Raw genomic sequence first — 132,940 nt, 5'->3', positions numbered from 1 at the left:
CTCCAAGTATTTAATTCAATTGACATCTGCTGATAAGGGAAGCCGCCGCTGTAGGCTGAATTCACTCTGTTGTTTACAGAAAAAGTTCTGTATAATTCTCTCATTATGACATAGCTCATTATGTTGTTGATAAAACCGATTCAGAAATTAATACATTGAGGATACAAAGGATTTCCTTGGTTTGAAAAGTATTCTAAATAACTTGTACCATTCAAATATTGCTCCAGTTGGTATCAAAAGCCCGAATGAGCACAAAAAAACACTACCTATGGACATATGCAGTTTTTACCATACTCCTGTACCCCTATCCAGCGAACATTTTTCCAGTGCTCCAGTTTTCAGTGGTGGCGTTCCTGAGTTCATTGTAACTGTAATAATTGTTTTTTTTTTTAAATTAAATTTTATTTTGTTTTATTTATTTTTTTTATTTATTTATTATTATTATTATTATTTTTATTTTTATTTTTTTTTTTTTTTTTGCTGACAGATATAGAACGCAGTTTGGGGGGAGAACCCTTCACTTACGACCAGTTTTCAGTTCTGAATTACCTCATTGGTTACCGCTGTCTTACTGGATTATTATTTAACTAACTGTAGCATTTTAGCCTCATTCTTTTTTCTTTTTTTTTTCTTATATAACTCTTGTTAGTATTTGTTGGTCTCTCGTATTGGCGAGCTGTTTCGCACACAACGATAACTGTTGTTGGCTAGATGTTATTCGGTATTGAACCAATCTGGATACATAAAGATATAGTCATAAGTGAAAAACCGATTAAAACTTCACTTTCAGGGATACTAAAAGCATAGCTATCAACGACGTTCAAAGTCACATAATTCTTTCCTCTGTCCTATTCTCGCACTCATTTTCAACCAAACAGCAACCTCCCTATCTGACCAACTGCTTTATACGGCACATGTGATGAACATGGGACGATGTTACTAAAAGAGCACTTCATTTCAAGAAAAGACAGGAGTACCTAGTTCATTTATGTATACCTCAGCATACTTATCCTCCTGAATAACTCAATTACTACTGATTATTTACACTAATTGTATTATATTGTGTTCCCTAAAAATTTATCGACACATCATCCAATTTTCTTCGCTGCGACTTAACGCATTTCATCTAACGTCCATTTATCCTTACCGGGAACAATATATTTTAGTTGGTGTGTAAATTTTAGTAGCATTATTTTACTTTGTCATTAGTAGCCTCATACCTCCCGATTGGGCATTAATAAACAACATCAATTAGTCCCACTGACAATATTTCGAGAAATCGCAAATCCCGAATGGTGTGGATATTAGCAAGCCTGCCAACATGCATCCTCTTGTGGTGCAGGTTTTCATCATATATATCTCATTTCTTAAAGTGAGGTTTAGTTATTCATTTTTCAACTCTTTTTCCATCGCAACATAATCTAACATCAACCTGTTTTCTTACATTTTCCAGAGTTTTTGTGTAAACAGTATTCATTAACTTATAATTAACTTACAAATTATTCATTAACTTATAGAAATCTTTCTCGAATGTGTTATTAGTTCTAGTTCTTTTATCTGTATTAAAATCTATATATGATTTTAGCTCGTTAGATTGCGTAAATTCTAATACTCTGTGTATTTTTTTAGTTTTAATCCAATTCTAAACGTTTCTTCAAATATTTCTATAATGCAATATTTACTTTTCTTTATTGTATAACACATTCATTAATTTTGTATATTTTTTATTTATACTTACGGGTTCAGGAGCTAAATCATTATATAAATTATGTTGTTTGTTTGTTTGTTATTTGGTTTTTAGGAGCATTAGCAACTAAGGCCATATTGCTCCGGGGATATGCGGTGGTCATTCCCTGACCTTTCCGCATCCTCCGTATTTGGCGGTCACGGGCTCGAACCCCGGTCTAATCAAGAAGCGTGTACTACGCACTGCTGCTCTTACCCACCTGGCTACTGAGGCGCCGATAAATTATGTAATGCTTTAGGATATTGCAAATCTACTTCTAAAATATATCCAATTTAATTTTAATAAGATATTTAGTTACATCTATATTCGTATCTACCCATTTGAACCCTCCATAAGGTAAATTCACCATTGTCCATCCGTATAAGTTATTTGCATCTAAATACATTAAAAATGTTGATAATCGATTTTTATTGAAATCTTTTTGAAATTTATTATTTCCTTTTACATATCTAGTGCACCATTGATTTATTGCACCTCTAATTCCTTTTTCTACCAATACGTACATATCAACATCAGTTATTAAGTGTAATTGAATATTTGTCATCTTTAACATTGCTTTCCAAGATAACCTATGAGCTGTATAAAACCAAGCAGGATCTAATTTATAGGCATCTAGACAAACATCTGAAATTTTAAAATATATCAGCTAATAACAACAGATCAGTTTTTAAATACAAATCAGAATATTCATCCATGTTTTTATGTTAAATTATTTCCAAACGTTTTGTGCGTGAATGTAATCTTCTTCAGATATATCAATTTCGTTTAATATGCCATAAAAAATTTTCAGATGATTTAGTTAATTCACATTTTTTTAAGAAGTTCATATAATCATAAGGATATACATCTTTTCTTATCACTAAATCCAACTTATCTTTTGAAAAGTACTTTATGTTTTTGAATTGATATTTTTAAAGTTTACTAGCAAGCTTATCTACTAGTTCCCATAAATCTGAATGAATCTATAAATCTCAAATAATGTTTTGGTAATCGTTGCTTAGAATTTCCTTCATCATCTATAAAATGTTCATCTTCTTCGAGTTCAATTGCCTTATCAAAACTGGTATATTTTTCACCATTTTTTGCAATAACTTTAATATCATTATTAAATCCTAATTCCTTAATATATAAGTGTGAATCATAACCACTTTATGTATAATAACTGGAATAAAATCTGGAATTTTATGCTTCAAATTACAACTATGAGCTGCACCTATAAATTTTCCTGTTAAAAGTGATCATGATCTCTAACTTTCTGTTTTTATGTTCATTTTCAAATTCACTAGGAATTTCATATCCACAAACATGGCAAATTCTTGTGTTATCATAATTTATTTACTCTTCTTCTCAAAGTGGTAACATATCTACTTTTATAATAAGATTCGAAATATTGTTTTTACATCTTCAACTAACCATTCTACAAATATTTTAGGTGCATCTACCCATCTACGTACTCTAGGTTCTGTATATTCATATTTACTATCATTAATATATTTTATATAATAAAATGTATATAAAAACAGAAGCTCATAGGTTTATGTTTTTGATAATTAATTGCATAAGAATTTTTAGGATTTGGTCTAGTAGTATGTATTTTTTCAGTATTACAGTGCTAAATTCAAGTGCAGTGCTGAATTCAAGTTATAAGGAGTTGTATGAATTTTCAAAATCTGAATAAATAACAAATGGAATTTTTAATGAGTGGTTATAATTTCTGAAATAAACGGAATCAGTTTCAGCCATCTTAATTTTACAGGTTTGTGGTCTTCACAGTATATTACATGTTTAAATTTTTCTTCTGAATAAAAATTTGTTAAACACATATCACATACATATTTTTTTCATGATTATTCACCTGTAAATATACTAATCTTGACATATTTTTATCCAAAAAATAATGTTCTTTAATAGTATTATCACTTTCAACACATTTCTTCATCTAGAAGAGATTCATATGCTTATGCAATTTATTTTAAGTTATCAATAAAGGAAAAATTGAACTTTTTTCGTAGTGATAAACATTAATAGAAATATTATTTTGCTTTTAAAATTTAGACATATCACTAATGAAACACGAAAAGGAATATTTTTAAAATTTAATTCATATTCGTATTTTTTATATTTTGAAATTATTTGATGATCTTTTTCTACTGGTTGTAACGCAGCTAAGACACTCCATTTGAAACATTGATTACGTATATTCATTTTTCACAATAACAATAGTTTTTCGACTTTTCAATTTTTGAGGTAAATCGATGTATGAATTTCCTCATAAAGAATTATATATATTGATATTTATATATAAATATTCAACACTGCATATAACACAACCTCAATCGTGAAATATTATTTGTGTCGTTTTCTTTTGCATTTCGTTCAAAAGTAAATTATAATAATCATCTAAATTAGCTGCTGGGATACTTCTATGATAATTCTATGACTTTGAAATGAATGCACATGATGTTCATCCAGTTTAAAAATTGGAACTGTTTAGTTTATATTAACTTTTAACTCATTTGTTGTGAATTTTCGCTTATTTTTTAAATTATTATATCCTTTTTATTTTCTAAGAATTTCAAAGGATCTAATTTACTCTTTGAATTTCTAATAAGTTTTTTATCTACCTTCATAAGCTGATTGTATTTCTTGAATTTCATTAAAATTATTAACTGAAGTTTAATGATTAAAATTGCGTTCATCATGTTTATCAGAATTATAATAAGGTGCATAAACTTTACAATTTTTGAATCATGTAAACCCATTTTCTTATTTTTAATTTTGGAAATATTTCAACAGAAAATAATTCATTAGCATCAAACATACCAAATAATTTAGCAATTTTTTTCTTTTCTCTCTCATCACCTTTTTCTCATTTTCATTTTTAAATTTCATACAATATAAATTTGATTAAATCTCTATTTTTTATTTTTGTATAGGCACGAAAATGATTTTCCTTGCAATAATTTTGCAATTCATTAAAGTTTTATTTTCAAGAATATATTGAACTTTATTATTTCTTTGTAACTTTCTTTTATGCAATATGAACTTATTTATATTTTCTTTATTTAAAATTGTATAACCTATAAATTTATGTTTTTTTAAATATCTTTTAATTCGTTAACAGACATTCATCACTTAATACAGAGTTCATTTTCTCACTCATTTATTAGGTAAATGTTTTTTCATTAAAAATGAATTCATTACATGTGATTTTTTAAACTTTTCATGGGTAAAATGATTAATAATTTAGTAATTTTGTTTTATTGTTTTTTTACAATTAATTCAAATTTTCTCAACATTTTTCTGGAAGATTCGCACTATGTAGTTGTGATTTTTTCTGATTATATATGCTTAATTTATAAACTTTCATTCTTCTATGACAATCTATTAAATAATTGTTAATAAAATAATTTTTTGCACAATCTCTACATGTCGTTCGATAAGTTTCCCTCTTTGGATATTTTGGAAATTCTGAAATTGTTTTTTCACTTAGACATTTTTTCATGCCATTTCCCTTTAATTTCCATCTGTATTTCTGTTTCTCCAAATAATTTTTTTGTACTTTTCTTTTGCATTCACATAAAGTAATTTCTTTTTTGGAGTGATTTTTTTAGATTTATAATATTGGTTTTGCTACTTTTGATTACATTCTTTACAATAAGGATGAGATGAGTTAAATTCACTTTCATTTTTATATTGGTTATCTTGCTCACATTTCACACAGAATTTTTTTACCATTTATGAAAAAACATTTTTTCAATTTTTTTAAAAATTTTACATCTTATTTGACTGAAAAATTTCAGAGAAAATTTTCAGTTAAATAACATGTAAAATTTATAAAATTGTGATAAATATGTATTTTTATAAATGGAAATTCTTGAAAAGAGACTAAATGCAATTGGTCAATTTCAAATAACTCCAACTAAAAAATTAAGAGATTTAAGTAAAAATACTCTTTATCAAGTAAAAAAATTTACAGAATTAAAACAAAATATGGAGAAAAAATAATTGTATATTTTGAAATAATGAAAATACTTTTAACATATTTTTACCAAATAGATTCACTAATGAAATCACTAAAGATAAGAATTCATCATTTAATAATAAAAAATTAAATTAATTTATGAAGGTATGAAGGATATTGGAAATAATAAACAATGTAACTCATCAAATTTGACTTTGAAAAATAGTCAATAAAATTTTACGTTAATTATTAAAATAAGTTCAATAAATAGTTTTAATAATAGTTAAAATATATTTTATAGTCATTTGCACTTAAACCTATGTTATTTTTCTTAAAAATGTAAATAATTTTTTTTTCGTTTAATTTTATAAATATGTTATTTTCTCAAAATTACAATTTTTTTTTATTGTTTTAGCTTATTTTAGGAAAGTGAACGATTTTAAGGCAATAGGTGGTGTTTTACTAAAAAATTTGTTTCAAAGCAGATTGCATTAGAAATGTAAATAATGTTATTTTTTTGATTTATGTAGTTTTTTAGAGAAAATTAACGATTTTTAAAGGATAATGGGGTGTTGTTAGAATGTTCGTTTTTTTGTTTTCTTTTTTGTATTTGTAAAAGTGGAAAACTGTGCTTGAACTGAAATTTTCTATGCTACTTACATGTGGAGGCAAAAATAGCACTTCAACGCCCCCATATTTTTAACTGCAAGCAGAATAGATAACAGACAGAGATTTTAGATTTCTGGTTTATATATCTGGGGACATAAAGAGGAAGTGGAAAAAGTTTTATGAGTTTATAGCGATAATAAATACTTCTTTTTCAAAAGTTTTCGCTAGTGTAACGCAACTTTACAGTTTGTTGGACAGATCAAAGCACTTTGCCACAAATGTGATATGGGCAACATCATGTTAGAAATGTTCCTTTCTTGCAGCTCAGAATAATAAAGTTCTCAACATTAAATGTAGAAAGCTTTTCTGGCATAATTAAAACAGTGTGCCAATGTAAATATGAGAATCGTACAATGAGGTTTCCTGTCTTGTTTAGGCAGACTGGCACACTAAAGGGACGATAATGGCATCTTCAGTACGCAGCTATTGCAAATTTCTTAGAACAGTGCAGAGGTTAAGCCTCGTTAAAATTTTTCATAAATTGCACCCCCCCCAAGTTCCAGAACAATAAACAGATTTGACCTAAAATTTAGCTGTGAATATATACTCCTGCCTAAAAGTTTGAAGTCACAGCATATGACAACAGCTTTCCTTAATTTTTTTGAAATTAGCCATGACAATGTAAAGTTTAATATAAAAAACAACACACTGCAAAGTATTTTAAGATTTTTTATTAAGCACTGAAAAGCTTATATCAAAAAATACTGAAATGATTAATATTAACAACTATACTGATTTTTCGTCAAAATAGCCTCCAGGAGATATTATCACTGCCTTACACAGACATTGAAATTAATTTTATAATAGTGTCTTGACTAACGTTATACCAAGCGACCGCAAGGTTTCCCATATATTTTCAAGAAGGGCAAGCATGGACTAGATGATCCTATAAAAGCTCTATTGTGTTAAAATCAGGCATTGGGGTGCACCATAATTTGCAATACTCCCTCCTTTTCTTTAGTTCCTAGAAAGTCTTTGCACAGCTTACAGCTGTGCTTCGGGTCATTGTCTTGTGATATAAGATTTCTTCCACAAAGTCGAAGTCCAGAGGATATTGCATTATGTTCAATAATGTTTTATAGCCTTCTTTTCTTAACATTCCTTCAATTCTGGTGATGACATTCACTCCAAAAAACAGAACCACCACCACCCTGCTTGACTATAGGCACTAAACAATGTAACAGCATTTTTTATTTAGTCTCACATAAACTCTATGGTCGAATCCAAAAAAAATATCAAATTTGGATTCATCTGTCATTGAAGAATGGAAAACTTCAACAAGTTTTCCATTCTTCAATTGTTCATTATTGATGGCTCTTAGCCCAAGCCAACAATTTCGACATAGTCATGTACTGGAAAGTCTAGAAATCAGAGGCAGTTTTACCGGGAAGCTAACGAAGCTTAAGCTTCAGAGCCCTCACTTTTACGGGCCCTGCCCAAGGCCCTGGGAGTGGCCCTAGCAATGTGTTCACATGGTTTTGTAAAATTTGCAAAAGTAAGATATTTTAATCACAATCGGTTAAGACCGCTGTCGCTTTCCATCTCCGACTTCCCATTCATCACATTTCCCCTTTTGTTAGTTGGTATTGGAGTGGCGCAGGCATTTTTTGGGATCTGGCTAAGGGGGAGTTGAGTTGGGATACGTTTAGTTTGGGTTTAGTGTGATATATTTATTTATGTGGTTTGCAGTCACTTTTGTGTCGTCTGCGCAGGTAGCACAGTTGTGCTACCTGCGCAGACGCTTTTCTGCCTTCATACACCGGGTGGAAAAGGCCCGGGTTCGAATCCTGTCGACGACTTTTTTTTTTTTTAAGTTGTTGGCCATCGACTTCTGTGGCCATAATGCACCTCCCAAAGTTTTTGCATTTTACTCTGATCCAAGACCGAGGCGGGATTCAAACCCGCGACCTTTGGGTTTCCAGGCAGGCACTTTATCCACCTGGCCAGCCCAGTACACATGATTAGTTGAGAGTGTATAGTGAAGTTAAATACGGAGCTTAATTTCTCATTTGTTTCCTACACCGGAAAGGATAGCAATAACTTCACTATTTTTTTTTTTTTTTTTTTTTTTTTAAAATAGTGAAGTTATTGCTATCCTTTCCGGTGTAGGAAACAAATGAGAAATTAAGCTCCGTATTTGGACGTATATGAAGGGTACCATCTTTTGTCATCTTTAAATTTATTTATTAAAGAACTGAGAGAAAATTCAAATAAAAAATAATGAAATATGAAAGACAAGTGTCATATTTGTGTTTTTTTTGTTGTAATGCAAGCTCAAATTAATAGTGATCTAAATGACAGAATGCTATGTAAAAAAAACTAACTCAGCAATAAAACAGTCAAAATTTAGTCACAGAAAATTGTCTTCCAAATTTTTCAGATTCCAGATTCTTTGTATTTTTGTGTAGTAAAAAAAGAAAAGATTTATTACTGTCTCTGGTTAGCAGTTAAGTTATGCAATGTTTGTTTCATAGGATGCCTGGCCTAAAATAATAAATAAATAAAGCAAAAGAATTAATCAAAAATTAAAACTGAAGTCAAAAGGAGTTCAATTCATTAAATCAAAACTTAAAACAAGAGTTGAGATTAGTCAACGTGACCAGATGTAGATTTATGGAATTAAGGTGAAACTAGAATATTTTAAAATATAATGGCCAGACACAGGCTAAAATGCAACCTAAAATGAGATTAAGATGACAGTCATGTTTGCCAGTTGTAATAAATAAAGAATTTTATGTACGTACTACTGTGCATTAAATTGTGGGTTATAGCAGGTTTCAGTATAATGAGACCAGTGCGCCTGTCTCACTGTACTGAAACCTTTTATTATTACAAACTGAACCCAGTAGTATGTATATAAAATTCTGTTTAATGTTTATTGCAACTGCACACATGGCTGTCATCTTAATCTCCTTCTAGGCTGCTTTTTAGCCAATGCGTGGCCATTATATTATTAAAGCCATTCAAAATATTTAAAAATATTACTTATTAGATTATTATATATGCGAAAACTTAAGTAAATTACCATATTACACTGGAGAAATGAATTTAACGTATAAGAAGGCTGATTTGAAATGAGGAAAGAGAAAATGGTTTGTTCAACGTTACCATAACCATTGTTATATAAATTCTTTTAGAATATCTTTACTTATGTTTATATTTCGTCATTCTGCCGTCTTTTATAGCGACTTTTTTTGTATTGAAATAATAATTAATTGTGAATATCTCATACTAATAATCAGTGAATCGACACATCGTCCAACGCAATTACAAAACTAGAAAATTCTCTAGGAACTCTTTGCAGTGGTCCAGCCTGTTTTACAATGGTTCACAGAGTAATAAGATACAGAGCGGACACTCTCATAGGAGATAATGTTAATTCCTTTTACGTGTTAGAAAGTGGAGCCATCATTGTATGAACGTGGAAACAGGCAGGAAATTGCGAAGAGTTCCTGGAGAATTCTATGCAGTTTTGTAATTGCGATGGACACTATAGCGATTTGCTGATTATTAGTATGAGATGTTCATAATTAATTATTATTCCAATACAAAAAAAGACCGTTTGAAAGACCACAGAATAGCGAAATAGACAGAAATAGCGAAGCAAACATAAGTAAATATTTCGAGAATAAACAAACAACGGTTATGATAGCCGTGTGGTAAAGTTGGAGACAGCTGTTTTCTCCTTCCTCAATTTAAATCCATCTTTTTTTCTCCTTCTTATATTTTAAATTCATTTCTCCAGTGTAATATGGTAATTTACTTATGTTTTCACACATAAATAATAATTTAATAAGTAAATTTTTAAAATATTTTGAATGGTTTTTTAATTCAATGGCTACACTGGCTAAAATGTAGCCTAGAAGGAGATTAAGATGACAGCCATGTGTGCCAGTTTCAATAAACAAAACAACATAATTTTATATACACACTACTGGGTTCAGTTATGTAATAATAAAAGGTTTCAGTATAGTGAGACAGGTGCACAGGTCTCACTATACTGAAACCTGCTATTTTATATACCCTCAATTTTATGTACAGTAGTATACAGGGTGTTTCAGTTAAACGTTTCAGAACTTCTAAGAGGGGTAGGGTACATCCTGACAACTCGAAATCATATAGCAATGTGGGATCGGAAATGCTTTCCTGAAGCGGTGTTGTACACAGAAGCACCATAAAAAGAAAAGAGACCGTAAGTGAGAAATCGTTTTAATAATACATGAAAAGAAGCAAAAGGTACATGGATTAAAGTAAGTGTTCGAAGTTTCTTCAACCTCGTATTGCTTTCGCACAGTGGTACCTTGGAAAATGTGCTACAAATCCCCTTTTTCCTGCTGAAGTGTTGTTTTCCGATGAGGCATCCTTCACAAGGGAAGGAATTTTCAACACGCATAACGACCATATCTGGGCGGTCGAGAACCCGCATGCAATACGACGTCGTGCAGCACAGATTCGATTTTCGGTCAATGTATGGGCCGGTATTATGGGAGATCACCTCATCGGACCTTACCTGTTACCGTGTCGTCTAACCGGACCTATCTACTTGATCTTTCTGCAGCAAGTATTGCCACAACTTTTGAGAGATGAACAGATTTCTGCATCGACGCAACAGACAATGTGGTTCCAACACGATGGAGCCCCTGCCCATTATAGCGGAGATGTTCGTAACTACCTGGATGTCACATTTGGTCAACAGTGGATCGGACGTGGTGGTCCCGTGCGTTGGCCTGCTCGGTCACCCGACCTATCATGTCTTGATTTTTATTTCTGGGGTCATATGAAATCGCTAGTTTATGACACCCCTGTTGACAATGCTGAGGAGCTGGTTGCAAGAATCGCAGTAGCTGCCGAAGAAATTCGAAATTCGCCTGGAGTATTCCAGAATGTTCGGATGTCCATGCGTCGGAGATGTGAGGCGTGCATTGTAGCCCGTGGAAGAAACTTCGAACACTTACTTTAATCCGTGTACCTTTTGCTTCTTTTCATGTATTATTAAAACGATTTCTCACTTACGGTCTCTTTTCTTTATGGTGCTTCTGTGTACAACACCGCTTCAGGAAAGCATTTCCGACCCCACATTGCTATATGATTTCGAGTTGTCAGGATGTACCCTACCCCTCTTAGAAGTTCTGAAACGTTTAACTGAAACACCCTGTATAAAAGTAGTATATGTATATAAAATTCTTTATTTATTAATGATTATTGCAACTGGCACACACGACTGTAATCTTAAACTCATTTTAGGTTGCATTTTAGCCAATGTCTGGCCATTATATTTTAAAATATTCTACTTTCACCTTAATTCCATAAATCCACATCTGGTCAAGTTGACTAATCTCAGGGAAACGTTCCTGGTACAAGCGCAGAGCAGCGCGCCCGTTACAGTCCGCAGCTCCATACACGAGGTGCATGTCTGCCAGTTCAACGTTTGAATACTCGTCCATCCTACTGCCTCGGGAACCGGTTCGCAAATGCTGACTTCCAGCGGGATCGCTGTTCACGCGACCTCCCGTTCAACGTCCTCTACCGCATGACGAAGGCATTTCGGACCCTGCAATGCTATGTGATTCCGAATCTTCTTTGTGCCCCCTACACCTCCTGCAAGTTTGTCGCACTGGTAGTGAATCACCCTGTATATGATAATGTCTATAAAACAGTATATAATCTTGTATATAAATTGTTTATATCATGAGAATGTACATAAAATTGTGTGTGTAAATAAATGGAAAAAATGGAAAATGTTGCCTCATGTTGACTGTTCATTCCCTGTGTTGCAACGGTGTTTAGAGTGTTCCCATAAAATACGGATTCTACTTTTGATGATCAATTCCCTGGACTGTGATAACCATTTCAGTGGATGCAGCATCGCTTCCTTTACCTGCAGGTAAAATTTTATCGTTTTATTTGATGTGGGAAGGCCATTTTACAAGTAAGTGAATATATCGTCGTATCTTCCCTATGGAAACCCACGTGGTCGCCGTAGCGATAGCGTCACAGAGGCAGTGAAACCTGTAAACTGTAAAACTGACTTGGAGCGGAGTCCTCCCAGAAAACCTTTAAACTAGTCACCTCACATAGAACTGGTCACCTCACATAGATCTTTATTTTAGATCCTAGCAAGTTATTTTACCATGGTTTTCGCCCCTCTCCTTTGTTCGCCACCATATTGTTACACTTAGCGAACCTACACGTTTTTCGAGTTGGCATTAAGAAGCTTCCTGCTAATTGGCTATAAATTCTAGCTGTTTTGAACAACTTCAAAAAAATAAATAAATAATAATAATAATAAATAAGATAGTAATAATAAACAACAATTAAATTAAATAAAATATGTCAAAATTTGAATCTCCAACGGGAAACAGTACCCCTGTAGTTGTGCTATTGCACCCTTCATAAAGAGAACAGCACACCTCGAGCAACGAGGAATTGCTTGAAAACACCTGCCCAAACTCAGCTCTGATTAAACGGCTCAACAACAAACCAGCTAAGTTAGGCACTGATGTTTCCCCGCTACGGGATCCCAATAATAGTAATATTATTGTTGATGACAAGGTCGCGAGTGTAGACACCAAGAGGAACAACTCCACCCCACTAGCTGAGCGAAAACGGCTAGAACCCAAAAAATTGGTCAAGAAATCCACTAAAACCTGTTTTCCTTCAGCTGCTCACTGGGAGAACCTAAAAGAAAAACTGAACTCCATGCAGTCCTGGCTGGATAAGGATTGCTCACACCTGGAGAAAATTATGATCCTCAGGTCCAAGATGGAATGCTGCCTTCGCTTTGAAGGAAGTAGAGTAATCAAGCCAGCTGCCCAAAAAGTTACAGGCTGCTGGAGTACCCTCGAGAAAATGTTACATGACTTAATACTACAGAATGAACAATTAAGAGCAATCAATGAACAACTGAGGGAAACAAATTATACTCTGACAAAGGCCTTCAGCAGTCCAGCTCAGACCAGCCATAGCACTCAGAACTCTTTCCTCCCAGATCTGACAGCACAATCAAACCTCCAGCACTTCTCCCTACACCTATCTCAGAATCAACTTATGCTGCTATGGTATAGCGGCCAAAATTTAATGCCCATCCTTCCAATCACACTGCTTTACCACTAGCCAGTATTGGCTACCACCTTATGGACAGTGAACCGAATATCACGGTTGATGATTATCACCAGACCAAGAACGGGGAACCAAGTGAAATGCCACAGCGCCCCCGGTCCTATTCAGATGCGCTGAGGATCCAACCAATGGCAGATAAGCTATTTGCTCCTCCCAATACCAGACAGAATAGAGAACAAAACCTAGTAACCCTTCGCGCGACCCAGCAGGAAGGTTCCTTCACTTCAAGCGAGGCTGTCAATGAGTTTATTATTACCTACTTGAAACCTCAAATGAAAACCATAAAAATTAAAAGCCTCAGGAAAATCCGTAATTCTGGGATCATCATTGAGACTGCTTCCAAAAAAGATGAAGAAAACACCCAAATCCCACAGATAAATGAACTTGATCTTAGCGCTGAGATACCCAAACGAAATGGCCCATGTATTGTAATCTTCGATGTCGAAAAATGAGAAGATGATCCTAAGAGAAGATGATCCAAATCCACTACCCAGCCTAGGACACTGTTCATTGCTTACAAGTCACCCTTGGCCGAAGAATATTTTAATTGCTGACTCTGGGCCCTTCCCAAATGAGGGCCCACTCACTTGTGAGTGGGACCACATTTGGGAAGGGCCCAGAGTCAGCAATTAAAAGGGCCCATACTCCTCTGGGAGTGGGACTGACATTTGACTTGTCAAATGCAGGGTCATGCCATTAGGTAACCTGACATTGTGCGTCACTTGATCTCACAATATTTTCTCTTTTTCCTGAGGTAGGGTGGGCTCCCCCCTTTTTTGGGGGAGCCCGCCCTACCTCGCCCTCTTTCTTCTGCTTACCTTCTTTTTTCTCTCCCCCTTCTATTTCAAAAAAGAATTTTTTCTTTTGCCCTCCCTGGGAAGCTCAGGCTATCCCCAGGGTTGGCCAGCCAGAGTTCTCTTCCCACTTACCTGGTCCGGCTCCCAGTGCCAGTGAGGATAACTAGCGGTTTGTGGTGCTCCACAGACTCTAGGCTAAGCGGCCAGATGAACAACATAACCTGCACTAAGCAAACATGAACATACACTAACATATGCTATCTGGCCTTGACAGTACTGTCTTACTTCACAAGAGATCCAAATGCGGAATCGTGCGAAAGCATCGGTGCCTATTGTAAAAAAAAACACTATGTCATACAATGTTGCATCATGTGGACGGCCAGGTACGTGTGCGTCTCTACCGTTCTCCCAACTCCACTAATCACTTGGAGCTCTTTGACTTCCTCTCTTTGCAACTTGACTGTCTCCAGTCCAACTTTCCTTACAGTGAGGTAATTTTCATGTTCACGACTCCAGCTAGCTACCGTTTTCTAGTCACTCCCACTGATCCAGCTGGTCGCGATGCTGAGGCTTTTCTAATTACTAATGACCTTCCACAAATTGTTCATTTACCTACAAGAATACCAGATAATCCTAACCATACAGCCAACACGCTTGATCTTTTTCTCACAAACAACCCTTCTAAGTACACGGTCGAAATGAAAGGGCCTTTAGGCACCTCAGATCACAATTTGGTGATTGTCTCTTCTCCAATGGAGCCTTTATCTCATGGCTATTCCCACCTCGAATTGTTTGGCATTACAAGAATGCAAAATGGGATGACCTGCAAGATTCCTTTTCCTTGGTCGGATTACTGTTTCAAAACTTCTGATGTCAACGTTTGCTCAGATCGTGTCAGTGAAATTATTCTTGCAGGAATGGAATCCTTTATCCCACACTCCACTTTAAAATCTCGTCCTTTATCTAAACCTTGGTTTTCCAATAAATGTGCTAAGGCTGTTCAAGAGAGAAATGTTCCATATCCTAATTGGCTTGTTTCCAATTCTTCAGTTTCGTTTTCTGCCTACATCAAAGCTCACAACAATTGTAAAGCAGTTATTAATCAATCCAAACTAGAGTTTAAACAGGCTAAGAGTAGAATACTTGCTTCTTCCCCTAATGGTAGCCCAACATTCTGGTCTCTTGCCAAAGCTATTGGCCGCAACTTTTGCCCATCTCTGCTCCCACCTCTGTCTAAACCAGATGGTTCTGTTGTCACTTCAGCCAGAGATAAAGCTGACCTGCTAGCATTCCATTTTTCTTCCAATCCATGTATTAATGATCTTGGTAAAACACCTCCGACCATTCCAAACACGCTCCATTCAATGCGTCCTGTGGTCTTCCTGAAATTACTCCAGTTCTTTGCCGCCTTTTTTCACTTTCTTATTCCAAAGGTGTTTTTCCTTCTACTTGGAAATTTGCTCATATCTAGGAAATTCCTAAAAAGGGTGACAAATCCTTCCCATCCAATTATCGTCCCATTGCAATTACTTCTATTCTTTCTAAAGTAGTGGAGAAATCAATTAACAGAAAACTCTTAAACTACCTAGAAACCTCCCGTCTGATCAACGATCGCCAGTATGGATTCCGTCAGTGTCGATCCACTGGTGATATTCTGGCTTATGTTAACCATTTATGGACTAATTCAATGGAAAAGTTCGGTGAAACAAAACCAGTTGCTCTTCACATCTCACAGGCTTTCGATCGTGTTTGGCATAAAGGTCTTCTAAACAAGCTCCTACCGTATGGTTTGCCAACTGTTTTTTGTAATTGGTTATCCAGTTTTCTGTCTGATGGTTCACTGAGTGTGATGGTAAATGGCTCTCTGACTTCTAACTTCTCCACTAATGCCGGTGTCCGCAAAGGTTCAGAGTTCTTTCCCCCACTCTTTTCCTCTTGTATAATGATCTTCTTCCACTGACTGGAAATCCTATCCATAGTTTTGCCGATGATAGCCCATTGCCTTCCACTTTGAGAAACCCTACCCTGCTCAATCAGTTTCCACTTCTCGAAAATGTGCTACCAATTCCTTAAATGCCGATTTCCAGGTAATTCTCCAGTGAGACAAAGACAACTTAGTTGATTTCAATCCTTCTAAAATTCAGTCTTGTCTTATATCTCCCAAAAAGATATAAGATATATATAAGAGATATATACCTCTTTTGGGGATTACCCTGACTTTTTATCTCTCTTGGCACAAGCACATTACAAATATTGCTTCCTCTGCATCTAAAAAACTTGGTTTTCTCTTTCGCTCTCAGCGTTACTTTTCTTTCAAACAGCTGTTCGCTCTGTACAAATCGAAAATTCGCCCTACCATGGAATATTGTTCTCACATCTAGGGGGATTCCCCCAAGACCTCTCTCAGGCATCTTGATTCCGTTCAGAAGAGGGCAGTTAGGTTAATTAATGATTCGTCTCTAACAGAGTCTCTCCACTCGCTGTCTCATAGACGTACTGTTTCTGCTGCATGCCTCTTCTACTGATATTTCCATGGCCACTGTTCTTCTGAATTGGCTTCTATAATTCCCACTCTCTTTCAAAATAGGAGCAGTGTGACATTGGAGGCAAATTGCTGCTGTGGATAAAGGGGTGGCTGAGGGGGAGAAGACAGAGAGTGGTAATCAATGGACACTGCTCGTCGTGGACTAATGTTATTAGTGGAGTCCCTCAGGGCTCAGTGTTGGGTCCATTATTGTTTTCTGTATTCATAAATGATATTGATGATGGTATATTAAGCTTAATGTCAAAGTTTGCAGACGATGCAAAGGTAGGCAGGGTTGTCAAGGACACTACTGACACTATGCTGCTGCAAATTCTATACAGTGGGACCAACTGATGATGTTACCAACAGCAAATGCAAAATGGGAAGCATTCAAAGAACTTATCTTGGAAGCTACTAGGCTTTACATACCAACCAAGAAATATTGTTTAAGGTTTAGGCCTAAATGGATGTCAGATGAACTGATGAGGCATATGGCAGAGAAGAAACATGCATGGGATACATACAAATTAACACATGACACAGAAGCCTATGATAGATACAAGTTGATCTGTAACCAAGTTACAAAGGAAGTTAGGCAGGCGAAGGCAGATTACGATAAATCTTTGGCAAGGGATGCAAAGAAAAATAGCAAAGAGTTCTTTACTTATGTAAACCCTAGAAGGAAGGGGATGAATCAGATTGGACCACTTGATATCGATGGGTCAACTGTTGATGATCCTGCTCAGGTAGCTACAAACTAAATGAATATTTTGCATCGACATTCACACGTGAGGAATTATTTAGCGAGGGGAAAGCCAGAGGTGTATTCAACTCTAGCAGTAAGCTACAGAATCTTGTAATAATTGAGAGTAAAGTGGAGGAGAAATTGTTGAAGATAAACACAAGAAAGGCACTCGGGGTGGATGGGAGCCATCCAGTTATATTAAAGGAAGCAGCAGAGGAAGTAAGCAAACCCTTAGCCATAATTATGAGAGCTTCCTTGGTCTCAGGGGAGGTACCCACAGACTGGAGTTGTGCAAATGTGACCCCATTTCACAAAGGAGGATCAAAGGCTAACACAAGTAATTATAGACCTGTGAGCTTACCTTCTGTTCCAGGAAAATTAATGGAGGCACTGGTTAAAGAAGCACTGCAGGATCATTTAGAGAAGACTTCAGTTATAGCTCGGACACAGCATGGTTTTGTTAAGGGAAGTCTTGCCTGACCAATTTGATTGGATACTATGATGCAGTCACAAAGGAACTGGATGCAGGGAATAACTTTGATATTATATACTTGGATCTTAGAAAAACTTTTGATACTGTTGCACATGGAAGACTGCTGCACAAATTGGAGCAGTGTGGCACTGGAGGCAAATTGCTGCTATGGATAAAGGGGTGGTTGAGAGGTAAAGCATGATGGTATATCAAGCTTAATGTCAAAGTTTGCAGACGATACAAAGGTAGGCAGGGTTGTCAAGGACACTACTGACACTATGCTGCTGCAACAGGATCTGGAAAGGTTGAGCAGATGGGCTGAGAAGTAGCAAATGAAGTTTAACATTGACAAATGTAAAGTACTACACATGGGAAACAGCAACCCCAGAGCAACGTATCAACTTTGTGGTACTACACTGACAGTGGTAGAGAACGAAAAGGACCTGGGGGTTGTTGTGCAGGCAGATATGAAATTCTCTGAGCAGTACAGACGGGCTGCAAGAGTAGCTCATGATGTATTGTCAATGATATATAGGAATTTTTCCAGCAGGGATAAGGAGGTGATTATTCCCTTGTATAAGGCAAGGTCAGGCCACACCTAGAGTACTGTATACAGGTCTGGAGGCCTCATTTCAAGAATGATGTAGAGCTGCTGGAACGAGTACAGAGAAGGGCAACAAGATTAGTGAATGGAACAAAGGGGTGCTCTTACGAAGAAAGGCTTAAGTTTAGCAAATTACAGTGTCTGGAGACTAGGCACCAGCGAGGTGATGTGATAGAGGTGTATAAAGCCTGGACTGGTTTGAGCATGCTCAATGCTGATGGGATTCTTCCTCTCGTTCAGAATAATCACCTGAGAGGGCATAAATTCAAATTGAGGAAAGACAGATGTAGGATAGACGTGCGGAAATTTGCCTTTAGCCAGCGGGTGGTTGGTTGGTGGAACAGACTTCCACCCCTTGTCGCGGAAGTTGATAGCCTAAATAAGTTTAAGGCTCAGCTTGACAGGTATTTTGAACGAACAGAGGGGTGAAGTGGAAGTGGTTTCTTTTTTTTTTATTTATTTTTTATTTTTATTTATTTTTATTTTTTTATTTATATTTTATTTTTTTGGCTGATGCTGCATAAGCTTGCTTTCTTGCATCAAATGCCGCTACTAATGTTAATGCTAATAGTTGGAACACGTGCCGCCACCAGCCAACATCAATTTACTGTCCAACTTCAAACTCACAGAACCAACTTTTCATCTTCCTCGTTTATTCATTCAACTGCCGTTTTTTGGAAAAACTTCCTTCATACGTATTTTCTGGAAATTACAGTCTACAGAAATTCAAGTCCAATGTCAACAAATATCTTCTTTCGTCTTCTCAACCTCCAACCCAAGCACGGTATTAATTACTATAGGTTCTAATACCTCTCGTGGTTGGGGTTTACATAAAAAAAAAAAAAAAATCAGGAAACAGTATAAAAAGAAATTTCCGCACCCACTTCAACCGCCACCCGTAAGCAACGCTTACCACGCCTACCCACTTGCGGCGGCCCTGCATGGTTGTTGAGGACCAATTCCACTCAAGCGTTTAGGGCATAAGCCTCAAGCTATGGGGGAGTCTAGACTATGTATAAATATCATGGCAACTCGTTGTGAAGGTATTCACAATATGAGATATAACTTAAAACGATGCCGTTTTACTAATAATCTGATTTATTCAGATATAGCTATGTATTTCTGATGCGTTTGCACTATATTTATACATAGTCTAGACTCCCCCATAGCTTGAGGCTTATGCCCTAAACGCTTGAGTCTAAATACATGATACACCATCAGGCATCTCTCATATTGTGGAGTTATACTTCATAACTGTTTTGCCATCATTGCATCACTCGGGTACCTACCCACCCACGAAGAAGGGCCAAATAGCCCTGAAACGGTGCCGTCTGGGTGGTGGTATCCATCTGAGAATAAGTAACATTAGTCTTCTCCTTAAGTGAAGCGTTACTTATTCGAAGTAGTGCAATATCATGGCAACTCGTTGTGAAGGTATTCAATATGAGATATAACTTAAAACGATGCCGTTTTACTAATAATCTGATTTATTCAGATATAGCTATGTATTTCTGATGCGTTTGGACCAATTCCATTGTTAATGCTCGTGAAATCATCCAGTAATGGACAACCATAAAAGTGGGAGTTAGGGGACGGTAGCCCCAACCGAAAATTTAAAAAAATAAGCATTTTTGTAGACATTTTGTGTATTTACAAAGAGCAATTTTTTTTGTTATTGCACATGAAATCATCCAGTCATGTACAAACCTATTTCAGCCGGCATATCTGTTGCTGTGCCACATGGCAATTGCGTGTCGCTCGACATTCGCTGGGCGAGGAGGGGGAATGCAGTTTGTGGGCGGAGTCACAACCCTTCAATCACTGCTTACCCTTTCCTCTCCTTGCCGCCATTTTGAAAGGAATACCAGTCTCTGAATTTTACCGAATTATTTTTTCTAAACGACCCAACATTTCTCCACTAATATTTCGCAGGAATAAATCACTCAGTAGAACAGACACCTGCACTCAACCAAGGCAGACCAAAAAGTAAAATCACAAGCAATTGAATATGCAAATGGAGAAATTTCTTAATTTTGTTTTCTTGCGGCTGCTGCCCCCAGACTCCCCCGCTTCTTAACTGAACATTAAAAAACGGTCCTGAGCTGGATATCATCATTCTTCTCTTTCTTGCTGATTCCCTTATACTTCTGACCCTCTCTCTTTCTCTCTCCCCGGGGACGGAGATTGGGGAACCTCTAGTGCCGTTTGACACTGAATACTCTCCCTCAGGGTAACTTAGGAATTTCTTTTGACTATTGCAGCATAAGCCTCAGTCTTCTTTGCACCATATGGCTAATAATAATAATGAGCGTTATCCCCTTTCGTTTTGCAGACCCATTCAAAACCATCCGAACGATCCTTGCGCTTGGCCGAGCTAATCTCAAACAAGAAACATTCATACTCACTTGCAATCAATTTATTTTTCTGATACCAATCTATCACGCACTTGCATCTTTCATTTTCGAATCTACACATTCTCACATTGGTTCGTTCTATTGAGGGTTGAACCAGACGTGTATTGCTAAAAAATAATAGTACCGGAACGCTCGTTCTTCAGAAGACCATATGATAACCACAGGGGCTCACATCTGGTGAGTATGGGATTGGCACACCCAGGGTCCTGAGTTGGATATCATCATTCTTCTTTTTTCTTTCCCTTCTACACTCTCTCTCGGGGTAATTCAGAAATTTTTTTTTTTTTTTATGTGCTGTTTTTTTTTAAGCCTCAGTCTTCCTTGCACCATATGGCTAATCATAATAATAATAATAACAACACCACATCGACTGTACAGTAACTGAACCAGACTCACGGTTCATGAAACAACCAGTTCTAGCGTTCAGCGCATGGCGAATCAAAATGCAGCGTTTGCACGCATCACAGTATATCTCATTCGTTGGATCTCTTTGTCTAACACATTGTACTTTAGTAAGAAACGTTCAAGTTTCATTGCGAAATTTATATTTTTGTTTTTAAATAAATTTTTAAAGAAATCTATTAATTTTAAAGATTACTATTAATATATATTTTTAGTAGCAATGGGCAAAATAGATATTTCTCCTTCCCCTTTGGTTATGCCATCGTTTCATAATATTAGGTGTATAAATGTAATGATTTTCTATTATGACATTTGAAAAAAAAGTACCGGAAAGTCGTTCCGGTCCGAATACACCACTGGGCTGAACTGAGAAAATAAATACCTAAGCCAAAGGAAGACTCACGGCGGCAGCAGCAGCAGCAGTTAGATTAACACTCGCATTCGACCTAGACCACAGAATGTATCTTATTATTCTGTGACCTAGGCGAACGCAAAAGTAAATCACAAGCAAACACGGATATTGGAGAAATTAGGTATTCCTAATCAGCTAATGAGATTGCTCAGAGTGGGGAAAGTGGCACGTCACTTTCATCAGTAGACATTTCTAAATTATTATTATTATTATTAGCTATATGGTGCAAGGAAGCCTGAGGCTGATGATGCACCAGCCAAATTTCCGCGTTACTCTGAGAGAGGGAATCTGAAATAGAAGGGAATCAGCAAGAAAGAGAAGAATGATGATATCCAGCCCCGGACCCTGGGTTTGCCAAGCTCATGCTCACCAGTGTGAGCCCCTGGGGTATTAATTTTTTTTTCTGGGGGCTCTTCCCGCAGACCTCCGATTCTGTGTGGGCTCTTGCCCCTACACTCCCGGTATTATTCAGCCTTTTCCAAAATCAAATAACTTTTCTTTTTTTGTTTTTAATTACGCATCCAAAAAATTAAATAATCGGCTAATCAAATATTAACACCACGTGACATTTCGAACAGCGAAGTGTTCATAACCCACCACGTTTATCCGGCTTCCCTGGAATGTACGGCGAGTTGAGAGGGGCAAAACAGTGGGCGGAGTCTCGCACCGTTAATCTCTGCCGTATCGTCGGTAAGTAGTCGGTCGTGCACAGAGTAGTAACATACCTTATATTTCCGTGGTCGGGGTGCTGTACCATACAGTTTACAGTAATCATTTACGGGTAACCCTAATATAAAAATTTTTACCCTACAGCACAGAGAAGTATATTACTTCTCTGATATACTTCTATGTGCTGTGCCCTTAACTGAATCTAGTTAAGGGTTCAGACCAAAAATTCATTTAATTTAATAAAAAAAATGAATATGCCTAAAATGTAATGTACTGCATACATTACTTAATGTTTATTAATGAAAATGATGCATAACTTACATAGACTACGGTTTCCCAAACCCTTTCAAGTGCGGACCAGTGTTTGTAGACTTCATTTTTTTGCGGCCCACCTATAGCTATAAATTAATGTATTTTCAATAATTATACTCGTAGCTTCATGAAATAATGACACCATGTGACATTTAACATACTAGTAATAATGCAATTAGGTATTCATTAACATCAACAAATATGAATAAAAGATAGGTAATTCATTTCTTTGTTTATTATCAAAAGTTTACATAAAATTAATATATTTTTGAGTCTATTTTTGGGCAATTAAATATTTATTTAATGAGTATTTTGAGTATAACTGGATATTTTATAACATTTTCATTTCTTCCGGAAATTTTCTTATTGTTTTATGTAGGTATATTTCAAATAAGTTGTTCACGGACCGGGATCACACTTCAGGAAATCCTGAACTAGACTCTCTTGTGTAAATTGGGTTGACTTTCTGTCACTGTGGTTGGGAGGGGGTTCCCAATTTCTTTATTACTTCTTCCTAGGCACTCCCTATAGATACGTTTCTTTATACAGTTATCCTGTCATATCTATAGCATGAACAAATTAAAATGCTATGGGAAGTTATTATTTGTAGTAGTAGTTATAGTAGTGGCAAATGATGCGAGAAGGCAAGCTGATACAACATCCACCAAAAAAAAGAAAACACTTTTTTTTAATTGCCACAACAAACTCCCACCAGATGGGAGTTTGTTCTGGCAATCAACCACCTGCTGGCCGAAGGAATGTTTCTGCACATCTATTCTGCAACCCTTCTTCCTCACTTTGAATTTATACCTCTTCATGTGTGTAATCAGCAAGAGAAATGATGCCATAAGCGTTGAACTGTAATTATATTTAAAGATTTAAACACTTCAATCACCTCCTGTTAGGTGCCTAGTCACCAGATTACGCACTTTGCAGAATTGAAGACTTTCCTGGTAAGTGCACTCTCTTGGTCTTACCAATTTCATTTTATACCTACAAAAAGACTAACTCTTCTCTGCACTTTAGCATTAGTAGAGGCATATGATGCAAGAAAGCAAGCTTATGCAGCATCAGCCAAAACAAAAAACCGTTTCCATTTCACCCCTCTGTTTGTTCCAAATACCTGTCCAACTCAGCCTTAAATTTATTTAGGCTATCAACTTCCACAACAAAGGATGGATGTCTATTCTACCAACCAAGTACCCGCTGGCTAAAGGCAAGCTTCCGCACATCTATCCTACATCTGTCTTTTCTCAATTTGAATTTATGCCCTCTCAGGCAATTATTCTGAGCAAGAGGAAGAATGCCATTAGCATTGAGCATGCTCAAACCATTAAAGGAAAAATTCCTGTATTTGCCCAGCAGTCTTCCATGTGCATACACCTCAATCAGATCTGGAGACTAGTCTCCAGATCTGATTGAGGTGATTACAGTGTCTGGAGACTAGTCTCCAGACACTGTAATTTGCAAACTTAAGCCTTTCTTCGTAAGACCAACCCTTGGTTCCGTTCACTAATCTTGTTGCCCTTCTCTGCACTCGCTGCAGCAGTTCTACATCCTTCCTAAAATGAGGCTTCTAGACCTGTATACAGTACTCAATGTGTGGCCTGACCATTGCCTTATACAAGGGAATAATCACCTCCTTTTCCCTGCTAGAAAAATTCCTGTATATCATTGACAAGACACCATGAGCTACTCTTGCAGACAGTCTACACGGCTCAGAAAACTTCATATCTGCCTGCACAATTACCCCCAGGTCCTTTTCGTTCTCTACCACTGTCAGTGAAGTACCATACAGTTGATACGTTACTGTGGGGTTACTGCTTCCCATGTGTAGTACTTTACATTTGTAAATGTTAAACTTCATTTGTCACCTCTCAGCCCATCTGCTCAACTTTTCTAGATCCTGTTGCAGCAGCGTACTGTCATTAGTGTCCTTAACAACCCTGCCAACCTTCATATAGTCTGCAAACTTGGACATTAAGCTTGATATACCATCATGAATATCATTTATAAATACAGAAAACAACAATGGATCCAACACAGAACCCTGAAGGACTCCACTAATAACATTAGTCCACGATTGAGCAATGCCCATTAATTACCACTCTGTCTTCTCCCACTCAACCATCCCTTTATCCATAGCAGCTATTTACCTACAATGCCACACCGCTCCAATTTGCCCAGCAGTCTTCCATGTGCAACAGTATCAAAAGCCTTTTTAAGATCCAAATATATGATAACAAAGTTATTCCCTGCATCCAGTTCCTTTTTGACCATATCATTGTATCCAATCAAATTGGTCAGGCAAGACTTTCCCTTAACAAAAACATGCTGTGTCTGAGCTATAACTGAAGTCTTGTCTAGATGATCCTGCAGTGTTTCTTTAACCAGTGCCTCCATTAATTTCCCTGGAACATAAGTTAAACTAACAGGCCTATAATTACTTGTCGCCCTTTGATCCTCCTCTGTGAATTGGGGTCACATTTGCGCATCTCCAGTCCATGGGTACCTCTCCTGAGTCCAAAGAAGCTCTCATAATTATGGCTAAGGGTTTGCTTACTTCCTTTGCTGCCTCCTTTAATATAACTGGATAGATCCCATCCACACCGGGTGCCTTTTTTTTATGTTTATCTTCAATAATTTCTCCTCCACTTTCCTCTCAGTTATTACAAAATCATCTAGCTCACTGCCAGAGTTTAATTCACCTCTGGCATTCCCGTCCCTGAATAACTCCTCGTGTGTGTATGTAGATGCAAGATACTCATTTAGTTTGTAAGCAACCTCAGCAGGATCATCAACAGTTGAACAATCAATATCCATTGGGCCAATCTGATTCATCCCTTTCCTTCTAAAGTTTACATAGGTAAAGAACTCTTTGCTGTTTTTCTTTGCATCCTTTGCCAAAGATTTCTCATAATCTGCCTTTGCCTGCCTAATCTCTTTTGTGACTTGGTTATAGACCAGCTTATATCTATCATAGGCTTCCATGTCACCCATTAATTTATATGTATCCCATGCACTTTTCTTCTATGCCATATGTCTCATTAGTTCATCTGACATCCATTTAGGCCTAGTAGCATTCCAAATAAATTCTTTGAATGCTTCCCATTTTGAATTTGCTGTTTGTAACATCATCAGTTGGTGTCACAGTATAGAATTGAAATACTGTCTCAGACCATCGTAGTTGCCTTTACGAAAGCAAAAATCCTTCCCTTTACCCCTGATGGTAGTTACCTCTTAGAGTAAATCCCACTTCAGCACACTGTAATCACTGCCACCTAGTGGTTCCTTTATCTGGAGATTCTTAATGCATGAAGAATCACTACTGATAATCAAATCAAGAGTGTTACTCCCTCCTGTTGCCTCCCAAACATGCTGATGTAGAAAACAATCATCCAATAAATCCACAAAAGCCTTGCTAACGTGTGAGTGACCAACCCACAAATTCTAGTCAATATCTGGGAAATTAAAATCCTCAATTATAGGACTTTCTGATTTACTGGCCCACTCTATTTCCCTGTATAGTTTCTTATTATACTCTTCAGAGTCATTAGGTCTATAACACATTCCTACTCTCAATTTTGATCTCCAATGCTTAGGTCATACCAAACTGACTCGACACTGCACTGTCCAGCGATGTTGACTGGCTTCACTTCCTTGGATGTTTTGTGTTTCTCAACTAATAGCATAACCACTCCTCCCTTCCTATCCTGTCTATCCTTCCTGTACACATTGTACTCCTGAAATTCCATTTCTGCATTCCTTATATCTGTGTGACACCACGTCTCTGATATCCCAACAATATCTGCCTTTGATGTTTTGAGCAATACCTCAAATTCATTAAATTTTTTTACCGACCTCCTAGCATTGGTGTAAATGCAAGTATACATGCACCATTTTCTATTCCTAGCAACCGTAACACAACCCATGTGTTTACTTGTACCGCAGTGACTCCCAACAGTGTCTGAAATACCCTGCATCTTGTTTTCCAGGCTGCTGCTCATTCCAATAGAAGCAGTGGAAGAATCACTTTCACCTCTTCCAGTGGCTGCTGTTAATCGTTTAGTCCTTGTATCCCCCCCAAGCTAGCAGTTTTCCGACCTACCTAACACTGCCTCGATAGCATCAGCAAATGTTCTTGCACCCTTTCTATTTAAGTGTATCCCATCCCTGTAGAAGCAGTCTCTCCTGTTAACAGGTAGAGACCAGGCTGAAAAAAATTCTATCCCTTGAGCCTTGCACAATCTTTCCAGGGCCGAATTGATCGACAGTGCTCTCATCATATACTCCCTCCTATCGTGTCTGGGCAGAATTGCAGACACTTTCAAATTCAACACTAATTCACGGCTTTTTTTCAACAGTGACCTGTATGTTGGTTACTAATATATGTAATATATTGTAATATATTAGTAACCGACATCATTTAATCTAGCCTATCTGAGAGGATAACTAATTAAAGTAATTGATCAAATTAATAGACATTTGTTTGTTCGTTATTTGGAGCACAACTAAGGCCATATTGCTCCAGGAATATGCAGTGGTCATTCCCTGACCTTTCTGCATCCTCCGTATTTGGTGGTGACGGGCTCGAACCCTGGTCTAATCAAGAAGCGTGTGCTATGCACTGCTGCTCCTTCCCACCTGGCTACGGAGGCGCCTAATAGACATTCAAACATTTTTGTGGTCTTTAATATAATGGGATAAAAGTTCCTTTTATGCCATATATTGTTACTTGTTCTTTCATTCAGTTCATTTGATTAGTGAATCTCAGTCAGTACTCTTATTTTCACTCATGCACTTGAACATTCATCCAGTAATGCACACAGTACTTTCAAATAATTTACTCATAGCCATGCATCTACATATTTCCTAGCATTTAGACTTGCTCATTTACACAAGCATACCACAGTGACTCTCAGCTTACTGTTATGCCAGTTGACTTTCTTTAAATTGTATCTGATTATATCTTGAGTTGGCTGTAACTGATTGTATATTTGTCTTCCTAAAGTCAAAGTTATAGTTTTATGGTCAGAGGTGGTCCAAGCTTCTTGGACCATCCAATCTGTTACTTTGCTGGATTGTATATAGGTGTTGGCCAGGGTTTTATCTATGTCGTTTTCTTACACTGTACTACTGTAGGTGGGTAGGTTATGAGGTCTGTTTAAAACCTGAAAGGTTGTGGTAGCTATGAAATCTGTTTGAATCGTCCATTATGTGTACCTGCTCTGTCTTCTGTTCGGCTGTGCCACAGGCTTGACCGACAGTTGGCATACATTGAGACTATTATCTTACAATTTGAAAGGGCTGTCAATGCATTTTGGAGGTAGTGTATGCCGGAATTTATATCCTTTCCTTGTCTGCAGTAGAGAGATATAACATGAAAAGATCCTGTTTGACTAATTATGTGAGCACAAACTGCTAAGGAGGAATAAAGAGAATTTACCTTAGCTGTGGTATTGCTGTCCATGAGGTATCGTGAGAGGATTCTATATGTTCTGGGGTATCCCTGAACCCTACCCTGATGGGCATAGGGTGGAGTACCAGAATGTAGGTATTGTTTTCCTCAGCTTTAAGCTTAATTTGATCCACAACTGTACATGCTCTCTGAGCATTTAACTGGATGAACTTTAGAGCCCTGTTACAAGTCTGGTTTAAATTAAGGCCCATAATTGGTTCTTAATCCAAGCTGTTTAACCAATTTTTGATAGCTGGGACAATTGTTGTCCCTTGGACTATGGTGAAAGGCTACTTCTTCCTGATTTACAGGTATCACATTTTGGTTGTATGGATCTACTTGTGCATTTTTTATAGTCATGGCCAGTGACTGAACAGTGGCCAGAGATCGGATATTTTTGCTGGTACTGCCTGGCTGTATGACCAAATCTGTGGCTGTTATAACACTTTGTGAGAGGGAAGTATTCCCTAAATCTATGGCTAGTCCAGCCAGCATAGATCCTCTGTTGGTGTTTCAAGATGACCCATTTTCCTTGATTTAGTTACTCTTTTTAATACAAATTCTTGGGCCATTTCATCCAATGTGATATGACTTTGGAAATTTTTGTAGTAAAGGTCTAGCATTAGTTCCCTTTCCGGTGTTGTTTCCACAATATCAAAAATAATTATAGAGGGATTCCAACCCTTTGGTGTTTCTGAACACAGGCCCAATTTTGTAATCTCAGGATGATTTTGTATTTTTTGCAAGTCTTCTTTTGTAGTAGCTTCATTTATTATCCCTTTGTTTCTGATCTTCCTTAAACCATTAACTTTAACTTCTTTAGGTGTGGTTTAAGTTTATGAAGTACTGTCTTTTTACTTCTTCACTAGACTTTAGTGAGGATTCCTCTGTGGACATTAAGGATAGTGGAATTTTGAAGGAGGATTCCTCTAGCTTGTTAATAATCCTTCGTTTTGAAGGATTATTTCCAAAATATGCCTTGAATGTAGCAACTGTGTAACAAGACATTTTGGGTTTGATACCCGTAGAAAAAGAGACCATTTATTTAATGTACTTCAGCACCTGTGGAATTTTCTTGTAGTACGTGAACAGAGGCTTAAACTTGCTACTGCCAAGGATCAGAGTTAGACAATTCTCACTTGCCTAAAAATCTTGTATTATTTATTTCTTTTTATACCGCCTGGCAGTCTTTTCTAAAATAAGCCATTTTGCCAAAATTAAACACTTTTTTTTATCAAATAACCATCTTCCTGTCACTCTTTCAGTACTAGCCACCCACTTTTACACTATATAGATTTGCACAAACTTTAAATTGGCTGAACCAGCTGTTGCTGACAACCAGACTCCCTCTTTTTCACCTTTCTTTACCTTTAAGTAATGGATGTACATCATTGATTCTGATTCCTGATCCACATGTTTGGCAATTTCTACATCTAAGCTAATGAACTGGAATGCATTTAGTAGTGATGACAGTCATCTTCACAGGTGCAGAATTTTTCAATTGCTCTTTAATTAGCTAGTTATCCTTCCCAGTGGTGGTCACTGTGGATGCAGAAAAGTGCTAAGCAAAAGCACATGCAAGAGAAGTTACGGATTCACTGCTCTCATGCTTCTGTACCATATGTTTCTCTTCAAGACTATTTGTACATTGTGTTTTAGCAGTGCTAGCACTGTTATGATCATAAGGGTAAATCTGCAAGAATACCAGACAGGAAATTCATTATAACAGATGCCATACTGGTAAACAAGAGTAGAAACACTTTCTCACGAGGGGAAAAGATAATGATTGGTTGTAGGACCCTACCACTCACCAGCCACAATCCACAATCCACCTACATGTCAGTAAGTAGTAGTCAAAAAAAAATTTTTTTTTTTTTTTCTTTTGGCATGGTGTTTTTTTTTTTTTTTTTTTTGTTTTTAACTAATTTTTTATCTTATATAAGATGAGGAATGTGCAAGTTGGGGACTATCTATATCTACTCAGTGATCACTGAATTATGACCAACCCATCTGTAATGGACTATGCTGCATAGATTGCAGTATAAAAAGCCAAACAGCTTTGTACACTTGAGCAGTGATAATTTGCATTGGTCATGCAAGTCAAAGTGATCAAGTAGCAGTTATAGGATATAGTAAAGATATCAGAGTTTCAAAAGGGCATGATTGTTGAAGCTCGTGTGATTGTTGCTTCAATATCGGAGACAGTATGTCTTGTCAGTTGCTCATGGCCCACTGTGGTTAAGGTGTACAAAGAATGGTGTCGAATGGGTCAAACTACTTCCCTATGGCAGAACCGTAAAGGATTACGCAAGGTGGATGTTTGTGAAGGGTGCAGTGCATTGTACAGGCTCAATGGAAGGTCACTGTACAAGTGACATCACAGTGCAAAATGGAAAATGCAAGAACAGTATCCCAAATGTCAATGTGCTGCACACTCAGATGTGTGGGGTTCAACAGCAGATGACCCATGAGATGCCCTCTCCTCACTGCTGATCATAATCAACGGCAAATGCTACAGTGTCAACAATCCACTGGTTGTTGGAGGACTGGAAATGAGTGTGCTGGTTGGATGAGTCCAAATACCTGGTGAAACATGCCAATGGATGCCTTAATGTGTGGTGCAAGCAACATGGATCTACGGATCCATCATGCATGGTGCCCACTGTCCAGGCAGGTGGAGGTGTTTGCTTAATATGGGACATGTTTTTCTGGTAAGAAGTAGGATCCCTGATATGTATGGACCAATGTTTAACTGGTGAGGTCTATCGATGGCTCTTCAGAGACCATGTGCACCCTGCTATGTTGTATTTTTTCCTGGACAAAAATGGGATCTTTCAAGACGATGATGTGCTTTGTCACTGGGCCAGACTGCACGAGTGGCGAGGAACAGAGTAAAGATATCATCCATCTTGATTGTCCTCCAAATTTGTCTGACCTGAATCCAACTGAACACATATGGGATCTTTTGAAATGGGAAGTGAGTCGTATAGACATGCAATTTTCATCTATTCCAGTGCTGGAAAGCCTTGTAGACAGCATGACTACAGATCCCTACAGCCATCTTCAGACATCTAGTGGAATCAGTGCCTAGGCGAACAGTGGCTGTTATCCATGCAAACACTGGCCCACCACAGTATTTCTTAGATTGTCATAATTCAGTGATCACCAAGTATATATTTGTTTATTTTAAATTATTGTGATGGAAACTAAATTTCTGACCTCATGTCTTCATGCCATTATGATGAAGTATTTGATTTTTTTTTAATATTTAAAAATTTTTATTTTGCTGATATTGAGTTCATATATATATCTTAAAGGGTATGTGTGTGTTTATTTATATATATATATATTTTTTTTTTTACAGATATTGATGATGATTAGTGGGAAGATCGTTATATTTGGAGTGTTGTATTTTGCTCAAGGTGTTCCTTATGGCTTTCAAGATAAGTTTATTCCTGTGTTTCTGCGTTTTCATGGACTGTCTTATACAGAACTGTCTATGATGACACTGCTACTACTTCCATGGCTCTGCAAAGCTATCTTTGCACCTGTGGTTGATTGCATATGGACTAAAGAACATTGGCTTTTACTTAGTTTATCTGCTTTGTCAGTTGTGTCAATCTCTGCAGGTTTTTTAAATCCTAAAGATATGATTTGTCTTTCTATAGTACTGTTTCTATTGAATCTTTTTTCAGCAACTCAAGATGTAGCTGTTGATAGCTTAGCTATAAACATGCTGAATGCAAATGAAATAAGTCATGTAAATGCAAGTCAAGTAATAGGATACAAATTAGGATCTATTTTTGGAGGTGGAATATTATTTTGGATTGAAATGCACTTTGGATGGATTGGTTTATGCTTTTCTTTAACAATGTTATATATTTTAACATTAATAGCCTTCAAATGCTTATATCAGCAATCAAAAGATATTAGCTGTTCAAGTGAACCTTATTCGAAGGTTGCCTACTCAGAAAAAATCCAAATCTCAAAAGTTTCTAATAAGGATACCCCAGGTATTAGTTGGAAAAATATAATAACATGTATAACTTCCACTCCAGGCACAGGATCTCTTGCAGTTTTTTTAATTTTATATAAACTTGGTAAGTGATTACATGTGTATGCCTATTTAGTTTTTATGATAGTATTGTAACAATGTTATATATTCATTTGGTGAAAGTTAAGAAAGAAGCTATGACATATTCACTAGCAAACTTCTTTTCTGATGCTGGCATCTTCCCACTATGCTCACTGAACACAGAATGTCAGTTGTGTACCGAATATTTTCCTATAGGCATTTGGTTGGTAGCATTCCAATACCTGCAACAGCAAAAGGCAAATTGATGTGAGCGAAGAACACCATCTTTCAATCAGCTTTGAAAACCATAGCAAATTTTTTTTTTCTCCTGATAAGCCTTGAACATCATCATTTGTTTGTTGACAAATTTTCTAGTTATACCCTTGGTCAGCAGTGTAACATTAACAGCAGTGCAAATTGAAACTACTACAACTTAATGCCGAATCAGTTGCACCCTGTTGATTTGACTCCAACAATATTTCAGCAATTTGTTCTTTATGTACTCCATCCATACAGCTGAAATTCCTAATATCTGTTTATATTGAAATTGTTTACTTTTGAATTTTCTGCTGAAAATTCCAGAAATGTCCATTAATTATCGCACAGTTAGGAAAATTCATGATTAAGTTAAACCTGATTATATGCATGTGTTGATTGACATATGTCATGTACAGTTATTGATGGTAAGTTTGCTTTACTGCCATGCTCTTTTACTTATGGATTTTCCAATTTTAAAGTAAAATTTACATGCAAATAGTTTGGTACACTTGGCCATTTTGAAATGTAATGAGAGGGACTCATCTGATAGCACATCCAGGGTCCTGAGCTAACTCAATTTTTTTTTTTTTTGGCTGGTGCAACAAGAGCCTCAGGCTTCCTTGCAATAGGACTAATTATAATAATAATGTGATAATAACAGCAATACCAATTGAAAGAAATGCTTTCAGTTTCACAACATTGATGCATCATCTGGAATCAAACTGTTAAGATGCATGCTTCATGTTTCATACATTGAACTGTATATCAACAAGCTGGCATTTAATCACCATTCATTGAAGCGTATGGTTTTTAAATTTGCATTCACTTAGCGACAGGTCTAAAGAGAATTTTAATTTTAAAAACTGAATTAGAAAATATGTTTTTAATATAGAACGTTGATTTTTCGAAGATTGAAAATCTTCAAAAAGGTTGAAAATGTGAGTGGTATAAAAAAAAAAAATGAACTCTGAATGAATTTTGAATTATTTTTTGCTGTTTCAACTTTTCATGTGCACAGAAAAATTAAATTTCTCTGTACTTGCGAAACATTGGTATAACAAAAGTTAACTTATAACATGGTTTCTTTTAGAGTTATGATCAAAGATAAAGGTAGTATTAAAAAAAAATAGACAATTTTAAATTTTTTTTTGCTGATTTTTCAAATTTTTGTGCTCCTAACTCAGGGTTAATAACTTGTGAATGGCCCATGTTGGCAATAATAAAGTAATGTGACTACTTTTTACCAACAGCATAAGCGGATACCTAACATTTGTTTGTGGGGGGGGGGGTCATTGTTCAAAAATTTCTAAACAATATACACTTTTTTGTTCCTCAATTGTGGAGCTGTTTTACATGTGAAAGTTAGGCATGTTTCTTTCTTGCTATTGGAGTTGGCTTTGCCTCCATGTATGTTATGGCCATGTTTTACCACAAATGTTTGCAGCCCATTACACTTGGTGGGAACAGCAAACTGAAATGCCAAAGTGTTAACAATTAAGAATGACAAATTTTTTCCAACCACATAAGAGGAAATTTAACTTTTATATTGTAGGTAAAATTGACTCATCAGTTTGCTGTTACTGTTGAGAAAATATAGCAACTATATTTTATTTTTACTCTATCACATACTCTATCACATCTCAGTGAGATGTGATAGAGTATGTTTCTCTCCTTTTTGCCCTTGTATAAAAGTCAGGAAATGTGATTCACTTACACAACTATGAAGTACTGTTCCTGACTTTTATACAAGGGCATGGGGGGATAATACTCCTCCCATATCTTGCTGTTATCAGGAGAAAACTGAATTAGAAAATATGTTTTTAATATAGAACGTTGATTTTTCTTACGATGAGTAAGACATTGCTGGAGCAGTTCTAATTATGTTGATTGTCTTTTCCTGAGAGAGAGAGAGAGAGAGAGAGAGAGAGAGAGAGAGAGAGAGAGAGAGAGAGAGAGAGAGAGAGAGAGAGAGAGAGAGATCTATACCATGCCATGCCAATCCATCTACATTCATTTTACATTATAAAATATGCTGCATGGAGTTGCGTTTCTTGAACAATAAAGTGAATGGTGATATATTTGTGTCATGCCTATGCTTAAAAAATAGTGAGATGAATGCTATCTCATGGTGATTAACATGTTGAAAATAGACTGTCTTATTCATTCTGTTGATAACTGAGCTAGACTGTCTTATTCATTTTGTTCATAATTGAGCTGAGAGAGTATCCACAATACCAACCTTTCCCACACAGTTCATAAAACCAAATTCAAAAAGAAATAATTTCATCTAATGATAACTCCAGGGGCTCACATCTGGTGAGTATATGGGCTTGGCACACCCAAGGTCCTGAGCTGGATATCATCATTCTACTCTTTCTTGGTGATTCCCTTCTACTTCTGACTCTCTCTCAGGATAATTGAGTTGTGTTTTTTTTTTTTTTTTTTTTTTTTTTGGCTGATGCAGCATAAGTGTCAGGCTTCCTTGCACCATATGGCTAATAATAATAAATGTTTGCATTATTAATATTCTTCAGTATAATACCTTGCAACCACACAGTTGTTCCATCATGGCCACCATTGATCAATACATTTTTGAAAGTCTTGTTTTTGATTGCTTTTAGGCAATGGTTTATTGGATTTCTTCAATTGACTGAAATCATTTTTCTTTCATGTCTGTTTTAATTTTGGGAATTGCCAAAAATTGCATAGTGCTAAATCAGGAAAATAAGGTGAGTGCAGCACAAAAGGAAGGAATGGTTTTGTTTCTCAAAAATTATTTGTCAGTTGAGTTGTGCAAATTTTGTAATTTTCAGTAAATGAAAAAAGCTAGTGTTCACCCAAATCAGCTTTTCCTTAGATTGGCATGCAACAACAAGTTATTGTAAGATCATTCACTAAACCTTTGATCAAACCTAGTGTACTTCCCGTATATGGGGTGTTCTGAGAGTTGCACACCATAGGGAAAATATAATCATGTGACAAATAATGTTCTTGTGATATACAGTTGATATTCAAATATTTCACCTTGAATTCTAAACACTTCCTGATTCTAAAGACACTTGATGCTTGATTCCTCTATGTCTTCACTGATCATTGCTCATTCCAGTAAGATTTTCTTCTATAGTTTTGAAATTACTCTTGGACAGGATTGATATACAATAAATTTCAAATGTCCCCAGAGAAAGAAATTCAGCACTGATTTTCTTGGCCATTTGATCATCCTTCTCTTCCAATCCATTTTTCAGGGTATCTTTATGAAGTGTGGCAATGCACTGTCCTGTTAGAAAAGCAAAGCCATGCAGTTTAATATTGTTAAGGAAAAGCATGAGGAATTCCTGCAACATTGCTCATTCATCAGCCAGTTTCTCAAGTTATGTCTGTTGATGTGCCCATTAAGTTAAAACAAGAGCCCATCACTAAATGATGCTGAATGACATTCATCTTGCATCCTATGGACCATATCATCACTGAAAATTCATCCTTTTAATATTCATCATTAGGTGGATCTTATAAGGATGGAATTTGTTACTCATTATAATGAAATATACACTACTGCTACTGGTTTCATGATGTGACAGCTTCCTTACTTTCTTCATTATTTGACTTAAATCTTTACCAACTACAATAGCTGGTAAACCACTACAATAGCAGATGTTGACAGTTCCAGTTCTCTTGAAACAGTCAATTAATGTCTTGATGGTAGTGGTGTGATTGATATGCATTTCTTGGTGTGGCTGATTAACTTGGTCTACAACAGGTCTGTGAGATACCTCAATATTTCCAAACATAAATATTATGGCAGCTCTTTGACTCCATGTTAGCTTTCCTTCCATCATGTCAAAATGAAATCTGTAGCAAGGAAAAATCTCAAATTAATTTATTAACTTTCTTCTTTATTATTTTTCCTTGTAGTGTGCAACTTTTGGGATATCTTGTATATCCAAGAGACATGAAATACTGAAGCTACTGTTTCAAATTACTGAAATCAGTTATTTTTAAATTTATAGTAAAAAAATTTAATTATCCCAGATGTTACAATCTCCAAATAAAATACCATTTAACAAAATAATGGAATGTATTATTAATATTCATTACTTAATACTGTTCAAAGATAGATTCATATGTTTGATAGAATTTTTCTTAGTGTGATCTGTGCTTATTAATATTAAATGTGTTTAAGTCTACCCCCACATTTTTACAAGGATGGGATACCTTCTGTTTAGAAGGGATGAAAGGATATTTGCTGATACTATCAAGGTGGTGTTAGGTGGGTTGAAAAACTGCTTACTTTTGGTGAATACACAGACTAATAGATTAACTAGAGCCACCATAGGTGAAAGCAATTCATGCACTGTTTCTATTGGAACAGGCAGTACCCTGGAAAGCAAGGTATCAAGGATGTCAAGCACTGCTCTGGTTCATCATTAAATACATGGGCTGTGTTAGGGTAACCAAGAGTAAGAACAGGTGTATGTATACTTGCATGCACTAATCCTAGTAGCATTGTAAATGAATTTGAAGTACTGATTAAGTCATCAAGGGCAGACATTGTAGGGATATCGGTGACAAGGTGTCACTCAGGTATAAGGGATGCAGAGGTTAAAATGTGAAGTACAATGTGTACAGAAATGATACACAGGACAGGTGGGGGTGGTAGGGGAGAGGTTATACTTCTAGTTAAAAAGCATATTAAATCCAATACAGCCACTCCCTGACTTATCTAAGGGTTGCATTCCACGGAACTCTACGTAAGTTGGAATTTCCCTAAATGCTTATGCAGCACTCGCAAATTTGATTGAAGCAAAAAAGAAATGTTCGACGAACATGTAAATAGAATTATTTATTAAATTTTTTTATCTCATGCGCAGGAAAAATTACAAAAATAGAGAGGAGACAGATATAACGTCAGCAAGTTTTACCTTTCAAGCATCATTGGAAGAATTAACTCTCCAGCTGATAAGCACACTGCTGTGGAAGTGGAGATATAGAAGGGGTTTTTTCCAGCACATCACAAAATTTCTCTGCAACTGCAGAATTGCCACTGGTGACTTCACCTTAATGTTTTGGAAACCAGTGCTATGCTTGAACTTATTAAACCATCTGTTGCTTGCCACAAACTTGGCTTGGGATTTACTGTGCTTATCCTTAATATCTTCATAAATGCTTTTGCTTGGATGGCCATTGCACTCAGGGGCGCTCGCTTCTGAATCTGATTTTCCATATTATTAATAGCTTTTCCATCTTCGATATAGTACCTGAATGCTGTTTTGTGATCACTGTTTATCTTAATTGCGTTGATCCTTTAACATGTTCTTTTATATGTGCACTGTCTCTTAAAATAGCATTCACTGTTGAAGCAGTGAGACCTAATTCTGTGCAATAGAAGACAAACCTTGTCCTGCTTCATAATTCTTAATTAATCATCTTCATCTCTAAATCAATTTTGTTTCATTTCCTAGCACTGCCACCACTTGCACTTTCTGTTGGTCCCTTTCCCTTCACCATTGTAATAAGTAAATAGGAATGAAGAGAAGATTCTGAATATTTATTCATGTTTTTTATATGATTGAAGATTAAGGGGAACTCATTTCACCATAATACCGTAACGTAAAACCCACACAATTCCAGTTATCAGTATTATCGCAAATGCAATAAGATAGAGTTTACTACCAGTTTATATAGATTGTGCTAACAGAAAAGCCCAGTAAACTGGAAAGTGCAAATTGTTTTTTGGTAGTGGCCTCCAGTAATGTGGTTTAGAAAAATATCACAAAGGTGTTCAAAATTTATTCTTATAATGTAACATATGATAACAATGAAAGTGTAGTGCAATTTCCATTATAAAAATGACCTTTTAGAGAGATAAATAGCTTAGTTATATAGTGAAAATTTCAACTTCCAAGGGCTTGGAACGAATTACCAAAAAAAAAAAAAAAACAGTGTTATTGGGTTCACATTATGATATTTTCACAATACAGTAAACCCTTGCTAATCTAGATTAATTGAGGGGAGAGGTCATCCGGATTAAGTGATAGTCCGGATTAGTGAAGCAAAAGATAGCCCTAAAATACAAAAAATCTTAAAACACAAATAAAAAGAAAATTTAATGATAAGGCAGTGCTGATAAAAATAAATAAAAAAAAATCATCGTAGAGCCTCTATAAAAAAAAAAAAAAAAAACAATACGTTCATCCATCGATAGAAGACTCAGAAGTTGTACTTGTTTTTGAACGTAACAATGCAGGTTTGAAGAAACTGTCAAGTTTTGCCTGAATAGACCTCTGCTGCTGTTTTTTAATTAGGATCTCTCTTACTTCTTAGGTGTTCATAATATCCCTGCAATTTTTGATTTGCTAAAGGGTCCACATAATTGATTACTGCATCAATGCCATCTCTTGCAGAGATAAGAAGTTTCTTATTAATTGTAGATTCTTGTAGTTCATCTGATTTTTCTTCCATAGCAGAATCCTTAATAACATCTGCAGCAATTTCTTCCTCTGTCAGAAGCTGAAATCCAGGATCTTCTTCCAGTTCCAGCCAATCTTGGATATTTTCTTGCATTATTTTAGTCTCTCCAGCTGCCCTCAACGCAGTCTGAAAGTCCTCTGGCTCTAATCCCTTAAAGTTAATATCACCATCTCTATTTTGCAGAGGTTTTTTCCAGCCATTCACTAAAGTTTCCTTTTTAGTGTCCCTCCATGCATTGGCCCAGTTAAAGATAGCAGACTTGATATTGTATGATTTGATATTTTCCAAAGTTCTTCTTCCTCTTGTGTCATTATCTTCATCAATTCTGTCTTCCAACATCACCTCATCAAGGAACTTGTGCTTGTAGAACCTCCTGCAGGCCGTAATGATGCCGTGGTCCATGGGCTGCATTAAGATAGTTGTTTGGCTGCAAAGCCAGGCACTTTATTTTATGAACCTTACTGGACATATTTTCAATATCCGGATGAGTGGGGCATTGTCAACAATTAGAAGTGCTTTAATCTGATCATCTAAAAATTTCAACACTTCTTTCTGGTACCTCTTGACTTTGGATACGAAGTGATTATGGAACCAATTCTGTGTAACTTCTTGTGTGAATCAAGCATTTTGCGAGTTGTAGTAGACAACAGGCAATATATGCATACAGTCTTTTAATGTGCTTGGATTCTAGTCTTGTGATCACAAGACTTTAGCTGATGAGTTCCATCTGCATTGGCACAAATAAGCGCTGAAAACTTCTACCTGCTGCCTTTAGCCAGCGGGTAGTTGATTGCCAGAACAAACTTCCATCTGTCGCTGTGGAAGTTGAAAGCTTAAATAAATTCAAGGGGGAACTGGACATTCTTTTAGAGGGAATGGATGTGTTTTTTTTTTTTTGGCTGATGCTATATAAACTTGCTTTCTTGCATCACATGCCTCTATTACTAACTTTTATTTGCTCTTTTTTCCCCACTGGTGTTAACGGCTCTGTACGAGAGGCCTGTATATTTTCTGGTAGAACACACCAGTCTAGTTTCATCAGCATTATGTATTTGAGAATAACAAAGACCCGAATGTAATAATAAAAGTACTCAACTGCGAACAGAATTTTTCATATTTCAATGCAGATTATGCGACATCCCGATTAACCATAACTGGATTAGCGAGGGCTTACTGTACCTCCATTTATTCCTACAGTATGCAAAATACATTTCCACGATTTTTTTAAGTTTGCATCGGCTGGCAAAAACTTGCGTAACGTTGAATTTACATAAGCTGTGGTGTGGCTGTACAGCACCTCCAGACGACATGGATGTTCAGTGCAATGTTGAGTTGGCGCCTCCGTAGCCAGGTGGGAAGGAGCAGCAGTGCGTAGCACATACTTCTTGATTAGACCGGGGTTCGAGCCCGTCACCACCAAATATGGAGGATGCGGAAAGGTCAGGGAATGACCACCGCATATCCTGGAGCAATATGGCCTTAGTTGCTAATGCTCCTAAAAAAAAAATAAAACCAAACAACAGCAATGTTGAGTCAGTTTGGTATAACATAAGCACTGAGAAAATGAAAATGAGAGTAGGAGTGTGTTATGGTCCTAATAACAGTGATTATTATAACGAACAGAGAAATAGAGTGGGCCAGTAAATTAGAATGTGATATAATAGGGGATTGTATCTTTCTGGTCAAAATCCAGAAAGTTAAAATCCACTCGCACACTAGCAAGACGTTTGTGAAATTATTGGATGACAATTTTGTACAGCATCTTGTTAGAGAGGCAACAATAAGCAATATTCTTGATCTGGTTATCAGCAGTGATTCTTCATGCTTTAAGAATCTGCAGATAAAAGACTCACTGAGTGGTAGTGATTATGGTATGCTGATGTGGAATTTACCTAAAGACAACCACTGTGAAGAGTAAAAGAAAGGGTTTTCTTTTGTATAGGTGACTACAGTAGTCTTAGACAGATTTTAAATTTTTTGTAGTGGAACCACCTAGTGATGTTACCAACAGCAAATTCTCAATGAGAGACATTCAGGAAAGTAATTGTTGAACAATATTTCTTTTCAGAAATACTGTTCAAGGCTTAGATATAAATGGATATCAGATGAACTGATGACTTATGATAAAGAAGAAAAATGCATATGAAGTATCAGACTCAGAAGCTTATGGTAAACAGAAGCTAGTTTGCAATCAAGTAACAAAGGAGGTTATGTGCCTTAGCTTGCCTAAGGCACATTATGAGATGTCTCTGGCAAAGAATGCACAGAAAAGTAGCAGAGACCTTTTTATTTATATGAACAGTAGAAGGAAGTAGTAGTAGTAGTAGTAGTAATGGCACATGATGCAAGAAAGCAAGTGTAGGAGCTTATGCAGCATCAGCCAAAAAAAAAAAAAAAAAAAAAAAAAAAATCACACCATTCCCTCCAAATACCTGTCCAGTTCCTCCTTAAATTTATTTAACCTATCAACTTCCACAACGACAGATGGAAGTTTGTTCCAGCAATTAACCACCCGCTGGCTAAAGGCAAATTTCCGCACATCTATTCTACATCTGTCCTTTCTTAATTTGAACTTATGTCCCCGTAGGTTCGTAATCTGAACAAGTGGAAGGATCCCATCAGAATTCAGCGTGCTCAACCCATTCAAGGCCTTATAGACCTCAATCAGATCACCGCGCAGGTGCCTAGTCTCCAGCCACTGCAATTTGCAGAACTTAAGCCTCTCTTGGTAAGAGAATCCCTTCATTCCCCTCACCAATCGTGTTGCTCTTCTCTGTACACGCTCAAGCAAATCTACATCCTTTCTAAAATGAGGCCTCCAGACCTGTACGCAGTACTCAAGGCGTGGCCTGACCATTGCCTTATACAGAGGGACAATCACCTCCTTTTCCCTGCTAGCAAAATTCCTATATATCATTGACAAAACCCCATGACCCGCCCTAGCAGCCTGTCTGCACTGCTCAGAAAACTTCATATCTGACTGCACAATTACTCCCAGGTCTTTTTCATTTTCTACCACCTTAAGTATAGTACCACACAGTTGGTACGTTTCTCTGGGGTTACTTCTCCCCATATGCAGTACTTTGCATTTGTCAAGGTTGAACTTCAGTTGCCACTTCTTAGCCCATCTGCCCAAATTATCTAGATCCTGTTGCAGTAGCACACTGCCATTACTGTCATTAACAACCCTGCCAACCTTTGTGTCATCTGCAAACTTCGACATTAAGCCTGATATACCTTCATCAATATCATTGATAAATACACAAAACAACAGTGGACCCAACACCGAACCCTGTGGGACTCCACTAATAACATTAGTCCACGAAGAGCAGCACCCATTGATTACCACCCTCTGTCTTCTCCCACTTAACCATCCTTTTATCCATTGTAGCAACTTACCCTTAATACCATTCTGCTCCAATTTGTACAGTAATCTTCCATGCGCAACAGTGTCAAAAGCTTTCCTGAAATCCAAGTATATGATATCAAAATTATTTTTTGCATCCAGTTCCTTTGTGACCACATCATAATAACCAATCAAATTTGTCAGACAAGACTTTCCCTTAACAAACCATGCTGTGTTTGAATTATTGCTGTAGTCTTGTCTAGATGATCCTGCAATGCATCGTCAAGTGGATCAATACATTGATCCACTTGACGTCGATGTCTAACTGTTGATCCTTCTCAGGTTTCTGATAAACCGAATATGTATTTTGTATCTATATTCAAATATGAAGAATTTCTTAGGGAAGAGGATGTTAAAGTTTATCAAACGTGAATAGGGAGCTAAATGATTTTGTTATATCTGAGAGGAAAGTGGAAGAGAAATTGTTGAAGCTTAACATAAAAAAAAAATGCACTTGGGGTGGATGGATCTATCCAATTATAATAAGCTTACCTCCTTTGCTATAATTGGATTATAGCAAAAGAGGTAAGAAGAGGAGGATCAAACAAAGAACTGCAAACGGGTATACATGGAAACAAAAAGTATCAAGAACTGAGAAAAGTTATCAAGCATTTGAATGTGTAAAGAAATTGAATACCACAACAAACACTAAGAGCAACACTAAGAAAATTGTATGATGTTAAGTCCTTAAGACAAAAGTTCTGTCCAAAACTTAATGTAATTAAGGACTCCAAGGGCAAAATTTTAAGAGGAGAACACAATTAAAGGAAGGTGGAAAGAATACTGTGAGCAGCTCTTCATAGCACCTTCTGACACTAATAATCTACAACCCTGTTTTCAAGAGTGTGATCAGGAACCAGTTCCACTGAAGTAAGAAGTCGAAAAAGCCATCAGAGATCTGACATGTGACAAGTCACCTGGAATTGATGAAATCCCAGCTGAATTGATTAAAGCTACAGCTGTGAAGGGTGCAAAGTGTTTTCATAAAATAATTGTAAAAATTTGGGAAATAGGACAGTGGCCATCAGATTGGAAGAAATCAATTTTTATTCCCTTAACAAAAAAAGAGATCTGAAAATTTGCTCAAATTACAGGACTGTTAGCCTAATTTCTCATGGATAATTGATTCATCTTAAAATCATACTAAACAGAATTTCAAGAAAACTTGAAGAAATGCCAGATGAGCAGGTAGGTTTCAGAAGGGACAGAGGAACCAGAGATCAGATCTTAAGTCTAAGACTGATTATTGAAAAATGCAAGGAATTCAATGTTCCAGTTGTTTTGTGTTTTTTAGATTATTCAAAAGCATCTGATTGTGTTCAACATGAGAGACTATGGGAAACAATGACTAATATAGGATTTCCAATCCACATAACTCAGTTGATTAGGCTGCTATATCAGAAAGTCAGTGTTTCCTATGGGAGAACCAACATGGGAAACACCGAATTTTTCAAAATTGGTAAAGGTATTAGGCAGGGTTTTTTTTTCACCTCACCTTTTTAATTTTTATGTTGAAGATATCATGCTTGAAGCTTTGGAAGATTTAGGCACCGGCATCAAAATTGGGGGACTGAAGATAAACAACCTTTGTCATGCAGATGATACTGTGCTAATTTGCAATTCCAAATCTTAAAGACTCTCTGGGGAGAGTACATTGAAGCAAGTAAGAAAAAAGGACTGTTTCTGAATGTGTGTAAAACTAAAATTATGGTGACGGGTGATAATCTTGGTTTCAGTAAAGTGAAGTTTAATGGACAAAATATTAAAGAAGTTGATGATGGTTAGCTTGGGTCAAGAATAAATAAAAGTGGTGACTGCTCAAATGATGTAAAGAGACAACAGGCAATTTATAAAATGTTAGTCATTAATCTGATGAAATTATGGAGAGATCAAGATCATTCCCCTAAAGATGGAATGAGAATCATTGATTTGTTAATTTTTCCTGTTGCCACTTATGGATGTGAAGGATGGAATCTGAAAAGGTTGACAGGAAGAAAATTGAGGCATTTGAAATGTGGTGTTACAAGAGAATACTGCATATATCTTACTTTGATCGAAGAACATACGAGTGGGTACTGAATAAAATGTGGCAAGCCTAAAATTCTTGCGTGACAAGAAGAAGAAGATAAAAAAAAAAAAACCTTGGGCTTAATTATGAGAGCATTTTTGGATTTGCGGTAAGTCCCTATGGAGACTGGAGATGTGAAAATCCTCAATTCACAAAGGAGGATCAAAGGGTGACATGAGTAATTATAGACCAGTTAGCTTTACTTCTGTTCAAGGGAAAATAATGGAGTCTCTGGTTAAAGAAGTAATGCAGGATCATCTAGACAGGAATGCAGTTATACTTCATTCACAGCATGGATTTGTTAAGGGGAGATATTGTCTCACCAGTCTGATTGAATGCTGTGATGCAGTAACAAAGGAACTGGATGCAAAAAATAATTTTGATATCATATACTTGGATTTCAGGTTTTCCTCTTTCTGAAACTATTCCTACATAAAGGACTCCTGTGCAAATTGGAATGGTGTGGCATTAAGGGCAATTTTTATTCAGTACATTACTGTTCTGGATAAAGGATGGTTGAGTGCTAGATGACAGAGAGTGGTTATTAAAGGACACCTGCTCTTCATGGACTAATGTCATTAGAGGATCCACTGAGGGTTCACTGCTGGGTTAATTTTTTAATTTTTTTTTTTTATTTGTTAGTGATGTTAAAGGTGTATCACGATTAATGTCTAAGCTAGCAGATTATAGGTTGGAAGGGTTGTACTTCTGTTATTGACAGAAGTAATCTACCGCCAAAAAAAGTTAGGCAGATAGGCTGAGAAAGTTATTTGAAGTTATTCATATAACATTGACAAATGATAGATACAGCAGATGGGTTATAGTAATCCTCGATTAATGTACTAACTGTTGTAGTAAATTTAGGGTAGTGGAAAAATAACTTGAGTCAGATATTAAGATCTGAGCAATGCAGACTGGCTGTCAGAACAACTCATGGATTTTTTTAACGATATACAGGAACTTGCATAGCAGAGATAAGGAGGTGATTATGCTATTGTACAAGCCACTGGTTAGGCTGCATACAGGTTGTAGGCCTCATTTTAAAGGAACAATGTAGATCTGCTGGAGCAGGTGCAGAGAAGGGTAGCGAGATTGGTGAATCGAGTGAAAGGGTGGTCGTACCAAGAAAGACTTCAGTTCTGCAAATTGCATTATCTGGAGACTAGACACTTGGGAGGGATCTGATTGAGGCAAAGGATTTGAATGGATTCAGCAAGCTGAATGTTGATACTGTTCTTCTTCTTGCTCCGACTACGTGTGTGTAGTTGGAGCAAGCAAATTAAGGAAGGCAGGACAGATGTGTGGAGGTTTGCCTTCAGCCAGAGGGTGGTTGATTGGTGGAACAAACTTCCATTAATAAGTGATTCAAATATATGGATTGGATGCTTTTAAAAACTACATTAGTTTGAGAGAAAGTACCAAATATGGGAATAATATTATTAATTATTGAATTTTAAAATTAGAAGAAAGGGAGGAATGGTGATGTCTTAAGAGACCTTACTGTCAGTGGGCATTTTTTTTTTTTTTTTTCCTTCTTTCAAAGTTTGTATTTCAAGAGAAGACCTTAAATTATCTAGTTCAGTTGTTCTTTAGCATAGGGTTGCAACTCCCAGGGAGGAGGGGTCATGAGCAGCCTTCACTAGTTCAATTATTTTTCTCATTTTCTCAATCCTTGACTATACTATATTGGAATAGTCAATCCAACAATTATGCAATGTAAACATTGAGGTGAACATTTGAAAAGATATCTGGAACAGATTTTTAATTTAAGTATTGATCTGTGTTTAACTATATAAGCCTCAATTTGTACACCTGTGTGGAATGAGTCATTAAGATCCAAGATATTAAATTTCTGCAATAAAAATTCTAAGATTCACTGTATATTTTCACACTATGTATTTCCATGCAGTCAGTCTTTAGTGTTAGTTATGCTTTTTTCCTTGGTTGGTAAACATATCTGATTTTATTGTAAGTGAATTCCCTAGTAGTTTTTTCCCACTACTTATTTTTGTGAACTTTATTTTCTAGTTTAGTGTCAATTAAATGTAAAGCAAGAAACAAATTGACTGATGTCAATAGTAAATTACATTGTGTTCTAAGTAATTTGTCTCAGAATTGACGCGCCTCCGTAGCCAGGTGGGAAGGAGCAGCAGTGCGTAGCACACTCTTCTTGATTAGACCGGGGTTCGAGCCAGTCACCACCAAATACGGAAGATACGGAAAGGTCAGGGAATGACCACCGCATATCCCGGAGCAATATGGCCTTAGTTGCTAATGCTCCTAAAAACCAAATAACAAGAACAACTCACAATTGACAAAGTTGTGTTTAAAAGATAAATAAAATCCTATATATTTACAATTTTAAAAATATGTGTTATTCCAATGTAGCAAGTAGATATGTCTCAGTAATGATAAACATCTCAAAAAGAGTGTATTTGCATTAAAAATGTTAATAAAGCAATTTCGGTGGTAAAATTTTAGCTTATCATAAATTCCCATTTTCACAAAAATCCTTTTTTTGCATTACAAAAAATTATTGGGGTGGGGGGCTGACATTTGCCCAGAGGAGGTCACTGCTAGATCTGGCTGGGAACCACTCTAGTTTTTTGTTTGCATTCTAGCATATAATGTAAATGTTGAAAGAATATCTGAGTAATTTGTCAATTTGTGAATTATTTAAAATTATTGTGATTTTACACACACCTCAAATTTGCTTCACTATGATTGAGTGCCCAAATTATATCTAAGAAAATTATGTAATTCATATAAAAATATGTATTAATATAGAAAAATATGTAAACAATTCATTTAAAAGGTTTTGTAATTTATGGCTATAATCAATCATACTAAAAATTACTTATATTTTCTTGAAAAATTTGACTGGAATATAATTTAACACCTTGCATTAATTAAATGGTGCCTCCATAGCCAGGTGGGCAGGAGCGGTGCATAGCACATGCTTCTTGATTAGACCGGGGTTCGAGCCAGTGACCACCAAATACAGAAGATGCGGAAAGGTCAGGGAATGACCACCACATATCCCCGGAGCAATATGGCCTTAGTTATTATTAGCTATATGGTGCAAGGAAGCCTGAGGCTTATATATATAGAGAGAGAGAAGTAGAAGGGAATCGCCAAGAAAGAGAAGAATGATGATATCCAGCTCAGGACCCTGGGTATGCCAAGCTCATACTCACCAGATGTGAGCCCCAAACAACAAACAAACATTAATTAAAGTGTGTGTTAAGAATGCTACTTCATCCTGTAAATGTTCCAATGACCTTATGAATGAAACCATCAAATTTAATGCATAAAGATTGAGGAAAGCCTTTGGCACCTGATTTATTTTATCGCAATACTGCTTAATTGTTCCTTAGATATATTAATGTAAATATTTTATATATTAATCCTTATTTTCTCTTTTATAAGTACAGTGGGCCCCTGCTTTGATTGGTTCACTATATGATATGTGGTAAGTGCCAGTTATTGTGATCCCGTTTGTGAATAGAATTTTAGTTCTATTAAACAGCGATTCTGATAAGCGAAAATAGAAGGAATATTATCCACAGGCTAAAAAAATAAAGACATAAAGCACAAATTTCACTTTTATTACCTTGCCAATTAACAAAATAACCTTGCCAATTAACAAAATTAAATGATACGTGAAAATCAGGAGAATATTTTCCACAGGTTAGCACAATAAAAATAAATTTATGCCTATGTACATAGCTTAATTGCTATTGTAATGCATACCTGCTAATTGATATTTCTGTTCACTGACATTTATTTTTATATTTTTCTTGTACAATTTAAAACAGTAAAAAAAAAAAAAAAGATAAGCAATCAATAATGAAGAACATGGCATGCATAAAATCGCAACTAAAACGATACATGCAAGTGAGATACGGAGTAACAAGTTTACAAAAATTTAAAGAAATAGGAATGAGAGAAGATTCTGAAATTTTATTTATGTTTTTTGTAATTTTATTGAATATTCCATGGAAGGGGAAAACACATTTCACCATAATCACGTAAAAACCCACAGAATTCCAGCTATCGGTACTCGTTTATAATGGATTGCCTTAAGAGAAAAGCCCAATAAACCAGAAACTGCAAATTGTTTTTATTTTTTTATGGTCATGATCTCCAGAAATATCACAAAGGCATTCAAAATTGATTCTTATAACCGAACATACGATAATGATGTAAGTGTACTGCATTCCACTGGCGGCTGATTCTACTAGCCAGTGACCACGTTAAGAGGCACCTACTTATTTCACTTTACAACTTGCCTTATGATTGTCTCCAATGGGACCACATGGTCCTTCCTCTCAGCCAATAACAAAAGTTTACAACCTTTGTAAACTTGTTGGCCATGTGTGTTTTGTTTTTGCATCCTTTAGTTGAAGTGACTTTTTGTGTTGTGCTTTAATCAATATATTAGTTTTAATCAATTTTTTTTAATCAATATGTACAATTTCCATGTGCATCTATAGCCCAGTGGTCAGGAGCGATAGTGTAGTAGCACACACTGTTTGAGTAGACCGGGGTTCAAACTCCTGAATGCTAAATACAGTCTATCTGCCAACCCGCACTGGACCAGCGTGGCAGATTATGGTCCAGTTCCCTCAACATGAATTGTTGAAGAGGCTTCCATCCTGCAGTGTATTGATAATTTGGGGTGCAGTTTACCTTTTTACAATTTCCATTATAAAAATCACATTTTAGAGAGATAAATAGCTTAGTTATGTAGCAAAAATTGCAACTTCCGGAGTCTTGGAACAACGAATTACCAAAAACAATGTGTTATTGGGTTCACATTATATTTTCATGATACAATGGTGTCTTGGGAACGGATTAATATAAAGTGGAGTGGGGGTTTCCACTGTATTGTTTCATCTTTAGAGCACATTATTATTAGCTACATGGTGCAAGGAAGCCTGAGGCTTAAGCTGCACCAGCCAAAAATTCCTGTGGGATTCCTCTAAACATTTGCAAGTAATGCAGAAGTATAATATGCTTTTATAATTGAAAGATGTTCCCCCTCTCCCAGGCATCAAAAAGAATTTTGTTATGGATTATATTTCTGACTTTCAAGGGTTTTTTTTTTCACTCAGTTTTAATATTAACTAAAATATAATTATAATTCTATTTTAAAATAATTATTATTCACAAATCTTTCTGGATTTTATAATAACTGATCAATATAATAGTTGTAGTAATATTTTTGATATGAATTATAAATTCACTTATTCTAAGTCTTTTCATTAACTTCATTCAGCACCTATGGCCAAAGTCACATTCCCATTCCTTATTAATGTAAGTGGTTAATACTGAAATTTAGCAGAAAAAATATGGACCTGAAATTATATAAAGACTACTTAAGATTGAAGATCCTGTTGACACATTTACAAACCATAATTTGTTATAGTCTGTATTCAATTTAACCTGTTAACAATTTTAATAAATATTGATCACATTCAGGAGAAAGAGGAGTTCTGTCTACATTTCCTATGTTTCTGCTGGACCATGGAGTGTCTCAACAAGATCTTGGGCTCTGGAATGGGTTTATTGGACAAGTTGTGTCACTAGCAGGTTCTGCTATAGGAGGAGTACTTTTGTCACAAAGGTTAACTTAACTACTAATTTAATAAGTGATAATAATATCAGAATGGAGATTAAATCTTGTACAAAAGTATAAATTCATTTAATGAAAGTCACCTGGATTTCTGTTAAAAATAAATATATTTTTAATATACCAGAGTTACAATTGTCCACCTTGGTTATCCAAAGTAAGATATTAGATATAATAATAAAAAAAAAAAAAAAAAAAAAAAAAAAGTGTAAATAGGAAAAGCTGTGGTGCCATATAAAACACTAATTTTTTTTTTCCAGTGAACTGCCATGCTGTATCACTATTTATTTGCTGCTCCTGGATGTTCAGTTCTTTGTATTCTGTTATTTGTCATTAATTTTTTTTTTCCCCAGATTTTGTCTTGCAAGTTTGGTAATCAATACATAATGCATGAGCTGATCAAAAAAATTTGCATTTGTATGTTGGCCTGTCTCTAGTCTCAGTCTTTGTAGTATACTGTTTACAGAAATTAGTCTGATATCAACAAGTATCTTCTGTCCTCTCAGCCTTCTAATATGTGGTGTGAAGAAAATGAAGTCTTATATGCATAATCTTTTACAGCAGCCTTTATTTATGGTCGTACATGAAAATATGAACTAGCTATTAGGAGACTATATTTCATGTTTAATTCCATTTTCCCATCATCCCATTGGGAATGTTAATGAGATTATTATTAGACTCTGGGATGTTCCCCCAGAACTGAGGGATCATCCTCCAGTTCGTAAAGGAGGTTTGAAATATGTGACAGCAACTGTAGACCAGTAAGTTTGGCTATTGGTGGTTAAGATCATGGGGTCTCTGATTACGGACACAATATAGGACCATCTTTATAGGAATATTGTCCTTAATGGATCATAGCATAGGTTCATGAAGGGGAAATCTTGCATATAAATGTTGCATATTTATATGCAAGCACTTGTCTTCGTCACATTTTCCATTTGTCTGCTTGCATGTAACAACTCAACTCCCAGTGGATGGATTTTATGAAATTTTATATTTTCCATATACTGTAATTTGTTTGTAAAAAGAAATTCATAGATTAATTGCAGGTTTAATGCAGTATCGTTAGCTTGAAACAGTCTGTACATGCATCTTATTCATGGGCTCTCTGAAGGACAGTTTATGTAAGACTCACGAACATGTTGGGGGGGGGGGGTGAAAGAAGAAGAAAAGGTTGAAAATTATATAAAGTATAAGTAGTAAATATTCAATTATAATTAAACTGAATGGCCAAGTTTAGAGAATGTGAAACTGTACAGTTTTATTAAATGTTCTATGAAGTTATAAGCGTTATAATTAATTGATAAAAAGATAACTACGTTCTTTTCACTTCTGGTAATTGCAGAAAAAAAGGAAAACATTCCAGTTAATTTAAGTAAAAAATTTAGCCTGCCTGAAATATAATGCACTGTGTACATTAGTCTAATTTATTAGCATTAGTAGAGGCGTATGATGCAGGAAAGCAAGCTTATGCAGCATCAGCTAAAAAAAAAAAAAAACATGTTCCCATTTCACCCCTCCGTTCATTCCAAGTTCCTGTCCAGCTCAGCCTTAAATTTATTTAGGCTATCAACGTCCACAACAAAGGATGGAAGTCTGTTCCACCAACCAACCACCTGCTGGCTAAAGGCAAACTTCCACACATCCATCCTACATCTGTCTTTCCTCAATTTGAATTTATTCCCTCTCAAATGATTATTCTGAGCAAGAGGAAGAATTCTGTCAGCATTGAGCATGCTTAAACCATTCAAGGCTTTATACACCTCAATCAGATCACCTCACAGGTGCCTAATCTCCAGGCACCTGCGAGGTAATTTGCAGTTTTTTGCAAATTACCTCGCAGTTTTCTGTAATTTGCAAAATTTAAGCCTTTCTTCGTAAGAGCAACCCTTTGTTCCATTCACTAATCTTGTTGCCCTTCTCTGTACTTGTTCCAACAGCTCTACATCCTTCTTAAAATGAGGCCTCCAGACCTTTATACAGTACTCAAGGTGTGGCCTGACCATTGCCTTATATAAGGGGATAATCACCTCCTTATCCCTGCTAGAAAAATTCCTGTATATCATTGACAAGATGCTATGAGCTACTCTTGCAGACCGTCTGCACTGCTCAGAAAACTTCATATCTGCCTGCACAGTTACCCCCCCCCCCCAGGTCCTTTTCGTTCTCTACCACTGTCAGTGTAGTACCACAGAGTTGATACGTGACTCTGGTGTTGCTGCTTCCCATATGCAGTACTTTACATTTGTCAAGGTTAAACTTCATTTGCCACCACTCAGCCCATCTTCTCAACTTTTCTAGATCCTGTTGCAGCACCGTACTGTCATTAGTATCCTTAACAACCCTGTATCGTCTGCAAACTTGGACATTAAGCTTGATATACCATCATGAATATCATTTATAAATACAGAAAACAACAATGGACCCAATACTGAACCCTGAGGGACTCCACTAATAACATTAGTCCACGATGAGCAGTGTCCATTGATTACCACTCTGTCTTCTCCCACTCAACCATCCCTTTATCCATAGCAGCAATTTGCCTCCAGTGCCACACTGCTCCAATTTGTGCAGCAGTCTTCCATGTGCAACAGTATCAAAAGCCTTTCTAAGATCCAAATATATGATATCAAAGTTATTCCCTGCATCCAGTTCCTTTGTGACCACATCATCGTATTCAATCAAATTGGTCAGGCAAGACTTTCCCTAAACAAAACCATGCTGTGTCAGAGCTGTAACTGAAGTCTTGTCTAGATGATCCTGCAGGGCTTCTTTAACCAGTGCCCCCATTAATTTTCCTGAAACAGAAGTTAAACTAACAGGTCAATAATTACTTGTGTTGCCCTTTGATCCTCTTTTGTGAATTGGGGTCACATTTGCGCATCTCCAGTCCATGGGTACCTCTCCTGAGTCCAAAGAAGCTCTCATAATTATGGCTAAGGGTTTGCTTACTTCCTTTGCTGCCTCCTTTAATATAACTGGATAGATCCCATCCACCCCGGGTGCCTTTCTTCTGTTTATCTTCAATAATTTCTCCTCCACTTTCCTCTCAGTTATTACAAAATCATTCAGCTCACTGCCAGCATTTAACTCACCTCTGGCATTCCCCTCCCTGAATAACTCCTCATGGGTGAATGTAGATGCAAAATACTCATTTAGTTTGTTAGCCACCTGAGCAGGATCATCAACAGTTGAACTATCAATATCCAGTGGACCAATCTGATTCATCCCTTTCCTTCTAGAGTTTACATATGTAAAGAACTCTTTGTTTTTCTTTGCATCCTTTGCCAAGGATTTCTCATAATCTGCCTTTGCCTGCCTCCAAATCTCCTTTGTGCCTTGGTTCAGACCAGTTTATATCTATCATAGGCTTCCATGTCACCCATTAATTTATATGTATCCCATGCATTTTTCTTCTCTGCCACATGTCTCATTAGTTTATTTGACATCCTTTTAGGCCTAAACCTTGAACAATATTTCTTAGTTGGTATGTAAAGCCTAGTAGCTTCCAAGATAATTTCTTTGAATGCTTCCCATTTTGAATTTGCTGTTGGTAACAACATCAGTTGGTCCCACCGTATAGAATTTAAATACTGTCTCAGACCACCGTAGTCACCTTTACAAAAGCAAAAACCCTTCCCTTTATCCCTGATGGTAGTTACCTCTTTGAGTAAATCCCACTTCAGCACACCGTAATCATTGCTACCTAGTGGTTCCTTTATCTGCAGATTCTTAATGCATGAAGAATCACTACTGATAATCAGATCAAGAGTATTACTCCCCTCTAGTTGCCTTCCGAACTTGCTGATGTAGAAAACAATCATCCAATAAATCCACAAAAGCCTTGCTAGTGTGTGAGTGACCAACTCACAAAATCCAGTCAATATCTGGGAAATTAAAATCCCCCATTATAAGACTCTCTGATTTATTGGCCCACTCTATTTCCCTGTACAGTCCCTTATTATACTTATCAGAGTCATTAGGCCTATAACACATTCCTACTCTCAATTTTGAGAGTAAGAATTCTTTTTGCGAGATATAAGACAGGACTGAGTTTTAGAAAGGTTGAAATCATTGCTATCATCAGCAAAACTATCCACAGTTTTGCTGATGATAGCAATATCTTAAAGACCTTTATGTCAAACACAATTAAAAGCCATTGAAATGTCAAGAGCAACATTTCAATGGCTTTTGATTGTGTTTCACTAAACCTTTCCATTGAATTTGTCCATAGATGGGTAACATAAGCCAGAATATCACCAATAGATCAACACTGACAGAATCCATATTTGTGATCATTGATCACAAGGAAGGTTTCAAGATAGTTTAGTTGATAGTTAATGGATTTACCCATTACTTTAGAAAGAATAGAAGTAATTGCAGTGGGACAGTAACTGGATGGGAGGGATCTCTCACCCATTTTAGAAACTGGTTGGAAATGAGCAATTTTCCAAGCAGAGAGAAAAAGACCAGTAGAATAAGAAAACAAAACAGAAGTAAGCTCAGGGACACAGTTTTTGAGAACAAATGGAGAAATACCATCAAGACCTGGAGCTTTCCTGGCATCAAGATAGTGATTGTGGTGCCTCTGTAGCCAGGTGGGCAGGAGCAGCAGTGCATAGCACACGCTTCTTAATTAGACCGGGGTTCGAGCCCGTGAACGCTAAATATGGAGAATGCAGAAAGGTTAGAGAATGACCACCGCATAACTCCAGAGCAATATGGCCTTAGTTGCTAATGCTCCTAAAAACCAAACAACAACAACAGCATGAAGATTGTGTAAAATTCTTCTGACATCCTTTTCACTGAAAACCACAGGAGACATTGAGTGTAGTGTATTGGGAATGTTAGGAGGTGGTTTACCAAGAATATTAACACAAGAGTTAGATGAATTGCAGGAGGCTAGCAAGTCGGTTTTATCTTTAGCTGAGGTGGGATTACAGAGGCAAAAGTTGCAGCCAGGAGTTTTGGCAAGAGACCAGAACGATCGACTACCATTTGGACACAAAGCAAGTTTTCTGCTCTTAGCCCGTTTGAAATCTAATTTGGACTGATTAATAACTGCTTTACAATTTTTGTGGTCTTTGGTGTAGAAAGAAAATGAACCTGAAGATTTAGATACAAGCCAGTTGCTGTGTGCAACATTCTTATCTTGAACAGCCTTAGCACATTTATTGGAGAACCTAGATTTAGATGGACAGGATTTTAAGGTGGAATGTGAAATAAATGATTTCATCCCTACAAGAATAATTTCACTGACACAATCTCAACAAACATTAAAATCAGTAGATTTGAAACAGTAATCCAACCAAGAAAAAAATAGAAATCTTGCAGTTTCCAGTATTCTGGTAGGTAAATGAACAATCTGTGTATTAGTTATTCCAAAAGCTTCAGCATCTCGCCCATTTGAGTCTGTGTGACTAGAAAATTACAGCCAGCTGGAGTGAACATTAAAATCAATAAAAATTACTGTTTGGTAATTTGGACTGGAGAAAGTCAAGTTTCAGAGAATGGATGTCAGAAAGCAATTACTGGAGTTTCGAGTGATATTGGAGTTGGAAAAGCAATAGATGAATTTTACAGAATTGGGGTAAAGAGATTTTAAGCCAAGAAGATCAAAAAGAGGGGATTTCAAATTACTAAGTCTTTGACAGAATATCAGAGTGGACATATGCATAAGTACCACCATTGAGGTGAAAAGAATCATGTAGCAAATAATTAGAACAGCTGAGATGATCACTGGTTGAGACAAGTGATAATTGGAATTCTGTCAGAAAAAGTAAGTGGGCTTGGACATCAATGAGTGGAATTGAGATAACATATTTGTGAAATGAATGAGAAAGTATTTGGGAGGTTTAGATGTTTTTGCAGATAAATTGTTTTCTGTTAGTTTGACTATTCATGTTGTGTTTAGTAGATAAAGTAAATGAATAGAAAGGACATGTATGAAGTAATGAAATTTTTTGATATGGCATATATTCAGAATATATGTAGCTCCTTGATCATTCTATTTCACATTCCTGTAAATTTGCATAATTCCAAACAATGCAAGACTGAGAATGGCTCCATTGGAGAAGAGATCATCACGAAGTTGTGATCTGAGCTCCCTAGAGGACCACTCCCATTCGCCATGTGCCTTGATGATGCACATATCTATTTCATTTAGCTAGTGTAACATCCATTTATACCTACGCTCAGCTCTGCGAGGCTTGTATACTAACCAAACATGAAGAAATTAAGTGACTTTTGAAAACAAGATTCTAAGGAAAATCTCTGTTCTTAAGAAAGAATGGAGAGAAAACTACATAACCAACAATTGAAAGAAGAATATGCACAAAAAAGATATCACAGAGGTAATTAGAAAGACTGAGATGGGCTGAACATGCAGCAAGAGCAGAATATTGAAGACACATGAGCTAACTATCAAGAGGAGCCCAAGTGACAGAAGACCTTCCACCATAATTGGGAAGAAGTCAGAAGTCTGGGAGAGAGAAGAGGGTAGACATAATTGAATGAATCTCACTCAAAACAGGATGAAGATGGGTTATCGAGGAGATCCAAGGCCTATAGCAACATAGGAGTTTACAAATGTTTGATAGTATAACCCATGTGAACCAGCAGTACTGTTGGATGTTTTAAATGGGGATCATTTTAACTCAGATATATTTAAAGGGTTAATTATAAGTAGAGCAACTGGTGCTAAGATTTATTTTTTTACTTTTCTGCTGTTTCAGACATTTTGGAAACAGTTTTCAGTATTTCACTGGGGTTGAATTAGATCCTTCAATTCCAAATTAAAACTGAAGGGGAAGGATATTTTGCATTAAGTTGCTGAATATTCTTCCAGATCAAGATCTCTTTCATTAATGGTGGAGGCAGATTGAATCAAAGAATACTTTTTTACTATACAGTTAGTCCTTTTAGTATTAGTATCATAATAGCTAAATGATGCCAGGAAGTGAACTTTTTTTACATCTGCTTCAGCCACTGGGGCATGTAATTTATCCAGTGATGTATAATACACTGCCCAAAGATAAACTTCATGTAATCCAGCTTTGCTAGTCCCCAAAATTTAGTTTTATAACTTTGTAACCTGGTTTTGTTTTTCCATGGAAATAAATCTCTCAATCATTCTGCTGATTCCTTTATATATATATATATATTATTATTTTTTTTTATGTAAACCCCAAACATGAGAGATATTAGAACCTATAGTACTTAGTACGATGCATGGGTTGGAGGTTGAGCAGAGGCGGATTTAACGGCGGCCGCACCGGGCGTGCGCCCTGGGCCCCAACTTCTGAAGGGCCCACGAAAAACCCCAACAAATTAGTTGAACATATTAGTTCAACTATTAGTTCAAAACTTTGTGATTATTATTAATTATATTATATATATATTATATTCAAATTTTATTGGAAATAAAACATTAATAGTACATAATATTTTTTATTTATTTAAAAAAATGGTTAACATGTATTTTTATTTTCCCTGTCTCTCTCTTTTTTTTAAGGGGTCCAATATTTTCTTCTGTGCCTGGGGCCTCAACCAACCTTAATCCGCTCCTGAGGTTGAGAAGACAAAAGAAGAGATTTGTTGACATTAGACTTGAACTTCTGTAGACTGTAATTTTCAGGAAATACATATGAAGGAAGGTTGTTCCAGAAAACGGTAGTTGAATGAATAAACGAGGAAGATGAAAAGTTGGTCTGTGAGTTTGAAGTTGGACAGTAAATGGATGTTGACTGGTGGTGGCCTGATATACCTCTATCATCCCTCCCTTCCCTAAGATGTCTAGTTGACAAATTTTGCAAACTGTACCTTCTAAGATGTTTTTCATTTGGGCATCAGTGGGATTCAGTTATAGAATCCAGATCTGAACACTTATTTTTTTTTTTACTAGATTGTCATGTTCAGCTAGTTAAAAAAGGTCACATTAGGTTATGCCATTATTTGGGAGGGATTCAAGTGAAAAACCGAATGAATACACTAAAACTAAAAGAGTAGTGTATACTAAAGATTAAGGAACAATCCCTTTAGGTTACTGTTTATTCTGTTTTTTTGCTCAAATCAATTCTGAATAGTGGCATAACCTAACCCAACTTTTTTTTTTTTCTTTTTTTTTTTTTACTTTCTCTAACTGCCATTTGTTATTATTTTTCATCTTTCAATTAGGAGAAATGTGTCTTCCAGAACAACCTAAAATTGTGTGTAAGTCAGAACTTTGTTGATTATCATACTGAATAATGTTTACAACCTTGTTTGTCACATAAAAGCAGTACCTTTTTAACTTCTAATCCTTGCCACATGTCTGTAGCCTTCAGGAAACTCTGAAGAGTGACTGTTACAAAAGCAAGTGAACAATTAAGAAAATGATGCTTTTGCTATTGGACTATATGGTTGAGGGAAAGGAGCAATCTCTAACCCACTATTGTAAACTTTTTACAACTATATACAAGAGGTTATTGGTGTTTAATTGCACTCTCCAAACAATTGAAGTTTTCCCACAAGTGATGATGTGATGTCACAGTGCGTATGAGCAGTGCTGTATCCACTGTCTTCTTCCCCGAATAGACTTGAGTTTAGTTTGTAATTGTGTCCATCAAGAATTGAACTGCAATTTATTTTTTCTTGGAATAGAAATGTTGCATAAATGTAGAGATTTAAGTTTGAGTGAAAAGTACAAAATTCTAAGTGCTTATGATACCATACACTTACCTAAGTTTAGTCAGAGAAGCCGCATTACAACTCTGTTTCATAGCCTCTTTTGTATAAAATTTTAAAGAATAGAAAATCGCATGAATTAGAAGTGACTGAGAAAGCCAATATACCTCTATCAGTCCTCCTACCCCTAAGATGTATAGTTGCCAAACTTTATAGTCTGAGACATTCTTCATCAAGCAAAAAATGGAATGAACAGACTAACCTAAAAGATATGGTAAGTTAAAAGTTATCTAAAGGGGTTAGCTGAACCTCTTTAGATTAGTGTTTATTCTGTTTTTTGCTTGAATCCCTCCCAAAAAGTGGCATAACCTAACATCAACTAACCTTTTTTTATTACTAGATTTTCATTTTGCCTGACCTAACCAATTTAAGAAAACTAAGCGAAAAATAGAATAAACATGCTACACTGATGTCACTGGCCTGTATATCACATTTCTGGTGGCTTCAGTTGGCTGAAAAACAGCATTTCACTCTAATACAAACCAGTGATAATTAGCAGCCTATCAAAGCAATGGGTGGGAGGAGCTACTCTTGCCAATCGCTATTAATCACTACCAATCAAAATATACTGTATTCTAAAGCTCAACATTAACTGTTACTTCTTTAAGTAAATCCCATATCAGTATGCTATAATCACTGCCATCTAGTTGGTCTTTTATCTGTGGATTCTTAGTACATCATGAAGGGTCACTTTTAATAATCATATTATAAGTATTGCTTTTCTCATTGCCTGTCTAATATGCCGCTTTAGGAAACAGTTATCTAATAAATCCACAAAAGCTTTGCTGCTGTGTGAATGACGAATCCGTAAGTTCTTGTCAGTCTTGTCTGGAGAAAGTTAAATCCCCCATTTTAAGGTGATGTGATTCAAATTCCATCTTTATTTGTGACAAATTCCCTCTTTACTGGCCCATTCTGTTTATCTATACAGTAGTTCATTATACTCATTACAGTCATTAGGCCCATAACACATTCCTACTCTCATTTTTGTTTTTCAGGTGCATATGTCACACCAAACGTATTCAGTATTGCACTGGCCTTCCATGTCAACTGGTACACTGCCTTAAATTTCATGTGCTTCTTGGATAAGAGCATACTGCCTTCTCTACAGTCCTCTTTGTCCATTCTGTACACATTGTAGTCCCCTGTTCAAATTCTGCATCCCTTATGTCTAAATGACACCATTTGTCAGATAATCCTACAATGTCTGCATTTGATGACTTTACCATTACTTCATATTCATCAAATTTATTTATTATGCTCCTAGCATTAGTGTACACACAAGTATACGGAAACTGTTTTTACTCTTTAGTAAAGAATCATGCCATTATTTCTAGTTTGCTCCAGTTTATATTTTCATGGGGGAACTGTATCAGAAGCTTTACTAAAGTCAAAGTATATAATATCAACATTGCATGCAACTGTGAATACAAAGGGCTCTTGATAAGATGCTTGACTCCCTCTCCCCTGTGACCCCATCTATCCCTCCTGAATACACTATATTCACTATAATAAAGTTGTTCATACCCTGTCTCTTGGTGGTATCGTGTCTCCATTAGTCCTGTTAAGTCAGCATTGATTGAATTAATCAAAGGCTCAAATTCCGTTAATTTATTCACAATACTGCTGGCATATATAAACAAATTAAATTCTGTATTTTTTGATGTTTCACAATTCCGATACATCCCTTTTAGTTGTTTTAAACATAATTTTCCCTAGTGGTATGTGACTGCTGGTGGTTGGGGAATTTACTTCATTTTTTCTGACATAATTATAGATCAAACAGAAGTACACAGGTAGAGGGCAAGTGTGATTTTGGCCTATGTCACTAACCTGCCTCATTCCAGTGGCTTTCCCCTAACCCCATGGATTAGCAGTTTGAACCTTTAAGGCTTCCTCAATGACTGGCAAAAACTCTTGCACCTCCTCTGTTTAAATGAATTCCACCTTTACAAAACAAATTTCTTCTGTTAACTAGGATAGGCCATACTAAGAAAAATTTCTCCTGATAAGTCTTGCACAAGTCCCTCTTGGCTATCATTAATCTATAAGGCTTTTATCATATACAAGGTGGCCATTAAATAACCAGACTTTTGCAATAAATTAAATATAATGAAATATTTTGTATCTTATAAGTTATCTCCTTCAAAGTAATTGCCTTGGTCTTGCACACACTGTTCCATACGTGCCTTCCAAGCATAGAAACAATTTTGGAAGTCATCTTCTGTAAGCTGTTTTAAAGGTCCCACAACCATTTGAGATCTGACAGTTCCAGAACAGGTTTCAATTTTTTGTTCATAAATATATCTATTTCGATCCTAAGTTCAAAAATTGCTTCAACACGTTACTACAACTCAAACATCGTACTTCAGTGTGGTACACCAAATCATCATATTCAGCCTCAATTGTTACAAGAAAATTTTTGAAGTGCCAACGATTCAGACCAGCCTTGCAAATAAAATTTACTGTTGATATTACAGTTGACATGACTGAACCTACAAACAAAGGTGAATTATACAATGAAATTGCATTGGTTTTTTTTAATATTTCTACTCTCAAGATATTTATGAAGCCAAACCCAATTTTAGTACCGACCATATTTTTAGTGCCATCTGTCGTAACCGCTGATAGCAAATTCCAATTCAGTTTGAGGCCATCAATTGCTTCTGGCACATTCAAAAATATATTTTCACATGTATCTTTCAAGCTTTTTAATGCAACTAGCTCTTCAGTTACTGCAAAATTTTGATTTGCACCTCAGATATAAATTAGTAATTGAACTGTTTATGCATGGGTAATGCTTCTCTTCAGAGAAGCTTTACTTGCTCAAAGTAGTGAAATACCTAGGCAACTCATTGTGAAGGTATTCACAATATGAGATATAATAAAATGATGCATACATACTACCTGGGTGGTAGAAATGATGGAAATGCATTACCCATGCTTAAACAGCCTTTTCATACTCTTTAACATTTAGTCAAGCATCTCTTATTGTGGAGTTATACTTCTAACTGGGTTGTCATTATTGCAACAGGGTACCTACCCACCCACCAATGATGAAGCCGACCAGCTTCGAAACGGTGTTGTCTTGGTGGTGGTGCCCATCTGAGAATAAGTAACAGTAGTCTTCTCTGGTAGAGAAGCATTATCTTCTATATAAGTATTGCACTACTTCTATTCGAAGTAGTGCAATACCTCGGCAACTCGTGAAGGTATTCACAATATGAGATATAATAAAACAATGTATGCATATACTACCTGGGTAGTAGAAATGATGGAGATGCATTACCTGTGCTTAAACAGCCTTTCCATACTCTTTGACATTTAGTCAAGAATTATATTTACAGTAATTTAACTGTATGGCTTGTATCTTCATTCTCATCAATTGCTATTGAAAAATGTATGAACTTAAGAACTTTTTCTATGGATTGATTTTGAACATTGCCTCCTAAATGTTCGATTCTTCTTGTTACAGCTGATGGAGATAAATCTACAGATGCAAAATTCTTTGCTTTCTCAGGACATACTTCTTCTGCAATTGTCAAACAAATTCGTTTTACAAATTCTCCATCTGTAAAGGCCCTTCCTTCTTTGGAAATGATTTTGGAGACTCAAACTAGCTCTAACTGCAAATAAATTTTGATAAATAAAATTTCTAACCTTTTGTTGTTGACTTTGAAAAGTTTGGGTTTTTTCTGCTGCAAATCTCCTTGAAATTTATCATAATTTGAGGCATGTTTTGTGGTGTAGTGATGTTTCACATTATATTCCTTGAACATCAACAAGGCTTCATTGCAAGTATCACTGAGCAGTGCAAAAAAGTAATTAATTGGCCACCATTCATTGAAAACAACACTCGGCATCAACTTTTCTTTTTTTCAACATCAACTTTGACGGGCACCTCCGTGGGCAGGAGCAGCAGTGCATAGCACATGCTTTTTGATTAGACCGGGGTTCAAGCCCATGACCACCAAATATGGAGGATGTGGAAAGGTCAGGGAATGACCACCGCATATCCCCCGGAGCAATATGGCCTTAGTTGCTAATGTTCACGAAGGCCATATTGCTCCTAAAAACCAAATAACAACAATCAACTTCGACATGATTTTTATGAGGTCACTGGAATAAAAAAAAATTACTCATAAATATTGAAGTAAGCAAGCATTGAAGTGTCTTTAAAATTTTATGAAATATTTTAACATAAAGGTTATTATTATATTTGTATCACTCTTATATCATGTGAAATTAATAATGTAGTTTATTAGGCTGTTTGCCTAATAAACTATATTATTAATTATAATATAGTGACTATAATTAAAAATAGCAAGAGCTTAAAATGCCAAAAGCATATTTTCTGTTATAATATAGTTTAATAAGGTGACATTTAGGTATCTTACCGATACCCATCATCAGACCATGCTATGGGGGTGAACAGAAAATGCTACTAATTTTGAATATTTTAGAATATTACAGTTATAATTACCAATAATACAAATGCAATTACCAATATTGCAGTGTGCAAATTACGATTCTAAAGTATTAAGTTTTGAATTGCTATTACAATAGAAAACAGAAAATCTAAGGTAATACAAAGAGATTAAATTCATACCTGCCGATGCTAACAGAAATTTTGTGTGCATACAGGCTGCCAGCAGTTAATTTATAGCAGAGGGATTAACTCCATTAACCAATAGGATAGTGTCATGTTTTTATTCTGGATCCGGGGGTTCTTGTATAGTAGAAGCCAGGGGTAACCTTTGCTCCCATACTCTTGACATCAGGGTTCATGTGCGTGCTGGCTCAGGATCTTACTGATATCGATCATCAGACCATGCTGTTAGTGCCAGGTTTCATCCTGAATCTGAGATTCTTGTGTAGTGGAAGCTTAGGGTGACTTTTGCTCCCATAATCTGGACATCAGGGTTCATGTGCAGGCTGGCATGGGATTAAGAAATCCCTAATTACTGTCTCTAGTTCCTATTGCTATTTGATGACAGGGTCAAGATTAGCAGATTAATTAATGTTTCATAGAATAGCTTTGAGTGCAAATAACAGAATTAATATCTAACAAGACTAAGCTGACGACACTGAGGTGTCAACACTATTAATCAATGTTAAAATAATCTGTAAAATATGTTTTTCATAAATTTTATTGTGATCTAATATAAACCTAATTTTTACAATCTAATTGAAATATCTGCGAGATAAAATTCTTTTGCGAGCCGTGGTTTGGGGACCTCCTGCTCTAGAAGAAAGGATAGTAATATTTGTGATGTAATTATGCCAAACAAGGTATCATTTGTAATATGGTTATCCCAGTAAAGATATGCAATCCTGTATAGAAATCTGAGTGATGCTGTTGATGATGACCATGGAAGCAACAGACACTGTTTACAAGAAGTCAGACAGGATAGAAGTTTTAAATTTTCTTCTCTTCACTGGAGAAGAGAATAAAAAAAAATGTATTTTATATTCACTATATTTTGAGAAAGATAGTGGACAGAAGAAACAGAACCTTGGAGAAGTTCAACATTATTGCAGAAGGTAGACAGGCAGCCTTCTAAGCAAGATGGTTTGCTTTCTGATTTTTGGAATTGAACAGCTAGTTTTCTCTCTGGATGCTCATTTTGCTTAGAAGACCTTTTTTTGTGACAACACGATTGAAAGTTTTAAAAATATTGACAGCAAATGCTTGAGTTTCTCCAAACTTTTTTCATAGAATTTTACCAAAGATGAATATCGTAGCCCTAGATATCACTAGTCATTTGACAGTGACCTAACCTATAGGTGGCAATTGTTAATCAGATGGAAAGTTCTAAGATGTAGTAATAGCTGGATGTGAGCATATTTCCACAAAGAAAAAAATGCCAGTGAAATAAGAGGGCAACAGAGATACCAAATAGAATCGAAATCGATTTATTCATAAACATCAGAGAATTTGATAGCGTTTTTAAGGAAGTGTGAGATCCAACAACTGAACTGCCTAATTCCCTGTCTCGCTCCAAGATTTAGAGGGACTGTGTTCATCGAAAGTTCTAATTTATTAATTGTTTTTGCAGAACACTTGATCTATTAATCCAGTTAGTCTTTTTCTACATTTTATGTAACAATTTTATGTTGAATAATACAGTAGGACCTGTATAAGAACTTCCCACATAAGAAGTTTTCCCCTGTACTAGGTTTGGTTTCTTAAGTCCCAATTTCAGCTCCATATGTTGTAATGTATTATTTTCCCCGGTAAAAAGTTCATGATATAACAGAAACGATGCCAGAGAATACACATTGTATTATTATAATGATGTTTTCCCACTTAATGTTTTATTAAATATAGAAATTATTTATTTTTAATATTAAACAATATAAACATTTGTTAATCGAACAAGTTAGTACCAAGCATCATTTTAGTTTGTAGCAAACCACCGAATTAGATGAAATGACATCATTTTTGATATTCATGTATCTCATATTGTGGATGCCTTCACAATGAGTTGCCCTGATATTGTACTACCTCCAATAAACAACGCTTCGCCAATGGAGAAGACTGATGTTATTTATTCTCAGCGGCAGTGGGGTGGTTGTATCCGCCAAGAATCCATTGACGAAGTGGTAGTAGAGGAGGCATGTGATGCAAGAAAGCAAGCTTATGTAGCATCAGCCAAAAAAAAAACCATTTCACACATCCATTCCCTATAAAAGTTCAGTTCCTACTTGAATTCATTTAAGCCATCAACTTCCACAACAACAGATGGAAGTTTGTTTCAGCAATCAACTACCCACTGGCTAAAGACAAATTTCCACACATCTATTCTGCAGCTGTCTTTCCTCAATTTGAATCTATGCTCCCTTAGGTTCTTAATCTGAGCAAGCGAAAGTATCCCATCAGCATTGAGCCCGCTCAAACCATTCAAAGCCTTATATACCTCAATCAGATCACCTCGCAGATGCCTAGTCTCCAGACGCTGCAATTTGCAGAACTAAACCTTTCTTGGTAAGAGGTCCCCTTCGTTCCTGTCACCAATCTTGTTGCCCTTCTCTGTACTCGCTCAAGCAACTCTAGACCCTTCCTAAAACGAGGCCTCCAGACCTGTATGCAGTACTCAAGTCGTGGCATGACCATTGCCTTATACAAAGGGATAATCACCTCCTTTTCCCTACTAGCAAAATTCCTATATTACCTATTCGAGAATCCATTGTCGAAGCGTTGCTTATTTGAGGTAGTTCAGTATCACGGCAACTCATTGTGAAGGCATTCACAATATAAGATATAACAGAAACGATGCCATTTCACTTACTTTGGTGATTTACTACGAACTGAAATGATGCTTGGCACTAACTTGTTAGGTGCCTCTGTAGCCAGGTGGGAAGGAGCAGCAGTGCGTAGCACACGCTTCTTGATTAGACTGGGGTTCGAGCCCGTCACCACCAAATATGGAGGATGCGGAAAGGTCAGGGAATGACCACCGCACATCCCGGAGCAATATGGCCTTAGTTGCTAATGCTCGTAAAAAAAAAAAAATCAAACAAACAAACTAACTTGTTTGATTAGTGAATTTTCCGTAGTCTGAGGCTTTCAGCGCTAAAATCTTTTTAGTATAAACATTTTGATATTATGGAAGTGACATATTGCAATTGTTTTCATCGATATCCATAACTAGATACGTAGACCACATTAAGTTCTGATGGTTGTGAACAGTTCTGAATTAGTGGATTGTTCTCTGTCTATTGTAATTGTGACCTTTTTAAGATATGTTGAAATTCCAACAGAGCTCATTCTTCCATATTGGTTATGAGTTTAACAAACAGAATGTTAAGCAATTAGAAATCCTCAGTTTAAAAATGTTTCCCATAGAATTCTGAAATAGTACATAAAAATGAACTTTAACTTATGTATGTGTATCTTTTCATTTTTTATTTGTGAAGTTAATAATTCATACCCTTAGGTCATTTTCCTTTCTAAGAAGTTTTCTCGCAAAACTCCAGTCCCTTGGAAAACTTCTTATCCGGGTTCTACTGTAGTTTAATTAGAATAATTTCTAAATTATTCGCGTATATTTTATGTAAAAAAAAATCTTTAGAACTATATTATTATGTACTATAGTTCTAAATATCTTTAAGTTATAAAAGTAATTACTGTTTGTTAATTTCATAACATATAAGATATGTATTGTTCTTGTTTGTTTGTTTTTGTTATTTGGAGCATTAGCAACTAAGGCCATATTGCTCCGGGGATATGCAGTGGTCATTCCCTGACCTTTCCACATCCTCCGTATTTGGTGGTCACTGGCTCGAACCCCGGTCTAATCAAGAAGCGTGTGCTATGCACTGCTACTCCTGCCCACCTGGCTACGGAGGTGCCATATTGTTCTTATCTGCAATGCTAATTGGCAGTCCCATTATATGGGTGTTATATGGACAAATAAGAGAATCTAAAAAGTTTACATAAAAGACCAGCTGACTTTTGAGCACAGGTTTCAAGGATATGTAGAGACCTTTTGCCATCAAGACTGATCTGGATCTTTCTAATCTTCCTTGTGTATTCAACAGAAAATTCAAGGAAGGCATTGCATCACGTGTTCTGTATGGTAGGAAGGTATTTACGAAGGTCATTGGGGAAAAGGTAAAGAAAAAGTAAGATGTTTATATAAAGTCAGTTTTGTTTTTAGATGAAGATGTGGTAGAACAGTTAGGATGTAACAAAAGTGTAAGTATAGATGAAGAGAGATTGCAGCCAGAAGGTTTGGAAAGAAACCAGCAGACCCAATAACTACCATTTAAATGAGGCAGTTTTCCATATTCTTAAGCCTTCTCAAAATTAAGTTAGGATTTATTAATAACTTGCTTTTCAACTGTTGTGTACTTCAGTCACAAGCAGAAAATGTAGGTGGAGATTGGAATAGAAGCCTACAGTATGCTGTATTCTAATCTGCAGCTTCATTTTCTGCCTATTATAAACCATAGTCTTAGAGTTAGGGTGGAATGAAGAAAATAAAGGCTTTCAAACTTAGAAGAAGAATTTCATGTCTGAGCCAATCATAGGTACCCGAAAGACAACTACAAAGGGATTTCATCTTAGAGCCATAAAAATTTTTCCATGCACCAACAACATGGAAAACTTCATTAGAAAGTTATGGGATTGTTTATTGCTATTCATGAAGAAGATTTGTGGCTCATTGATAATTACATATACATTACTTCAATTTTCGTGGTCTCATGATGTGTACATGAAATGTTAGGTTGATATAATGAATTCACTGAGCAGATTTTGGATACTGCCTAAAAGAAAAGAATGTAGCTCAGATTAGATCACAAGATTTAAAATATAAAAATTCAGGTCATTATCTGTTATGGAAAAAGACATTAAATAGCTCAACTGTCAGACTTCAGTCAAGTGATTGTTTCAAACTTTTGCCATTTGTTAATCAGCAGTGTGTATCATATTTAGATGGGAAATAATTTTATTTTTTCTATGCTGTACAATAAAATACTTTTACTCTACATCATTACTTTCTCTTGATGTAGGATACATTTGTACAGTATCATGCAAACTAATTTTCAGTACAGGAATGCATTATATTATTTTTATATTACTCTACTGTGTGTACTTCTGGTAGTGCCAGCAGCCATTTAGGAAATCAACATCTTGGTGAAAGCATGTATGTTCTTTGTATTACTGTCATTTTTATCATTACTAATTTTTTTTTAACAAATAAACTTATATTTTGCTAATATTAAAATAGGTATATTATCACAAAGCTAAAGTGAAGAACATATTTTATTACTAAATCTTCCAGGAATCAGTCTTATAAACTTTAATAATATTTGTTACTAGGTCCCTGAGAGCAGTAATTGTAGAATATTCTGGATTGAGGATTGTACCAGTATTGTTACTGTGGGTAACTGTGTGCATATGGCCAAATAACATCCTTGGGTTCAAGATGATAGCATTACAGTGTAAGTTCATTAAAATCTTATTACTTTAAATATAGTGGAACTTCCCCAGTTCCATTTTGTGATTCTTTAATATGCTCTTAACTGTGAACTTCTCTAAACTGCATTGCAGTAATTCACCAATTGGTTGCTACTTCAAGAGCTAACTTGCTGACAATGACAACAATGAATGGTAAAACAAGAATATTTTTACCATTTACTGATTTTTTATCCATTATCTGTTTTTCTTTCTACAAAAACCAAAGAATAATTTTTGTGATGTATATACATATAAATTTATAGATTATAATTTTAAATTATATTATTTAATTTTGTTATTTATTTAACACAAGTTAATAAAGAATATGCACAAATGTAACTTTCCTTTTTATAATACATTTTACATGCCTATTGAAGCCTGTTTAATTGTACAGTCCATTTAATTTATATTCAATTTAATATTTTTAATTTATTATTATTTGGTAGAGGGGTACCTCATACATGTTCTAGCTTAGGGCCACAACAAATTGTGCAAATGTATCCCCAATTCACAAAGGGGGATCGAAGGTTGACACGAGTAATTACAGACCAGTTAAACTTCTGTTCCGGGTAAAATAATGGAGTCACTGGTTAAAGATGCATTGCAGGATCATCTAGACAAGACTGCAGCAATAATTCAGACACAGCATGGGTTTGTTAAGGGAAAGTCTTGTCTGACAAATTTGATAGGATGTTATGATGTGGTTACAAAGGAACTGGATGCAAAAAATAATTTTGATATCATATATTTGGATTTCAGGAAAGCTTTTGACACTGTTGCACATGGAAGACTATTGTACAAATTGGAGCAGAATGGTATTAAGGGTAAGTTGCTACAATGGATAAAAGGATGGTTGAGTGGGAGAAGACAAAGGGTGGTAATTAATGAGTGCTGCTCTTCGTGGATTAATGTTATTAGTGGAGTCCCACAGGGTTCGGTGTTGGGTCCTCTGTTGTTTTGTATATTTATCAATGATATTGATGAAGGTATATCAGGCTTAGTGTCGAAGTTTGCAGATGATACAAAGGTTGGCAGGGTTGTTAATGACAGTAATGGCAGTGTGTTACTGCAACAGTATCTAGATAATTTGGGCAGATGGGCTAAGAAGTGGCAACTGAAGTTTAACCTTGACAAATGCAAAGTACTGCATATGGGTAGAAGTAACCCCAGAGAAACGTACCAACTCTGGTACTATACTTAAGGTGGTAGAAAATGAAAAAGACCTTGGAATAATTGTGCAGTCAGATATGAAGTTTTCTGAGCAATGCAGGCAGGCTGCCTGGGCAGGTCATGGGGTTTTGTCAATGATATATAAGAATTTTGCTAGCAGGGAAAGGGAGGTGATTGTCCCTCTGTATAAGACAATGGTCAGGCCACGCCACGCCTTGAGTACTGCGTACGGGTCTGGAGGCCCCATTTTAGGAAGGATGTAGATTTGCTTGAGCGTGTATAGAGAAGGGCAACAAGATTTGTGAGGGGAATGCAGGGATTCTCTTACCAAGAGAGGATTAAGTTCTGCAAATTGCAGTGGCTGGAGACTAGGCACCTGCATGGTGATCTGATTGAGGTGTATAAGGCCTTGAATGGGTTGAGCACACTGAATTCTGATGGGATCCTTCCACTTGTTCAGATTACAAACCTAAGGGGGCATAAATTCAAATTAAGAAAAGCCAGATGTAGAATAGCTGTGCGGAAATTTGCTTAGCCAGCGGGTGGTTAATTTCTGGAACAAACTTCCATCTGTCGTGGAAGTTTATGTTAAATAAATTTAAGGAGGAACTGGACAGGCATTTGGAGGGAATGGTGTGATTTTTTTTTTTTTTTTTTTTTTTTTGGCTGATGCTGCATAAGCTCATGCATGATAAACAATGATAAACTTATATTTATCGTTGTTTTTTTTTTATCCTGTATTTAGTAATGCTATGAACTTTTTTTTTTTTATGTAAGCCCAAAACATGAAAGGTATTAGAATCAGTAGTACTTAGAACCATGCATGGGCTGAAGGTTGAGATGAAAGAAGATACTTGTTGACGTTAGACTTGAATTTCTGTAGATTGTAATTTTCATGAAATAAGTGTGAAGGGAGGTTGTTCCAGAAAACAGAAGTTGAAGAAATAAATGACGAAGAAGAAAAGTTGGTTCTGTGAGTTAGACAGTAAGAGGATGCTGACTGGTTGTGACATATGTTTGAACTGTTTTGGAATTGAGAGAGAGAGGGGGAGGGGGGTGAGAATTATAGAAGCCAATTCAGAAGAATAGTGCCCGTGGCAATATCTATAGAAAAGGCATGCAGCAGAAACAGAATGCCTGTAAGACCTAGGTCATTAATTAACCTAACTATGCTCTTTTGAGTGGTTATGGTGGGGCACCAACCCACAGTAAAACAGATACATTCATAACAGCATAATTATTTCAAAGAAAAAACTTTACAAGTAAGTATATAAGAAAAACACTCTGCAAGCAATAAGTACATAAGAAAAAAAATTGAAATATAAGTAGGTGCAGGAGATGATTTTTACACACCAAAATTAAAATATTGAATGCATCCCTGAAAAGATATCTCTCTTTGTATTCTTCATGATCTATGAAAAATACACTCTATCTTTGTTTCCATTTAATTCTTCTCAACTTAGTGCAATTAAGTGTAATATAATTAAACCACAATTTTTATGGTTTCTTGAAATTGTCATTTTTTTTTTTTTTAATTCAATATACTGTATACTGAAATTTAATACAGTAGAATTTCAGAATAATGGCACCTTCAGGGATTCAAGGTGCCTTTATTTTGATTTTTACATTATCTAGAAAGTTTTAATTTTAATATATTTAATGCAGAAATAATGAGGCTAAATAAGAAATATAGAGATTAAGATTGCAACTGCACATAAAAAGCATTACCATTGACATGTGATGCAAGAAAGCAAGCTTATGTAGCATCAGCCAAAAAAAAAAAAAAAAAACCCTCCCATTTTACCCCTCCATTCGTTCCAAATGCCTGTCCAGCTCAGTCTTAAATTTATTTAGGCTATCAACTTCCACAAGAAAAGATGGAAGTCTGTTCCGCCAATCAACCACTCACTGGGGCAAATTTCTGCACATCTATTCTACAACTGTCTTTCCTCAATTTGAATCTATGCCCTCTCAGGTGATTATTAGTATTAGTAATGGCCGCATGGTGAAAGAAAGCCTATGGCTTATGCTGCACCAGCCAAAAAAAAAAAAAAACCAAACGAAACAATGATAAATAAATAAACAATAATAATTAATAAAAAAAAGGAAATTAAACCTATCATCCTATGTGCTTCCCTGACCCAAAAGTACTATCTAGATGACCTTTGAATTTCCCTAAGCTGTCAGCCTCTACCACCCATGTAGGCAACTTATTCCAGTAATTTATAACTCTCTGTCTAAAATAAAACTTCCTGCAGTCCAATCTAAACATTTCCTCCCATAACTTGAATTTATGTCCCCTACTTCTAGCATCTTTTATAATCTTAAATTTTGTCCTCATTCATTTTCAAATCTCCTCTAAGGTGTCTAGTTTCCAAACTCTTCAACCCACATATTCAAAGTCTTTCTTCATAAGGACGCCCTTTTGCCGATCTCACCAGGCGAGTGACCCGCCTTTGCACCCTTTAAAGAAGCTCTATCTTTCTTTAGGTCCAGTCTCCATACTTGAACACAGTATTCCAAGTGTGGTCTAACAAAAGCCTTATATAATGGGATTATCACGTCCCTATCTCTATTTGCAAAAGTTCGATAGATCATCGATAGGACACCATGGGCCTTCCTTGCAACATGTTTACAGTGCTCAGACGGCATCTCTGTAGCCAGGAGCAGCAGTGTGTAGCACACGCTTCTTGATTAGACCGGGGTTCAAGCCCGTGACCACCAAATACGGAGGATGCGGAAAGGTCAGGGAATGACCACCGCATATCCCAGAGCAATATGGCCTTAGTTGCTAATGCTCCTAAAAACCAAATAACAACAACAGTACTCAGAGAATTTCATGCCTGACCGTATCGTAACACCCAAGTCCCTTTCCTCCAGTACTGGGTTTAGTTGAACTCCACAAAGTGAATAAGTTATTTTGGGATTACTGTTTCCCAGATGTAATACCTTACACTTTGTTGGATTAAATCATAGCTGCCATTTTTCTGACCATTCCTGAAGTCTATTTAGGTCTCTCTGAAGAAGCTCAGCTTGACAGTGATCATTAACCACTCTACCAATTTTAACATCATCCACAAATTTACACATCACGCCCTCTATCCCTTCATCAGTGTCGTTTATGAAAATTAAAAACAACAGTGGTCCTAATACTGATCCTTGGAGAACCCCACTTCTTACATAAACCCAATCTGAGGAATAGCCATTTATCACAACCCTCTGCCTCCTGCCCTGAAACCATCCTGCTCTCCATCTAAGGATTTTCCCAGTGACTCCAACCTGTTCCAGCTTATAAAGCAACCGCTCATGTGGGACTGAGTCAAAAGCTTTGCTGAAATCTAAATAAACAATGTCGAAATTATTCCCTAAATCCAGCTTGTGAGTGACCCTTTCAAAATAGCGAACCAGATTTGTTAAACATGATTTTCCGTTTACAGAACCATGCTGAGTATCCTTGAGAATTTCAATTCGATCTAAATGATCCTGAATTCCACCCTTGATCATTGCCTCCGTGATTTTCCCTACCACTGAAGTCAGACTGACAGGTCGATAATTTCCCACTTCACTATTAGAGCCACCCTTATGTATGGGAGATACATTGGCACTTTTCCAATCCAATCCAAGGAAATCTCCCCAGAGTCTAGTGATGCTCGCATAATTAGCCTCAATGGTTCAATGCACTCACTTGCCGTCTCCCTTAAGATTATGGGGTATATTCCATCAACTCCAGGAGCCTTACTGGCCTGTAGGCTCGAAAGTTTTTTTTCATTAAATAATCTTGGGAAATTTCAATATCATTAATTACATATTTTTCAACTTCGCTCCCACAATTTCCCATTGCCACGAAAGGTTTTTCATTTGTAAATATCGATGCAAAATAACTGTTGAGTTCATCTGCAACGGCAGCTGGTATATTTAATAATATCGCCTTTCCCTTACGTAACTGTCCGATCTGGTTTGTCCTGCTCCTCTTGGCATTTATATATGTGAAGAATTCTTTATCCCCCCCCCCTCTTTGCTTTGTTTGCTAGTGATTTCTCATAAACTGCCTTTGCCTGACCTTTTCTGTGGCTCTATTACAGATCATCTTGTAGCTGTTATAGGCTTCAGTACTTTTTATTGCTCTGTAAACTTTCCATGCCACCTTTTTCTGCTCAAGTAATGTGGCAACTTCACCATTCATCCAACTTGGAACACTCCCCGTGGAGTATTTTTTTATGGTATATACGCATTCAAGGCATCTGTGATTAATGTTTTAAAAACATACCACAGTTCAAATGTGTTTATTCTCTGTGCGATATCTACCCAGTTAATAGAGGTCATGTAGTACCTTAAGGCATCGTAATTTCCTTTTCTGAAATTAAAACCCATTCCTTTGCCTTTTACTGCTTCTACCGCTTTCATCATCATCATCCACCGTAGAACTCCGTGATCACTTCCTGCTACTGGTTTCTCTACTGTCAGCCCTGTTATGTCATCTGATTCATGGGTGATGATGAGGTGTAGGATATTCTTTTTCTCTGACATGTTGATACAAATAACAGTCATCTAGTTGATTTAAAAATTTTGTTCCCCATGTCGGGTTTCCTTCCCATTTTCTCCAATCAATTAGAGGCAAATTGAAATCACCCATATAATCTTCACAATCACCTGGTCTGTAGATTACTCCTACTCGCATTATACCTTTGTTTCCAACTATCTCACACCATACAGATTCTATACTAGCATGTGAAACGTCTCAATTCGGGAAAGCTATCGTCGCACTCAGGCTGCTTTTGATAAGAAGCATTACCCCACCACCCCTTCTATCTGCCCTATCCTTCCTAAATACGTTATACAAGCCATACTGAAACTCATCATCCCCAATTTCCTGGTGGCACCACGTCTCCGTAAGCCTTATTATGTCTGCGTTACTTGTTTTAACCAGCAGTTCGAATTCGCTCATTTTATTGACGACACTTCTAACATTACTGTATAAACAATTAAGACTTAATGTTCTTGTATATTTAACAACCCTAACACAACCCTTGAAGTTTTTTAGGCTCTCTTCCCTGGCGTTAGCTACCCGCTCACGTGAAACGTTTCTGCCCCCAGAACATCTAGATAATACGTCCAGTTGGGGTAACAGATAAGAACTCTTAAAGTATGTGCAAGAGTTACTTTGACCAATATTATCAGATAAACACGTGTCAGTATTACCCACATCCCCCCCCCAACTAGCAGTTTCCCTGAACCTTTAAGGTATTCTCAATAATACTGGCAAAAACTTTTGCACCACCTTTGTTTAAGTGTATCCCGTCTCTACAAAACAAATCTCTTCTACCTACAAGTGTGGAACATGCTGATAGAAATTTCCCCCCTAAAGCCTTGCAGAGTCCTTCAAGTCTTGAGTTAATCCACAAGGCTTTTAACGTATAATCCCTCGTATTGTGTCTGGCCAGAATTGCAGACACATAGACATTGTGGCCTAGCTCGCGGTATTTCCTCAGCATGGTCCTGTATTTTTCCAACAAATCGTCAGATCGTGTATGTTTAATATCATTAGTCCCCACATGAATAATAATATTCTCTCTACCCCCCTTAAAATCTGACAATCTGTTGGTGACATCATTAATAGTTGCTCCCGGCAGACATACCCTGGTTCTACTCCACCTATCCTCATTACAAAAATATTCCCCGTTTCCCTGACAATGGAGTCTCCTAATAAAACAATGTCCTTTTTAACCAGAGTAGTTTGCACTTGGTTTTTCTGTTTTGAGGCCCGAATCAAGTGTGCATCACTTGGTAGATTGCTGGAGTCTTGAGTCCCTGACGAGCTCCCAGATGCATTATTCTTGAGGGCAAGCACCCGTTTTTTCAGGGACTCAAATTGTTCCATCAGTGCACCAAATTGTAATTTAAGATCGGTGCACCCCTTACATCGATCACAAAGAAAAGAATCCCCAGGTGAGCTAGGATTAGTCACCAGGTTGACCTTGGAAAACATTCCACAGGTTCCACAACGGATTAAATCATGACTCACCCGTAAATCACCATCAGCTATTTCCGTGTGAGTCATGATACCCTGTGACATGTTTAAGGCCGATCTCGTAACTACCATTATAAAATTAAATAAATATCAATGAAAGTTAACTTTAAAAAATTATATCTATAATATTATTAAAATCAAATTATATCTATAATATTATTAAAATCAAACTGTTACAGTAAAACCTATAACAAAATAATCCAAAATATCTAAATAAATCAAATATTTAAAAGCACTAACCAACAGTAATCCACTTCACTGAGGAGCCCTGATGAAGTGCATCTGCTCACCTCGAATGCCAACACTGGAATCCTGAGCAAGAGGAAGAATCCCATCAGCATTGAGCATGCTCAAACCATTCAAGGCTTTATACACCTCAATCAGATCACCTCGTGGATGCCTACTCTCCAGGCACTGCAATTTTCAGAAATTAAGCCTTTCATGGTAAGAGCACCCCTTTGTTCCCCTCACCAATCTTATTGCCCTTCTTTGTACTCATTCTAGCAACTCTACATCCTTCCTAGAGGTGCCTCCGTAGCCAGGTGGGAAGGAGCAGCAGTGCATAGCACACGCTTTTTGATTAAACCGGGGTTCGAGCCCGTCACCACCAAATATGGAGGATGCGGAAAGGTCAGGGAATGACCACCGCATATCCTGGAGCATTATGGTCTTAGTTGCTAATGCTCCTAAAAACTAACTAACTAACTCCTTCCTAGAATGAGACCTCCAGACTTGTACACAGTACTCTAGGTGTGATCTGACCATTGCCTTGTACAATGGGATAATCACCTCCCTGTCCCTTCTAGCAAAATTCCTATATATCATTGACAAGACTTCATCACCTGCTTTGACAGCTTGACTGCACTTCTCGGCAAACCTCATATTTGACTGCACAATTACCTCCCAGGTCTTTTCCACTTCCCCGAATGTAGTACCACAGTTGGTACGTTTCTCTTGGGTTACTGCCCCATATGCAGTAATTTGCATTTGTCAACATTAAACTTCAGTTGCCACTTCACAGCCCATCTATCTAACTTTTCTAGATCCTGTTGCAGTATCAAACTGTCTTTACTATCATTAACAACCCTGCCAACCTTTGTATCATCTGCAAAATTGAACATTCAGATTGATATACCTTCACGATATCATTAATAAATACACAAAACAACAATGGGCCCAGCACCGAACTCTGGGGGACTCCACTAATAACGTTAATCCATGTAGAGCAGTCCATTTATTACCACTCTCTGCCGTCTCCCACTCAACAATCCCTTTATCCATTATAGCAACTTATTCTTGATGCCATACCTCTCCAATTTGTACAGCAATCTTCCATGTGCAACAGTATCAAAAGCATTCCTGAAAAACAAGTACAGTCAGTCCTCGTATAACACGTGTTTACCCTACACGAATTCGATCATACACGATTTATAAATAGGGGAATGATATCATATATAATACGAACCGGATTCGCTTATGCACGATTCGCTTTTGTGTTTACAAGAAATAGCAGTAGAATGCGGAATCACCCCAACTGAACGCAACACGATAGGAATGAAGAGAAGATTCTGAAAATGTATTTTTGTATCACCATAATAACTTAAAAGCCCACACAATTCCAACTATTGGTATTATCGCAAATGCAATAAGATAGAATTTACTACCAGTGTAAAACAGATTCCACTAGCAGGAATGCAACTGGAAATTGTTTTTATTGTTTTATGGTAGTAACCTCCAGAAATGTACTTTAGTAAAATGTGAGGTGTTAATAGTGTATCTCTGCCTTTATGGTGTTGTTTATACAGTTGCTACACGTGCGAAGCTTTGTTTATGTGTATCAGGCGTGCCTCCTCATTTTGTAATTGTGCTTTATTCCCTAAAAATGAGTAAAATACTTAAAAGGTGTGAAAAGGAAGCATCCTGGTGAAGACACTCAGATTCAGAGAGAAAAAGAAAAGCAATATTGATAAACAGAGGCAGACTGAGTCAAAAATTCTTACCTGGGAAAATTTGTAGTGGCCTCATACTATAGTTTATGGCCAAAATCACTCCGGCCCACCGAGGTTTTCCTGGTAAGGCCTGAGGCTGGTGTGATTTTGGCCACCTCTGTCGATAGAGAAAAAATATGAAATTGTGAAACGTTTTGAGCAAAATGAAAGACCACGTGGTATTGCACGTGCTACAAGCCTAAATGAGGCTACGCTGAGAATTACAAAGAATGCAGAGAAAATAAAAACTTTCATAGCAGGAACAACTCAAAGTGTAATTAAAATCCATTAGATCAAAATATTGATCTAATGGATTTTAATTGGTCCAATCAAATTGATAAGAATTGGAAGAGATGGAATGACAGTCATCTGTTTGGATAGAAAATCGAACAAAAAAAAAAAACAAGTTTGCTTATGATAGGAGCAAAAGCATTAGCAATATTTTATTATATAATAAAATACGTAAGTATTTATTGTGTTTGGTAGTGTTTTGGTTACAAATGTGTGTTCAATTTTGGGTGGTCGGCACATAACCCTATTTTTCCCATAGGGCCTGTTGTTTATAATGCACGATTTTGCATTGCACGAGGGTTTCTAGGAACACAATTATCATGCTATACGAGGACTGACTGTATATGATATCAAAATTATTTTCAACATTAGTTCCTTGATGACCACATAATAGTATCCAATCAAATTGGTCAGACAAGACCTCCCTTTAACAAACTCATACTGCATCTTAACTATTACTACAGTCTTGTCTAGATGAGCCTGCAATGCTTCTTTTCAAAAATTATTTTCCCTGGAACACAAGTTAAACTAACAGCTCTATGGTTACTTATGTCACCTTTTGAACCTCCTTTGTAAATTGGTGATACATTTGCACTTCCAGTACATGGGGACCCTCTGAGTCCAAGGAATCTTTCATAATTATGGCTAAGGGTTTGCTTACTTCCTTCAATATAACTGGATGGATCCTGCCCACACCAGGTGTCTTCCTTATGTTTAACTTGAACAATTTCTTCTCCACTTTGTTCTCAGTTATTACAACATCACAAGGCGCCTCCGTAGCCAGGTGGGAAGGAGCAGCAGCAGTGTGTAGCACACGCTTCTTGATTAGACCGGGGTTCGAGCCCGTCACCACCAAATACGAAGGATGCGGAAAGGTCAGGGAATGACCACCGCATATCCCGGAGCAATATGGCCTTAGTTGCTAATGCTCCTAAAAACCAAATAACAATCAATCAAACAATTACAACATCACATAGCTCCCTCTTAGAGTTTGATACCTCTGGCATTCCCCTCATTGAATAACTCCTCATGTGTGAATGTAGATGCAAAATACTCATTCAGTTTATCGGCTACCTGAGCATAATCATCAGTAGTCAACCCATCTATGTTAATTGGTCCAATCTTATTCATCCCTTTCTCTAGAGTTTACATAAGTAAAGAACTCTTTGCTGTTTTTCTTTGCATCCTTTGCCAAAGATTTCTCGTAATCTGCCTTCACCTGCCTGACCTCCTTTGTGACTTGATTACAGACAAGCTTATATCTGCCATAGGCTTCTGTGTCACCTGATAATTTATATGCATCCCATACATTTTTCTTCTCTGCCACGAGGCTTATTAATTCATCTGACATCCATTTACGCCTGAACCTTGAACAGTATTTCTTAGTTGGAATGAAAAGCCTAGTAGCCTCCAAGATTAAGTCCCTGAAGGCTTCCCATTTAGAATTCAATGTTGGTAACATCATTGTTGGTAACAAATTCTGTACAGTTTATCCCACTGTACAGAATTTAAAAACTGTCTGAGACCCCTGTAGTCACCTTTACGAAAGCAAAAGGCCTTCCCTTTAGCCTTCATGGTAGTTACATCTTTAAGTAATTCCTATATCAGTACATTGTGATCACTATCACCCAGTGGTTCCTTTATCTGCAAATTCTTAGTGTATGAATAATCACTGCTGATAATCAGATCAAGAGTATTACTCCCTCTGGTTGCCTCCTGAACATGCTGCTGTAGAAAACAGTCATCCACCAAAAAAGTCTTGCTAGTGTGCATTGACCAATCCACAAGTTCTAGTCAATATCTGGAAAGTTAAAATCCCCCTTTATAAGACATTCTGATTTACTGGCCCACTATTTCTCTGCATTATTGCACATTATACTCATCAGATGTCACACCAAACAGACTCAACATTGCATCATCCACCAACATTAATTTGATGCACTTCCTTAGATTTTATGTTTCTTAACTAACAGCATAACCCTTCCTCCCTTCTTGTCCTATCTATCCTTTCTGTACACATTTTACTCCCCAAATTCCAATTCTGCACTGCTTATATCTGTGTGACACCATGTCTCTGATATCCCAATAATATCTGCCTTTGATGTCTTGACTAGCACTTCAAGCTCATCAAATTTATTAACTGTAAGCCTAGCATTGGTGTACATGCAAATATACATGCACACCTGTTTCTTCTCTTAGTTACCCTAACACAGCCCGTGTATTTATTTGTTCCACTATGACTACCAACAGTTCTGGAAATCTCCATTGCCTTGCTTTCCATGCTGCTGCTCATTCCAATAAAAGCAGTACAAGAATCACTTTTGCCTCTGCCTGCGGCCACTGTTAACCTTTTAGTCTGTGTATCCCCCCCCCAAGCTAGCAGTTTTCTGACCCACCTAATACTGCTTCTATAGCATCAGCAAATATTCTTGTACCCTTTCTATTTAAGTATATCTCATCCCTGTAGAAGCAGTCTCCCCTGTCAACAAGCACAGACCAGGCTGAAAAAAATTCTACCACTTGAGCCTTGCACAATCTTTCCATGGCTGAATTGATCAACAAGGCTCTCATCATATACTCCCTCCTATCGTGTCCTGGCAGAATTGCAGATACTTTCACTTCAACCCTAATTCGGGACTTTTTTTCAACATTGACCTGTTCTTGTTGAGTAAATCTGAAGATCTCTTATGCTTAATGTTTGTTCCAACGTGTACAACAATATTACCTTTTGTGCCCTTAAAAGATGATATCTACTTTACAACATCATCAGCCTTTGCCCCTGGTAGACATACCCTGATCCTTCTTGCATAGTACAATCCCCCATCTCTCTGACAATAGCGTCACCAACAATAACTAGTTCCTTTGGGACCACCACATTCTGCCTTGGAGATTGCCTCTGTGTTGCCTGACGCACAGGGTTCACCTCTGCCATTGAGCTGAGCAACTGAGAGCTTGATGGGCCTCTCATAATTTCTTCGAGGGCATTTACCCTACCTCAAGCTCTCATACCATCAGAACACTGAGTTGGCATCTAATTTCGTGACCCCTCTAGGCATCTAGCACACACAGACATCCTCCTTGGCCAGATCATGTCCCGTTTTAGAAAGTTCAGCAAACATTTCACATTTCGCACATTTTTTGAGACTGTGATGCGTTGGAGAATTGCCCTCTTCATTTCTCCCCCGAGTCACAACACTTTCGCTAGTCTGTGATCTTTGCTTTGCAGCTCTAGTCTGGGTCATGATTTCCATTTAAATGCAGTTTAATTAACAATGGAATTTAATAAGATTAATAAATATTTTTGATTAATTGATAATACTATACTAAGGTAACAGATTCCTAATACAGTGCTTTGTATTACATTATCTACTTTCACATTATACCTTGGCCCCGGGTGCTAAGCGATTGTGATCGAGTGTTTTCTCTGTGCTTAAAGTGTGATTATCAAAAGGGATTTATAGTTCTTTTAAGTTCCTATCCTTAAAGAAATTTAATTATTTAATAACAGCTACTGTTACAAAAGTACTTGTATAGAGCAAGAAAGAAAAACCATCTTTCTTTATTTTTTCTTATTTCTATTTCTTACTTCTAACACTTACTACTTTACGCTTGGTCACACCAGACACTTCTCCTGCCACCCCGTGGCGGGGGTGGAAACCTTGGCAGAACAGCTAATCTGCCAAGGGCAAAAAGGAGCATATATGGAACAAAATGTGTTTCCACCTCTAGAGCCAACAAGCTCACGGCCCGAGTTAGACTTGGAACATAACACGTCGCAACCCGAGAGGTTGAAAACCACTTCCTCAGCAACAGATTTTCCTGCATTCCTCATAATGCACTCTCTTGCAGATCAGTCTCTTAGTAAACTGTCTCCGTTTGTTATCCAGAAACACCTGGAAAGTCTAGCAGGATCTCTTAAGACAGTCAAGAGATTGCAATCAGGGGACCTACTAGTGGAAACAATGAACAGTAAACATTCAGAGAAACTGATAAAACTGTCTAACTTTGCTGGAATTCCAGTAAAAGTTTCTGTATGTTTCTCTAATATAACATCTAAGGGTGTTATATCCAGCTGGGATCTATTGAATGTCTCGGAGCAGGAGTTAACTCAACAGTTTCAAAGTCAAAATGTCATTGCTGTGAAAAGAATTATGGTGAAAAGAGAAATTACACTCACACCTGCAAGAATCTTATTCTAACCTTTAACATGCCAAATCTACCATCATCGATAAAAGCAGGCTATCTACTTTGCCACATTAGACCCTACATCCCTAATCCATTGAGATGTTATAATTGCCAGAGGTATGGCCACTCTCAAATAGCATGCAGAGGAAACCAAGTTTGCCCCAATTGTGGTTCCTCTGCTCACACTCCAAGTGATTGCTCAGCAAAAGAAATGACTTGCCCCAACTGTAAAGGCAACCATCCTGCTTATTCAAGGACATGCGACAAATGGAAAACTGAAAAGAAGATTGTGAAATATAAGATCGAAAATAAAGTAAGTTTTCAAGAAACAAGGAAAGCAATTGCTCCCAGTATGACTAAGCGTACATATGTCAATATTCCGCAAAAATATTAATCAATAGCCGCCCAAACTGATGTTACAGTCCCTTCAAACACTTCAATCTCTGACTGGGCTCGGACTGTTCTCTCGCAGAAACAGCCCAATATCCCTAAGCAGTTGAACCAGGCAAGTAATACTGCACTTACAGTACTGCTACATTTCCTCCTCCCCCAGTCGCCAATAAAACCCAACTCCTCCCCCAGTGATTGCTTCTACATCGAATAATCGAAGCTTACATTTAAAAAAGAACATCCAAGAAACATCTATGCATACAATTGACTCGTCCAGACAAGAAGAACCGATCTTAGAATTATATGTGGAAGAAGATATGGACACTAGTCGGCCATTCTTCTCCAAAAAAGACAAACCAAAGCCTGAACACCATAAGCCAGCCACATTAAAGAAACAGTTAGATACAGCTTCTTCAACTAAACACCAGTAATGCCTTACATTCTACAATGGAATTGTAGATGTTTTTCGTAGCAACCTTAATGATATTCAAGTCTTAATTAGCCGCTACTCTCCAGTTTCTGTCTACAAGAAACCTACCTAACGTCTCAAACTTCTACCAACATAAAGAACTATACTATCTATCGACAAGATCGTAATACTTCAAATGCGGCCCATGGGGGCATGACCATTATAGTCAGTACAAAGATCCCAACCAAACAAATTGTTTTGCAAACTGATATTGAAGTTGTTGCTGTACGTTTGATAGCCCAGATTGCGTTAACACTGGTATCAATCTGTCTCCCACCAAGTCATAGCTTCTCTTACTAAGATCTTGAAAATCTTCTAATTCAGTTACCTTCCCCTGTCTGTCTCTTGGGGGATTTCAATGGCCACCACCCCTTATGGGGATCGACTAAATTACATAGACATGGCCAACTAATTGAAACCTTTCTGGAGAAGCAAGCCCTTACTGTTCTTAATACTGGTGCACCCACTCACATCAGTTGCCAACTGGACAAACTTCTGCAATCGCTCTATCAGTATGCTCCCCGATTCTGTTTCTAATCATGGAATGGTCCGCTCTGGATGATCCCACGGGAAGTGACCATTTTCCAATTGTTTGCGAGCTGCTCACTACCCAACTACCATTATCACAACCTTGTAGGAAATGGAATTTCTCTCAAGACAACTGGATCAAATTTCAATCAGCTATCAGTCTGGATGAGAAATTTATATGACCGCAACCGATAGATGAAGTCACAGATTATATCACATCACACCTATTATCTGCAACTAAATGCGCAATTCCATTGTCGAATCCTCCTTCCTGATGGCACCATAATTATTGGTGGAATGAAGAATGCACAAAAACAAAAGTTAAAAAATAGTATGGAATTCTTTTCGTAGATCTCCAACTATGTTTAATCTTATTAACTATAAGAAGCTAATGGCAAAAGCACATCTCACACAAAGACAAGCCAAAAAAAATTCCTGGATTAGGTTTGCCTCTATCGTAAACAAAAATACTAATTCCAGGTTGATATGGAAGAAAATTAGGCAGATTTCCGGCAAATTCCCGACCACCTCTTCCCCAATTCTTTTGTGGAATGGACAAGAGTCCTCTGTTCCTGAGGACATTGCAAATGCCTTGGGCAAAACCTTTGCTCAAGTTTCAGTGGCATCAACTTACTCTGGATTTCCATAAAATTAAGACCATGTTTGAACATGGTCTTAATTTTCTGGTTTAATATGGAAGGAGTACAGAGGTTTGGAAGTTGATGGATCACCATCAACTTTCAAACCTCTACACTCCTTCCATATAATCAGCCACTTCAATATTCTGAACTACTACATGCTATCGAAACAACACGTAATAGTGCCTCTGGGCCAGACGAAATATTTTATATTATGTTACAACATCTTGAAGAAAAAATATAAAAATAATGCTGATCTTCTATAACCGAATCTTTCTTGAAAACCTTTACTCCACTACCATTCCAGTGACTGACAAGGTCAGATTCTTGGGATTAATCCTTGACAGGAAGTTAAACTTCTTTGAGCACATTCAATTTTTGCACACTACCTGTCTCAAAAAGCTGAATATACTAAAAGCTTTATCTGCCCTGTCTTGGGGAGCAAACCGTACATCTTTGCTGCTCCTATATAGAGCATTGATCAGATCCCGTTTGGATTATGGTGCTCCAATCTATGATTCTGCCCGAAAGAGTATACTCCACTGGCTGGAACCTGTACAGCATAGTGCATTGAGGATTGCCCTTGGTGCTTTCAGGACATTGCTTACCCATAGTTTATATATTGAAGCTCATGAGCTCCCTCTTCGCTTCCGCAGGAAAACTCTACTTCTTGAGTATGCAGCCCAAATACAAAGTTGCTGTCAGCATCCTATTGAGCCATACCTTTTTAATCCACCACTGCAAAACCGCTATAGAAATAAACCCAGTAAAATAAGACCGGCAGGCTTGCGCCTTATTGAATTAATGCAGAGTTGGAATGTTCCTATTTTCAACAGGCAACAATTAATGAATTACTCCCAACTGCCTTGGACTCCCCTCCTCAGTTATTTTTCGATACTTATCTTCACAAGTGGGGAAAGAATCATCTACCGACACTCAATGTGAAACAACTCCATGCTAGCCATATTCAGAAATACGCTGATTTTTTTGCCAATATATACTGATGGCTCCAAATCACATTCAGCCATTGGAGCAACGGCAGTATTTCCCTCTACTATCATTTCAGCTACCCTTTCACCTGAGTATAGCAGCTTCTCTACAGAACTTATTGCAATAAAATTAACTTTACACTACCTGAATCTCTACCCATCTCTAAAATACGTTCTATACACGTACTCTCTCAGCTCAATTATAGTAATGCAAAACTCTTCCTTCAAGGTTCATCCTGTGTTAAAACAAATTAGAAGACTTCTATTACAAATCGAAGAATGTCATCAATCGTTGATCTTTTGCTGGATCCCAGCACATTCGGGAATAAAGGGGAATGAACTTGCTGATAAAACTGCTAAAAATCCATCAACTTTTGATTTAACCTGTGTTCCAGTTCCAATCAATGACTACAGTCATATCATACAATCAGCATGTCTTGCGCAGTGAAAAGAGCTATGGCACACCCAGTGGTGGATTACCCATTAAGGCAATGAGGCATGTGCCTAAGGGCCCCAAGCCAAGACATTTTCCTATAGTGTTCTAAAATAGATTAATGTTTTCAGTAAACATCATAAAAATCTTGATTAATTTAAGCAAAAAATTCAAAAGTACAAAATTTCATTTATTTGCCACCTAACTTTTATTTATTTTTTATTCTTTTTTTTTATTATTATTTTTTGGGGGGGTCCCAAATATAATTTGCCTAGGGGCCCCAACTATCCTTAATCCGCCACTGGGCACACCCAAACCAGTAATAAACTCTACCAGTTGAAACACGATTCAAAGCGTTGACACTCTAGCCCCAAAACAGTGCGAAGAGAAGTGGTACATATCTGACTCGCCTCCATCTACCCACAGGCGAAGATCCTCCTCAGTGTCCATACTGTTCAGAAAATTTAGCAGTCAAACGTATTCTGATTGACTGCCCTCACTATCAACAGGACAGAACATTTGTCCTGTTTTCCCCGAGAAATCTACAAGAACCAATGACATTACAACATATTATTGGAGATGATGTAAACATCAATGAGTTTTTCTCTTACCTGAAAATAATTGGTCTATATGATAAATTCTAAAATATCTCTGTAAACAAAACCAAGTGGTTAGGCCTAAATTTTGTGTTTAGCATTTTTCTGTGAATAAGTGCATTATAGCCACTATTTTCTCTATTTGTTTTTTTTTTTTTTTGGTTTTTTTTTTTTTTTTTTTTTTTTAGGAGCATTAGCAACTAAGGCCATATTGCTCCGGGGATATGCGGTGGTAATTCCTTGACCTTTCCGCATCCTCCGTATTTGGTGGTGACAGGCTCGAACCCCGGTCTAATCAAGAAGCGTGTGCTACTCACTGCTGCTCCTGCCCACCTGGCTACGGAGGCGCCTATTATAGCCACAGTAGCTTATGTGCTGTTAAACCCGCATAACACACACACACGTTATACCTTATGCCATCAGTTTGAGTTATATACATTGCACTATTTCTTATTGATTACAATATGGCAGCTAGTTCAACAATATTGGTGACAACACCAGGAGTCATAACTTCTAAAAATCACTAGTTAAATTCAAAATAAGAAGCTAATGAATGCTACTAAACCTATTTAATATCTTTGTAAAACACAATGTAGTATGTTAATTAATGAGGAATACGGTAGAAGTATCAAAATAGTTATCCTTTTACAGCAGCCAAAAATCCACTGACTGTTCTCTTCTGCGACCAAAGCACCCTCTCCTTCAAGTGTATTAATGGCATATAACATTGGATCATCAACATAAACATGTTGATGATCCAATGTTATATTCTGCCATTAATACACATCTACTTATGCTCGCTCTATTTTCTTTATTATATTATATCAAGTTTAGTCAGCATGGTGATATTGTCACAATCTTCCCCACACTGGGTGGAAAAGGCTGGGGTTCGAAGCCCGTTGATGACACCAGGAACTTTTATGGGCTTTCTTTACTTCATGGCTGAGTAAGTCTGTCTCAGGCATAGATAGCAAGTTTTTTCCCCCACAGAAACTGGGATTTTTCATCCAGCAAAACAGGCAAATCCACATAAGAACACCACGCAATTTACAGACACAATAACTTTACTTTCCAGGTGACCCTAATATAATAGTTTGGATTATATCAAGTTTGTCACTAAGCTTTAATATTGTTCTTTTCTTCTCTGTATGAGGTTTATTAAATTTAGGAGCCATAGTGAGGTGTTTTAATTTAAAATAAATGTAAAATAGCAGTATAATCCATGGTATGTGCAGAATTCACTTTCAAAATGGTAAAACAAATACAGTAATCACGTGACTTGACTTCTTTTTTTTTTTTTTTTTTTGCACTGCAGTACATCTGTGTTGTATGTAAACATCTGATCTCAATGCGTCGTTAGCTCGAATGTTCTGTTATTTGATGTGCTGTTATTTTGACAATCTGCTGTATATTTACTGAACTCTAACAGGGAACTAAATGATTTTCTAATAATGGTGAGTAAAGTGGAGGAGAAATTGTTGAAGTTAAAAAAGGTACCTGTGGCAGATTAAATCTATCCAGTTATATTGAAGGAGGCAGTGAGGAAAGTAAGCAAACCATTAGCCATAATTATGAGAGCATCCTTAGATTCAGGGAAGTTTCTGATTCTTCATTTTCTTCAATGCATGTTCTACCTCATCAGGAAGGATATCAGATACGTTGTATGTGTTACTAATTTGTGATCCATCTTCCCCACTGCTCGCATCATTCTCTTGCTCCTTGTATAACTCTTTATAGTAGTCTTCTGCTATTTGAATTTCTCTGCTATTTATAAGTACACCATCGCTATTCTTTAGTTTCAGGATCATTTGTCTTTCTGTATTACTGTTCATGGCTGCTGATTTAAATCCTTTGTTTTCCCTTAGTGCTTGTTCTACTTTTCTTGTGTTAAATCTTCTTATGTCCTCTCTGAGTATTTCTAATGGCTTTTCATAACTCAGTGTACTGAATTTTCTCCCTGCCAGTGTTTTTCTTGCTCTTCATTTGTCATCTTCGGTTCATCATGACACTTGTCATGATGAACCGAGGACTGATTTTTTTTTTTTTTTTTTTTTTTCTTCTTTGGATTTCTTTTTACGTGTAGATTTCTTGGGCTTTATCACTTTTAGAAAGTTGTAATATTCCTTGTCGATATCTTGGTCCTGAGCAGTCTGCAAAAGCTCAAACTTGTTAAGTTCCAGTACGTACTGCTTTTTCTCCTCTTCTGTTATCTCAAAGACCTTTGTATTATTTATTCGAGTCAGTTTTTTCCTTTCTTTTCTTACATCTATATCAAGCGTGCATCTTGACCATTCTGTGATCACTTCCAACATTTACCTTGTTCAGGACAGTAACATCATTCACGATATATCTTCTGTTATTGAGGCTGAAGTCGATTTCATTAGTTATTAATCCATTTGGGCTCTTCCATGTCCACTTTCTGTTCACCCTTTTCTGGAAAAAAAGTGTTCATTACTGACATTCCTTGAGATTCTGCAAATTCCACAAGTCTTTCACCTCTTTCATTTCTTTCACCAATTCCAAAATTTCCTATAGTTCCCCTTTCTGCACTGTTTTGTCTCTTTCCAACCTTAGCATTGAAGTCCCCCATAATGATAGTGTTAATGAGTTTTCTGTTCATCTAGAAGACTCGATTTCGGTGTACATTTCTTCAACCTCTTCATCATCATGGCTCGATGTTGGTGCATAAATCATTATAACCTTCAGCTTATACCTCTTAGAAATCCTGAGTAGTAGTCTTGACACCCTTGGTGATGTACTTTTGAATTCCAAATTGTTGTTTTTTATAACTTTATGGACCAGAAAGCCAACTCCACCTTCACTCCTTTCACTGTTTCCATTGGTGTACAGCAGATTTCCACTTGATAAACTTATAAGTGATTCATTTCTTCTTGTTTCAGCCAAACCCATGATATTCCAATTCACATTTTCTAATTCCTTTCCCAGCTCTAATATCCTGTCTTCACCGATGAGCAATCTTACGTTGTAACAGGCCAAGTTCAGTTTCTGTGCAGGGCAGCCTGGTCTTACCCAGAGATTCTTAGCACCCTCTGCTTCCACTCTGATCCTCTCGCTGCCGTAAGAGGGGGAGTGAAGGCCGCTGGGGACTGAAGGCCATTTGTTTCATCTTACTGTCATGTGCTGGAGGGTTTGGTCTTTTCCTCTTCACGCTGACCTGGCATCTTGAAGGGAACCACTCTACATGTTCGTTGCCACTTAAGTGACGTGACAGGGCTTACCATCGAGAAGGTATGCATGAGTGGATTTTAGGGAAGCAGGCCAACCAGACTTCTCCTAAATCTTCTGAATAGAAAGATATTGGATCCATCAGTGTTTTAGACTGAGTGTCTGATAACACACAGAATGCCTGAGCCCCTCTAGATCCCAACATCATCATCATCATCAGCCATTTTCAATCCACTACAGGATGAAGGCCTCTCCATCAACTTTCCAGTTCCTTCTGTTTTGTATCCCAACACTGAACATCTTTTACCAGCTGTGTGAGGATCTTTTATTGTTTTATTAAGTCTTTTTGCAAGCCCATTATATTGGGACCTATATGGTGAGTGAATTAGAAATAGACAAATAAAGAAAAAAATGAAGAGGTTTTTTTCAAATTTGCTTACTATGAGAATTGTACATGTCCCAGAAATACATCTATATTGAAGTACAGTTCAAAAAATGAATTGTACTCCAGCTCTTTTACCAAAACGGCAATAGCTTGGGACAGAGAATTTTACAGCTACTGAAATATTGGCATTTCATTGATAATACCATAGAAAGTGATGATAGTCAATTATTCAGAATGAGAGAACCGTTAGTGAAACTGATATCAAACTTTCCAAAAGCTGCTTTGCCAGGAAAAGATGTGATAGATGAAAGTATAGTTCCCTGGTATGGCAGGCTGTTGTTTCAGTAATGCTTTTCCAACAAAAACCACAGTTGTCAAAGTAAACATGCTCTGTTAACCTGAAGGCTACACTTTCAATTACCATGTATATGAAGGAAAAGGTGAAGGACTATCATAAAGAAATTTTTGTATTAAGATGATAGTACTTTCTCAAGAGCATTGTCACACAAAAAGGCCAAAAAATTCACCACATCCCAAAAAGGGATACAAGGCAAGGAATATCTGTTAAACATTAGCAAGGAATATCTGTTAATACTCCAGATAATGCTATATGCGTGTGTTTGTGCATAGCATTCTCTGCAGTGTTACTGGATAGCCCAATATTGGATATCAGCTGTTTCGTTGCAGATATTGCATCAGCAAGGAATATCCAATAGCATTTCAGAGAGTGCTCTGAGTGTTAAGAGTCACATTGTGTAACTTTGAAGCTTCTTGACGAACTATCAGATGAATGTCTTTATATATATACTCTTTATGCCAACAACTTCTACACAAGTAGGCCGCTAGCTAAAGTGTTGACCTATTTGACCAGAGGGAGGAATTTTAGCTGTGAAAAACAAGGGTAGAGTAAAAGTGATGAAATGGAGTGGTAAGCAACCAGTAACCATGATTACCACGTGCAAGAAACATCATTAAAAATAACAATATTCAGAAAATATTGTTATTTTTAAGATAGTTACTGTGTAACTATCTTAAGATTACCACTTGCAAGAAACATCAGTATATGAAAGTAGTACACACAAAGGAGAAATGGTGAAAAAATTATTGTGGTTTGCTAAAATGTTGCCAAAGAAAGTGTTGATCTATCTAAACAGAGGGTATCCTACTACTCATGGATTCAAAGGCTATGAAGTGGTACAGAAAACTGTGATATGCTCTTCAGAATAGGCCTAGTAAATTCCTGGGTAATAGACAAACATTTTAGCTCCAGTTCTAAACTAACAATTTTGCATTTAGCATTAGTAGAGGCATTTGATGCAAGAAAGCAAGCTTATACAGCATCAGCCATAAAAAAAAATAAATAAATAACCACTTCCACTTCACCCCTCTGTTTGTTCGAAATACCTGTCCAGCTGAGCCTTAAACTTATTTAGGCTATCAACTTCCACGACAAGGGATGGAAGTCTGTTCCACCAACCAACCACCCGCTGGCTAAAGGCAAATTTCCGCACATCTATCCTACATCTATCTTTCCTCAATTTGAATTTATGCCCTCTCAGGTGATTATTCTGAGCAAGAGGAAGAATCCCATCAGCATTGAGCATGCTCAAACCATTCAAGGCTTTATACACCTCTATCAGATCACCTCGCTGGTGCCTAGTCTCCAGACACTGTAATTTGCAAAACTTAAGCCTTTCTTCGTAAGAGCGCCCCTTTGTTCTATTCACTAATCTTGTTGCCGTTCTCTGAACTCGTTCCAGCAGCTCTACATCCTTCTTGAAATGAGGCCTCCAGGCATGAATACAGTACTCTAGGTGTGGCCTGACCATTGCCTTATACAAGGGAATAATCACCTCCTAATCCCTGCTAGAAAAATTCCTATATATTATTGACAATACACCATGAGCTACTCTTGCAGCCCGTCTGCACTGCTCAGAGAACGTCATATCTGCCTGCACAACCATCCCCAGGTCCATTTCATTCTCTACCACTCAATGTAGTACCACAGAGTTGATACGTTGCTCTGGTGTTGCTGTTTCCCATATGTAGTACTTTACATTTGTCAATGTTAAACTTCATTTGCCACCTCTCAGCTCATCTGCTCAACCTTTCCAGATCCTGTTGCAGCAGCATAGTGTCAGTAGTGTCCTTGACAACCCTGCCAACCTTCGTATCGTCTGCAAACTTGGACATTAAGCTTGATATACCATCATCAATATCATTTATAAATACAGAAAACAATAATGGACCCAATACAGTCAGTCCTCGTATAACACATGTTTACACTACACGAATTCGATCATACACGATTTATAAATAGGGGAACGATATCTTATATAACAAGAACTGAATTCGCTTATGCACGATTCGCCTTTGTGTTTACAAGAAATGGCAGTCGAATGCGGAATCACCCCAACTGAACGCAACACGATATGAATGAAGAGAAGATTCTGAAAATGTATTTATGTTTTTTATATCAGTGAAGGGGAAACACATTTCACCATAATAACTTAAAAACCCAACACAATTCCAGCTATCGGTATAATCGCAAATGCAATTAGATTGAGTTTACTACCAGTTTATAACAGATTCCACTAGCAGAAACGCAACTGGAAATTGTTTTATGATAGTAACCCCTAGAAATGTGCTTTAGTAAAATGTGAGGTGTTAATAGTGTATCTCTGCCTTTACAGTGTTGTTTATTCAGTTGCTACACGCACGCAGCTTTGTTTATGTGTATCAAGCGTGCCTCCTCATTTTGTAATTGTGCTTTATTCCCTAAAAATGAGTAAAATATTTAAAAGGTGTGAAAAGGAAACGTCCTGGTGAAGACACTGCAGATTCAGAGAGAAAAAGAAAAGCAATATCAATAAACAGAGGTGGACTGGGTCAAAAATTCTTACCCGGGAAAATTTATAATGGCCTCATACTAGCGTTTATGGCCAAAATCACACCAGCCACTGGGGTTTCCCCATTAAGGCTTATGGCCAGTCCGCCTCTGTCGATAGAGAAAAATTATGAAACTGTGAAACGCTTTGAGCGAAATGAAAGACCATGTGATATTGCACGTGCTACAAGACCTAAATGAGGCAACGCCGAGAATTACAAAGAATGCAGAGAAAATAAAAACAACTTTCATAGCAGGAACAACTGAAAGTGTAATTAAAATCCATTAGATTAAGACACAAAGAATTGGAAGAAATGGAACAGCTGTCATCTGTTTGGATAGAAAATCAAACAAAAAACATGTTTGCTTACTATAGAAGCAAAAGCATTAGCAGTATTTTATTACGTAATAGTCTTAATAAAATACGTATTTTTTATTATTTATTATATTAAAATAAAATACAATATTATAATAATAATAAAAAAATTATAATATTATTTTTTATTACGTATTTTAATCGTTATAAAATACATAAGTATTTTATTTATTGTGTTTGGTAATATTTTGGTTACCAATGTGTGTTCAATCTTGGGTGGTCGGCACCTAACCCAATTTTTCCCATAGAGCCTGTTGTTTATATTGCACGATTTTGCATTGCACGAGAATTTCTAGGAACACAACTATCGTGCTATACGAGGACTGACTGTACCGAACACTGAGGGACTCCACTAATAACATTAGTCCACGATGAGCAGTATCCATTGATTACCACTCTCTGTCTTTTCCCCCTCAACCACCCCTTTATCCATAGCAGCAATTTGCCTCCAATGCCACACTGCTCCAATTTGTGCAGCAGTCTTCCATGTGCAACAGTATAAAAAGCCTTTCTAAGATCCAAGTATATAATATCAAAGTTATTCCCTGCATCCAGTTCTTTTGTGACTGCATCATAGTATCCAATCAAATTGGTCAGGCAAGACTTCCCCTTAACAAAACCATGCTGTGTCCGAGCTATAACTGAAGTCTTGTCTAGATGATCCTGCAGTGCTTCTTTAACCATTGCCTCCATTAATTTTCCGGGAACAGAAGTTAAACTCACAGGTCTATAATTACTTGTGTCAGCCTTTGATCCTCCTTTGTGAATTGGGGTCACATTTGCACATCTCCAGTCCATGGGTACCTCCCCTGAGTTCAAGGAAGCTCTCATAATTATGGCTAAAGGTTTGCTTACTTCCTTTGCTGCCTCCTTAATATAACTGGATAGATCCCATCCACCCCAGATGCCTTCTTGTGTTTATCTTCAACAATTTCTCCTCCACTTTACTCTCAATTATTACAAGATTCTCTAGCTTACTGCCAGAGTTGAATACACCTCTGGCATTCCCCTCGCTGAATAACTCCTCATGTGTGAATGTCGATGCAAAATATTCATTTAGTTTGTTAGCTGCCTGAGCAAGATCATCAACAGTTGACCCATCGATATCAAGTGGACCAATCTGATTCATTCCCTTCCTTCTAGAGTTTACATAAGTAAAGAACTCTTTGCTGTTTTTCTTTGCATCCCTTGCCAAAGATTTCTCGTAATCTACCTTCGCCTGCCTAACCTCCTTTGTAACTTGGTTACAGATCAACTTGTATCTATCATAGGCTTCTGTGTTACGTGTTAATTTGTATGTATCCCATGCATTTTTCTTCTCTGCCATATGTCTCATTAGTTCATCTGATATCCATTTAGGCCTAAACCTTGAACAATATTTCTTAGTTGGTATGTAAAGCCTAGTAGCTTCCAAGATAAGTTCTTTGAATGCTTCCCATTTTGAATTTGCTGTTGGTAACATCATCAGTTGGTCCCACTGTATAGAATTTAAATACTGTCTCAGTCCTTCGTAGTCGCCTTTACGAAAGCAATAACCTTTCCCTTTACCCTTAATGGTAGTTACCTCTTTGAGTAAATCCCACTTCAGCACACTGTGATCACTGCCACCTAGTGGTTCATTTATCTGCAGATTCTTAATGCATGAAGAATCACTACTGATAATCAAATCAAGAGTATTACTCCCTCTAGTTGCCTCCCAAACATGCTGATGTAGATGACAATCATCCAATAAATCCACAAAAGCCTTGCTAGTGTGTGAGTGACGAGCCCCCAAATTCTAGTCAATATCTGGGAAATTAAAATCCCCCATTATAAGACTCTCTGATTTATACTCATCAGAGTCATTAGGCCTACAGCACACTCCTACTCTCAGTTTTGATCGCCCAATGCTTTGTCACACCAAACTGACTCGACACTGCACTGTCCAGCGATGTCAACTGGCTTCACTTCCTTGGATTTTATGTATTTCTTAACTAATAGCATAACCCCTCCTCCCTTCCTATCCTGTCTATTCTTTCTGTAGACATTGTACTCCCCAAATTCCAGTTCTACATTCCTTATATCTGTGTGACACCACGTCTCTGAAATCCCAACAATAACTGCCTTTGATGTTTTGAGCAATACCTCAAATTCATCAAATTTATTTACTAAACTCCTAGCATTGGTGTACATGCAAGTATACATGCACCTGTTCTTTTTCTTAGCTACCCTAACACAACCCATGTGTTTACTTGTACCCCAATGATTCCCAGCAGTCTCTGAAATATCCTGCATCTTATTTTCCAGGCTGCTGCTCATTCCAATAGAAGCAGTGCAAGAATCACTTATCACTTTCACCTCTGCCAGTGGCTACTGTTAATCTATTAGTCTTTGTATCCCCCCAATCTAGCAGTTTTCCGACCCACCTAACACTGCCTCGATAGCATCAGTAAACATTCTTGCACCCTTTCTATTTAAGTGTATCCCAGCCGACTGGGCTAGCCGGGTGTGTAAAGTGCCTGCCTGGCAACCCAAAGGTCGCGGGTTCGATTCCCGCCTCGGGCTTGGATCAAAGTACTGCAAAAACTTTGGGAGGTGCATTATGGCCACAGAAGCCTATGCGCCAACAACTACCAAAAAAAAAAAAAAAGTGTATCCCATCCCTGTAGAAGCAGTCTCTCCTGTTAACAAGTACAGACCAGGCTGAAAAAAATTCTACCCCTTGAGCCTTGCACAATCTTTCCAGGGCTGAATTGATCGACAGGGCTCTCATCATGTACTCCCTCCTATCGTGTCTGGGCAGAATTGCAGGCACTTTAAAATTCAACCCTAATTCACGGCTGTTTTTTCAACAGTGACCTGTACTTGTTAAGTAATTCCGCCAGTCTCCTACTTTTAATATCATTAGTGCCAACATGTACATCTATATCACCTTTTGTGCCCTTTAAATATGATATCTGTTCTACAATGTCATCAACCTTTGCCCCTGGCAGACATACTCTGGTCCTGTTCCATCTATCACTTTTTGAGGAACTATCATAAAGCAACTTTTGAATGAAGATGACAGTGCTTTCCCAAGAGCATTGACACAAAAGTCCAAAAATCCCCCACATTCCAAAAAAGGGATGCATTGCCAAAGAATAACCATCATTGCATTGTAGAGAATGCTAATGTCTGTATTTTGTAATGTTACCAGATAGTTCAATGTTGGATATCACATATTCCGTCATCTGATATTGCATCAGCAAGGAATATTAACATTCCTTGGAGAGTGTGGCTAATTTTCTGTAGCAATGAGGGAGAAAAAAAGCAGCTAATGCTAAATCTAAGAAGTTGAAAATATTGTAAAGATATATGGAAGACAGTCCTGATGTGTTTGCATTGTTTTAACATGATCCACTCAAAGCAAAAACTTGAGTAAGCATTTATTCTGTTCTATTACATTATATTATAACTTAATTTTCACTCTAGTTAATCCTATGTTTCTCTCAATGTTACTCCATTAGGAATAATGTAGTAGCTAGTGATAGAAATTAATTCTATTCTCTTCCTCTTTCTTGTTTGTGTTTTTCATTCAACAAACTGTAAACATTATATATATATATATATTTTTTTTTTTTTTTTCCAAAATAATATACATAATTTTTTAATGCTAAATTTGTTATGTATTATTAAATATACTGTAATTGAAGTATGAAGTGCAGGAGGCAAATGTATCAGTTTGTTCACATGAATTTCTAAAGTTTAGAAAATAGCATTTAGCAGCTGATGGGTTGTTCTGCTTGATGTGTAGTTACTAAACAAGGAATGCTGGTTTGTAATAAAAAATTTAAATATTTGACTCCTGTGCTTATTACATAAACTGCAACTAGTCTGTAATGCAGTAAGTGTGAAAAAAACTTTTTTTTTTTTTAGACACCAATAAAGCAGACAAAAGAATATCATGGCACTTGGCAACCCACCAGTGTATCGTTCCAGCATTGACTGATGAACAGTCACTGAGTGATCCACTAGTAAGTTGTCCAGGCATGAATATGATAAGGACATTCTTTCACTTTACGAGAACAGTAGCATTATGCAAAAAATTAACTTGGTTATGTGGTATGTTTTTATGCCATAGGTGCTGTGTGGTAATATATGTTGTATGGCTATAAATGTAAACATGCAACTAATAATGTGTAATTAGCTTAATATCATAAATTCACTTATCTCATAAAATATCTCCTCTCATGATATCCACTTGTTTGTAAACATATTTAATTATCACTTGTAGCAAACACTGTAGATAACATCCAAATATTCTTCCACCTCAAGCAATAGAATCATTGTGCTAGTATTGTAAGCCAAAACCTTTCTGACAGACTGATAGATGATACTTAGTAGCTCTGGGTAACCAATGAACCATATGAGTATTTTAAAGGTAATAGCAAGACGTTGATATATCACATAGGCTGTTGTGAATGGATCTCTGATAGAGAGAAATTATCGAGATAAGGGAGAGAATGAGATGGAATAGGAAATAATGGAGGAATAGTTAATGTTAATGAAGTGTAAAGACAACAAAACAGCTGAACAGTCACTGAAGGAGTGATACAAGTAGTATCATGAAACATCTGAGAATAATATGTTCGTGTTGAAGTGCTTATTTTTCTCACTGATCTCTTTCTATAAAGGTCTTTACGTGTAACACTCCTTTCTTTACCGTTGTTGAAAAGTGATGAGATCATATGATTTTCCTTTTGTCCATTTTGGTTAACAGAGGATGGATACTTCCATTAGTCAGGAAACACTTGAATAAGTAGATGATAGATGGCAAGGAGGAAATTTTTTCGAATGATATTTATGGTGACTTAGTTGCAGTCAGTTTCGGATTTTACTCCTAATAGGAAGTGAACTAAAAGTGTTCTGTGTTTTTGTGTGATAGTCTGAGTTTATGTATTTAGTGCTTAGATTGTTAAAAGCAGTGATGCTGCCTCCAGCATATTCCAAAATTTACTTTTACATGTATGATTCATTGCTTGGAAGTTATAAATATATAACATTTTTTTCTTAGCTAGTATTTGTCTCTTAATTGATAAAAATATTGAAAAAACACTCTGCTATGACTGACATTATCTTACAGGAGCATATGTTCCTAAACCTGTGTCTCAGAAGTGGAGGCCTACATAGTAGTTAAATCTTGTTTTTCCAAGCTTGGCCAGTTTTAAGATCTGCTTTTAGAAAGGGAAGTAGTAGTAAAGGGATACAAATAAGAAATAAAGGCATCGCTCCAAGGTTTGAATATCATACAGTAGTTGCCAAGCCATCATATCTGATAGTTTAAAAATGAAAGGATTATGTAACTTTTTTATTCTCAGGTTTTTAATAGCAAATCAGAAATGGAAACAAGAATTAAATTTTAGAACTGATTGGAGTTTGCAGTCATGATCCAGGATTCCTAAAAAGTTAGTGACAGGAGATGAACCATGCTGTTATCATAAAAATATCAATCCATCTGAAATGTCAATTTGTTTGAATGAAGACTTCTCTGACTTCCGAGAAAGGGAAAAAAATCAGATTGACAGATCTAAAGGTTATGTATGCTAGAATTGTTTTTTATGGATTTATACCAGGAGCTCATATTGTTAATGAAATTTAGAAATCGTTAAGTGTTTGTGAGATGCAGTCAGAAGGAAAATACCTGATCTGTGGGAAAGGAAAAATTTTAAATTACTACATGATGAGCAGTGCTCTGCTTATGAGACAGTAATTTCTGAATACCAAACAGACTTTGGTATTCAGAAATTACTGTTTTCTGAATATTGTTAAAAATAATATTCAGAAAATTATTGTTATTTTTAAGATACTGTGTAACTATCTTAAGCAGGATTGCAGTAGCACACACTCTTTGGGTAGCCCGGGGTTCAAGCCCCTGACTGCTGAATGCGGTTGATCTGCCAACCCACACTGGATCTGGGTGGCAGATTATGGTCCATTTCCCTCAGCACGAATTGTTGAGGAGGCTTCCATGCAGTGGGTTGATAATGGCTGCAGTTTTTTTTTTTTTTTTATCTTAAACATCTTCCTTATTTACCCGAACTTGTGCTACATGGTACAAGTGAAGCAGAAGCTATAGCAACTATAACAGAAACAATCAAAGGGCATTCGTGAAAGGACCTCGAAGAAGCTGTTTTGCAGTTATATAATGAATAGGGGAAAAAATTTCTATTCAGTTCTATAACTTCTTGATCTGTCCTTATATACCAACACCATCTTGTCCTCTTCTGAACACTTCTGGTTTGTTTGCATTGATACTAGAAAAGCTTTAGCAACCAGTGATCACATCAACCTTGTAATAATAAAAATGTAGTATCATTTTTGTATGATGCTTTTAGAGAAAAATGGATATCATTTTTAAACCCAACATACATGAATTACTAAAAGATAACACACACACACACACACACACACACACACACACACACACACACACACACACACACACAATTGAAAAAAAGGCTTTTAATTCAAAAACCAAATACAGTATAACCCAGATAAGAAATTCCTGCATAAGAGGTTTACCCGTGTACTAGGGTTTGGTTTCTTAATTCCCAATTTCAATTCTATATTTTGTAATGTGTTATTTTCCTGCATAAGAAGTTTCTTGGGTAAAAAGCTTTCCTTCATAAAAAGTATGTGATAAAGAATACACAGTGTAATTTTACAATGATGTTTTCCCACTTAATGTTTTTAAATATAGAACTTCTTTATTTTTATATTAAAAAGTATAAACATTTTGATATAATGGAAGTGACATGTTGCAATTGTTTTCATCGATATCCATAATTGGATAGTGTCTACCACTGGATGCAATGATTGGTTTCTACTTAACTGCAGCAATTCATTCATAGTGAGCCTGATGTTCTTGAGTCAGTGATGAAATGTATTAGGGAAATTAATTTATTCTGTATGAAACTCTCTCCAAAATGTTTGAAGCAGTCTTCTCTGGATAGCTACTTGAAAAAATTATAAACATTTTTTTTTTTTTTATTGCTTGTAATTATTGTAATTGATTTTTATCATTCTCGTTACCTTTCTTCTCATTACTCCTTTTTTATAATTTTGAAATCTTATTAAATGACTAATAAATATTGTTTTGCATTAAAAGACAATTTTTATTCTTGATAGTTTTTCTACAATTCACGTGATTTATCTTTTTTCCACAGAAATGAGTTTTATTAAGGTAAGCTTCAAATGAAAATTATTTCCACATGTTTATGCTTGTCTGAAGTATTTAGTAATGAGTTTAATGAACAGAATGTTAAGCAGTTAAAAATCCTCAGTTTAAAAATATTTCCCATAGGCAGAGTAAAATACAGTATTTATAAATTCTGAAATAGTACTTAAAAATCATAACTTATGTATGTGTATCTTTTTATTTTTATTTGTGTAGTTAATATTTCATACCCTTAGGTCATTTTCCCTCATAAGAAGTCTCTAAACCTCCACTCCCTTGGAAAACTTCTTAATAGGGTTCTACTCTACATAGTAGGCCACCTTTAGCCTGTATGATAGCCTCATCCTTCCTGGATGTACTATCTACCAACTTTTGGTATGTGTTGGCCTAAATTCACTTCACTTATTTTTCAAAGCAGCTGTCAGTGCCAATATGGAAGAGGGCATTTTGGCCACAGCCCAGTAAGCACTCTAGTTAATCCCACAGGTATTTACTGGAGTTGAGATCTGAGCCAACCATTCCAATTTTCAACTTCAGTATCCACAAATCAATTCTGTATCACTCTTGATGGATTGCAGTGGTGCCATGATGATGCTGATGGAACCACCTATTTCTGTAGTGCTGTCACACAGTAAGTAGCACATAGTCCCGAACATCCAAATAGATCATGGATTTCATGGTTTCATATGCAGTTGCACATACAGACCATCCCACAGTGAAAGTCAATAATTTACGATCTGTGACGCAAATACTGGCATTTAATTTATTAACTGCCTCATGGACAGACCCACAAGATTTACATTGGTATCTCTAAGCTGATACACATGCATCTGACACAGTTCAGAGTATTCGTGGAGGATTTTCCGAATATAATGTCATATAATTTATAATTAGCTAGTTCACAAAACCATTGTAGGCCTGTTTATGCTAATGCTAATATATGCTTTGTACATTTTTATTGACTTTATTGTATTGTGTCTCTTTCTTCTAGATATAAGCTTGGCCAGTCTTTGCGTTCTTCAGTTTCTGGCAGGAGTTTTAACTACAGCTACCTTTACTCTTATGATGATCTGCTCGCAGCAAGCTGCCTCAAATCTTCAAGGAACTCATTACACTTTCTTAGCTTCACTTGAAGTCATGGGAAAACTTTTGTTTGCTTCAGCAGCTGGAATAGCTATTGACTGGTTTGGTTTCTCACGTGTGTATTTTAGTATGGTTGTCCTTACAGCTGCAACTCTTATAGTCATTCCAAGTAATCATTTTGATCACTTACAATAATAACTAAGCTGAGATTTAGAGTGAAACTTTGATTTTACAATTTCTGATGTCCTTGTTTCATGATTTTATGTCAAAACCGAATCATGAAACAAATATCTTATAAATATAATGAAAATCTTAATTTCTGATAACTTTCTGTATATTTTGTGTTGCAGTCAGTTGTCATGTTTTGTCATAGCCACAAGAAAAATAGCAATAACAATGCCCTTTGATTTTTGTTGGTATCCCTCTGAGCACACCATTTAACAACACTTTTATCAACAGCTACTGCAGTACTGTATCTCAGAAACTGTTATGATTACACGATATCTGTAGTATTGATGTGTCAGACATTTGGATCTGACACGTTGATACCACAATACCAAGCCAGTCATCTACAATTTCTTAATGAATTTCAGGTTCATATTTCTCCACAAGTAATAGCATTTAAGGTCTGCAAGATATTAAATAGCATTTAATATCTTGCAGTGTGCTTTCTTTGTGGTTCCTGAGTGTCAAGATGATATTGGGTGATCACAGTGACCTCTGTAGTGATTGGTTAGTGCCTTGAATACTGTAATAGGTTTGAACTTTATTATTATTAGTGGTATATGAATTATTATTATTATTATTATTTAGTGGCAAGCTTATAAAGCATCAGCAAAAAAGAAAACTCTCACATCATTGTCTGCCCTGTCCAATAATTTGTCTAGTTCTTCCTGGAGTTTATTCAAACTGCTGACCTTCACAACACCAGGTGGAAGTTTTCCAACAGTTAACCAATGACCCACTGGCTGAAGGCAAACCTCCATGTGAAATCCGAGCAAGAGGAAGAATGCCATCAGAATTGAGCTTGCTCAATCCTGATGAGTTGCCTGTACAGTAAACTCTCGCTAATCCAGTTACAGTTAATCCAGATTGAAATATGAAAAAATTTTTCACAGTTGAGTACTTTGAAAGACACGTGGGATTTAGGAAGGCAGATGAGTCGCTCTGAATGCATGCTGGTTGACTGCGCAGAGAGAGACGGAACATGCATTACATTCTCTTGCATGTTGTTCAATATCGTTGTTGACTCTGAGTTGCTTATATTGCTTCATTGCTTCATTATACATATATATGTTTGTTTTTTTGGTTTTTAGGAACATTAGCAACTAAGGCCATATTATTCCAGGAATATGCGGTGGTCATTCCCTGACCTTTCCGCATCCTCCGTATTTGGTGGTGACGGGCTTGAACCTCGGTGTAATCAAGAAGCTTGTGCTACGCACTGCTGCTCCTTCCCACCTGGCTACGGAGGTGCCTCATATATATGTAAATAAGTTAATATATATTATGTAAATATGCATTCTAAAGAATTGAAAAGTGGAATAAAAAGAAAATGCCTTACTTTAACCATCATTAACAAGCTTAAAGTGATAGAACACCTTGAACATGGTGTTCCTTGAACAAAATATTGGCAAAGAATTTCATATTGGCTAACAGACTGTCAGATATTAAACAAAAAGAATCTATAAAGGCATTTGCTTTAAAATTGGATGTGGGGAGTGATAAAAGTAGTGTACCAAATAGACAGCCATTAATAAAGCCAAAAGAAGTTTGCTGGAAGAAGCCGTATTTAACCAGTATGATCAAGTGGCATTGGCATGCAATACCAATGCCACCTGATAAATGTATAAAAAGACAATACAGGCAACTCCCATATAACACGGTACGTCTACAACACGGTTTCGCTCTAACATGATTGATAAATTGCAGTAATCCTCTCACAGCGCAGTACTTATATAACACAGTTTCGCTCTTCGCATAGTTTATTGAAATTCTCTAACATGGTTAGAGAATTTCGATGAACCTAACATAACGGTATTTTTGAGCTTTTGTGCGGGGAAGACCCTGCTATTATTTGAATGTAATTTTTTTAACATCTCCACTCTTTTTGAATCCCCGCAGTTGACTCGCTAGTCAAAAAAAAAAAAAAAAATTATTATAGATTTCAAAGTTTTATTACTATTGTATAGCACACCAGGCCATCCAAAAGATTTAAGTCATCCAATCATTGAAGTTGTGTTCCTACCACTGCAGTTGTACTTGTTAATTCAACTTTCTTTTGTTCAGCCATTAGATAAAGGCATTATATCCACCTTTAAAACTCATTCCATCAGAAAATCGTTACAAAGGCTTTTGCAAAAAACATGATTCCGAATCTAATGGAGGCATGGAAACATTTCTCAATTGTGGACTGTATCAGAATCATAGCTTTATCAATGAAAGAAGTAAAACCGTGAACGTAAAATGTGTGTGGAAATATGTATAGCCATAGTCAGTTCATTCAAGAAATATGGTCGAACCAGCAGAAAACGGAATTGGTGTGATAGTAGAACTTGCTATGTTGTTAGGAGGGCAAGGTTTTGATGCTATGACTACTGAAGCCCCCATGGGTAGCACAGTTGATAGAATTGTCCTCCTCACGCCGGGTGAAAAAGACCTGAGTTCAAATTCTGTCGCTGAAGGGAGGAAGTTTTATGGGTCTTTTTCACAACATGGTTGAGTTAGTCGGGCGAGGGTAGCATGGTTTTTTCCTCCTGGAAACTTGAGTTTTTCATCCAGCAAAACAGAAAATTGACCTCACAGAAAATTCGTCTGCGACTAACATGGCCTTAATCACTGATGCTCCAAAAAAATATGATTACTGAAGACGTTCAAGACTTATTAGTAGAAAAAAGTTGGCATAGCAGAATTTGTGGAAATGACATCGGAGTTAAAACCAAATCAATTCAGATGATGATAGCACAGATAAATTCTAAACTTCCAAATTTTACACTAAAAAGCATAGGGGAAGGCATAAAGTTAGCCGAGCAATTAGAATCTTATTTTTTTGAATGCAGATTCTTGAATGAAAGGAGCCTAAAGTTCAAAAGGAAGCTTCAAAAATGCTTAGTTCAGTATGATGAAATTCAAAAGTTTATCAAGCAAAAGCAAACAAACCCAGATTACTGATGTTTTTAAAGAGAACAGAAGATGCAAGAAATCTGAAGGGTGTATTTTTGTTAACGAAATAGTGTATATTTTTTTAGCTTTTGGAATGTAACTCCCTTTTTGTACTTTTCCTTATTCGCATATAACACAGATTCGAAAAGATGACATTTTATAGGAATCTAATAACCATTTTATACAAGGGTTACCTGTACTGTACAAAAAGACAATATGTTTATCCATCTATCGATGGATAAATATATTGTCTTTTTGATAGTTTTTAGAATGAAGGTTCTACGGTGATATATTTTTTTTTATTTATTTTCATCAGCACTACCTATACCATTAAATTTTCCATTTATTAGTGTTCTAAGTTTTTTTTTTTTTTTTTTTTTTTTTTAGCTTCACTAATCCGGATTACCGAGGGTTTACTGTATAAGCACTTGAGTCAGATCTCCTTGCAGTTGCCTAGTTTCCAAGTGAAGCAATTAGCAGTACTGGTATTTTTTGATAAAAAATAATACCGTTTTGTGGCCTTAGCTAATCGTATTGCTGTTTATCTTTACCAATTCCAACAATTCCATATCCTTCTTTCAGCAGTGGTGGCACCCAAAATGTAGTAAAAATGGTGATTAGTAACCTGACAGGCGCCAAACTTTAATAATTTTTTTGAAAATATTTTGGGTTTTTTTTGAATTCTATTCAAACAATGCCAGAATTTCAACTTTTTTTAATGGATTGCACTACTTAGTGTATGTACTTTTTAGGTTTTAATTAAAAATTTTAAAAGCATTCTGTGTTTTGCAGCTTTTATTTTGAAAAAATATATAAATTAATTCTGCTGAAATTTTAGATAAAAGAAACACATCATTCTCTTATTATTTTCCATTTAAGGACTATACTTCAAGATCACTTGAAGTGCGAGCATCAGCTGGTGTCATGAACACCTCGAAAACAGCAAACTATTCAATTCTAATCTCAACGATGTCCATTTCCACTTGCAGTCTGCCAAACTCCATGTACTTTTTCTGACAAAATCTCAGTTATCGGTTGATTCAACTACTGCTCATCTCAGTTACCCAAATTATTCGCTGTATGATTCCTTTCACCTCATGGTGGTACTTGTGCATATGTCTGTTCCGATATTCCCTGTCAAAGACTTGGTAATTTGAAATCTCCTCTGGCTTAAAATCTCTCTACCTCATTGTGTAGGCGCCTCCGTAGCCAGGTGGGAAGGAGCAGCAGTGCATAGCACACGCTTCTTGATTAGACCAGGGTTCGAGCCTGTCACCACCAAATACGGAGGATGCAGAAAAGTCAGGGAATGACCACTGCATATCCCGGAGCAACATGGCCTTAGTTGCTAATGCTCCTAAAAACCAAAACAACAACAACAACCTCATTGTGTCAAATTTATCTGTTGTCTCTACTGTTCTCCCAACTCCACTAATCACTTGGAGCTCTTTGACTTTCTCTCTTTGCAACTTGACTTTCTCCAGTCCAACTTTCCTAACAGTGAGGTAATTTTCCTTGGTGATTTTAATGTTCACAACTCCAGCTAGCTTCCGTTTTCTAGTCACACCGACCCAGCAGGTCAAGATGCCGAGGCTTTTGCAATTACTAATGACCTTGCACAGATTGTTCATTTACCTACAAGAATACTGAGCAATCCTAACCAAACAGCCAACATCTTTTTCTCACACACACACAATCCTTCTGAGTACACGGTTGAAGTGAGAGGTCCTTTAGCCACCTCAGATCACAACTTGCTGATTGACTCTTCTCATGGAGCCTTTATCTCGTGGCTATTCCCAACCTCGTATTGTTTGGCATTACAAGAATGCAAAATGGGATGAGCTGTGAGATTTCTTTTCCTTGGTCGGATTACTGTTTCAAAACTTCTGATGTCACTGTTTCCTCAGATCGTGTCAGTGAAATTATTCTTGCAGGAATGGAATCCTTTATCCCACACTCAACTTTAAAATCTCGTCCTTTATCTAAACCTTGGTTTTCCAATAAATGTGCTAAGGCTGTTCAAGAGAAGAACGTTGCATATCATAATTGGCTTGTTTCTAATTCTTCAGTTTCCTTTTCTGCCTACACCAAAGCTTGCAACAATTGTAAAGCAGTTATTAATCAGTCCAAACTAGAGTTTGAACAGACTAAGAGTAGAAAACTTGCTTCTTGCCCTAACGGTAGCCAAGCATTCTGGTCTCTTGTGAAAGCTATTGCCCGCAACTTTTGCCCATCTCTGCTCCCACCTCTGCCCAAACTAGATGGTTCTGTTGTCACTTCAGCCAAGGATAAAGCTCACCTGCTAGCATCCAATTTTTCTTTGAACTCCTGTATTAATGATCTTGGTAAAACACCTCCCAACATTCCCAAAATATGGCTGGCAAATTGGACTTCTGCACAAATTGGAGCAGTGTGGCATTGGATGATAAAGGCTATGGATAAAGGGATGGTTGAGTGGGAGAAGACAGAGAGAGAGGTAATCAATGGACACTGGTCTTTGTGGACTAATGTTATTAGTGGAGTTCCCCAGGGTTCAGTGTTGGGTCCATTGTTGTTTTCTGTATTTATTAATGATATTGATGATTGTATATCAGGTTTAATGTCCAAGTTTGGTTCATTAAGCCTGATATACAATCTTGAATTACTTGGCTACCAAGTAATGGTATCCAAGCATTCTGGGTTCTTGCTAAAGCTATTGGCTGCAACTTTTCCCCATATCTATTACCACCTATGCCAAAACCAGATGGTTCCGTTGTCACTTCGGCCAAGGATCAAGCTGACCTGCTAGCATCCCATTTTTCTTCCAACTCATGTATCAATGATCTTGGTAAAACACCTCCCACCATTCCCAACATGCTTCATTCAATGCTTCCTGTGGTCTTCCGTCAAAAGGATGTCAGAAGGATTTTGATGAATCTTGATACTAAGAAAGCTCCAGGTCCTGACGGTATTTCTCCACTTGTTCTCAAAACATGCACTCCTGAACTTACTTCTGTTCTTTGCCGCCTTTTTTCACTTTCTTATTCCAAAGGTGTTTTTCCTGCTGCTTTGAAATTTGCTCATATCCAGTCAGTTCGTAAAAAGGGTGTAAAAAATCCCTCCCATCCGGTTATCGTCCCATTGCAATTACTTCTACTCTTTCCAAAGTAATGGAGAAATCAATTAACCGCCAACTCTTAAACTACCTAGAAACCTTCCCTCTGATCAATGATCGCCAGTATGGATTCCATTAGTGTCGTTCCACTGGTAATATTCTGGCTTATGTTACCCGTTTATGGACAAATTCAATGGAAAAGTTCTGTGAAACACAGTCTCCTGACATCTCAAAGGCTTTCGATCGTGTTTGGCATAACGGTCTTCTAAACATGCTTCCATCTTATGATTTGCCAACTGTTTTTTGTAATTGGTTATCCAGTTTTCTCTCTGACTGCTCACTGAGGGTGATGTTTATTTTGGTTTTTTTTTTTTTTTAGGCGCATTAGCAACTAAGGCCATATTGCTCTGGGGATATGCGGTGGTCATTCTCTGACCTTTCTGCATCCTCCGTATTTGGTGGTCACGGGCTCGAACCCTGGTCTAATCAAGAAGCGTGTGCTACGCACTGCTGCTCCTGCCCACCTGGCTACGGAGGCGCCTAAAGGGTGATGGTAGATGGCTCTCTATCTTCTAACATCTCCACTAATCCTGGTTTCCCCAAGGCTCAGTTCTTTCCCCTACTCTTTTCCTCTTGTATATTAATGACCTTCTTCTATTGACCAGAAATCCTTTCCATAGTTTTGCTGATGATAGCACATTGCATTCCACTTTCCAGTTTGTGAAACTTTGCCCTGCTCACTCAGCTTCAACTTCTCGAATATCCACTACCAATTCCTTAAATGCCCATCTCCAGGTAATTCTCCAGTAGGGCAAAAACAACTTAGTTGATTTCAATCTTTCTAAAACTCATTCCTATATCTCGCAAAAAAAGGATTCTTCTGCTCCTATGCTTATATTTGGTAACACTGATTTCTAGGCAAGGTATATCTCTTTTGGAGATTGCCCTGACTTCCGATCTCTCTTGGCAACAGCACATTACAAATATTGCTTCCTCTCTCTCTCTAAAAAACTTGGTTTTCTCTTTCACTTACTTTTCTTCCAAACAGCTGTTCACTCTCTACAAATCGCAAATCCGCCCTACCATGGGATATTGTTTCCACATCTGTAGTGGTGCTTCCAAAACCGCTCTCAGGCTTCTAGATTCCATTGAGAAGAGGACAGTTAGGTTAATTAATGACTCATTTGTAACAGAGTCTCTCTCTCTCTCAGCACTCTGTCTTATAGACATGGCGCCTCCGTAGCCAGGTGGGAAGGAGCAGCAGTGCGTAGCACACGCTTCTTGATTAGACCGGGGTTCGAGCCCGTCACCACCAAATACGGAGGATGCGGAAAGGTCAAGGAATGACCACCGCATATCCCGGAGCAATATGGCCTTAGTTGCTAATGCTCCTAAAAACCAACCAAACAAGCAAACAAACTTATAGACATACTGTTTCTGCTGCATACCTTTTCTACAGATATTTCCATGAGCACTGTTCTTCTGAATTGGCTTCTATAATTCTTGCCCTCTCTTTCAAAACAGTCCGAACATGTGCTGTGCCACCAGCCACCATCCATTTACAGTACTGTCCAACTTCAAACTCTCAGAATCAAATTTTCATCTTCCTCGTTGATTCATTCAACTGCTGTTTTCTTGAGCAACCTTCCTTTATATGTATTTCCTGAAAATTACAGTCGACAAAAGTTCAAGTCGAATGTCAATAAATCTCTTCTTTTGTCTTCTCAATGTCCAACCCAAGCACAGTACTAATCACTATAGGTTCTAATATGTCTCGTGTTTGGAGCTTTCGTATTAAAAAAAAAAAAAACCACAGGAAGTCTCCTGAGAAGTAGTTTTTTTTTTTTTTGTTTTGTTTTACAGAATGTGAATACAGAGTTTTGGTAAACTTCTTCTAATGTTATTTAGTAGAAAAATTGCAAAATTTGATACCGTGATGCAGAAATCAATACTGATGTTTACATCTGTGCTTTACGTGCTGTACTGACAGGCCAACTTCCAGTAATTGAAATATTTGTGAAATGTTGTTTTCTTTGTTTGTAAAATTGTTTTATTTTTACCTGCTATTCTTATTCAGAGATTAACGTATTGTAAGACTTGGTGTCTTACAGAATTACTTTCAGTAACATAAAAGGTAACTTCCTGTTTGATTTTACTGTACAGGACTTCTCAGAATAAAATGCCTATGTTACTGTCTTCCCACCCCTTATTTCCAGATGCAATATTGACAAGTACTTTCCATCCATTTGAAGCAGAAAACTTTCTCCACTGCCCACACTGTACAATAAAGCAATCTTTTTTTTTTTTCTTTTTTTTTTAATCAAATGTGCATTGCAGTGTTATCAGTTTTACACCAGTTTTTCCTGTTTCCAGTGTGGCTTCCACTAAATGAATTTCCTCAATTTTGTGTTAGTAGATGGAATATACATTTAAGAAAGGAAGTATGATCTTTTCGTTTTTAAAAAAAAGGTCCATTGCAGTTCTTTTGGCCATGTTTTTTACGCCAAGTTGCGTGCATTTTTTTTCTTTCTGTATCACACAGGCAACAACTCTGTACTTTGTGGCTTACTGTGTGCTTTCATTGCTTTCACAATACTTTTTAAAAAAGAAAAACACTGAAGTTAGATTTAAAACGAAAGGTTCAAAATTTGTTTTGGAAGAAGACAGACCACACGTGTTATTAACTTAAATAATATACAGTAATACCCGGAAGTTACGTGATAGGTGGGTCCGACGAAAATCGCTTAAGTCGAATTCGCATAAGTTGGGGTACAACTTTGCATATAAATACATATAAATTTTGTTTAATTGGGACCAAAGACTAACAAAAACACTAGTTTAGAAGAAAAATATTTAATAAAATTGCAGTTCTTTATACATATTAATACAAAATATGTATTTAAAAAATAAATGAGTTATGTAAAAAAGTTATGTTGATGGCTTCATAAAATCTAACAAATTCGTCTGACGACACAGCACCTTCTTTTTTTCACGCAGAATTTCTTCGTATTAGCTAATACTTTTTTTATTCCTTGCTTTGTAGCTATAATGCGTTCTTCGTTGGAGTCTGTTTTCTAAAATTTTTAAGCCCTTTTCAATTGAGCCGAGACCTTCTGTCAAGCTTGCAATTGTCATGTGCTTTTCTGGTGGAACTGGGTCTGAAGTGTCGGATACTTCAGTGACGTTTTGCTCACGCATCTCTGTGAGCTCATTCATTCTCAGCTCCTGACTATGTGAATCCAACAGCTCGTTGACATCATCACCATTGACTTCCAAATCTAATTGCCTGGCAAGATTAACAACTTCTATCACATGAGCGACATGATCAGTTTCTGGCATTGTTTTCGTCTCGGTTTTGAAAAAAATGGACAAAGTTACTTCCAGACACCATTCAATGTTTTTTTGTGAATTTCATCCCAAGATTCTTCAATGATTCTTACGGCATCTAAAATATTGAATTGTTTCCAAAAGTCTTTAACAGATATCTCACTATTTTGTCTCATAGCTTCATTCAGACGTGCAAATCAACACCTCGTGTAGTAAGCTTTGAATGTATTGATGACTCCCTGGTCCATCGGTTGAAGCAAGCTGGTTGTGTTTGGAGGAAAAAACACAACTTTCACACGTGGGTCAAAATTAATTAGGGTGCCAGGAGGGTGACCAGGTGCATTGTCAATAAGAAGCATCACTTTAAATGGAATCTGTTTAGACTTGCAATAACGTTCGACTTCGGGTATGAAGTGGTGACGAAACCAGTCCTCAAAAACGGAAGCTGTCACCCAAGCTTTATGATTTGACTTCCAAATCACTGTAATTTTAGATATACACCAAACAAAAAAAATCAAGAACCGCATAACTCAGAGTTCGTCTAAGTCGAGATATTACTGTACATGGTGATTCCATACACAAATAACCCAGAGTCTACCAATAAATTGTCTCTGCAAGTGAACAAACTTGTATTTCGTTAATTAATGAAACAGTATAAAACAGAAGTAATATTTACCATAAATATAAGGTTCATAACTTAGCTTTGATTCTTCTCATCATTACATAGTTCATCCCAGTTCGGAAACATTTATTTTTCAATACAACACTTTGCCTTTATTTCTTTGCTGGAGTAGTCTTGTAGACTGACATGTTGTACAAGGGAGGCCTCCTTTTCCACCTCACAAATAAACTCCTCTGTGTCAAACATTATCTTCCCCAAAGTATGATAAACAAACCAATTAAGGCCACCATCCCGTGCATGAGAAGAATGTCGTCTCAGGCTATGCAAATGCCAAGGCGTTCTTGCTTGTAACGCTGCCAACAGTGTTGGCAGATGTTCATTGCCAGCTAACATCGTCCAACGCGGTGTGCAAAGCACCCATCTAGTTTGAATGCCTTTACCCTCTGCTTCCTGTAAAACTGGGTGTTGGAAGGTGTTGCTGACGCCATGCTTCAAGCACTTGTCTAGTATAGCCCTAAAAGATTAAATTTCAAACATGTAAATTTTTGTTTATTATATATATAAATATTATTAAAAAATTTAAAATAAAACATTATATATTCTGTGCTATTAGTTACTTCTGCTTTTCAGGTTTATTTTGAATTTAGCATTTTTACAGCACATGAAATTTGAAACTACTTATCTTGCTTCCTGCAATGTATGTCAGCCATTTGGCAAGAATATCATGTTTTTATAATCGTCTTTACTATAAGAAAACAATAATAAACCTTTCAAAAACAGTTAGGTTAAGAACTGTAAATGTTTATTGAAGTAGTGGGCAAAGAATAACAGGTAACCTGAAACTTTAACAAACACTACATCAGTGCATGTCCAGCATCATGCTGGTCTTTAAGCAAAAAACTAAATAATTGCAGAGGTTGGTAGGTAACGTGACATATTCTTGCATTTAATTTCTGTATGAAAACCTTTATATAAAATAATCACTTCAGAAACTATTCAGAAAAAAACCAAAATAGTTGCAGAGAGGTTGGCAGGTAACCTGACATGTTCTTGCATGTAATTTCTGTATAAAAACAAAGAAATCACTTCAGAAACTATTGCAGTAAACGTTTGAGTATGTTTAGGATGGTAGAAAATATTTTGATTAATAGTTACTGTGGCAACGTTATTTTCTATGGTCACCTACCACTACCGCAAGATTAAAATGAAGCTTCCAGACTTATATCTACACACACACACACACACACACACACACACACACACACACACACACACACACACACACACACACACAGATGATCAAAAACATTATGACTACCTACCTAATATGATGTTGGTCCTCCACGTGTAGCCAAAACAGCTTGTACCCGGTGAGGCATGGATGCTACAAGATTTCTAAATGTGTCTTGTGGTATCTGGTACCAACATGTAACCAGCAGATCCTTTAACTCCTGTAAGGTCCGTGGTTGAGATGCCTCAGATCGGAGTTGCTGTTCCAACACACCACAGACGCTCGATGGGATTGATGTCTGGGGAATTTGGAAGCCAGGGCAATACCTGGAAGTCTTCCTCGTGTTTCACGAACCAGTCTCAAACGATACGGGCAGTGTGGCATGGCCCCTTATCCGGCTGAAAGATGGCACCGCCAGAGGGGAAGACCATTGCCATGAAAGGGCATACCTGATCAGCAATGATGTTTAGGTAGGTGGTAGACATCAGAGTACCCAGCACATGGATGACTGGACCCAGTATATCCCAGCAGAACATTGCCCAAAGCATGACACCGCTGCCATTGGCTGGTTTTCGTCCCATGGTGCATCCATGCGCCATCACTTACCCAGGTAAACAATGTACATTTACCCAGCCGTCCATATGGTGCAACAGGAAACGTGATTCATCGGACCGGACTACCTTCTTCCAATCACTCAAGATCCAGTTCGATGCACATTGTAGGTGATGTCGCTGGTGAACTATGGTTAGCATGGGCACTCGGAGTGGCCTGCAGCTACGCAGCCCCATTTTCATCAGGGTTTGATGTACTGTGGTTGTGACACATTACTCCCTTCACTTGCATTCCAATTACCAGCAAGTTGCACCACAGTCGCCCTTCTGTTACCACGTATTCTGGGAGAGCCTTCACTCCCCTCGAGCATTGATGAGCCATGGTCGTCCAGCACCTTGCCGGCAATTCATGGGTTTTCCATCCTTGGACCACTTTCGGTAGGTACTAACCACTGCTGGCTGTGAGCATCCCACCAGCCGTGCCATTTCAAATATGCTCTGAGCCAGTCATCTGGCCATTACAATTTGGTCTTTGTCAAACTTCCTTTCTGAAGAACAAGATTAACACTGATTAACGGAGCTCAGTATCAGGTGTTTTTTTATACAGTGTCCCGACACGTGCATGTGCCGTAATTTACCTGCAGTTGCTTCGATTTGCATAACGACTTGCTGGTCATAATGTTTTGGCTCATCGGTGTATGACTGACTTCCAACCTGAATTGTGTCATCATGCTAATGAATCTTTTATCACAGAACAAAAATAGTTATTTTCATATCATAATTATAAAATTATTATGTGGAAGTAACTATTTTTGTTCTTAAACTTAATTTTTAACTCTGAATTTTAAAACTTTTAAATAGTGCATTTTTAAAATTTAAAAATGAAGCTTATTGGTATATTATAGTATAGTTTATTTTATTATTTCCTCCCCCCCTTTTAAAAAATTTAATTTTTTCTGTTTTCCACCAAATTACCTTGAAATTTCTAGTGCCTTCAAAACACAATAGAAGTTTCATAGTATATATAAAAATTTTCAAATACATACCTGTATATTTTCTTTTGTTAAATATAAAGATCATTCAAATGAAATCAATAATGTTTGTATTCCACAAACATCAAGGAAACTGTGCATATCAGTCTTCAGTGTAGCCCCCATTGTGTTCGCCACACTTCCTCCAATGCTTGGAGAAAGTGTGTTGTATGTAATGGGGTTGAACCAATGCCTAAATTCCTTGAGACAATAAGTTTTGTGGTTGGTGTAGCCATTCATGCAATTGCATCTTGACCTCTTTGTTGGAAGTGATGTTTTCTTTTGTGCATCTTTAGTGGCCAAAAATAAAGGTGATAATTACATGCAGCAAAGTCCAGTGAAGATGGAAGATGCAATAATACTCCATCTTCACAGGCAGTGTCTGGATAGGCATTATTGGACTGCAGGTACACCTGAGGACAGCAAACCCTGATGTTTTTCTCAAATTGCTGGCTTTAAATGGTTCCTGAATTACAACATGGTATTCACTGCATATCACTGTTTTCCCTCTCTGCACGTAATGTTTCTGAACTACTTTATGATCCAGAATACACTGATAACACTTACCCAGTTGATGCCTGGGTATAGATTTTCTTCTGTTGAGATGAGCCTGCATGTATGGCATTATTCTGAACTTTGATTTGATTTGATTTGATTTTTTATGGCACATTAGCAGCTAAGGCCATAATGCGCCTTATTCTGAACTAGTACATTTTTTTTTTCTAATGGTAAGTAGTGCATCTGGGATTTTTTTTCTGTCACTGTTCATATTAAGAAGGCATCTCTTCTGCACTACCATCAAAGAAGCATGGAGCGTACATGCAGTTATTATTTCTCCAGTTCATTAGATTCACCACACAACTTTTAAAAATGCAACTCTTTGCTAACAGTAATATCTGCCAAATGAATACTGACCTTGGACACCATGGCAATTTCTTTGATAGTAATGTTATGGTTTCCTCATAAATTCTTCCACTGCTGCAATGAATTCTGGTGTCGTGACAATGTTCTTGCCTTGGTCGAAGAGATACTCAACACTCAGTATCTCTGACTAATGAATGATTCTGTTATAAATTTCAGCAGCTTTTATTGCTCCTGAATTCAGATTTTTGCCTCCCTATCTTGGTACATGACTGCAGGGATGCAGAATCATGAAAATTGACTGTTTCTAAATAATGCCCACAGAGTTATATGGGTGCTTTGTATTGCTAACAGACTTTAGTCATTAGTCCAACATAGGATAATCATCAGTTTTTGCATAATATTCATTTTATGTGGTTTACATTTGAATGTCCTTTGTATATTTTAAACTTCAAAAAATGAAAGCATGTTTTCTCAATGGCTAAATAAAAATGAATATTATTTAGGGCTGACCATCCTTAAATAATATTCATTTTTAATGATTTAAATAATTAAAGTAAAAATAATAATAAACGTCTCTCTCATTACTCTAGAGATATAATAGCCAACTCAAAGTAAACAATGAATCCCTCTCTAAAAGTTTGTATGAAATAAGAATAGGCGATCTGAGGATTTTCTTAACAGGTATAAGGCAATGTTGAGAAAGATAGGTGGAATAGGACCAAGGTATGTCTGCGGGGCAAAAGTTGATGACGCTATAGAGCAGATATCATTTAAGGGCACAAAAGTTGATATCGTTGTACATGTTGGCACTAATGACATTAAGTGTAGGAGATCTGCAGATTTACTGAGGAGTACAGGTCAATCTGAAAAAAAGTTGTCAGTTAGGGTAAAATTTGAAAGTGTCTGTGATCCTGACCAGACATGATAGGAGGGAGTATATGATGAGAGTCGTGTTGATCAATTCGGTCCTGGAGAGATTGTGCAAAGCTCAAGGGGTAGGATTTTTCACAGCATGGTCTGTGCTTGTTAACAGGAGAGAGATTGCTTCTACAGGGATGGGATACACTTAAATAGAAAGGGTGCAAAAATATTTGTTGATGCTATCGAGGCAATGTTAGGTGAGTCAGAAAACTGCTAGCTTGGGGGGAAGATTCACAGACTAATAGGTTAACAGTAGCTGCAGGCAGAGGTGGAAATAATTCTTGCACTGCTTCTATTGGAATGAGCAGTAGCCCAGAAAACCAGTTTCTGGGGATTTCAGGAACTGCTGGGGGTCGTGAAACAAGTAAATACATGGGCTGTGTTAGAGTAACTAAGAGTAAGACCAGGTGTATGTATACTTGCATGTACACCAATGCTAGGAGTATAGTAAACAAATTTGATGTGCTGGTTAAGTCATCTAAGGCCGATATTGTTGGGATATCAGAGACATGGTGTCACACAGATGTAAGCAGCGCAGAATTGTAGTTTGGGGAGTACAGTGTATACAGAAAGGATACTGTATACACAAAATCTAAGGAAGTGCATCCAGTTGATATGGGTGGACAGTGCAATTTTGAATCAGTTTGGTGTGATATAAGCACTGGGAAAGCAAAAATGAGGATAGGAGTTTGTTATTGGCCTAATGACTTGGAGTACAATGCAGAGAAATAGTAAGCCAGTAAATCGGACTGTCTTATAGTTGGGGATTTTAACTTTCCAGATATAGATTGGAACTTGTGGTTGGCCACTCACACACTAGCAAGGCTTTTGTGGATTTATTGTATGATTGTTTTCTACAGCAATAGCATGTTAGAGAGGCAACAGGAGGGAGTAACACTCTTGATCTGATTATCAGCAGTGATTATTCATGCATTAAGAATTTACAGATTTAAGGAACAAGTAAGAGGCAGTGCTAAGTGTAGTGATAGCAGATTTACTTAAAAATGTAACTACCATCAGGGGTAAAAGGAAGGATTTTTGCTTTTGCAACAATGACTACAATGGTCTCGGAGATTTTTTAGGTTTTGTACAGTGTCGCCGAACTGAATGTTACCAATAGCAAATTCTAAATGGGAAGCGTTCAAGGAAGTAATTTTGGAAGCTACTAGGCTTTTCGTTCCAACTAAGAAATACTGCTCTAGGTTCAGACCCAAATGGATGTCAGATGAACTAAAGAGACTCGTGGCAGAGAAGAAAAATGCCTGGGATGCACATAAATTGTCAGGCAACACGAAGCCTATGGTAGATACAAGCTAATCTGTAATCAAGTCACAAAAGAGGTTAGGCAAGCAAAGCAGATTATGAAAAACTTTGGCAAAGGATTTAAAGAAAAACAGCAAAGACTTCTTTACTTATATAAACTCTAAAAGGAAGGGGATGAAACAGATTGGTCCACTTGATAACAATGGTTTGACTCATTCTCAGATAGCTGCCGAACTAAATGAGTATTTTGTATCTATATTCACACATGAGGAGGCGCCTCCATAGCCAGGTGGGAAGGAGCAGCAGTGCGTAGCACACGCTTCTTGATTAGACCGGGGTTCGAGCCCGTCACCACCAAATACGGAGGATGCGGAAAAGTCAGGGAATGACCACCGCATATCCCGGAGCAATATGGCCCTAGTTGCTAATGCTCCTAAAAACCAAATAACAAACAATCACACATGAGGAGTTATTCAAGAAGGAGAGGGCCACTTATTTATCAAACTGTAACAGGCAGTTAAATGATTTTGTAATAACTGAGAGCGAAGTGGAGGAGAAATTGTTGAAGTTAAACATAAAGGCACCTGAGGTGGATGGGATCTATCTGGTTATATTAAAGAAGGCAGCAAGGGAAGTAAGCAAACCCTTCGCCATAATTATGAGAGCATCCTTGACTCAGGGGAAGTTCCCATGGACTGGAGATGTGCAAATGTATCTCCAATTCACAAAGGGGAAATCAAAGGGTGACACGAGTAATTACAGACCTGTTAGTTTGATTTCTGTTCCAGGGAAGATAATGGAGTCACTGGTTAAAGAAGCATTGCAGGATCATTTAGACAAGACAGCAGTAATAATTCGGACACAGCATGGGTTTGTTAAGGGGAAGTCTAGTCTGACCAATTTGATACCATGATGTGGTCACAAAGGAACTGAATGCCAAAAATAATTTTGATATCATATATTTGGATTTCAGGAAAGCTTTTGATACTGTTGCACATGAAAGACTACTGCACAAATTGAAGCAGTATGGCATTAAGGGCAAGTTGCTACTATGGATAAAAGGATGGTTGAGTGTGAGATGGACACCACTAATGACACCACACTGAACCCCGAGGGACACCACTAGTGGTGTCCCTCGGGGTTCAGTGTTGGGCCCATTGTTTTGTATATTTATCGATGATATTGATGAAGGTATATCAAGCTTAATGTCAAAGTTTGCAGATGATACAAAGGTTGGCAGGGTTGTTAATAACAGTATGTTGCTACAACAGGATCTAGGAAAGTTAAGTAGATGGACTAAGTGGCAACTGAAGTTTAACATTGAGAAATGCAAAGTACTCCATATGGGTAGCATTAACCCCAGAGAAATGTACCAACTGGGTGGTGTAACACTCAGGGTAGTGGAGAATGAAAGAGACCTGGGGGTAATTGTGCAGTCAGATATGAAGTTTTCTGAGCAGTGCAGACAGGCTGCCAGAGTAGGTCATGGGGTCTTATCAATAATATACAGGAATTTTGCAAGCAGGGATAAGGAGGTGATTATCCCCTTGCAGGGCCGCCGCAAATGGGTAGGCGAGGTAAGCGTCGCTTACGGGCACAGTTCAGGAGGGCGCCAAAAATATTTTTGACATATTTTCAAAAAATTTGATATATTTTCGAATTAAGAGTCAAAGGGATTACCATTCTTCAACTTATTGGTACTCTTAAAACCTATCCAACTGCCTGTCCCCACGTACCCAGAACTCGCACTGGTAACCTGATTGGTTAAAACCAATCAGATGACCAGCATGACTTCCATCGTTTACAGGCAATGGTGAATACAGGGTAGGGCACATGCCCTCCTGTCGTTTTTTGGAGAATATACACCAATCGTTTAAATTCTCTTTAACTACAAAAAAAAGTTTGTTTTTTCATTGTTAATATAGGATTTTATCTATTTCTGCATTGTGGCTCGGCTATTTTCAACTGACTACAGTTGGCAACTCTGATGCTGATCGCCATTCTAGTTCGAAAAGTCATGCAGTTTGGTTGTGCATAATGTTTACTTCAAAGTAATTTAGACTTTAGCTGTGTGCCTGTGTCCGCAAGTCACATTCTGTTTGAGTGTCATATTTGTTTTGTTCTGTGCATTATTTTATGCTTTGTGCACAAACAAGGCACAAAATGGTACTCCCCTGTCACAAATGGTGCTCCTCCTGTCATTGTTTTTCTGAATATGCCACTGCTTACCAGTATTCAACAAGGCAGGCAAATAATTCATTTGAAATAAATACAGTACATGAAATTGCAGACATGTTAATTTGCTTATCTGGATCTGTGTTCCATATTTATTATTATTGTTGTTGTTAGCCATATGGTGCAAGGAAGCCTGAGGCTTATGCTGCACTAGCCAAATAAAATTGAGTTACCCTGAGAGAGAGAGAGAGAGAGAGAGAGAGAGAGAGAGAGAGAGAGAGAGAGAGTAGAAGGAAATCACCAAGAAAGCGAAGAATGATGATATCCAGCTCAGGCCCCTGTGTGTGCCAAACCTATGCTCACCAGATGTGAGCCCCTGGAGTAAAATTATATTTTGCAGATACAAAATCTTTTTCTTCAAGTTCTCTGCCCTCAGGTGGGTTCAGGGCTCCATTGATGCTGTGATTCTCTATCTTGTGCTATCCTTTTTAATTCCTGCATAATTTCTTGTTATCCAATCCATCATTCCAATTCTCCTTCTCCCAGTAGTTCTCTTCCTACACATCTAACCCCTCAATAACTTTCCTCTGCATGTTTCTCTTCTCAATACCTATCCTATAAAGTTATTTTGCCTCCTTAATTCTTTACTAATGTTCTCTCTTCTACTTTCCTCAAAATCTCATTACTCACTCTGTCCACCCATTTCACCCTTTCCGTTCTCTTCCACACCCACACTCAAGTTTCTAGCTGTCGTCTCCGTTCATATTAATGTTTTCACCATTTGCTTTCTTAATTCCTCCTTGAAATTTATTCTCAATAGTTCTTTTCTCTTACTAAATGCCTCTTTGCCCATTGCATTTCTTGATTTTATTTCTTCCAGGCTTTTCCCAATTTCTTTCATTATGCTTCCCAAGTATCTGTCGACCTGTTCTAATATTATTCCATCTAATGTTATATTGATTCTTCTTCCTGCCACTTTGAAATTAACACCTTGGTTTTATTGCTATTAATCTTAATATTGTACTCCTTTATTGTGCTTTTCAAGACGTCCAAGGAACTCTGTGATTCTTCATTATTAGCAATCAATATGTAGTCATCTGCAAATCATATTGTCTTTATCTGCTCTCCTCCTTCTTTTATACCTCCTTTCTGCTCTTCTTTGAACTCTTTCATCAGTGCTTCTGCATATGAATCAAATAGATGGGAAACATGGAACATCCTTGCCTTACATGCCAACCAATGGCAAATCACAAAATATTTTCAAGAAAATAGAACAGAGGAAGCATTCCAAAAAATTCTTGATTCGGCTAATAATATGGCTGCTACCACTGGCATTGATGCTTTGTTTCCAGAAGCAAGCACTGTAAGGAAAAGATTGAAAAAATGTCATTTCAATTATGAAAGTAGAGAGGAAGCTATTCAGGATCCGCAACAAAATTTCAAAATTAATTTTTTCTTTCAAATTATGGACACAACAATTTTCTCGTTAACTGAAAGGTTTAGAAATATGAAAGAACGTGTAGAAATATTTTATAATATTTCTGAATTTAAAAAAATGGTCAGATGATGATTTATTAAATCATTGAAAAGATTTACATATTAAATTAAGTGACATTGATTGTAATGAGCCTGTTATTGATGGTTTAGCATTATTTGAAGAACTTAGGAGTACTTCAAATTTATATTAAAGACAATATTACTCCATTTGTAGTGTTACAATATATATTTTAAAAACGATTTTACAGATACTTTCCCAAATGTAACATTAAGAATTTATGCAAATTAGGGGAACAAATGGGTGCTCTTACCAAGAAAGTCTTAAGTTCTGAAAATTGCGGCATCTGGAGACTAGTCTCCTGTGATGTGATCTGATTTGAGGTGTATAAGGCTTTAAATAGGTTGAGCAAGCTGAATGCTGATGGGATTCTACCTCTTGCTCAGATTAAAAATCAGATGAGGCACAGATTCAAATTGAGGAAAGACAGTTGTAGAATAGATGTGTGGAAATTTTCATTTAGCCAGCGAGTAGTTGAATGCTGGAACAAACTTCCATTTGTCGTTGTGGAAGTTGATAGCTTAAATAAATTCAAGGAGGAACTGGACAAACCTTTGAAGCGGATGGAGAGGTGAACGGGAAGTGGGTTTTTTCCCACCTTTTTTTTTGCTGATACTGTATAAGCTTGCTATCTTGCATCATATGCCAGTTCTAATGCTAATACCAGTTTTTATAACTTTACCAGTTTCAGTTGAACACAGTTTTTCAAAATTAAAATTAATCAAAAATTATTTACGATGACTGTGTCTCAACAACGCCTCCCTAATTTGGCAATAATTTCAATATAAAATGATCATTTGGAACAAATAAACATAAATGAAATAATAAATTTGCATCTCTTAAAGCAAGGAAACAAATTTGTGTAACATTATAATTTTCCTTTAATTTTGTTATTGTAATAGAGTACGATTACTGTGATTATAATTTAAAGATTATTTCCAGAATTTAAGGAATTGTTATTTTTGTTTGTTGTTTCATTATATTATATGTGAGATATGCTGTAATTGTTTTCTTTTTCAATAAATTAATAATTATTTATGCCTAAATTTATTTTTTAATTGAAATATTTTGTGGCGGCAAATTTGATTTCACTTACTGGCGGCACATAGAGTCATAGTGGCCCTGAGTACTGTGTACAGGTCTGGAAGCCTCATTTTAGGAAGGATGCAGAGTTGCTATAACTGGTACAGAGAAGGGCAACATGACTGGTGTAGGGAACAAGGGGTGCTCTTATGAAGAAAGGCTCAAGTACTGCAAATTGCAGGTTCTGGAGACTAGGCACCTGTGAGGCGATCTGATTGAGGTGTATAAGGCCTTGAATGGATTGAGCAGGCTCAATGCAAATGAGCTTGCTCAGATTACATCAATTCAAACTGAGGAAAGACAGTTGTAGAATAGATGTGTGAAAGTTTACCTTTAGCCAGCAGGTATTGATTGCTGGAACAAACTTTTATTTGTTGTTGTGGAAGTTGATACTTAAATAAATTCAAGGCAGAACTAGACAAACATTTGGAATGAATGGATCAGTGAAATGGGAACGGGTTTTTTTTGACTGATGCTATATAAGCTTGCTTTGTTGCATCATGTGCCTCTACTAATGCTAAAGTCAGTATTATGGTTAAATTGAGCGTCCATAATTCTGAATGATTCTGTAGGAAGCAGTATGTGATGAAAGCCATGTCAAACTTGGCCTTGGAGAATTGTGCAAGGCTCTTGGGATAGAATTTTTGCTCAGCATGGGCTGTGCTGTTTAACAGGATAGATTTTTTGCATGGATGGGATACACTTAAATAGAAGGGATGCAAGAATATTTGCTGATTAGCATCAGCAAATATTCATTGTTAGGTGGGTTGGAAACTGTTAGTTTAGAGTGGGGAAAGCAGACTAATAGTTTAATGGTAGCCGTAAGCAGAGGTAAAATTGACTCTTGCATTGCTTCTGTTAAGACATGCAGCAGCCATGAAAAACAAGGAGTGGGAGATTAGTGGGCCTGCTTGGGGTGGTCATGAAAAAAAACATATATATATATATGGGCTGTGTTGGGGGTACAAAGAGAACAAACAGGCACACATATCCATCTTTGTACACTGATGCTGGGAGTATAAAAATTAATTTGTTGAATTTGAAGTATTGGTTGTCCAAATGTGGGTTATATGGATATCAGAAACATGGTACCACATGAATATATGGATGCTGAATTGAATATGATGAGTGCAATGTGTATATACCAGGGCAGAAGGAGGGGGATAATTATCCCTTGGTTAAGAAGTACATAAAATATATGACAATACATCCAGTTAGTCGATGACCGTGTAATGTTCAGTCAGTTTTGTGTTGAGCTTTGGAAAAGCAAATAATGAGAGTAGGACTTAAGTTATAGGCCAAATGACTGTGAAGACTATAATGAACAGTTATACTGACAAATGGAATAGACCAAGAAATCAGAATTCTTCTGCCCTTGTGGGACTGTGATTATATCCAGCTAGCTGGTGCAATCACCATGAAATCCCATTCAAAAAAAAAGTTCAAATCCCATCAGTTAGATGGAAGGAATTTTTGTGGGTCTTTTTCACAATGTGGCTAAGTTGGTGTCAGATAGCGGTAGCATGGTTTTTTCTCCCAGAAACTATAGCTTTGTGTCAAGCAAATCGACTACAGAACACATACAATTTACAGACATGTTATTTATAGTCCAATGTGGCCCAAGTTCAGTAGTGTAGCTACCTTTTTTTTGGGCACTGAGGCAAAGAACATGTTTGGGCCCCTACTTAATGAAAATTGCAAAAACAGGAGACAGCCAAAAATGCTGGGCCCAAAGGCAATTGCCTTGCCTGCCTACATGGTAACTATGCCACTGCCTAAGTTGCTGATGTGCCTAAAACCCTCATACTAACAACCAGAATTCTTCTCAAAATGGGAAATATTAGCTTTCCAGATGTTGACTGGAACTTTTGGTCTGGTCACTTACACAGTAGCAGAGCCTTTCAATATATTGGATGAGTGTTTTCTGCACTGTTGTGTTAGAAAGGCAGTGAGAGAAAGCAATACTCTTGAGCTGATTGTCATCAGTGACTCATCTTGCATTAAAAATCTCCAGACAGAAACCTTTAGGTGACAGTGATAATAATATATTGATATGGTATTTACTTAAAGATAAAACTGCTATCAAGGGTAAAGGTATTGCTTTTGCTTTCTTAAAGGTGATTACAATGAGCTTACAGTTTTTAAATTTTTCTCAATTGGAACCTACTGATCAACTGCAAATTATAAATAGGAAGCATTCTGGGTAATAATCATAGAAGCTACTAAGCTTTTTATACCAACTAAGAAATATTCTTCAAGGTATACCTAAATGGATATCAGATGATGATTGGCCAAGTGGCTGAACAAGAAAAATGAATGGAATGATTATAAATTATCAAGAGACATAGAAACCTGCAGTAAGTACAAACTATGTTGCAGCTAAGTCAGTAAGGGGTTAAGTAAGCTAAGGCAGATTATGAGAAGTCTCAGGCAAGAAATGCAGCAAAGACTTCTTTACTTGTGTTAATAGAAGGAAGGGATTGAATTCCCGAAATTTCACCCTGAATACAGATTTCATCCCAAGCACAACACTGAATGCATTGCACACATAATTAACTTTCAAAATATTCACAAGTTATTCGTAAATTGCTATAATTTTTTATAAAAATATATATATAATATTTATATAAATTTTTATTTGTAAATTATTAATGTAAACTAGCAGATGACTACACACACATGAGGAGGCATAAATTCAAGTTGAGGAAGGATGGTTGCAGGATAGAAGTGCGGAAGTTTATATTCAGCCCGCGGGTGGTTGATTGTTGGAACAGGCTTCCATCTGTTGTTGTGGAAGTGGATTGGTTGAATAAATTCAATGGCGAACTAGACAAATTCTTGGAGGCTACGGATGGGAGAACTGGTGTGGTTTTTTTTTTTTTTTTTGGCTGATGCTATAAAAGCTTGCTTTCTTGCATCATTTGCCATTAACTCTGATTTGGCAGTTACAGGCTGCCTGAGCAGCTCATGGGGTATTTTCAGTGATATACAGGAATTTTGCTAGTAGGGAAAAAGGAGATGTTATCCCTTTGAATAAGGCAATGGTTAGGCCATGCGTTGAGTATTGCATAGCAGTCTAGAGGCCTCATTTTAGGAAGGATGTAAAGTTGCTTGAGCGTGTACAGAGAAGGGCAGCAAGATTGGTGAGAGGAATCTTGGGGAATCAAAGGGGGTCCTCTTACAATGAAAGGTTTAAGTTCTACAAATTTTTAAGTTCTACAAAGTGGCTGGAGACTAGACTTCTAAACAGCTACTTGCTCTGTACAAATCTAAAATCAACTGTGCCATGGAATATTGTTCCCTCACATCAGGGGCAGTGTTCCCATAACCTCCATCACAACCAACATTTCATCTTCCTCCTTTATTCCTTCAACTTCTGATTTCTGAAACAACAGAAAATGGAACAGCAATCTAGAGAAATTCATGTCTAATGTCTTTCACCTTCTCACTTTTCAAGCCATCCATGGTTCCTAAGTATTATAGGTTCTAATAGCTTTCAAGTCCTCCATAGCCAGGTGGGAAGGAGCAGCAGTGCATAGCACACGCTTCTTGATTAGACCAGGGTTCTAGCCTGTCACCACCAAATACAGAGGATGCAGAAAGGTCAGGGAATGACCACCGCATATCCCGGAGCAAAATGTCCTTCATTGCTAATGCTCCTAAAAACCAAACAACAAACAAACAGCTTTCAAGTGTGGGGTTTTTTAAACAAAAAAATGGTTTTCAAATCATGTTTCATTTTGGTAACAAAAACTGGTCACCACAATCACCAGACACGACCAGGTAGCCAGGATAATACATTAGAAGCTAGCGAGGAAATACCAGTTGACCAAAGAAAGTGTACCATACTACAAGTACAAACCCACAAGCTGGGGACCGCGTCATAATAACGGATAAAACCATCCCACACAACAGACCGGACATAACCCTTGTGGACAAGATGGAAAAGGCTACCTACCTGATTGACATAGCGGTGCTGAACACTAGAATTTCCAGAAAACCCACGAGGAAAAAATTAGGAAGTACACGAACTTGGGACATGAGATCAAGGAGATGTGGCATATGCATCGTGTCAACAACTGGTAGGGTACCAAAGACTACATAGCAGCTAGAAGCAATAGGTCTCCCAGAGAACATCTACAAGGAACTCCAGAAAGTCGCAATCCTGTAGGATAGTCAAGAGATTTTCTTGACCGACAGTAACACCAGACATTACAACCACCCTGTGTACTTGGTAGCAGTACCTGAAGCCGTAGTTGCTAATGCGCCAAAAAAATCCAAACAAACAAACAAGCAGTACCCGCCACGGAGTGGAATCCCCCAATCGAGGAGAAATAATATAAGAAGAACAACAATAATAATATGATTAAAGAGGCCTGTGTGCTCTGGATTCATTATCAAAACTAAAATTACTGTAACAGAGCAAAAACGGATACAAAAATAGATTGTGACAAGTTGAATAAAAGGAAATATACAAAGATTAGATACATACAAACAAATGTACCAGATCCCATTACCTTTCGGTGTCGCTATGTGGACAATGTGTTTGTGGTTATCCCCAGAAATTCAGGTGACCGAATCTTAGACCACCTCAATTCTCTCTGTCGCCTTTCATAAAATTCACCATCGAACTAGAGTCGGACAACACCATACCATACTTAGACCCCCTTGTCTGGCGTATTGTAAACCAATGTGTGCTGGCCAATTTACCAACTTCCGGTCAGCACGCGCGCATAGCCATCTTCCTCGAAATATGGCCTAAGTAGCTCTTGCTCCAGAAAACACCACAACATCTTACTACTGCACCAACCTTTCTAACTCATGCCTGGACACAACTCTAGCTCTGTAAATGAGAGGCGCACCAAAATTGCTAAAGTCAAGGCGGATCTTACGAGGTGTGGCTATCCCATCAATACCCTTGACAGGTGTGACCTACAGACACATGGTCACGTAACGATCAACAGAAACATCTAAGGTAATGTCAGCCGCGAGCGCCTTTATCCCATATTACCCTAACCTATCACAACCGGTTTGTAGAATCTTAAAATCACATGGGATAAAATACATACAACTCCCATGCAAAAAATTGTGATTCCTCATCTCTAAGGTAAAAACACCGGTCCCCACCTTACTACAAAGCGGATTGGTCTACCGCATCTCTTGCTGTGACTGCACTAGCTGCTACAGTGGGGAAACTGGGAGACGGCTCGAAAAACGCCTTGCCGAACACAAAAGAGCAATCCGCTTAGCGGATGTGGAGCACTCAGCTATTGCCGAACACGTTTGAGAAACCCACCACGACATTGCCCCACACCGCGATGTCGTGATTGTGGATAAGTCCTGCCACTATCGACGGCGCGCCTGGTCAGGGTCGAACATCAAATGCTCCAATACCTCAGTCAACAGGAACAGTGGATGTCAAGTCCATCCTATCATCGAAACTGCAATCCTGACCATTGCAAAGTCTGTCAACGTCCGCATGCATCACAGCCACAGGCTTCAACATCCAACAATTAATCATGCACTTCACTCAAGGTTGGCAGTACTCGCCCTCATGCTCCATTCTTAACTGTCAGTTTAACTAAGGAAGGTTGATAAAACAACCGAAAGCTTTTTGTTTGTATGTATCTAATCTAATATATGTGTATTTCCTATTATTAAACTTGTCACAATCGATTTTTATATCCGTTTTCGCTCTGTGCTACAGTAATTTTATTTTTGACAATAATAATAAAGTGACCAGACGTCCCGGATTATGCGGACAGTGCCGGATTCAGTCGTTAGCCCTGCATTGTAAACTCTTCCGGATTGGATCTGTGGCCTCCATTCTTATATTATGAATCACGATAAAATTATTATTTTTATTATTAGCCATATGGTGCAAGGAAGCCTGAAGCTTATGCTGCACCAGCCAAAAAAAAAAAAAAAAAATTCCGCATTCTCCAAGAAAGAGAAGAATGATGATATCCAGCTCAGGACCCTGGGTCCTGACTGCACTTGCTGCTACATCGGGGAAACTGGGAGACGGCTCGAAAAACGCCTTGCCGAACACGAAAGAGCAATCCGCTTAGCGGATGTGGAGCACTCAGCTATTGCCGAACACGTTTGAGCAACCCACCACGACATTGACCCACACCGCGATGTCGTGATTGTGGATAAGTCCTGCCACTATCGACTGGATATCATCATTCTTCTCTTTCTTGATGATTCCCTTCTACTTCTCTCTCTCTCACACACACACACAGGGTAATGCGGATTCTGTTTTTTTTGGCTGGTGCAGCATAAGCCTCAGGCTTTTTTGCACCATATGGCTAATAATAATAATTTTATCGTGATTCATAATATAAGAATGGAGGCCACAGGCCCAATCCGGGACAGTTTACAATGCGAGGCTAACGATTAAATCCGGCACTGTCCCGCATAATCCGGGACGTCTGGTCACTTTATTATTATTGTCAAAACTAAAATTACTGTAACACAGAGCGAAAACGGATATAAAAATAGATTGTGACAAGTTTAATAATAGGAAATATACATATATTAAATGGAGTTAATTGATGCAGATGAAGAAGAAAGTGGGCTTTTTGACAAGATATCATATTTAAAAAAATATGCCGGTTATTCAAAAATAAAATAATGGAATAACGAAAGAATGCCAACGGATATGAGGTGGGGTCGAAATATTTAAACATTTTGATACAAGGGACATACCAAGCGGACATTTGAAAAGAGTAATGGCATTTGCATTATGTTTGCTGGGAACTAATGTGCAATGGCAAAAGTGTTTCGGTAGTAAATTAATTTTGGATATCAGAAAAAACACAAATGACTGCAGTAACGCTGAAACCAATACTACAAGTTAAGTGCAATTTTACTAATTCTTGTGAAGCATTTTACGAAGAGATAATGAAAAATTATTAAGAAAAATTCACTCCGCGGTGAACGATAGAAATTAAATAATATTTAATTATATTATTTAATTTCTATCGTTTTCATTGTTAAAAGAAGTATGTACAGTATTATTATTTCACAGAAAATACTTATATGATATAAGTATTTCCGTGAAATAAAACAAATATATGTGAGAATATATATTTAACAAATGCATATTTAGTTCAAATAAGTATATTTATTTAATTTATATTTTGTATGTGAATATTTTTTATAAATAAATTTTAAAAAATATATGCTAGTATTGTTTTCAGAAGAAGGGGGTGGTTGTAAAATCGATGTTCCGCATTGGAATACTAAGGATCTGGTCACTTTAATTATTTAGCACCTCGTGTAATCTCACTTTTTCTATCAGCATTTCTTTCGTTTTCCTCTGCTCATGTTATCACACTTCACGAAATTTCTGTTCAAACAGAAAACGTGAGCTTATGAAAATGTGAGTCGGCCTACAATATCACATGATATCATGTGAAGTACAGCAAATGACAACTGTCTCCTTCCAGTGTGACTACAGTGGCAGACAAAAAAAAAAAAAAAAAAACTTCACTACTACTATTTCTAGATGACAGCTCCCACTTATTTTAGTATAGTGAACTGTCCACAAGAAAGTCATAAGCATGTTTCAGTCTTTATCTGTATCAGTACTTTTCTTACAACTCCAATATCAAAATTATCTGAATTTTAATGTCAGAGTTGTAAGAAAGATATTGATATTTGTATTAGCAAAGCTGATCTCTCAGTAACAGCATGGAATATACAGTGGCAGACAAAAAAACTGCATCACTTGTGAATTTTTCAAATAATGTGTTTTTCCCTGCATTGTGGGTTGCAGAAATGTTCGAAATGCATTTGTTAAATGGGATATATCTCTGTGGATGAAATCCAATAAAAAGGCTCCACCTGATATACCTAATTGCCATAAATCATCCCAAAGGGTAAAATGCGTAATTAATGGAAATATGAGAAATTATGCAAATTGCAATCATAACAGCCATACAAACATACATTTTATTGCATTTACGTGTATAAACTGAAATGACAAGTTAACGTAATAGTATTATGTACTGTAAATCAGCAAAATAAGTCCTCAATATTGCAACTCCTCAAGCTGCAATTACAGCCTTGCAACGATCTGGCATAGAGTTAATCAACTTCTGGATATACGGTTTCCCAATTTCATGGTACCACACCCTTACAGTGCTCTTCTGCAGCTGAATCTTACTTGTTGGCTTCTTCTGAGCAATTTTAGACGACATTATGTACCAGCAACTTTCAATAGGGTTCAAATCGGCACTGCACTGTTGCCGGGTCAGTCCAACACTGTAATGCCAGAATTTCTGAAGCATGACTGTACCTTAAGGGAGAAAAACATTGGTGTAAGTATGTTTTAAGCCTTGTGAGACAAGAAGACAAACTCATCATGAAATCTAAATAACATAAAACTTCCCAATTTTGCTATGTGGCAAGGTGCCAAGTCCTGTTGAAAAATGCAGTTTTGGACGTCTGTGTGGTGATCCCTAATAACGGGTTTCAGGCACTCCTCCAAGATAGCAGTGTAGGTTTCTGCATTCACCGTTCTCTTAATAAACTTAATTCGCCCCGCTCCTTTGCTTGTTATGCATCCCCAAAACCATCTGACCAGCGGGGACCTTTACAGTCGGTGTTATGCCTCCGATTTTCTTCTTCTGACATATCGCTTCCCATCCGAGCCATGCAGATTGAATTCGATTCGTCAGAAAAGATGCCGGTGTCCTATTGCTCTTTTGTACACGAAATGTGCGTTTTAGCTCAATCAACTCGCTTCTTCCTCATTTGATGGGTCAACAAAGGCTTCTTCTTGGGCCGATAGGCATGACATTCCGAAACCTCTTTGGATGGTTCGTGCACTTGTTTCAACGCCAGCGGCCATCTCAAAGTCCAGTTTTAGATCAGGAGCACTAGCATGGCGATTACGAAGGCATAGCCGTTTCAAATATCGATCTTGGGAAGGCGTAGTCACTCTCTTATGGCCTGATCCAGGTCTTCTCTTCAGATCACTGGTTTCACGCTTTAATTTCAGCACCTGGGATACTGTTGACTGGTGGCAGCCTATTTTATGAGCGATAGCACGCGTAGAAAGCCCTTCCTGGGACAGAGCAATAGCTACACTTTTTTTCTTGGTGTCAACTGAACATATGGAGCCATGCTTACACCTTCGCAAAACAGGATACTAATCAGCGTGTATACCCATCCAACGCCGTATTTATAAAAACCGCTCATGCAATACCTTGCAATTACTGTCTGATGCAATAGAAGCGTTATCTGAACGCAATGCCTTTGCTTTGCGACAAACACACTGACTGTAATCAAGCAATATCTTATACGTTTCACTACAAATGTTACTTTTTTTCAGGTGATGCAGGTTTTTTGTCTGCTACTGTAAATGGTTCTCACAAATTTTACGTTTTCATGTCAGCTCACGTGACGTGATAACAGTGTGTTCCTACATTTCTACCTTTACTGTCTTGCTCTTTTGTCAAAACTAAAAGGCTAACTAGAACCCCCCCCCAACGTACGAGATCTGCCAAACACATTTTTAGGGTGCTCTACCAGGTGTACGTACAGTAGAACGTCGGTTATCCGGAATAATTTGAACGGCTGATCTTTCTTCTTTTTTTTATTAACGGTAGCACAGTAAGCTCTGGTTATAGTGATCACGTTTTTCAAATTGAATTTTTATTATAATAAGCGAAACATCGAGTTTACTACCTGTCTATAACAGATTGTACAAACAAAAAACATAAACCGAAAACTGCAAATTGTTTTTATTTTTTTAAATCATTTCTAAAGGCTGTGACCTTCAGAAATGTGCTTTAGGAAAATATCACAGAGACTACAGGGTGTTCTCGGAAACCATGAGTGAATTTCAGATTAATTTAGCTCCAGATTCGGTAAGAATAATATCGGCCCGAAACTGTGCGTTATATTTTTCTCAAATTTTTTACGATAAAATGTGAATAAAAAGAAAACGTGTAGTTTTAACATTGCAACGAAAACGGAAATTATTAATAGAATTAGAAAAGGTGAAAATTTAGGAAATATTTCCAAAGAGTTTAATGGGGAACTTCAACAGTTACGGTATCAAGAAAAATTCCAATGCTATAAAAGAATTTGTGTCGATTATGGATAGTGAAGTCTAACAGGAAAAGGACGATGTCGAAACCTGAAAATGCCACTTTAGAGAGTGCACTTTATTTGTGGTTTTCTCAGAAGCGAAGTTTATGTGAACCAGTGTCTGGCCCAATGTTGTGTGAAAAAGCATTGAAAATTAATAGGTAATGAAGATTTTAAGGCAAGCACAGGTTGGCTCAAAAACTTTAAACTGAGACACCGTATAAGTGAACT

The 132,940-nt window shown here is 37.0% G+C and overlaps 1 protein-coding gene across 1 annotated transcript; it reads left to right on the top strand.

The window, feature by feature from the left end:
- Positions 1-22,483: 22,483 nt before the first annotated feature.
- Positions 22,484-101,921, top strand: LOC150091214 (solute carrier family 33 member 2-like). Its single transcript, XM_090389643.1, has 5 exons — positions 22,484-22,559; positions 31,673-32,321; positions 50,068-50,212; positions 68,772-68,893; positions 101,635-101,921. The coding sequence occupies exons 2-5, from the start codon at positions 31,679-31,681 to the stop codon at positions 101,919-101,921; spliced, it is 1,197 nt and encodes a 398-aa protein (XP_090245769.1). The 5' UTR covers positions 22,484-22,559; positions 31,673-31,678.
- The last annotated feature ends 31,019 nt before the right edge of the window (positions 101,922-132,940 follow it).

This window comes from Mastigoproctus giganteus, chromosome 1 (genome assembly GCF_048544385.1).
Source record: "Mastigoproctus giganteus isolate SK-2022 chromosome 1, ASM4854438v1, whole genome shotgun sequence".
In the NCBI taxonomy this organism is placed as follows: Eukaryota; Metazoa; Arthropoda; class Arachnida; order Uropygi; family Thelyphonidae; genus Mastigoproctus; species Mastigoproctus giganteus.
This window is presented reverse-complemented; position numbering and strand designations above follow the sequence as displayed.

What these genes read in the sequence shown, in the direction of transcription:
- LOC150091214 (XM_090389643.1), top strand. Translation starts at nt 31,679, where the DNA reads ATGATGATTAGTGGGAAGATCGTTATATTTGGAGTGTTGTATTTTGCT. An exon ending in GGAGTACTTTTGTCACAAAG is followed by an intron (nt 50,213 to 68,771) that starts GTTAACTTAACT and finishes ATTTGTTACTAG; the next exon opens with GTCCCTGAGAGCAGTAATTG. An exon ending in CAAGATGATAGCATTACAGT is followed by an intron (nt 68,894 to 101,634) that starts GTAAGTTCATTA and finishes TCTTTCTTCTAG; the next exon opens with ATATAAGCTTGGCCAGTCTT.